The sequence below is a fragment of the Artemia franciscana genome, chromosome 7, assembly GCF_032884065.1.
Source record: "Artemia franciscana chromosome 7, ASM3288406v1, whole genome shotgun sequence".
NCBI classification, from domain to species: domain Eukaryota; kingdom Metazoa; phylum Arthropoda; class Branchiopoda; order Anostraca; family Artemiidae; genus Artemia; species Artemia franciscana.
The window spans coordinates 20520034-20622882 of record NC_088869.1 but is presented as its reverse complement, the minus strand read 5'-3'; the positions used below and the strand labels follow the sequence as shown (position 1 = coordinate 20622882).

Genomic DNA, 102849 nt, shown 5'->3' with positions numbered 1-102849 from the left:
TAGCTATTCAGCTTTTTACTATTATCAATCTGGTGCAATGACCATGGTACATGATCCTTGTAACTTTGGATCATGAAAATTCTTGGATCATCAAATTTCGTCTTTATTTGCTGGTTTTTTTTTTTTCCATGGATAATTGTATCGAACCAAATTTCCTAGAACATCTGAAAATGGCTCATTTAAAAGAAAATTAAAAGTTTTAGTTCGTTTTTTTTTAACTCCAAAAATTATATCTTTGGAAATAACATGACGCCCTCGGCCTCAGGTGACTAGAAATTTAATGACTTAAATTTCTTTAAGTTAAAAAATTTACAAATCGTTTTTTTATAGAGCTATTTTTTCTTACTGTGAAATATGCAGACTTTTTTCTGTTTTTGTGCTTGGGGTGTGTTTCCATTAGGATAATTTTTCCTGAGGAGTGAAATTTCCAAGGACGAACTTTCCAGGAAAACTTTTGCATAGGGGTGATTTGACAGAATTCCTGTACAAAAACGTTTTTCTTATTTGTCAAACTTTCTGTTTGCCTGCTCAATTCTGTATGTAAAAGTGTTCTAGGGAAATAGTCTGGCCGAAATTTTCACACTGTTTGGATTTCCAGGAACTAATGTTCAGGTTGAATTTTCTGCAAGAGTTTTTATGGAAAGGGCAGGGGGATTTTGAGCAAGGATGGAATTTCGTGGAAGAAACTTTACAGGTAGGAGGTGTATATTACGTGGGAGGAACTTTCCATAGGGGAGTTGCCCGTGAGAGGAGGGAATTTTTCATGGAGAGCGAGCCAGATTGACCAGTATTATTTGAAAAACTATCAAAAATTAAATAAAAATGAAAAAAAAATTCACTAGCAAAGTTCAAAATAAACATAAATTATTCAAAAATTAAAAAGGGGATTGTCCCCTTCTCAATACCTTGCTCTTTAAACAAATTACTGTTTTTTTCTGATTTCTTAAGAATGACTCCTGAAATAAGGGAGCTATTTAATTAGAATAGGAAGGTTTTTTAAAAGCACCAAAAATAATAACGCGAAGAGCAAGGTATTGAGGAGGGGCAACCCCTTCATACACAGAATAATTGTTCTGTTGACGTTCTGCACACGGTTTTTCTGTTGCGCAGAAAACACGCACACTTCATATAGGTAGTTGAACAATCGAAAACCGTTTGTTTAGAAATGTCTAGCTCTTGTTGACATCAGGCCACGGCCGACAATTCGTTAACCCAGTAATAATTGAAACGAACTATAGTAACAAATGGTATTTAACTTTTAGAAAAATGTATTGACACGTAAATTGACGGTTTTCAAATATGGCCTAGTGTTAAACTTCCAAAATTGTTGCTTGGCCTAAGAGTACAAAGTCATGGTGTGTCCATTGACGCAATGTTTTGTTTCGGGCTACAACCCCTTATCTTGCAAAAATACATAGTGAGTTACTATTTTTTATCACTAGTCAGAGCAAAATAACAGCAAAATTGAAGCTTCAGAAAACAATCCAGGGACAAAAAACACTCTGGGAACGCATTGTTTTGGTTAGAAAAATGAGACTTCAGAAAGAACCCTTGGAACAAAACATGCTCTGGGAAGGTATTGCCAAGCTTTGGCAAAATTCTAGTTTAGCTACTTTTGTTATCTTGGAAAGGGGTTTGGTTAGGAAAATGAAACTTACAGTGATGAATTAAGGAAAAAAACCAAATTCTTGGAAAATATTCCCAAGCTTCCATGTTAACCCTGTTTTGATTCCTAAGTTTTATAAATTTGCCTATTTCACACTTCTACACCTATTGAAACTTTGAAAAAAAAGATTTTACCTTAATTTTCAGTTATTAGTTTCTTTATCTCTGGTTTTAGTTCTGAAAATACAATTCCTTATCCCTTATTAAATTTAGCCAGCCCTCCAGAGATATGAAACTAAATTTAAATTCAAAGTTTGAATATTCAATTCAAACATAAAACCAGCAAAATTACTACAAACGGGAGTTTAACTACTGCTCTTCTCTTCTCTCCCTAACCGCAAAAGCCTAAAACTTGTTGTTTCATTTGCGTTCTATTGAAAATACAATACTTTTTTGGTCTTACAATACTGCCTGTGCAATGGTCAATGATCTTGAAGACTGTTAAATAAATTTTTTTTTTTATGAAAATTACAAGAAATTTTTTTTTTCATTTAATTTCTCAACGTTTTTAAGCTAAAGCAGGTTCGAATATGGCTCACCGTAAATGGAATACTAAAAGAAAATTTACATATTAATTTTCACAAAGATCTTTTCCAGTTTAAAATTTTCTCTGGAAAGTTCACTGATTCTAGGCTGCGTAATTAGGAGGAGTTGGAGGGGGAACCTAAAATCTTGTCAAACAGTTAGAGTGGAGGGATCAGGATGAATCTTGGTGGGAAAAATAAGCAAAAGTCCTGTTTACGTAATTGACATAACCAGAACGGATTCGCTCTCTTTGGAGGAGTTGGGGAAGGGTTAATTCTGAAAAGTTTGAAAAAATGAGGTATTTTTAACCTACGAAGAATTTTAATGAAATTACACATTTAGAAAGACCTGGTAACTCAGATCTCTTATTTTAAATACCGATCGGACCCAGTGTCATTTGGGGGAGTTGGGGGGATCCTGGAAAACGCTTAAAGGCGAGAGATCAGGATGAAACTTGGTGGGAAGAATAATTAGAAGTCCTAGATATTTAATTGACATAACTGGACAGAATCCGCTCTCGTTGGGGGAGTTGGAGGGGGTGTTAATTCGATAAAAATTGAGGTATTTTTAAATTACGAACAGGTGATCGGATCTTAATGAAATTTGCTATTTTGAAGGATATTGTGTCTCAGAGCTCTTATTTTAAATCCTAACCAGATCTGGTAACATTAAGGGGAGTTGGAGAGAGGAACCTAAACGCTTAGAAATGAGGAATCAGGATGAAACTTGGTGAGAAAAATAAGCACAACCCCTAGATACGTGATTGACATAACTGGATTGAATTCGTTCTTTTTGGGGGAGTTGGGGGAGGGTTAATTCTAAAAAATTAGAAAAAATGAAATATTTTTAACTTCGAGTGAGGGATAAAATCTTAATGATATTTCATATTTAGAAGAACTTCATAACTCAGATCTCTCATTTTAAATTCTGACTTGTTCCAGTGTCATTGGGGGGAGTTAGAGGGGACCAGAAATCTTGGAAAATGCTTAGAGTGGAGAGATCTGGATGAAACTTGGTGGGAAGAATATGTACAAGTCCTAGATACGTGATTGACATATCCGAACTGAATCCGCTCTTTTTGGGGGAGTTGGAGGGGTGTTAATTCGGAAAATTTAGAAAAATTGAGGTATTTTTAGCTTAAGGACGGGTAACTGTTCGTGTGGTATTTTTAAATTTGATATTTAGAAGGAACTCATTTCTCAGAGTTCTTATTTTAAATCCCGATCCTGACCAGATCTGGTGACTTTGGGGGGGGCGGAATTGGAGAGGAAAACCGGAAGTCTTGGGAAGCGCTTAGAGTGAAGAGATTGGCATGAAACTTGGTGGGTAGATACGGGCTTGACGTAACCGGACTGGATCCACTCTCTCTAGGGTAGTTAGAGGGGGGGTTCAGTGCTTCGTTGAGTTCAGTTCTTTTGGACCTGCTAGGACGATGAAAATTGGTAGGTGTGTCAGGGACCTGCACAAATTGACTTGATAAAGTCGTTTTCACCGATTAGACCATCCAGGTGGGGGGGCTGAAGTGAGAGGAAAAATTATAAAAAATGAGGTATTTTTAACTTACAAGTGGTGATCGGATCTTAATGAATTTTGATTTTTTTTTAGAAGGACCTCGTGTCTCATAGCTCTTATTTTAAATCCCGACCGGCATTAAGCCTCTGATTTTCCTTTTAAATTAATCTGCTGATTCTTAAAATTTTGCTAGAGCTCGTTCCGTATTAGCTCTTGGATCTTCCGACCTCGTCAGAAGTACCATATGAGCTCTTTGCTCTTGGTGGTATGAGCTCTAACAAAACTCTAAGAATCAATCGATTGATTTAATAGGAAAATCAGAGGATTAATGCCGGTCAGGATTTAAAACTAGAGCTGTGAGTCACGATGTCCTTCTAAATATCAAAATTCATTAAGATCTGATCACCCACTCGTAAGTTATAAATGCCTCATTTTTTCAAATTTTTTCTCTCCCTGACACGCCTACCAATTTTCATCGTCGTAGCTCGTCCAGGTCCAGAAGCACCAAACTCGCCAAATCACTGAACCCCTCCACCAACTCCCCAAAGAGAGCGAATCCAGTACGGTTACGTCAATCACGTATCAATGACATTTGCTTATTCTTTCCACCAAGCTTCATCCAGATTCCTCTGCTCCAAGTGTTTTCCAGATCTGGTATGGATTTGAAATAAGAGCTCTGAGATATGAATTCCTTCTAAATATCAAATTTCAGTAAGATCCAATCACCTATTCGTAAGATAAAAATACCCAATTTTCACATTTTTCAAGAATTCCGGTTTCCCCCTCCGACACCCCCCAATGTCACAGGATCTGGTCAGAATTTAAAATTAGAGCTTTAGAGCAAATCCTTTTAAATATCAAATTTATTAAGATCTTGTCACACTTTCGTAAGTTACAAATACCTCATTTTTCCAAACTACCCCCCCCCCCAAATTCCACCACAGAGAGCAGATCCGGTCCGGTTATGTCAGTCACGTATCTTAGACAGGTTTTTATTCTTCCCATCTAGCTTCATCCTGATTTCTCTGCTATAAGTAATTTCTAAGATTCCCCCCCCCCAATGACGCTGGATCCGGTTGAGATTTAAAATAAGAGATCTGAGTTACGAGGTTCTTCTAAATATGAAGCTTCGTGAAGATCCGATCACTCCTTCATAAGTTAAAAATACGTCATTTTTCTAATTTTTCAGAATCATCCCCCCAGCCAATTTGCCTAAATAGAGCGGATCCGTTCCAATTATGTAATTCACGTATCACGTATCTGCTAATTTTTCCCACCAAGTTTCATCCCGATCCCTCCAATCTAAACATTTTCCATGTTTTAGGTCCCCCCCAAACTCCCCAATGTCACCAGATCCGGTCGGGATTTAAAATAAGAGCTTTGAGACACGATATCGTTCTGAACATCAAATTTCATTGAGATCCGATCACCCGTTCGTAAATTAAAATTACCTCATTTTTCTAATTTTTCAGAATTTAATCCTCCCCCCAACCATTTTAAATCCCGACCGGATTTGGTGACATTGGGGGGGGGGGAGCTGGGAGGGATACCTAAAATCTTGGAAATACTTCCGGGATGAATCGGGATGAAACTTGATGGGAAAAATAATCACAAGTCTTAGATACATGATTGACACAACCGGAACGGGTCTGCTCTCATTTGGGTAGTGGGGGAGGGGGGTTAATTCTGAAAAATTAGAAAAAATGAGGTAATTTTAACTCGAACGGGTGATCGAATCGCAAATAATTTTGATATTTGGAAGGATATAGTGTCTCAAAGCTCTTATTTTATATCCCGACCGGATCTGGTGACATTTGGGGGGAGTTTGGGGGGCCTAAAATCATGGAAAACGCTTAGATTTGAGGGATCAGGATGAAACTCGATAGGAAAAATAACCAGAAGTTTTAGATACGTGAATTACATAATTGGAACGGATCCGCTCTATGGGGGGGGGGGGTAATTCTGAAAAATTAGAAAAAATAACATATTTTTAACTTACGAAGGAGTGATCGGATCGTCATGAAACTTCATACTTGGAAGAATCTCGTAACTCAGATCTCTTATTTTAAATCTTAATCGGATCCAGCGTCATTGGGGGGAGGGCGGAAATCTTAGCAAATACTTAAAGCGAAGAGATCTGGATAAAACTGGATAGGAAGAATAAAAACCTGTCTATGATATGTGACTGACATGACCGGACCAGATCTGCTCTCTTTGGTGGAGTTGGAGGGGGGAAAATTTTGAAAATTGAGGTATTTACGAATAACTTACGAAACGGTGACCAGATCTTAATGAAATTTGATATTTAAAAGGATCTTGCGCTTTGAAGCTCTAATTTTAAATTCCGACTAGATCCCGTGACATTGGGGGTATTTGGAGGGGGAAACCGGAATTCTTGGAAAACGTGAAAATTGGGGTATTTTTATCTTACGAATAGGTGATCGGATCTTAATGAAATTTGATATTTAGAAGGAATTCATGTCTCAGAGCTCTTATTTCAAATCCCAACCAGATCTTTTGACATTAGGAGGAGTTGGAGGGGGAAATCTTGGAAAATACTTTGAGTGGAGGAATCGGGATGAAGCTTGGGATAGAATAAGCAAATGACCTTGATGCGTGCTTGACGTAACCGTACTGGGTTTGCACTCTTTGGGGGAGTTGGGGGGAGGTGTTCAATTATCTGGCGAGTTTGGTGCTTCTGGACGTACTAGGACGATGAAAATTGGTAGGCGTGTCAAAGAACTACACAAGTTGAATTGATAAGGTCGTTTTCCCAGATTTGACCATCTGGGGGGCTAAAGGGAGAGGAAAAATTAGAAACATTGATGTATTTATAAATTACGACTGGGTGATCGGATCTTATTGAATTTTGATATCTAAAAGGACATCATGACTCAGAGCTCTTATTTTAAATCCTAACCGGCATTAAGCTTCTGATTTTCCTTTTAAATCAATCTATGGATTCTTAGAATTTTGCTAGAGCTCATACCATATGAGCTCTTGGTTCTTAGCTCTTCTTGCCTCGTCACAAGTGCCATATGAGCTCTTAGCTCTTGTTTTATTTTGTTTAAATTTCGCCTCCCTTTCGTTTTTTTCTGTATAGCACCAGTGTGTTTCTTTTATTTTTTTCATGTTTTGTTTAACCCATTTATTTCCCATTAAACCATTTAGTTAAAGGCTTCCAGACTTGGGATCGCGACAAAAATCATTCAGCGCCTGCATAGCATCAGTTCGAAATGTAATACTGTATACCCGTGTGAGACCTGGCATCAAAAGACTTCACCTTAAGATCCTTGACATTAATTTGATTTGCCCCAAAGGTATGATATGTTGAGACGTCCTCTTCTGTGAGCCAGCACCCTCCTGGAGACTACAGCCGGGAGGACGGAGGAAGAATCTTTGGTGAAAATTCAAAGAGGAGCTTTGACTATGGGGGGCATGGTTGGAGCCGGTAGAGGGATGGGATGAAGATCATCGGGGAACCTACAGCCAACAGATTAAAGCGGTCGTCGGAATGAATTTCCAAAATCCATTGGTTCCGGGCTGGACAGTTCATTGTCTGGCTCCCACCGAAGGTAAGTAAGCAAGTTGGTCCCATGTATTATTTTATTATTTTTTTAATGGAACATCTAATCAATTGGAATTTCTTTTTGTGAATATACAGCTTTTAAAACCTTATACTAATTCAGGATTTTTATCGACATTTTTGGAAATTTTAGGTTGCATGGGTCACTAAATCTGGTGATAAAGCATTAGAAGAACCAATAGCAATCTTACCGACATCTGCAACTGTTATGTACCCTGCATATGCTAAATGTATTCAGTCATATGAAGACCTGCCCTAACGTATGAATCAGTACAATTGCTAGTGAGGTAGAATGACCTTTTTGGGCCTTTAACTTCATTTTCAAAAATCACGGAATTTTTTTTAGGTTCGTAGCTTTTGATGGGTAATATTGATTTGAATGACTTTTATGTATTTGTAATCAAGATAAAGAGCTAATTCTTTTGATGAATCTATTATTAATGCTAAAATTCAGTTTTTCGAAGATTTGGTTCATATTGGGTTGACTCGCTCCTTACTTGCAGTTCATTACCACAAACCATTTGACATATCGACGTAGGTTATAGCGATCATGCGACGAATTTGCTGTCAGAACTGTGACAAACTCATTCTACATTAATAATCGCGGACTTTTTAGCAAGATATAAAGGAGATAACTACGATCTTATAGTAAAACGCTTGACTTGTGAGTAAAAAAAATTTATAATAATAATTTTGACGAAATCATGCCACTCCTTATATTCCCGGGATATTCGAAATCAGCATTATCGAATTAGTCTTAAATCTCCCTTAGATCATTTGTGCCCGTCGGATTGCTATTATGACAGATTTTTAATTTTGGTTTTTAGATTATATGTTCCAAATAAGATCAATAAAAAAAAAAAAAAAAAAAAAAAAAAAAAAAAAAAAAAAATCTAGAAAAGGATAGTTTACTTCGGGAAGATAGATGACTGAGGTTCGGTGTCTTTTGGTCCCCTTGAAAACTTTTCCTATTGACTCTTTGTTCATATTAATTCGTTTTTTGCCTCTCGATTGATAGCCTACCATTCATACAGAGTAGGCCACGTTTATTACCATAAGCTTACACAGCCAACACTGAAAGAGATTAGGGATCACGGTATTTTCTCCTTTGATCTATTAAATAAATAAAAAATGTTTAACTGAAAGTAAGGAGCGACATTAAAACTTAAAACGAACAGAAATTACTTCGTATATGAAAGGGGCTGCTTCCCTCATCAATGCGCTACTATTTACACTAAAGTTCGATTCTTTCTCACAACTCTACTTTTTAAAACAGTAAAAAACTTTAGCGTAAAGAGTGGGGCGTTGAGGGGGGAGCAGCCCCTTCCATATACGAAGTAATTTCTGTTCGTTTTAAGTTTTAATGTCGCTTCTTACTTTCAGTTAAAAAGACTTGTTTTTTTATTTAATTTCTGAACGTTTTTGAATTATTACATGTTTTGATTTTGGCTCTCCACGCATGAATAATTAAAACAAAATTTGAATTTTTTTTTTTTTGGCTAAATGGTCTTCTCATATTTTTGATCGAATGATTTTGAGAAAAAAAGGAGCGGGGGAGGAGGCCTAGTTGCCCTCCAAATTTTTCGGTTGCTTAAAAAGGCAACTAGAATTTTTAATTTTTTACGAATGTTTTTATTAGTAAAAAATATACGTAACTTACAAATTAACTTACGTAACGAACTTCTATATTCGTATATTTTTATTATGTATATGAGGGGGTTTACCCCCTCGTTAAAACCTCACGCTTTACACTAAAGCTTTAATTTTGTCCCAATTCCTTAAGAATGACCCCTGAATCACAAAGGCTATGGAATAATTACTAAAAATACCTTAGCGTAAAGAGCGACATATTTAGGAGGAGATGATCCCCCCATATGCATAATAATCTCTGTTCGTTTTAAGTTTTAATGCTTGTCCTTACTTTCAGTTAAAGGAACTTTTTCATTTTTATTTTTTCATTGTTTTTAAAAATAATGCTAGAAAATCCTGTGCCCCCTTCATAGAATTTATCTTCTCTCATGACAAATTCTTCAAAGCGAAGATCCTCCCATGTAGCCCCCTCCCGTCAATCCCCCCCAGCCAAAAAATGTTCCTGAAAAGGTATGTACACTTCCCAACAACCATTACTGTATGTAGACACTGGTCAAAGTTTGTAACTTCCAGCCCCTCCCCCGGGGACTTTGGGGAGTAAGTCAGGCCCAAAGACATAGTTATTACGTTTTTCGACTATGCTGAACAAAAATGGCTATCTCAAAATTTTGATCTGTTGACTTTGGGAAAATATGAGCGTTTGAGGGGGCCTAGGGTCCCTCCAATTTTCGGTCACTTAAAAAGGGCACTAGAAATTTTGATGTTCGTTAGAATGAGCCCTCTTGCAACATTCTAGGACCACTTGGTAGATAAGATCACCCCTGGGAAAAGAAGAAAAAACAAAAACAACAAACAAATAAACACGCACCCGTGATCGGTCTTCTTGCAAAAAATACTAAGTTCCATATTTTTGTAGATAGGAGCTTGAAACTTCTTCTATAGAGTTCTCTGACACGACACGCTGTATGCGATGGTGTAATTTTCGTTAAGATCATATGACTTTTATGGGGTGTTTTCCCCTACTTTTCAAAAGAAGGCAAATTTTCTCAGGCTCGTAACTTTTGATTAGTAAGACTAAATTTGAAACTTATATATTTAAAATCAGCATAAAAATCCGATTCTTTTGATGTATCTATTAGTATCAAAATTTTATTTTTATAGAGTTACTTTACTATTGAGCCGGGTCGTTCCTTACTACAGTTCGTTACCACGAACTGTTTGATAAGCTTCAACCTGTATATTTTGTAAATCTTAACATTGGGACTTTCCTGAAGCTGTGACATTTTTAAAAACAAACAAATTTGGGACAGGGGGCTCTTACTACTGTTCAAAAACGAATCCAGGATTTTGTTGGGGGGATGGGGGGGGGGTGGGGAGAAGGCCACAAAAAAATTAAAAACGTATCAAAAAATCGTTTGTATTCAGTTTTATTACATTTTTACGAGTCAAAAACACTTCAGGAGGTTCAAACACCCTAAAGCCCCCCCTGGACACGGTCTTGCTACTGTGTGCTCCTATATTTACATATTTGTTTTCTTCTGTCGTTTTATTATTATACAAGCCTATACTTTACTTTAGACTTACTCTTTCAGATGGACCCCTTAGACCCCTTGTACCCGCTGGGATATCCTTATCATATGCTCTTTTAGACGTGTATGGAGAAAAAGGGCATTGGCAGAGGGCAAAATCCCCTCCAATTTTTTCATTAACTCAAAAAGACCACTAAAGCTTTTATTTCCTTTAGAATGAGCTATCTTTCAATGGAATAATGGTTCAATACAATCACCTCTGGGGAAAACAGACAAACATGACAAACAACATAAAAATACGCACCGGTGATATTGTTTTGCCAAAAGATACAAAATTCCACATGTTTGTAGTTAGGAGTGTGAAACCTCTGCCGTTGGGTTCTCTAACATACTGAATCTGATGTTATGATTTTCATTAGGATTGCTTGACCTTTTGGGGGTGTATCCCTACTTTTTTGAAAATCAGACAAATTTTCTCAGGATTGTATTTTTTTCATTAGTATTGTTAAATTTTGGGACTTTTATTTAATCAGAACCAGCTTGAAAACTCAATTCTTTGAAGGTAGCCTATCTATTGTTCTCACCGCGACCTGTTTGATTTCGAAAAAAGAAGCAGTCACTTTAGGATTTACCCTTTGTAATTGAATGATTCTATAGGCTTTTTAGAGCCTTAATCCGAATAGATATTTTGTGATCGTTTTTTCACTAATTATTTTCGGTTCATCCTGAGCCAAAATGAGCCGTTTATTGAGGTGCGCTAATTTCTGCTACCTAAAATTCTGACTAAAATTAAGAAATCTCTTGAGGAAGTTTTTAGTTATTTTCCTCTGACCATTGGCGCAATACTATCATTCCTGAAAAAGAATACTGTTTTAGGGGAAAGGAGTCTTCAATAATTAGAAATAATTTCTTATCAAAATGGTCAAATTTTCAAAACGGTCCGCATTTTCATACGAATCTTGAGCTTGAGGTGGTGTCCCCTCCCAACCCATCCTCATTTTACCAGTAAGAGTAACATTGTATTCATTTTATTTAGCGCTTGAGGTCAAAAATGGGAGAAGGGGGTAATTCTTCACCAATAACATTTTATGTTAAGTCCAAATATCTTCCCTCAAATGAAGGCAGGTTGTAGATACCTTTAATCTCTCGCATGTTTCATCGGAAGGACAAGGGTATATTTTGAGGGGAGGAGGAGGCCTGGAATGCCAAAAAAGTGAAATCCAGTTATAAATCTCTGTTAACAAAATTATTTTAAAATATCTTGATTTTGGGCAGATCCTCCTCCACCTTCACTTCCTTCTGTAAGTGCAAAGGAATTATGTCGTTAGATGCGAAATTAAGCACCCTCAACCTTTTTTTAGGACAAGAGAGTTTTTATGGCAAGAAGGCCATACTTCCTTTGAAACTAGAGAAGAAAAGGAGTCTGAAGTGTTCGATATTTTAGGTAAAAATAACTTTGTAGCGATTTAATTTGTGTATACATACTTGATACCAAAATTGCAGATTTTCGCTTTTTGAGATATGAACATTTTGAATTTTTTCAAAATTCTTTTGAAGTTTTCTTTGGAAAAAAAAATTTTTTATGTGATTGGATCCGCTTTTTTCCTCTCTTATGAACTGTGCAAAACTTAAAAATAAAATTTACAAATTCAAAGAAATCCAGTATAAACTAATTAAAAATCCGCTTACAATCGCAGAGAGATTTAGAAAAAAAACTATTCTTGGTAAGATTATCTATCTACATAACTTGTCATGTCGGTAACTTTCAGCCAATCACTGATCTTTAGCTCTTTTTTGGCACTATACAACGGGGACCTGAAGCTAAGCAATTACTTCTCAATATATATTAACGGTCAGCAATTCTTAGAAAAATAGTGATGAATTTTAAATGTAGTACTGGTAGGTCTACTCTGTTTTGTCTCACCGCAAGAGGATTGAGTTGAAACTTCAAGATTTTTTTTTTGTGGGGGAGGAATAAAGGGACTTATAATTTTGTGTTGAGGGGAAGGTGCAAAATATTTTTTTGTGTTTGTCACAAAAATATGTGCTCGAAAGAATTGAAAATGAAATCTGGTTGTCTAAATTGGTTAAGTGGATACTTACCAAGGACATCAAATTACAAATGTGCTTTGCGCCCTGCATCCATATGAGGTCCTTGCATTTCTGAGAAGATTTTCTAAGATTTTTCTTCTAGACATAACAAAATTATGAAGTGTTTAGAACAGTATCAGAGTTTCATCACTGTTGCCACGTTGAATTGTGAAAATAAATGAGCAAATCTAATTATTTGGATCAACCTTGAACGACCCGTGAAGTGACCGATGAAATGAGATTTTGTGCGGATATTTTTTTCCTTTAAGTTTCTACTTGTAACTGATCTTATGTAGGTATAAAGTGCCTTAAATCAAAAATTTTGTTAGGTTTGAAAAATTATTTTCGATAAAAATGATTTTTGTATAATGGGGGAGAAATCTGTAAACTTTTGAATGCAAGTCTTTGGACAGGAAACATGAAACCTAATTTTAATGCAACATTGGTGTATTTTATCATCGAAATTTGTATTGGATTCAAGAAGCCTAAGTTGGACAGGGGCTTGTAAAATTTATGATGCCCTGTCTTTTGAAAATAGAAATAAGAAAAACTGGGTCTATGATACCAAAAAGTAGAACTCAAACAATTTTAATTTAGTAGAACGTGTTTCTAAGAATCTTGGAAATAATTCTATATACGGATTTCTGACGTGTCACAGGTAGTTCCTCTTGTGGAGTACTTCTGTTCTTCTCTTGTTTTTGTTTTCAAACGATGTAGTCTTTTTAAAATTAATAAACAGTTTATAGTAAAGACACTCCTTTTCTATCTCCTCCCACCTGAACCCTTAGCTCTGAAAGATTTGGCTACGTGCGTACCTGAACACGCATACCAATATTAGATGTTTATTGTATGTTTAACTGAAAATTGGCAGAGGCATTCAGGTATATACTCTTTTTTTAATGTCTGTTTATATTTAAGTTAAATATAAAAATTTAAACCAAGGTAAATTTAAGTTTATATGAGTTAAACTACAAATATTTGTGTATTTGATTCCGCATAAAATATGGCGAGGAATTAATCCAAAAGGGTTTTTGTTTCGTAATAATGCGTTTTTTTTTATATATTGCACAATCAAATGCTACCAATCGTTTGAAATATAATGTCTCCATAGAGACATAGCATATAATGTCTCCATCTTCGTTGTACTTTTAACGCATCTTTAAACTATGATTGTCTAAAAGTATATTTACCGTCAAAATTCATGGGAATGGGCTTCTTTGAAAAATGTTTTCTAAGGGGATGATCTCAGGCCCCCCTCCCATCAAGTTGGCAAGTATGCACCTTTTGCCATAATAGTATATGTACCATTTGCCTAAGATATGATACATACTATTGCCTGGAACAGCGAACGCTTGTAAATCAGCCTAGATATCACTAGCCTCTAATTACCTATATAGGTCAGTGATAAATATCTGAAACATGTTGGATATCTAAATGCTCACCGTTAAAAATCTGATATAGTTCAATGCTCTGATTAACTTATGCTCTCGGCTAACTTAAATATGCTCTGGGATGTTACATAAAATATTTTAGGCTATTCCATTGCATCCATTGTTGTCTGATTTTTTTTTTCTCAGAAAATGAAAGTTTTAAAATCAAAGATTTTCAGAAGATTTTATTTGATTTTGGTTACAAAGACTGTGTTTTTTTGGTGCAATTTGAACAAATTTCTTAGTATAATTTATCAGGTATCTGTGACATTTATTTTATTATCATTGATGTTTCTATCATGTCTTCACCGAAATTTCAGTTCGGCTGCTGGGAACAAACAGGGATTTAGTAAATCATTGATGACTTATATCTTCCTCGGCAGTAAAAATTTCCATTTTTACCGCAGTTAGATATTCCTCAGAAAGATATAAAAAAAAGATTCTGCAATAATTGATATTTGACTAAGTGAATCCTCTTCTCCTCTTAAACAGGCAAAACCGATATTCTTGGTCTGAAGCTTTATTACCACCATTCTTGTTAGATATCTTGTGACTGTATACCTGCTCGAAGTGTAAGATAAAATGTATAAACATACAAGTAAAACATATATTATTCTTACGTCTGTCGAGGATGTTGGTAATTATTTAGTTCTGTTAAGCTTATTTTAATACCTTATTTTAAGTTCAATACCTTATTATTTTTCTTTTATTGAGGAACTACAATTGAATTATGTGCATACACATATGTACTTGAAACAGAACTTCAGTCTTCTGACCTGCCTGTGACCTAGTAAGAACACATTTGTTTTAGGAACGTGTCAGGAGATGTTGGTAATTATTTAGTTCTTTTAAGCTTATTTTAATTTCAATATCACATTGTCTGCAACTGAATTATGTGCATACACATATGTACTTGAAAGAGAACTTCAATTCAGTCTTCTGACCTGCCTATGAACTAGTAAGAACACGTTTATCTTGGGGCATGTCAGGAAATAAAATTGCCCTCGATACCAAATGTTCCCATTATCAATTCAGACTATATTGATAATGTGACAAATGTGTATTCTTTTCCTCGTTGAGCTGCCACTGGAGTCACTATTAAAAGAAATCAATAAATTATGTCTGTGATCCTCCAGTCCTCTCGTACTACCTCTTGTATTTAATTTTCGTGTTGGGGATAACAAAAAAACTCCTTGTGTGTGCCAACAAGTATTGTCTTTTGCTTGTTTTTTTTTGTAAATAAGCGGATAACGTTTACTTGTGTAATGCAAAGTTAAGGGAATTAGTAACTTATTAATTAGTTATTTATTAATTTTGTTTATTATATGTTTTGTATGTTGTTGTTTATTTTTATAGGGAGCGACCTCAAACATGCTTGGGCAAAACTTTTCGAAAAAGTTTGACATTGGAATTGAGAATCCCGAGACAAAAGAGAGAAGCCATGTATGGCTGAACTCATGGGATATTACAACCAGAACCATGGTCCACGTCATGTCCTAATCATGGTCCACGCTGATAATAAAGGACTGGTCCTGCCACCTAGAATAGCTTCTGTACAGGTAAGTTTCCCTTAAATGTCTTTATCTTAACTCTTAACCCAGTCTGGTTGAACCAATGACCACATTACTTAATACCACTGGGAAGAGGAGGGGGGTAGATATGCCCCCCTTCAACCATCATTTTTAGTCGAAAAACATTCAGAAGAAAAGTGTAAGAAGTATTTGGACTATTATTACCTGGTAAAATTACCTTATAAACTTCTTACCTTATAAACTACCTTACTGCATTCCAAAATATGTTTTCCACTATCTATATATTTCTGTTATTTTCTCCATATTAAAATGATTTTTCAGGAAAGGCATATTTTCTTCTTCATCTTCTTGCTTGATTTTCCCTAATATCATCATCACTATAATTAGTGTTACAAATTGTGGCCAAGTTCAAATTATATCGTGCATACAGGCCAGGATTTACCGCTAGACCCGGGCCAAGGGACGCACAATGCTAGGAGGCACAATACATTATCACTGAGTAATTCTTTTCTTCACATTTGACCAATGCGATTTACCGTCTTAGTGCCAAGTGCCCTCTGCCGCCGTGTAAATCCACGCCTCTAAAATCACGAACCATGTAAGTGAGTTATGGGTAAAGCTGATGCAGGGTATTACGCCTATTAGGCGTAATACCTATTAGGCAATAATCCCTACCTGAAATTTTGTCCAATTCATAAAATTTAGCAAAAATGTATACAAAATGAAATTGCTTTAGATGAAACTTCAATAAATAGAGTATTGGCCTTTATTTTCTCCTTTCTGAGTTCGTTTTTTTTTTCATTTGCTGGTCGATTGCACTCAGAATGTATTTTTAGGCTTTTAACTGTTATTTGTATGCCGTTTTTCCATGAAGAGTTCGTTTTCCGTTATTTTCTACGAGGAAAGAGCAAAAGTTTCATATGACAAGATACATAAGTGAGAACAACATTTTGTCAATAAGTTATAATTTTATATATTATTTGTCAGTTTTTTTTATTGTGTGGGATCCCTATTCTTTTTAAAGCAAACCTTGTGGCTTTTAAATAGGCTGAGCTATCTCTCCCTCCAAACTATATTTCCTTGTGTGTCTAAATTTGCTGCTCAGCATGAGTTAGGTTTTCAAGGAGGCACACTCGTGCCTCTATAAAGAGGCGACACACGACAATGTTAAGCGATCTTCGGTTCCAGTGGTCGCAGACGGATGGGGAGGGATGCATTTCGTAGCCCGAGCTCCAACTAAGAAACCTGCAAAATTTCATCCCCCTCCAACTTTTTCTTCATGGGGAAAATCTGGCCGAAAGTTTCGACCTGTCAACCCAAGCCCCCCTTTAACGTTGTCCGATCGGGCTGAAATTCACAAGTTAAGGTTCCCTAGGGCCCAGGAGCTTATCCGCGAAATTTCAGCTTGATCCGATAACTCCTTCCCTGTTTTCCAGAAACCACGCATAGCCACTTAAAATTCATTTACTTTCTTTTTCGCCACGCCTACAGGTCACATCCGACATCGGATCTGGGTGTACGAAGACTCATTTGATGCGGAATTCTCCGAGTAAGTGCCCATGAAAGTTTCGTAGGAAAATCTTAACCCCCCGAAAGTTTCGACCCTCCAAAACCCCCCCCCACCCCTTTTAACGTTGTCCGATCGGGCTGAAATTCACAAGTTAAGGTCCCCTACGGCCCAGGAGCTTATCCGCGAAATTTCAGCTTGATCCGATAACTCCTTCCCTGTTTTCCAGAAACCACCCATTAGCTATTTAAATTAACGGATTTCTCTCCATAAGAGCCCATGTTAATTTGAAATTTTTAAAAGCTATTGAGAAGTTATATTTACACACATGCAAGTTATTAGCTCAGCTGGTAGAGCGTGAGACTTTTAATCCTCTGGTCAAGGGTTCAAGTCCCTTACGGGCGATTTTTTTTCACAACATCAAAAAAATTTTGATAACACCTGGACAGCTTATCATTTGAGAGATAACAGAATATTAGCTTCTTATGAGCAAAAGAAACATTTCGGTCATTCTATCTATTTTTTTTTCTATTTTATACAATGATTTAAAAGCGGGGGTGGGTTCCTCTCCTAATTCCTGTACGAGGAGTACAGGAACTATTAAATTACATCCACCATGGATTGTAGAAAAACGTACAGAATTAATATGAAAAAAAATTAAACCTGTACAAAAGAGTCTTTAAAAGCGGGGGGTTTGCCTCTCCTAATAGTCTTCTTATAGTCCTAATAGTCTAATAGTCCCATGTTAATTTTTGAAATTCTTAAAAGTTACGAATATCAACATTCAAGTACATCAAAATAATCAGCTCGGCACGGCGAGAATGACTGCAAGCATCATAAAAATCCAGCTCCATTCCAGAAAAATTTTTGATAACACCTGGACAGCTTATCATTTGAGAGATAACAGAATATTAGCTTCTTATGAGCAAAAGAAACATTTCGGTCATTCTATCTATTTTTTTTCTATTTTATACAATGATTTAAAAGCGGGGGGGGCGGCAGCCACCCAAGTTCCTCTCCTAATTCCTGTACGAGGAGTACAGGAATTATTAAATTACATCCACCATGGATTGTAGAAAAACGTACAGAAATAATATGAAAAAAACTTCGTTTTCTTAAAGAGTTAAAGAGGCTGCGTCCCAAAGTCGAACCTTAAAACGTACAGGAATTAGAAGAGGCAGTTGGGGGGCTGCCGCCCCCCAAACCCCCAGCTTTTAAAGACTCTTTTGTACAGGTTTTTTGTTTTTTTGCTAACCCCCAGCTCTTGGCTTCGGAAAGGCCCTCTTTTAATTAACAAAAAATTGAAATGAATGAATAATGGAATAACTTCGAAAAATGTTAAACACAAGAGGACAGGAGAACCATTGCGCCGAAACTAGTAATTAGTAACAATGAAGTCCCCCCCCCCCAAAAAAAAACCTGTACAAAAGAGTCTTTAAAAGCTGGGGGTTTGGGGGGCGGCAGCCCCCCAACTGCCTCTTCTAATTCCTGTACGTTTTAAGGTTCGACTTTGGGACGCAGCCTCTTTAACTCTTTAAGAAAACGAAGTTTTTTTCATATTATTAAAAGATAGAGCTATTTTTCTCTCAATGTAAAGGGAGCAATGTGATTGTCTTGTCAAAATACTTACAAAAATAGACTAATAGAACTCAAGAATACTTTTTAAAATGAAAATATAGGACAGTAACCTTTCTTGGCTATAGTTTGGCCACCAACTGGTTCAGTAACTTCGCTATTTGGTGTCTCACAGCTCACACAAACTGTCTCCCGGTTTTCTTTTATTATCTTTATGATGGCTTGTCTACAAATATGCAGTGCATAACTAGATGGGGAGTCGTTTTGGTGGGAGCGACGGGGGGCAGTTCTCCCCTCCCCCAATAGTTTGAAGACAAAACTATTCTATAGCCCATGCCCCTTGACTATCCGGATATAAACCCCTCTTGCCCCTTCCCCCCTAATATAAATGCTGGAGCTACTCCCTTGATGATCAGGGACAAAGATGGTTCAAGAACCCACCAAGACTAGTGCCCCATTGTTGACAGCACTGTTTCTTCATTGATTTGTTTTCAGTAATTTATCTTTTTAATACTTGTTTTTACTAAAGTTATTCTTAAGAGTTTTCACCTTTTTATTACACCTTCCTTGTGCCCAATTTGCATCTTATGATAAAGTTATCGCATAAAATATCATTTTCGACTAAAATGTTTGACTTTGATACTTTGATACTTGTCTGAAAGGACGCGGGTTCGAATCCCGGTGTACCCAATTGTTCAGTTTGGGACGGGAGTCAGTGGCGTGACTCTGTAAGCTTAGCCAGAGTCGACCCAGCTTTAAATGGGTACCTGGAGAAATCTGGGGAAGCTAAACAGGAATGGTGTGCGAAAGCACAGGATGGTTGGCCCCCAACCCCCCATTGCGCTTCCTGGCTGAAGGGCCAAGAAACGGAGATCAGCACTGCCGGTAGGGACTGTAAAGTCTAATGCCGTATCCTTTACCTTTTTTATGCTTCACAGCAACAGGCACATCAAGCACGCCATTTGCCAGTAGGCAGATATCCAGTTTAATTTCTAGATTTTCAACATTCATTGAATCTTCACCTGAAAGAATCGACCCGTTACTACTTTGATGGAACAGTAAAATTACTCTGACCATCCTTTTATGACCATTTATGGGGCAGGCTATGGTGGCAATGAATATTTTATTTCTATTATTCCTTTCTTATTGTTGTCCTCTTAACCAAAGAAATTTTGGAAATAGGTTGTGTGTGTGTGTGGGGGGGGGGGGCAGGTAATCATGGCCTATGGCTCTACGTTCAAAAGTGATCAAAGGAAAAAAGTTTTTTTGCCCTGTTTCGAGGCCTAAGTGAGGACTTGCTGCGTAGGGCAAAGCTATTTGTGATATATTCTTGCATTGTTTCGTAAAATGTTGTATTAAAAATGTGAAATTGCTTCTAAAATGTTTTCTACAGCAATTTAATGTCTAATCAGAATTTTCTTTTTTTTTCTGTGTGTTTGTTTTTATACTCCACTGTTTCAAGTGGGTCATAAATAAATTATTATTATTATTGGCGTGTCCTCTGTCAGGTAATCAGAATATGTTGTGGTAAAACAGGTTATATAATTTTAAGGCACCATTATATATATTTTTAAGGTTTCCCTGTAAGTTTAAGACAAAAAAATGCATCCATTTTGCATGTGTATGTACTTGCACAGGGAATATGGAGCACAACATGGTTTCACCCTTGGAATAAAAATATATTCGTCAACAAATTAAATGTATTCGCCAAACAAATTCTTACAGTTCTTTTTTAGAGATGTGATGTAACTACGCGGTGTGTTCCATGTAGTATGGCACTTTGTCAATTGTTGTCAGATAAAAATAAAATACGAAAGAATATTAAGTGATTCTTGAAAAAAGGTGTTTAGTTGTACGACGATTGGAAGTCCTTGACTTTTAATTGGTAGTTTAATATGATTATTAGAAAATATTGCTGCTGGCGTGAGAGCTGACCCCAAGATTTCACGGTGCCAAGATACCGTATATGAAATATCCTGTTTGTTCCCGTAGAATAGTGTCAAAGTGAGTTACTTTCGTAAAACTTTTGTTAATGCTCATGTGAAACGAAAACAAAAATTGCATGTATCTCTTCTTCATCGAGACAGTCGAACACGCCTATATACATCTTGAAAAAGGTGAGAGAAAATTTCAAATGACCCATTAATTTGTTTTTAGGTTGTTATTATTCCCTGTGGAATAACTGCTGATACTAAAGAGGAAGATCAAAATCGCCATTACGATTTATGTAAACAGCTTGAAAAGGAATTGGCTGTTAATGGTATTCGGGTAAAAGGAGATTATAGGGAGAGCTATTGGGACAGCCATTGGGAACTCAAGGTAAGTGCAAGATTTGACAAATTGAAATAAGATCAGAATCTAAAAATAGAGGGAAGGGGACTCGTGCTTTAGTCTCAAGACGAAAAACCTAAGTGTATAAAATAGTTTATGGAACAAAAACGCAAAAAATTTGTTCAAATTCTGCAGAATATTAGAAATAAGGGTATCTTTTATTAGTTCTTTTGTCGTTGCTACCTTATATATATACAATATTGATGGTCTTGTCTCAAAAGTATTTTAACCTGTAGAAATTGTGTTTGCTACTGTGATCGTATTTAGGTTTTCATTAGTCAATCTAAAAGGAAAAAAACTATGGTAAATGTATTAGAATCAGAACCGACAATGAACTGTCTCTTTATATTTCGTCTTTTTATATTTTTTTTTTTTTTTTTTTTTTTTTTTTTTTTTTTTTTTTTTTTAGGTATTTGTTGTCAAAGACATTGATTGGCTCTTAATTTTATGCCGTCACAAGGATAAAAAAGAAAAAGTAATACAAGTAAAAGACAAAAAGATGTTTTGCCATACAACTATGAAATCAGGGGTAAAGTATGGAGGTGAGAAAAAAAAAATCGACGATGGGGGAACAGTTTTGAGAGATAAAAAATGCAAAAATAAATGGCAAATAACAAATTAATATCGATACCTTTATGGGTTTTTTTTTTCGAATAAGCGAGGTTTAGGCTGTGAAATTTATATCAAAACAGGGGTAGGAGCTAAGATCCTGTAGGGATAGGAAACAGGGACAGGGATTTTATGCCCTCATAAGGATAAAAGAGACAAAAAAAAGTAATACATAAAAAGACAATGTATTATTTTACCATACAACTATGAAATCAAGGAAAAAGTGTAGAGGTGAGAAAAAATCGACAAGGGGGAAAACAGTTTTAAGAAATCAAAAATTGCAAAAAAAAAAAATAAATAGCAGATAACAAATTTAACTCGACACTTAGATAGTTTTTTTTTTTGAGTAAATTAAGTTTTGGCAGTGATGTTTATTTCAAAACATGGATTGGATCAAGATCCTATAGGGATTGGAAACAGGGACAGGGATAGGATCAATTCTTCCAGCCAGGGAAAGTAATAGTTTTTTATTCCTGCCATTTTTAATAGTTTTTTTTGTCTTTTATTTTGTCACAGTAACTTGTGGAAGTATTTGTCATAGTCACGGCTTAGTCATACCCAAGGAATGGTAATAAGATTCTTTCCGCCTCATGGAGGTTTGCTAAGAAATGAAGGAGCTGATGTTTGAGCTTTTTCGCCTATATGACAGAGACGCTAAGTTTACCGAAAATCTATTAAGCAGGGGGAGTTTTTGAAGTGTTAGAGGTTTGTTTCGATAGCCATGAAATGTTGGGATCGATTTTTATAGGGTTAGAAAGCTTATTAAGCATTATTTCTATTTGGATGTGTGGTATTAATTGGTATTACTTTTACTTACAGAACATAAAACTATTTAGTGATTTTTTTTCATTATTATTTACTGAAGCCATGCTTTATACAGAATTGTCGGTATTTTAATTTTTTCAAGCCTTGGGCCATGGGGCTTCTCTGCTAAATAAATCCATTTAATCTATTTAATCATTTTTAAAAGCCAATTTTACCAACCCCTATTATAAACTATACTTCGAAAATCATGTAAAAAATCTAAAGGTTCAAATATTCCAGAATATACAAGGGAACGTGAGAAAAGTCTTGCTATTTTATTCACAATATGAAATTAGTTAGAATGAAAATGTCTTGCTTTTTAGTTTTTTTTTGTTTCTGTTTTTTTGTTTCTTTTCTTTAGTTTCCTGTCTCTTTTTTGTCTTTTCCCAAACCCTTTCTTCATTTTTGTCTTTTGTGGACATTTTTGGCCACTGTTAAAGTGAGTGCGAGAAAATTCCTGCCTTTTTATTCACAAGATGAAATCTACTAGAATCAAAATGTCAAAAAGTCTAGAATCAAAATGCCCCCTTGTCTGTCTGGGGGACATTTGTTTTCTGTCTGCTTTTATTTTATTTTTGTCTTTTTCTTTTTTTCCTGGAGTTTGGTCAAATTGGCCTCTACTGATCTTATCTTTTTAATCCTTTTTATTTTCATGTAATTTGATAGGTTAAAACAAGGCCATTTTGTCTTGCTGTTAGCGATATCACTATAGTAAGATTCTTTCCAGGGTGTACCTTTGAGAATTGAACTTGGTCCACGTGATATTAAAAAAGATGAATTTGTTGCCGTCCAAAGGGGCACGGGTAACAAGGCATCCTTTTCTCATGTATTTTCATCCTTTTTTCGGTGTATTTTCTTTTGTTGAACCTGAGGATTACTCCTCTGGTTCCCCGGAACGGATTGAAAGACCGCTGCCAGACCCTCCTGCTTTGTCCAAGCTTGAAACTGGCTGCTGAGAAGTACGGATTGTGCGTGCCCAACAGGCAGAGTTAACCTCCTGTTGGTTGTTAATATATACATTGACATACAGGCGTTCTGTATGTCAATGTATATAATCATTACTGTATTTGAACAAATAAAGTTTCCCCCATGGTAGGCAATCTCTTTGTGTTACTAATTAATTGCTGGGTGTTTAATAATAATTTTGTGTAAAATTAACTTTTTTTTAAGGTCAACAGTGTATACAAGCAATACACGTTGTTTTACTGATGATTTGCATAATCGTCTCTTGGGTTACAATAACATTGTACTGCTTTATCGTCGGGGTTGGTATTTTGTCATTTTTTTAGATCTAGTAGATTTCAACTAAGGGAAATAATTTGGTTAATAAGCACATGGAAGTAAAGCAAATGAAGTAAAAAGTTTTTTCCGTAAGTTTTCTTTTTTTAATAACTAGCCAAGTCAGTAAGTAATTGTGTTTTGGTTGGTACGTTCTTTAATATTAATTTAAAAAAAAATCGGGAAAGAACTTTTCCAGAGAATAATAAAGACCCTATTAAACTTAAGACGACCAGAAAATTATTGTATTAATAATTCAAACTTAAAAATGAAAGAGGTTAATATTAAAAAAAAACAAGTAAGTGAAACCCAAAACGAGCAGAAACTAACTAAACAACCCTAGACAACAAGCATACAAAAGGTGCTATTAGAAAGGAATAAATAAATCTAAAAGTGAGTAAAACTTGGATTGAAAATACTTAAATCTATTTGAAAGGAACAAAAATTCCCACAAGCAAGATTTTGGTAACTGTCCCCATCCCCCTCCCCTAATTGTAGAGAGCTTGTGCCCACAGGGTCATTTACTTTTTATTGGAAACTGTGTGTGTTTCTGGAACAGTCCTTGATAAAAGCTAATGAAATTAAACTTTATATTTGACATTTAATGACATTAATGGATTGTATTTTAAGATTTGTTTTACTGTGATTTTTATTTTGTTTTCAGTACTGTAAGTATAAAAGAAAATATAATTCGTTTTCAGTAAGATTTAACAGCTTCTTAAGTTTAATTTGTCCTTTTACTTTTCTTTAAAACACTTATATTTCGGAAAGGTTATTTCTAGTTAAAATGTGTTCGTTTTTGATAGCCAAAGTTTCAAGTGTTTCAACATTCTCCATTCCATTATCAAAGTTTTTTTTTTATCTTCAAGGTTTCATAAAACTATCAAAGCATCAAAGAGATATTTTTTTCAGTATTAAAGTCTCTAAATTCAATACCCCCCTCAGCACATTCTCAAAGTAATCACAAGCAGATGAGTCAGCTCAACTTATCTTTTAATATAGATTTAGAAAATGGGTTTGAAGCACATTTTTCGTACAGCCTACTGTTTGAAATATGGTTAGTCAGGCGGGTACCCAAATCAATCCGTAGGTACCAAATATAATCCGTTATACGGTCTTTGATATATTTTGAACAAAATTATGACCTCAAAAATTCAACCAGATGAATTTTGTAAAATAAAGGGTGTGTGGGGGGCTAGTTACCATCCGATTACTGTTGTCCCTTAAAAAGGAACATCTTCCATAAATTTATTATTTGCCCCCGGTACATAAATTAAAAGTCTTCCCCCTGGAGTCGTGGGGCTTATGTTGACCTCGAAGTTTTAGTTATCTAAAACAGTGTCCACGAGACACCGTCAACAAAAGAGCTTCTTTCTTAGTTAGATTTTTTGCACCAGCTATTTGAAATTTAATCCCCTTGCCAACTCTGGAACTCAAATAAACTTATTACCTTCAAGCGAGCAGTGAAGGGTCATTAGAGAAATGCTGTTTAAATTTGAATGTCTTGCGGTCCTCATCTTTTCGGTCCTTTTCTTTTCTTTTTTTCTATTCTTTCTCTCCCCCCCCCCTTTTTTTCTCTTTCTTTGATAAATCCAGTCGATTTGTTGTTTCTGTTTTCAAGATTGTTTAATTATTCTTAGTTAAGTTTCTGCCCTAGTCAAGCGCTTTTGTGCTTTCTGGAAGCAATTAATAGGTACACCAGCTAGCAAAAGTTTCGAACCCCTTATTGCCGAAGATGATTATGATCTAACAGCCGACTGTTGCTCAAAAGTCCCCTATATCTTTCACAATTGGTATCAGCCTATTCTTGCTTTCAGTGTGTTCCTTTACTACTGAAGGTGTCAACCCGTTTAAACTTTCAAACTGATATATCTCATGAAAGAAATTTTCTACCAAAAAATGGACAGCATATGCTTTGATCAGCTCATCAAGAGCTACCGACTGCTGTCGAAAAAACAAATCTATCTGTCTTAGTTCAAAATGTGACTTTTTTGTCGTAGACCAAGTTTCTAACGTCATCACTTGGAAGTTCAAAGAATAAACTCTAATTTCTTTAGGAATAAGAGAACTTATGAAGTTTTAGAGGCGCACCTGATACCATTTCTGTATCGGCCAATTTTTGGGTTTCAGTGTGTACTTTACCACTAAAGTTGTCAATACTAAAGTTTGAAAATCTTTCAAACTGATATGCCTCATGAAAGAATTTTTCTACCGGAAAAATGTGAAATTCCACATTTTTGTAGATAGGAGCTTGAAACTTCTTAAATATGGTTCTCTGATACGTTGAATCTGATGGTGTGATTTTCGTTAGGATTGTATGACTTTTAGTGGATGTTTTCCCCTATTTTCGAAAATCAGGCAAATTTTCTCAGGCTCTTAACTTTTTATGGGTATTACTGATCTTGATGAAACTTATATATTTAAAATCAGCATTAAAATGCGATACTTTTGATATAACTATTGGTATCAAAATTCAGTTGTTTTTTTTTAGTTTCGGTTGCTATTGAGCCGTGTCGCTCCTTACTACAGTTCGTTACCACGAGCTGTTTGATCAGACGATTTTGAGAAATAAAGGGTGGGGAAGGAGGCCTAGTTGCCCTTCAATTTTTCGGTTACTTAAAAAGGAAACTTTGAATGGAACTTTTAATTTTTAACGAATGTCTTTTATTAGTAAAAAATATACGTAACATAAGAATTAACTGATGTAACAAACTTCTATGTTCCTATATTTTTATTATGTATGTGAGGGGGTTTGTCCCCTCTTTAATACGTCGCTCTTTACACTAAATCTTAAGTTTTGTCCCAATTCTTCAAGAATGGCCCCTGAATCAGAAAGGCAGTAGAATAAACAGTTAAAATTACTAAAAATATTTTAGAATGCGGTATAGATCTGAATACGAATTGTTTTCTCATGGACAATTATATGTTGCATCAGTCGTCCCTAAACGACTGAAAAATAGGAATTTATATTTGGAGTCAGTCGTTCCTAAAGACATAGTTATTAGGTTTTTTGACTGTGGTGAATAAAATGGCTATCTCAGAATTTTGATCCGGTGACTTTGGGAAAATAATTAGCGTGGGAGGGGGCCTAGGCGCCCTCCAATTTTTTTGGTCACTAGAACTTTTCATTCCCGTTAGAAAGAGCCCTCTCACAACATTCTAGGACTACTGGGTCGATACGATCACCCCTGGAAAAAAACAAAACAAAAACAAAAACAACCCATACAACTAAACACGCATCCGTGATCTGCTTTCTGGCAAAAAATACAAAATTCCACATTTTGTAGACATTGACTTGAAACTCCTACGATAGGGTTCTCTGGAACACTGAATCTGATGGTGTGATTTTTGATAAGATTCTATTACTTTTAGGGGGTGTATCCCCTATTTTCTAAAATAAGGCAATTTTTTTCAGGCTCGTAACTTTTGATGGGTAAGACTAAACTTGATGAAACTTATGTATTTAAAATCAGCATTAAAATGTGATTCTTTTTTATTTAGCTATCGGTATCGAAATTCCGTTTTTTAGAGTTTTGGTTACTGTTGAGCCGGGTCGCTCCTTGCTACAGTTCGTTACCACGAACTGTTTGATAGTGATTTGTGGTAGTTTTATGCTTGGGAGATCATAAAGTTTATTTTTGTTAATTTTGGCTTAATGTAGCTCTATACTTTTTTTGAAAAGATGTTTATACATTAATTAAAAGTAAAGAAATAAATAAAACATTATAGCAGTGTCATTTAAATGTAAATGCGACACTATGACAACAAGCATGCCAAATATATAAAGTGCTCAAATTTGTTATTTTTTTTGTAAGTAAAATTAAGCTAAGTTAAACAAGCTTGAAACGCAAGTAATCAAACAAAGCAGTTCAAAACCATAAGGGTGGAAGTAGGTTCTCTAAGGTCAGTTTTGGCCCAAGATTTGTTATCTTTGAATGCTTCTGCTTCATCTGGCTCCTTGGTATTTAGGTTAATTTAGGTATTCGTTATTCTTTTATTCTTCTTCGTTTATTCTTTTTATTTGTCTATTTTTTATAAGACTTTAGTTATTCTTTTTTTGAACTCTTCGCTTCAAGTTTCATTTTTTTTTCTGTTCTCTTTCAGGTCTATTAACTGTTATTCCGTGATTTGAGTTATAGATGGTGCTTAAAACACAATCACAGGACAACAGTATAGACTACTTTGGATTCAAACCACTAGTATCAGTATCACATCCAGTATCCCCCCTTTCCCAGATTGCGAGAAGTCACTAAGCTAGAATTTTACCTGGAAAACCACTAATATAGACCTTCGACTTATCTGTTTCCTTTGTAACAATAAATTACAAATTTTATACATACAAAAAATATTATTAAGGATAAATAAAAAAAAATTATCATGGCTCCTGTTTATCTATTATAGATTGATCAAAGTGAGGAACTATTTGTATCAGGGTATAATCAGTGTTGCTGCCATAATTACCTTAAATTACCTTAAATCGCATTGTCCAGCGAAACAAGGATTAAATCCTGTAGAATCGCTGGTTAGTGATAACAATGGTTGGACATCTCAACAGCATCCTACTCAGTTCGCCACGACTTTGATAACCATTCTCCATCAACAACTCTTTTAAAGGCAGCAGTACTGGGAGTAGTGACCGCTTTTTCGGTGAGCGAATTCCGCAAATTCACTATTCTGTTAGCGAAGAAGTTATTGGGTAGTCATGTGGCAGCTCTCTTCTCATATAGTTTCCGACTATGCCGCCTAGTTCTGGCAGACCGGTCAAGTTGAAATGGCTTATTTAATGGAGAGTTAGAATTCAGGATCTTATGCGTCATAATAATATCACCCATTTTACATCTGTAGACGAGAATGGGGAGTTTCAGTTTCTTCAGACAGAAGGAGTAGTTTAAGTATTTGCATCACTCAATTTCTTTCGTAGCCCGTCTCTGAACTACTTCTAACTTCTGTTGGTCACCTTTGTTGAGGTGGCTAGCAACACACATGCCAAACTCCAAATTAGGCCTGACCAATGCCTAATATAATTTAGTCATCACCATAGGTGACCCACTAGTGATTATTCTTTTTATAATGCCAAGGAATTTGAGTGCTTTGGCTATAGCTGTTTGTGTGTGCATAGGGAATTTTAATTCTTTATTGACCCCCAAGTCTCTCTCCGCTTCAGACGAGATAATAGTCTATTTCGATCCATCCATCCCTAACATATGATAAGGGCATTTCTCATTTTTCTTTCCAAGGTGGATTGTTTGACATTTATTTACATTAAATTCAAGCCTCCACAAAGTTACCCACTGGGAAAGTACCCATAGGTCATTTTGCATAGAGGCTCTCTTATCGGGTGTACCGACAGGTCCAATGTGTTTGGAGCTATCAGCATAAAGACTTATTTTAGGTTTGACTGTGGTTGGTGTATCATTAATATAAATTTTGAATAAAGTCGGTCCCAAGATAATTCCTTGGGACACTCCATTTAATACTTCCACTTCTTCTGAAAAGCATACCTGTCCAGTTTTTCCAAATATTTTCAACCTTTGCTTTCTCCCGGGAAGAAACTGAAACACTTACTCTACAATTTCATTATGTATTCAATATACATTATGTATTATGTTTCATTTTGTATGATCAGGTGTTCGACAATGTGAATATTCACGATCCTTCTAAGTTTCTACCAGCTACAGATGTAAGACTAATGGGTGGATAATTGGAAACGCTGTTACGGCTACAGCCTTTTTTTTACAGGTGTAACGTTGACACTGGCAACCAGCGTGTGTCAATCCCGGGGAGACCCTCCAACAAGGTTGACTCTAGTTCAGCATTGTGTAGTCACATGCATCATGAGAGGTGTAGCCTAAGTGAGAGACAGTAACAACGGCAATCAAAGGGGTAAAATTAGCCTTGAGTTGGTACCCACTTAATTGCACTATCTGTCTTGACTTTTTTCTACAATTGGCCATACACTTGACTTTTCCCACAAGTATTTCGTGTTCCATTCGAAAATTCGAGAACACTTTTAAATCGACTACTCAATTCAGCTGCTATATATCTTTTGGGGTCCTAAATTTACTGCCATTCACCAGTAGTTCCCTAACTGAGTGTCTCCGGATTGCGAGCTGAAGCATAGTTCCAAAATCTCTTAGGATTAGATTTTGAATCCAATGCCAATCCCTCTCTATGTTCTGTCGTAAGCTTTCTCGTGAGATACCTAACTTTATTTCGGGTTGTTTTAAATTTCTCATTGTTCTCATGGGAGGGGTTACTCTTACATTTGCTCCAATACTTCTTCTTTTTACTTACAGTTTGCTTGACATCAAGAGTGATAAATGATAGGGTTTTGGGTCTTTTTTTCCAGGAAATTACCGTATGTTTTTCTGTGGCTTTAATTAAAACCCTTTTCATTTCAAGCCTAGCCTCCTCCATAATCTTATCATCAATGAATGACCAATCCTGGTCTGCAAACTCTTGTCTGATTTAGTTGTAATGCCATTTTTTGTGCATTTTAATTAAGCGTTATATTTTCCGTCACTGTCCTCAAAACAATTCATTTTTGTTACATTTTTGAATGCAGTTCCAGTCCCAAAAATTGTAGGGAGGTATATGGACATTCATCAAGTTCTTTTATCTCTTTGATTCCTTCTTCAGACAAACTAGCCACTGGAAGCACTATTCTCCTCCAGTCAGCTAACAATATGTACATACTATTATATACAATAATACAATATTATTAATTGTGGGACGTGCGGGTACCCAACGGACCGAATTCGCATTTCCCTCATCAAAAAAAAAAAAAAAAAAAAAAAAAAAAAATCATAGACATAGCTCAACAACTGAAAAACTAGCTAAACATTGCTAAAAACAATAACAAGTTTTTTTCTCATATCTGGAGGTTAATCAACGGATGGGAGACAAGATAGGAACAGGTTCAGAAACAATACGTGACAGACGGTGTCTGGATGGGGAATGTCTTTTGGGGAAAATGTTTTCCGTGCGATTCTTTATCATTGCATTTTTGTTTGCAAAACGGAGACACAACGTTCCTCTCCAGTGCTCAAGAGTTTCCAGGCTGGCCTTTTTTAGAAGGAGCGGGTATGACACCTTTGCTTCTTTAAAAATTATTCTCAGGGGCCTTTTTTAAATGGATTCAATTTTTTCTGATTCATCTCGGGAGATTCCAGGATGACAAACTAGACAAGCATATTCAAGATGCAGGCAGACAAAGGAAGTACAGATCCTTAAAGAATGGGAAGGGGGGACGTTAAAATTATTCAAGAGCTTAAAGAGAGACATGGACGCATTTGCTTTATGGACAATATTTTTAAAGTTGATATCCCACTTTAAATTCGAGGAAATTGTAACTCCAAGTAATTTAAAGGAAAACACAGAAATATCTGGGGGGGGGGGGGTATGGCTGAGGATAGGGGTGAGGTTTTAAGGAAACATATTGGCATTATCGTAAATTTAAAGGGGTTTACTGTCATGTCTAAGACCGCAGCGTCATCTGCGATATCATTGAGGATACTCATAGGGTTGCTTACTAAGTTTCGCTAGCCAGTTTCAACAACCATTAAGTCATCCACAAATTTTTACCCGTCGGGAAGCTCCTTAGCGAGGCTATTTATCATACCAGTATAAAGGGAAGGATCTTCAGGTACTCCATTGTGAACAGGGAGGAGGCTGGAATAATGATTCTGATATTTGACTGCCTGTGATATATTTGATAAAAAGGAGGCAACCAATTCAACCAAGAAAGAATCAATATTGAAATCAGTTTCAAGTTTTGCTGCTAAAATATTGTAGTTAACAAAGTCAAATTCTTTTTGAAGGTGAAAGGAAATTAAATTTAACCAATAATTAGGTTTTTCAAGAATTTTCCCAATTGAGTCATTAAGAAAAACAATGTAATGGGAGGTAAAAGTGGATTTGATGTTCCTGAATCGTCTCTGGTCAGTATAAGGTAGGATTTTCTCCTCAAGCCAATCTGCACCTTCCTAACCAGGTTTTCTGTCTTTATTTTTCAAGGTGAAACCCAGTTTCCAAATTTGGAGATATTGGCCAGACTCATCTCTTTGAAAATAACAGACAAGGGCTTTGAGAGAAAGTCACTGAGAGCACTAATATATGGAAACGGGATATCCAAAATGCAGACACTTGTTATCCATAGTTTGTTTTTCCATAGTAAAAGACTCTTGTTTTCCATAGTAATGAGTGAGATATCCCGCTTTTTACGCTAAAGCTTTACTCTTTCTTTCAATTCTACTTTATTAAACAGCAAATAACTTTAGCGTAAAGAGCGGAACGTTGAGGGAGGAACAGCCTCTTTCATACACGGAGTAATTTCTGTTCATTTTAAGTTTTAATGTTGGTCCTTAATTTCAGTTAAAAAAAACTTGTTTTTTTATTTAATTTCTGAACTTTTTTGAATTAATGTATGTTTTTATTTTGGCTCTCCGCAAATGAATAATTACAACGAAATTTGTGTATTAACTTTTTTTTGCTAAATGGCTTTCCCTTAATTTTGATAAGACGATTTTGAGAAAAAGGGTGGGAGAGGAGGCCTAGTTGCCCTCCAATTTTTCGGTTAATTAAAAAGGCAACTAGAATTTTTAATTTTTAACGAGCGTTTTTATTAGTATAAAATTTACATAATTTACAAATTAACTTACGTAACAAACTTCTATATTCGTATATTTTTGTTATGTATATGAGGGGTTTGCCCCCTCGTTAATCCCTCACTCTTTACACTAAAGCTTTAATTTCGTCCGAATTCTTTAAGATTGACCCCTAAATCACAAACGCTGTAGAATAAGTAGTTGAAATTACTATAAATACTTTAGCGTAAAGAGCGAGCTATTTAGGAAGAGAAGGACCCCCCATATGCGTAATAATCTCTGTTCATTTTAAGTTTTAATGCTGGTCCTTACTCTCAATTGAAAAAGCTTTTTCACATTAATTTTTTCATTGCTTTTTTTTAATAATGCTAGAAAATCCTAGGCCATCTTTATGGAATTTCTCTTCTCCCATGACAAATTCCTCCAAGGGAAGATCCTTCCACGTATCCCTCTCCCCCCCCCTCCTAACCAAAAAATTTTCCTGAAAAGGTCTTTACACTTCCAAATAATCATTACTGTATGTAAACGCTGGTCAAAGTTTGTAACGTACAGCCCCTCCCCTGGGGACTGTGGGGAATAAGTCAGCCCCAAAGACATGGTTATTATGTTTTACGACTATGCTGAAAAAACTGTTTATCTCAAAATTTTGATCCGTTGCCTTTGAGAAAAAATGAGCTTGGGAGGGGACCTAGGTACCCTCCAGTTTTTTAAGTCACTTAAAAAGGGCATTAGAACTTTTAATTTCCATTAGAATGAGCTCTATTGCGACATTCTAGGACCACTTGGTCGATACTATCAAAGAAATACATAATAATAAAATGTACAAGAACAAGCACACAGGATATATAAAACATTATAATGTTTTTAACATTTTATAATGTTTTATAAAACATTATAAAACATTATAATATGAATTATGAAGAGAGAAAAGAAGAAAAAATGTTCGTGGTGAGAAAATTATATAAATATATATATATGTGAAAATGTATATGAAACCATATATATAAAAGTATGTATACGACAAAATGTATAAACTCGACAAAACTATTAAACTATTAAACATAAACGACAAAACTATTAAACAAAGTTTAATAGCTAATGGATGAAAAGATGGAAGCACACGATAAAATGAGAGACAATTAGAGGAGATAATAAAGATATAAAGTAAAGTAAAAGATGAAACGACCTACAACATGTTATTTTTATCTACTCACATTCTATTAAAATCGATTTTTAATGTTTGGTTACTGTAGGGTATGTTTCTCTCTTTACTAGTTGCAGCCATAACTCTAGCTTAGTAATACATTTTGCAAAAAGTTAAGATACGATCGTTAAAGCTCAGAAACAATTCACTAAAATTGAAAATTCTACTAAATTCCTCAAAGAAAATGATTAAAAGGGACCTTGCAGGTCTTAAAATAAAAATTGATAAAAAAAAATATCTTGAAAAACATATAGGCAACATATGCTGACACTAAGTAAAAGAATAAATGTATGAAAAAATGTGATGACAAAAAGTAAACGAATAATTATGGGAATAATTATGGGATCCTTATTATTATTAGTTTTATATTCTGCACTACTTAATTCATGTATTGCGGCCATATTTACAAGTAATCAAACAACTGCAAACAGAACTTTCCCCATAAATTCAGTTACTGCTAATTCAGAAACAGTGAAATCCAATCCAGGAACCAACAAAATATTGATTTGGGTAATGACATCCCCAAAAAATCATCAGAAAGCTCTTCATGTGAAAAATACATGGGGTAAAAGAACTGACAAACTTTTGTTTTTTAGTACAGAGAAAGATGAAAACTTACCAACAGTAAAACTTCCTGTCCAAGAAGGGTATGCTTTCTTGTGGAACAAAACCAGAGAAGCATTCAAATTCGTCTATGAAAAATATTTACAAAACTATGATTGGTTCATGAAAAGCAATGATGTAGCTTTTGTCAATGTGGAAAATCTTTGTTACATGTTAAGTAATTACAGTCCGTCCAAACCGACATATTTTGGCTGTAAATACAAGTTACCTGGCTCAGGTCAAGTTTTTATGAGTGGTGGAGGAAGTTATATTATTAGTCAAGAAGCATTACGGCTCTTTGTTTAAGAGGGATACAACAACAAGGAAAAATGCAGTCAAAATCCAAAAGGCTTCGAAGATGTTGAAATGGGACGCTGTCTTGAAAATGTTGGTGTAAAGGCAGGTGACTCACGTGACGAATTTGGAAGAGAAAGGTTTTCTGCATTCCCACCGGAAGGAGAGTTTGATCCGGCTTATTTTCGGAAAGATTTCTGGGCTATGAACTATTCCTATTATCCCAGAATATATGGACAGAGTCATCTATCCGATAATGCAATTTCGTTTCACTATGTCACTCCTGCAAATATGTATGCTCTCGATTACTTAATGTACAGATTTTAAAAAAATTAAAAGTACTGATGAGAAAATGCCTTGATCGAGATCTGATATCCAATAATTGACTGTTGCCTATTAATTTCTCCTATCCCGGTGTCACTGCAGGGAACTGTCATTGATTACGTGGCAGGCTTCTATATATGGATTCCGCAAAACCGCAGACAATTTGAGCGTTTTCTTGATGTAGTGACGTCACCAAAGGTTTAATATAACCGCCCAGCAAAAAATACGAATTATATCTTAAGGTCCTGACCTATTTACATAATAGCCAATAATTGACTATTGCCTATTAATTTCTCCTATCCAGGTTGCACCGCCGGGCCGAGAGAGAGAGAAAGAGAGAGAAAGAGAAAGAGAGAGAGAGAGAGAGAGAGAGAGAGAGAGAGAGAGAGAGAGAGAGAGAGAGAGAGAGAAACACACATACAAACACGCAGAGTCAGACAGATTAAGACAGAAAGACAGACGAAGAGACAAAACACACAGTCAGACACAAAGGCAAAGAGAGAGACAAAAAAACACACACATACACACAGAGTCAGTCATACGAACACATGAGACAAAACACACACGAGCCCAAAAGGAGAGACAAAAACAAATACACAGACACACACAGTCTGACACACAAAAACAGACGCACAGACAAAACACACACAAAGAGTCAGACAAAAGGGAATAGAAAAAGCGACAAAAACGCACGCACAAAGTCAGAAACACGAACAAAGACGGACACAGAGATAAAAACACACGTGAGACACTCACTCTGAACAAATCATTAGCTTCTTGGTCGCCATCTACAAAATACAATATAAATCGTGAAGTAGAGTCTCTGACAATACATTAAAGAACTCATTCAAAAACTCAAGCTGTGCTGTTTCTGAAGAAATTGGAAAAAAGTAATTTTGAAGGTAAGTCTCATCATTTTTCAATCGTTTATAAGTTCTGTAGATAGTCCACCTGGAGTTCCGATAAAATTTACACTTTGTAGCTTCGTGCTAATTACTCTTAAGTCAATTTCGGTTTTCCAGAACAATACCATCTGTTTTGTTTTTTTTCAGGACACAAGTTATGTTTATGGTCACAGAGGGGTTATTTCGAACACTTGTTAAGAGTTTACTCTGGACATTTTATCAAGGTGTCTGGAATACCTCCCCCCCCCCTCCGTGGTCGAAAACGGGCTATTTCACTTTCAAAAATGATTTTTATGTTATTTTGCCTAATATTTGTGAAACTAAACATGTAATTATAAATGAATCATCAGATCACTGAATGCCTGAATTTATATCCTATTCATTTTAAACTTCTCCAAAAATTACAAAATAAAGCCATAAGAGTTCTTGGTAATGAGGCTTCATTTTTTTATTGTGACTTGAAAGTGTAACAGAAACGAAGATTCTTTTCTTATTTCTTTATATATCCAGCGCTAGTCAACCTAAGATTTGTAATCATAAATATTCAATCTCTAGCCAATTACTTTCATGTTTCAGTAGTTCAGACCGCTAACTTGCTTTCTTTGGCTGGTCAGAAAAATCTTCTATTTTGTTTGCTTTTTTTAAATTCACGGCTGTTTTTTTTTTTCATCTCAGGTGCCAAGACCCTATAGATGCAAAATATTCAGTGGCCCCGACATGGAATGTATAAAAAAGGTAGCCAAAGCCGTATGGAAGAATTTGGGATTAAGAAGTTTACATTAGATGACTGTTTTCAAAGATCAGTAGATCTATAGCAACTATAGACAAACATTATCATTCACCACCCAGCAAGGGTTCTTAAATCGATGCCAACCATTTTAATATAATTTAAATGTTTTTTCTTAAATTTCTGAGAAATTAGGTATCGCCATCTAGTTTTCTGTCCTTTATTTGGTCTTTTATAAGTTATGGCAACACCGCCCAATTTATTCTAAATAATTTGTTCACACAGGCTAAAAAGTTTAGGATGGACAAGATAAGGTAATCCATTAAAGTATTCAATTCCCTTAAAATAGTCGTATAAGAATAGAGGAAATTGTCACAAAAAACAGAAGAAAATATTGTCGAATTATGCATTTTATGAAGAAAAACTGAAATTAATGATTATTTTAGTAATCGTTTAAAACTCTTATCCTTTATAACAAATCAGTGAGTGATTGGTGTATAGACAGTGTGCAGAACTGCTTCACTGACTTCGATCATTTTTTGGTGAAGCATTGTTTACGAATATTAAAAAATAATATAATAAACAAGGGTTGAATGACGGAGTAGGAGCTTCTTACACATTTAGAAGAGCGAGGGTTGAATTTCAAGCTTTTATCTGGAAAAATATGGAATTTAGATTCTTTTTTTTTCTTTTGGCAGAAGAAAGTTCACAAATGCGATTTGTTTTGAAAGGCAAGTGTTTAGTCCTGAGTTAGAAGGATTGGTAATGAAATATTTCACATTCCCTAGACTAAACATTGTGTATATCATGATGCCCGGCACTCCTCCAAGCGCGTTAAGAACAGCCCACTTTAGTGCATGGATGAACAGTGGCTTGGTTTTAAAAACAATCGAGTATATCGTAAAATAGACAGACAAGAGAAATCCAACTGATTTTCTCCAAGACAACCACAGTATTCTCACAACTTGGATACGAATACAGTTATGAAAACTCCTATCTTGCCCATGAGAAGCTTTTGGTACAGAGCTCTGAACTTAGTGCCTCCTCCAAGCCCGCGCTCCGACGTGTAGATCGCACTACAACACCATAGGCGGGAACACCATATCTCTGAACTACTGGTATCTAAGCTATGAATTGCTCCAACTTTTAGATTCAGACTGCCAGTTTCCTGTCTCCAGTCACTAGCATCGCTACCGCGCACTGTGTCTCAAAAATAAATCGAGTTTTGATAACCGTATTGGTATCTAAGCTGTGTCTTCTAGACAGCAGCCACTTAGATGAGTCTGACGACAAATTATGAATAATGTGCAAGTGATCAAAACGTGCCCACGTATTCGAATGTGATCGATATATGATCAACACTCGTATTCGATGTTTCTTCGACATTCATTAAATCTCAATTTCCTAGTTTTGTGTTCTAATCTCATTTAGTAGCTTAGCTGACTTCTTCTTTTTACTTCTATATTCAATTGGACGTCTATCTGGGTCCGTAATTGAACAAAGGAAAGCCACATTTAATGAATACAATTTCACTACTAGAAGTGTCCGAGGTCTCCCCACTATTTTGGCACAGCTTAGATACCAATACAGTTATGAAAACTCGATTTATTTTTGAGACACAGTGCACGGTAGCGATGCTAGTGGCTGAAGACAGGAAACTGGTATTGGTATCTAATTGGTAGCAGGAAACTGGTATTGGTATCTAAGCTGTATATGCAACAAAACAAAATTGTGTTCCCGCCTACGGTGTTGTAGCACAATCTACGCGTCGGAGCGTGGGCTTGGACGAGGCGCTAAGTTCAGAGGTTTGTACCAAAAGCTTCTCATGGGCAAGATAGGAGATTTTCACAGCTGTCACAGCTTAGATACCAATATACAGTTATGAAAACTCGATTTATTTTTGGGACACAGTGTGCGATAGCGATGCTAGTGGCTAGAGATAGGAAACTGGTATTGGTATCTAATCGGTAACAGGAAACTGGTATTGGTATCTAAGCTGTGTATGCAACAAAACAAAATTGCGTTCCCGCCTATGGTGTTGTAGCACGATCTACACGTCGAATCGCGGGCTTGGAGGAGGCGCCAAGTTCAGAGCTCTATCTAAGCTGTGCTATTTGGGGTAGTCTGGGACAGTGAGAAAAACAAATTTACTTTCAGATGTATTTAAAGAGTAAAAAAATATGAATGTTGGACCAAAGAAACATCAAGGCAAAACAAATTGTTTGAGCGTTTGATGACACCAATCGGTCAAACAAGATTCTGATTATAGGTTCCCAAAAAGAGATGTCTGGAACAATCCCGGTGTCCTTTATACAAAATTTTATCAAAAGCAGAGCTAAACAGAAGAAAATTTTGCACAGAATTGATTGGTCATACTTGTCATTAGATGGGCTCAGGAAAGGGTGCTAAGCCTATTGAATAATTAAAAAAAAAACTAAATCGCTAAAATTGCGAACTAATGATAATAATTAATGTTAGACAGTAATAAATATAATAAAAGTAATAAATTTCCTTCATAACAGTTAACGGTTTACCAAAGATTCTCATTTTCTGCCAAGCATTTAGGGAATAAAAAAGTAATAAAAGTATTACGAGTTAAAATTAAAAGTGAAGAACCAAGAAATATCTAGTTTCCCTCCCAGGAGCAATCCTATCGTTTTTATATCTATGGCGCATACTTTACAACAGAAGGAATTTTCCCTTGTGAAAAATGTAAGAAATGAAAGAACAAACTCCTTGTTAGCCGTGCTCTGGATGCATAGCTGCGTCAGTGATTACCCAACATTTTTCATTGTCACTGTTTGTTGGTGCCATATTTTTGAAAAGTCAAAGCTTATACGAATTATTCTCATCGTCCATGCTGATTTTGAGCTTGCGTTATGACAAAATAGCGTTCCAATACGAAGAGGTTTGTTTCAATACATACGCAGTTAAATGAAAGAGACTTCGCATCAAGAGTAACAGCTTTAGCTTTAAATGTGAGCTGAAGTCTTACATTTTCAGCCTAAATTGGCAGATAATGACAAATTTAGCAGTTAAAATGCGTATAATACAAATACATGGTGTAATATAATGCATATTAGACATAATATAAATGAGCAATAATTGTCTATACATTTATATAAGTTTTCTCGAAAACCATGATTTTTTCAAAACACCGGCATATTACCCTTTTCCGGTGCAAAAAGAAAAACTATCTAGATAGGTCACGATTTTTGAAGCTTTTTTCTCCTTCCCAGCCGCTCTTATATTGTTCATAAATCATCTGCTGACTGAAATTAAAGACCCTAAGGTTGAAAGCCTTGAATATCAAAAAGAGGAATTTCAAAACACTTTTCATTAACAAAGCCGTTGATTCTGAGCTTTTAGAGAAAGGTTTTCCCGTTAGATAGCTGTGAATAGTCTTGGATTCTAATTGCGAATTAAATTCTACGCATTACGGCAGAAAAATTACAAAATTGTTTTCAAACCTGGGAACCATGTTTCACTTGGTGATTATTGTTCGTTTTCTAGTGCGTAAAAACGATCTGGATAGGTCGCCTTCGACAAAATAATACTTCATTTTCTCAGTGCCAAAATTATTTATATTTAAGTTAGGTTGGGTTAGGTCAAAAAGAGCTTAAATTTGAATTTGCGATACGATGCGATACTGTGATACGTTTGGTTTTACATTCTATATATATATATATATATATATATATATATATATATATATATATATATATATATTGTGTATTATAATTATAATATATATATATATATATATATATATTATAATATATATATATATATATATATATATATATATATATATATATATATATATATATATATATATATATATATATATATATATATATATATATATATATATATATATATATATATATATATATATATATATATTATAATTATAATATATATATATATATATATATATATATATATATATATATTATATATAATTATATATTATAATATTAATATGAAACTTAAGTGGTTGTGCGACAGTTTAAAAATCCTTTTCACTGACCGAAGCTGTTTCCCTCGTATTAATGCATAATTCATGCAGTCGGTACTGCACACTTATAGTAATAAAAACCGATTGTAATTCTAAATTATCCGTCGTCTTGGAATGAAAATTATGAAAAAAATTATTAATGACAACCCAAGGGATAATCTTCTCTCAGAAATCATGTTCACCAGGTGGCGCATGTCAAGCGTTTTCATGACTATCCCAAGCGTGACGGTACTTTGTGGCACGCATGGCATTCCGAGATGTAAATCAGGGGGGGGGGGTGGAAGGTCAGCGCCCTCTTGAGATAGCCTGAGTTCTGGAACACGAAAGGAACCAAACTCTCATAAAAGACTACGTTTAGCACCTTGTCACCAAGCTTTTTGCCTAAAATCCCCCTCTAAACAAGAAACTAAAAGCCTGTTTCATTAATAATTCCTCACTCCAGTTCATTAACCGTCATTCCTGATCAACAACACATTTTTTTTTCTGTGCCAACGACAGTGAAGATGAAGTATGATGTTAGAATTAAAAAATTAGAAAAAATCAGTGATTCGATTTCTAATGAAAAGTCTAAATATATAGCTATGCAAATTTTGGTAATAGCAACTGCAAAATTTAAAAATGAAGCGACGGTAAAAAATCAGCAAAATATCCATAGACCAGAGAAAAAAAAAACGGGAGTGGAAAATCAGGAAAAATACGCTAAAAACGTGTCCCACCGAAAATTATAGGAAGGTCTAACTTCCCTTTGAAGGTGTAGTTGTCTTGGGAGTAACAGATTAATAATTTTGAATTTACACGGACGAAAAGCATTCTAAAACGCTTATTTTCAAGTTTAAAAGTGGCAACACTGATGAAGATTGTAAAACTTCATAATTTTGAAACAGCCAAAAGAAAAATTTAAAAAAAACGCAAATTTCGAGTTTCATAATTGATGTCGATTTAATTAAAGGTATAGAGTTAATCAGGAGATTCTGATCGGTCCGCTGAGGTAGCGAGTTCTTATCAGTCCAAATAGATGCTAATTCGATTAGACCCCATGAACACGTGTTTACCTCTCGTGATGCGCGCTTAAGGCACTGAACACAGATAATATAATTTTTAAATATAGATAAAATAATTCGGATTATATAATTTAAAATATCAATCCATGGAAAATTTGACTTGAGTTAAGCTGGAGACAGCTTTTAAATCTACATGAATACTCTTAGTAACAATTAAAACTATTAATTTTTGTGCGATAATTATTTCAATCGAAAATTCTGAAATCACGCCTAACATGCACAACGAGAACTATAGTCAATGCTGGAATGTAGGAATAGAATTTGAATTCTGGAATAAATAAACCAGGCTTTTAAGAGAGAACAAACTAAAGAATACGAAAAAATAAACACTTTTAAAATGAAGTATGTTTATTGATCATAAATCGAATAAACAATTTTTTTCACTTATTATATTAAGAAACAATAACTTACAAGTATCGAGCAGAATTAAGAACATTAGTTTAAATAGAATAGTGAAATATAATATACAAGAAAATAAAGATAAAAGCAAAAAAGTTTACCGAATCGGTAGCATAAAATTAAATCAACTTGTAACCGGGATCAAAATTAGATTAATTTAAATTAGACACAAAGTCAAGGCTTTTATTTCTCAAATAAAAATTCTAAAAAAGTAAATCTTTCGCATATAAATACAAACAAAAAGCATGCATATAAATAGCTAGCAATAAATACGCAATAACAGGCCACTATTCACTGTTAGAACACAATAAGCACGATTTGAGGACCGTTTTAAGGCCAGCCTGAATCAGAAAGAGGACCAAAGACAAACATTTTGAAAACATAACAGTGAATAATGAATCAATCACTGTTATAAAATATCAACTTACTATAACTTAATACAATTTTACTAGTAAATGCATCATTTGAATATCTTAGGTTGCTTTTAAAAGGAAGATGTTCAGGACCAAGATTTTTTTTTCAAGAACAATCAAAAGAATTGACCTTAGGGGGGAGGGGGCTCCGACACGTCAAAATGATGTTTTAAAAGAATGTTTTTTTTTAGTTTTGCATACATTTTAAGTTTAAAAATTTCGAAGGGATATAAGCTTGTTTTTTTCTCACCTAGAAAAATTCCACTGCAGAGTTACGCAACACACATTACCAACTTAAAGCATCATGTTCAGGCCCACGGATCTAGACTTCAGCTTATTCAAGGTGAATAAAATCTGATTAACAAAAATCAACACATTTCTTATAAGGGGAATCCCCTACCATATGCTGTCTATGCCCCCCCCCTACACACACAATAGAGTTTAGACCTGTATATCTATTTTCGCCCATGCGTTAACATTGAAAACACTAGGGGAGGGGGGAAGCATATTTTTTACGAAGGAAATACCTACCATACCCTATATAGACACACGTGTTATTACTAGCCCTAATAAACAGCTGCATTATAGATTATACAACGAGTAAATACAACCTACCTTAAATAAAACAAGTACTTATATCGAAATATATCAGCACTGAATAGGTGGTATAGGAAAATATAATCTTGGATAATATTTTTATAACTTAATTATTGCGAAACTGAATAGCAAATAAATACTTATAATTTATAAGAAGTGTTTTGTTCACAAAACATGAATTTAAACAGATGACATTGATATCTGGTACGAAGATGGCTGTGTTAATACCTTTTGACAGAAAAAAAAAATTTGCCCTTTTGTTTAATAAAATAAATATGCATATATTTAACTTTTTTCAATTGAAATGTCCACTAAACATGGTTCATGAGTTCTTAAGGATTAACTACCCAAAGCAGAGTGAATTCAGGGGCTTCAAAACATGACCCATTTCTAGAACACCCTTAAGACTCCCCCCCCCAAATAAAAAGATTTAAAAAGTATTCAACAGAGGCTGGTGAAAAAAGGCCTACGGCACAAAATAATCACTACCCGAAATTTCAGTTCTGATTTGGACTGTTCTGATTCTAGAATGAAATCTAGAAGTCTGCATTAAAAAAGAAAACCGGAAATAAAAGAATCAATAGAAAGAAAGGGAATTAAGTTCACTTTTTACCAAAGATATTCTATCTCGCCTAACCACTCTCACTTTAAGCCCTTCTGCATAAGCCGGTACGGCTAGATTTTCTTGTAAGACGAAACTTTCACCCAACAGCTATTACGAAAATCCTTTTAAATGTACATTAATCATGGTGTTTTCTACCGCGTTGGATAACAAATGGGGACATTTGATCCTTGGGTGCTACCCTTCGTAACTAATCCAGCAGTCCGAAAATCCATTTAACAACTGAAATGTCTCTGAAAAAAGTAAGACCATATTTCATCCTTACCGCAAAAAGAAAGAACAAGGGTATCGTGCAAGAAAATTAGAAGGAAGTAAAAATTTGCCTTAAAAAGGGGACACCAAGGGGAGGAGGGTGACAGCTGAGACTTTTTGTCCATGGAGCACGGACCGAAGATGGCGCAATCCTTTATGCTGCTTCACAATCGAAAAATGGGGTACTTTGGAGGGCATATTGTTATAAAATGTCGCAATGTTTTACATATAAAACTGAAAAAAAGGAAAATTGTTTTCACAATTTGGGTTTATAATTGCTTATAATCGGCTGAGGCTTGTAAGAATGAGCAACTTTAACGCAAGGACTCACAAAATCTTAAATATGCCCCTGTCTCAAATATGTTCCATCTAATTCACCTGTTTTAAAGAATGTCCCCCTCCCAAGTTTATACATGTATGTATAAACTGCATAAAACTTTTATTAGTAAAATAGAAATAATAAAGAAGGCAAAAAGATGGGAAAGGGAGAATTAATGATACGTTCCAAATGGAATGAGAACTCAAATATGAAATGAATAAAAAAAAGTGCCATGTAAAATGAAAAGATACTTTAAAAACGCTTTAATTTATGTTTCAAGACATAGTTGGCTTGTGCTTACAAGAAATTAATATATTCATAAGGTGGGAAAAGTCGGTGATATATACTTTATAAATTAGATTCTTAGTATATCATTTTTCAACGTTACTGGAAGATGGCTGACCGAAAATTAGTGCTAGAAACGAGTAAGACTGTATCCATGGAGGAGAGTGCCGAGTTTGACCCCCACTCCCGAATTTTTTGTCCAACTCGTAAAAACGTAAACAAATGTTGATGCATTTGTTAAAGTTTCCTTTTACCCCCCCCCCCCCCAACAAAAACCCAGATACACCCTCGGAGGCAAGGGCTAAAGAACAACCGTCGAATCCAACTAGTACAAAACCAGCCGTTTTTAACGAATTTAACGGTACTCAAAGTGGCCGAGCATTAGAAAAAAGGGCGCAACCGCCGAATCTAGAAACTAAAAATTATTTAGTCTAAAATTTTAAAGGATGGATCGACAAGAGAATTTCCAAAATGGTCGAAGTTGTACTTGATAAAAAATTTTATTTTCAGAAATATGCAAAGTAGAATTATGTATGGTTGTGTTCTCCAGCTCAACTTAAAGTATAACGCTATTCTAGGCTTTAAGGTTCAATGAGATATACATTAATGTGTATTGTTTTCACAAGTAGAATATAGTGGTCTTTCCAAAAGTATTTACTACAAAAGAACTAATCGAATCCTATTTGCCTAAAAAATTGAAATGCCCAAAATCCCACAATTTTCGAAGGCCTAAACTACCTAAATACTGTGGCAAAAACACAAGTAGGATACATAACTGCCGGCATTCGTCACTTTAAAATTAAACATCAACTAAAAATGATGAACTTCACATAAAATAACCAGTGTTGTCAGGTTGTATAAACAATTTTGAATAAAAGACAGCAAACATTCCGAAAAAACTTGGTTCAATTAAGCACTGTCATCTCTTTTAACACAAGGCTTATCAATATCGGGGACAATATTGGCCAATGTTTGATGAAAGTGCTGCACATTAGTCAGATACAAATAGAACACTAGTATCAAATAATAAATAAATTTTCTACAATTTTTACATGAAGGCAAGTTTTGAAAAAAGGCCAAACCCCAGAAAATTAAGATGATCGAATAAGCTTAGCAGGGACCATCCCTAAGCCGGGTAAATAGGGGTAGACGGAGCCCTTTTGAAATATCCATAGCGCTAGAAACGGTGGATGAAGGTGGGGTTGGGGAGCCAGAGTCCAAACTCAGTCGATCCAAATCTGAACCCATTGAATCTACAGAAGACGGTGTGTCAAAGCCTAAAGTAAAGAAAAAAGATATTAAGAATAACAGAGGCAAAAAAAAACATGAATGAGAACATACAAATACAAAAAAATGACTAGCTAATTCAATTATAATTTCAAGTAAGTTGCCTTGTAATATTATCCCCAATAACTACCCCCCCCCCCAAAAAAAAAATATGGTAAGTTGTCATTTGTATTCACTTATGTAAGGATTGGATTGTCTTGATTAAGAAATGTGTCAATCAATCGAAGACTCCAAAAAATCTGCAGTAATCTCATTCAATAATAATAGACCCAATTTTATAGAGGTAAACAGTTACACTTTTGGAAAGGCGGTGAGTCTGCAAACGAGCAAAATACATAAATGCATTCCCTTCGACTGTAAGATAGGACCACGGGCTCTTGTGCAGGGGGGAGGGTATTAGGCTTTAGACCTTAGCCCCTCTCCTAAATCTTAGGATATTTGCAGATCTGCTATACTTCTACATATTTGCTGTGATTCACATGTCTTTTGTACGGCCGAAATTGTCGCTCCTCCTCGAAATGACGTCTCATGTACGCAACTGCTCGATTGACGAGGTACGCTTATTTAAATAACATTTTCCTTTAGAACTAGCTATTTTATGCTATGAGCAAGTAGCAACAACTTGGGTCTTTTTTCTTCTTTTTTTTAAACTGATAGTGTTTACCTTATAGGTGCACACAGTTCAATATATTAGGAAGGGAAGGAGGCTAAAAATGTATTAGGAAGCAATGTACTAGGAAGTCAAAAGCATAAAATGTATATAGTAGGTTCAAAATTTTTCAATTTCCCTGTTAAAGGGATTGGGAGAGTTCCCCGTCATTCATCATCCAAAAACACAATCCGAACTCCCAGCCTTCTATATAAAGAATAAAACAAGAGCTAAGAGCTCATATGGCACTTGTAACGAGGCGAGAAGAGCTAAGAGCCAAGAGATCATATGGTATGAACTCTAACAAAATTCTATGAATCAATAGATTGATTTAAAAAGGAAAATAAGAGGCTTAATGCCGGTCAAGATTTAAAATAAGAGCTCTGAGTCACAAAGTCCTTCTAAATATCAAAATTCATTAAGATCCGATCATCCACTCGTAAGTTATAAATACCTAATTTTTTCTAATTTTTCCTCTCCCTTTTGCCCCCCAGATGGTCGAATCTGGGAAAACGACTTTATCAAGTCAAATTGTGCAGCTCCCTGACACGCCTACCAATTTTCATCGCCCTAGCACGTCCAGAAGCACCGAACTCGCCAAATAACTGAACCCCTCCCCCCAACTCCCCCAAAGAGAGTAAATCCAGTACGATGCTGTCAATCACGTATCAAGGAAATTTGTTTATTCTATCCACCAAGCTTCATCCCGATTCCTCCACTCCAAGTGTTTTTCCAAGATTTCCCCCTCCAACTCCCCCCAATGTCAAAAGATCTGGTCGGGATTTGAAATAAGAGCTCTGAGACACGAATTCCTTCTAAATGTAATAATGTTTTCCAAGAATTCCGGTTTCCCCCTCCAACTCACCCGAATGTCACATGATCTGGTCGGAATTTGAAATTAGAACTTTAAAGCACAAGATCAATCTAAATATCAAATTTCATTAAGATCTGGTCACCCTTTCGTAAGTTACAAATACCTCAATTTTCAAAATTACCCCCCCCCCCCAATTCCACCAAAGAGAGCAGATCCGGTCCAGTTATGTCAGTCACGTATCTTAGACAAGTTTCTATTCTTCCCATCCAGTTTCATCCTGATCTCACCGCTTTAAGTATTTTCTATGATTTCTGGTCCCCCCAACTGCCCCCCCCCCCAATTACGCTTGATCCGGTTGAGATTTAAAATAAGATATCTGAGTAACGAGTTCCTTCTAAATATGAAGTTTCATGAAGATCCGATCACTCCTTCGTAAGTTAAAAATACGTCATTTTTTCTTATTTTTCAGAACTACCCCCCCCCCCCAATTGAGCGGGTCCATTCCAATTATGTAAATCAGGTATGCAAGACTTCTGCTTATTTTTGTCAAATCGGGAAGACGACTATTTTAATTTTATATAGTCTGGTCCCTGATACGCTTGCCCAATTTCATCGTCCTAGCTTACCTGGAAGTGCCTAAAGTAGCAAAACCTGGACTTTAGGTTTCCCCCCTCCAACTGCCCCCAATGTCATCAGATCCAGTCGGCATTTAAAACAAGAGCTCTAAGACACAATATCATTCCAAATATTAAATTTCATTAAAATCCAATCACCCGCTCATAAGTTAAAAATACTTCATTTTTTCTATTTTTTGCGAATTAAGCGGCCCCCCAATCTCCCCCAGATGGTCCAATCGGGAAAACGACTATTTCTAATTTAATCTGGTCCGGTACCTGATACGCCTGCCAAATTTCATCGTCCTAGCGTACCTGGAAGTGCCTAAAGTAGCAAAACCGGGACCGACAGACCGACAGACAGACAGACCGACAGACAGACAAACCGACAGAATTGGCGATTGCTATATGTCACTTGGTTAATACCAAGTGCCATAAAAAATATATTTAAATGAGACGGATGGCTGGTTACGAGTCATCTATGCGTTTTTTTTGTTTGTTTTTTTTTGCTTTTTTTAACGTAAGTTTATCAAAATCAATCAGTGGTCCCATCACCGACCAGAAATTTCAAGGGCCGTTCATAGGGCCTTATCCAGGGTTTTTGTTCGGTGCGAGTAAAAAATAGATAATTAATGCATCAGAATTTATTTAATCTTTGTTACGTTTTTACATCTCACAAACATTTCGGGGAAAGGGGGTCAAACCCCCTTATGCCCCCTCACTCCGTGGATATGGTAATTCAACCTCACTCCTTGGTAATTTATAGGTGACAATTTTTAGCTCTGGGACCATTCTACAATAGTAAAAAATATGACAAAATAAGTTATTTCATTTTCAGTTATTTTGTGCTACAAAATAACAATACAGTACAAAAAGGGGCAAAATTCAATTCGGCAACAACTTTTACACTGTCATAATATTTTCTATGCATTAAAGACCCTTACTTGAAAACTCAAAATCACCACAGACATCTCGATACACGGTGTCATTTTTTACTATTAAAAATTGCACAAGTTTTAAAATTATACTACAAAAAATTACCACTAAGCAGTATACAATTTATTAATCACGAACTTTGCCCACAGACTTATTTTGAGACCTATTTTAAGCGACAGTAGACTAAAAACGGAATTGTATCGGCTCACATCAGCCTCCGAGAGTGGGATTAAGTTTCACACAGAAGTGAGACCTAAGGCTTCTTGCGAGGGTCCTTGGGATAAATCTAGGTCGAATTAAGCCCCTTCTCCTTCCCACCAATTATTTGGACTGAAAAACACACTTGTTAAATGAACGTTGTTTCTTAAGATCTAGCAATTTTTTTGTTTGTTTAAGTGGTCGACGTCTAATGACCTTGTTTTCTCATGCACTTCCTTTCGCCTTGTATGAACTACTTTTGAAACATTATGTTTAGTTCCTTAATATGGCGTCATAATACACCAGTGGCGTAACTACGACTAAGTTATTAAATCAATGTAGTTATTAAGTCATACATCTATATCTATTATATATATAAATATATATTAAATACAGCCTAATATTTAATATATATATTTAAAATAATTTTTTAAATTTTAAAATAATTTTATATATATATATATATATATATATATATATATATATATATATATATATATATATATATATATATATATATATATATATATATGTAAATAAATAAATCTATTAAATATCTATTAAAAATCATAAGAATCATATATATGCAGTTAGTAACGACTAGTTCGCTACATACATGTTGACGATCCTGTATGCTGCTGTCAAGTATGGTATGTACAGGAAGGTGCAAGTCACGATTGCTTAGAGGGCTGCTACCTCCTTTGATCTGGATAAGTGTAGGGTCATGAAGGAAAGGCCAGTAATTATCTAATATCCAAGAATAGCGAGGCATCATAAAGTAACAGAAGGTACCATAAATATATCCCTATGAGGGAATCTCCTCCCAGTTACGAAAATCCCAAATAGAGATTAGTATAGACTAATATTATTTTGGCACATTGTCAGATCGTTGGATGGATCACGAGAGTTGAAAGTAATTTGATTAGAAAAGATGCAAAAAAAAGAGAATCTAGTTTTCACTCTTAGCAAATGCAATGTCAGGGGCATTTGAAGGAATAACTGAAAAAGAAAAGTTTGAGATAAAGCAGATTGTAAATCTGGGTTTTTGCTAAAATTAAGAATTGTCTTGGCCATCAGCTTTCATACCTTTTTTAGAAATGGCTAAAAATAAGCCAGAAATAGGGAAATAAATTTTTTTAAACTATGTTTTCATTTGTTTGCTTGGTAAAAGAATTGACCCAATATGATGTATTTAACCCTCTTTAGAAAAATACTACCCTATGCATAAGATGGAAAGAAACCTGTACGGACAAACGATATCCTGTCATTCAATGGGACATAAAACCGTACATTCTATATTGCCATGCTAGCTAGTTCTATGGGCCTCTGAGCTTAATGTACATTTGACCTAATCAATCATCATAATTCAATACAATAATTATGATATTTTTTTACAAGCAAAATTGCTTGAATATTTCAAGCAAATTAAGTTCAAGCAAAAAAATTTAAGAAGAGGGGGATGATCGCTCAATTTTGAGGGGTGAGATGATAAAATTTTGAAGAAATTTATTGTTTCTAGCAGTTTCGACTATAAAAGGCCAATCATCAGACAAAAAAATTACAATTTTGGTTGGTTATTTTTTTTTCTAGGACATGCATTTGCTTCTTATGGGTATGGAGAAAGCTTTTGCGTTAATATTAGCATATATTCATTGAAATTGGCTTCTAAAAAAATACCAATGCTCAACAATTATCGCTATTTGTTGATGCTACCTTTTTATCGAGAACTTTCTTATAAAGGTATACAGTTAAAAATCAATCAGTTAAAAAATTTTAATTTTAAAAACTTGCATTCCCAAAATTCTCATGATTATTCCGTAATCCTCCTATGTTACTTTTTAATTTACCCCCACCAAACAAAAACTTCTCTATACGCACAGGAGCCCCTCCATATATAAAACTTAATATTCAGATAAATTAAGAAGACATTTATTGTTTTTGACAGTTTTGACTATAAAACCCCACTCATCAGACAAAAAAATTACAATTTTTTTTAGTTATTTCTTTATATGACATGCATTTGCTTCTTATGAGTATAGAGAAAAGTTTTGCGTTAATATTATCATACATTCATTGAAATTGGCTTCTAAGAAAATACCAATGCTCAACAATTTTCGTAATTTATTGATGCTACCTTTTAATTGAAAACTTCCTTATAAAAGTATACAGTTAAAAATTTTAACTTTAAAAAACTTTCATCCCCACAATTCTTAAGAAAATTCCGTAATCATCCTATGTTACTTTTTAATTTGCCCCCCTCCCAAAAAAAACTATTTTATACGCATAGAACTCCCTCCATATATAAAACTTAAGATGTTCAGATAAATTTTTAAAATATTTATTGTCTCTAACAGTTTTGACTATCTAAGGCCAATCATCAGACAAAAAAATTGCAAATTTTGTTTGGTTATTACTTTATAAGACATGCGCTTTGCTCCATATTAGTACGGAGAAAGGTTTTCCGTTAATTTTCACATATATTCATTGAAATTAGCTTCAAAAAAATACCAATACTGGACAATTTTTTGCCATTTATTGATGCTACTTTTTTATTGCGAACTTCCTTATAAAGGTATACAGTTAAAAATCAATCCGTTGAAACGTCTAAACCTTAAAAAAATATTTATTCAATTTTTAACTACCCAAATTTGGGTAGGAGGGCAAATGGGGCCCCCCACACCTAATATTCTTGAACGAACGGTTAAAAGGCAATACACATATTAACCTGTGATTAAAACATGCTCCGCATAAATCAATGAACTATAATAGTACATGCATTTTCAATATTCCGAAAATTACAGCAAATTTCGTGCTATTTGGAGGCAAGCTTGAACTCAAAACTTGGAGCGGAGAAGGGGGTTACCAAGAAATCTGGGGATGTGATTGAAATCATTCACGTAAGACATAATGGTAATTTTGTATTATACAAAACACAGTCGAGAAAATTGCTGAGTGTAAGATCGGAGAAAGCCGGTTTCATAGTCACAAAGACATATGACAGGTGACAGAATGTATTGGACTTGTATGATTTCGGCTATATATTTGCAAAATAGGAGGCCTTTAGCAATAAGAAAGCCTTTAAACCAGCCTTTTTACCATAAAACTCGAAACTACGCTTCAGTTATTCGATCAGACTCTATTACATTAGGAACTACTTTAATTATCACCCAAAATATGTGTGAAAATAAAATATAAAAGCAAATAAATAATGTTTAATTGCAAATAAATCAAATGTTTACAACCATGTGCACTCCTTCTTATGAAAAATTAAAACCTTAGTTTCTTACATCATCATATATTTTTAGCAAAATCAGATGTATTTTAACCGTGTGCTTTCTTATTTCTGAAATCTAAAACCTATGTTTGTTAAATGCTTAGATATTTTTAATTAGAAATGATATATTTTAACCGTGTGCGTTCTTTTTATTAAACCTAAAGCCCAAGCTTCGTAAAAGATCAAAATCAAATGTATTTTGAACGTGCGTGTTCTTACTTCTCAAAACAATACAAATTTTTGATATGATCAAATATTACTCATATAACAAAATTTATTTTAACCGAAAACGTTTCTTTTCATGAAAACTAAACCCTAATTTTATTAAATGATCAAATATTATCTATGAAAATCAAATTTTTTTTCCATCTGTGCTCTCATGTCTGAAAATTTAAACGCAAGTTTCTTAAATTCTCAAATTTTTTTTTAATAAAATAAGATGTATTTTAACCGTGACCATTCTTTTTACGAAAACTGAAACCAAAGTTTCTTAAGTAGTCAAATTTTATTAAGAAATTCAGATGTTTTTTAATGTCTGCACATAGTCAAGTACTTGTCAATGGAATTTTCAAAAGCTAGAGATACATCAACAACTATTTTTTCCAGCGTTTTTTGTTTCTGGGGAATTTCTTGGTACTATTCCGAAAACTCATTATTTCCATAGATTCCATGGTTTGTTTCCAAGAATTAATTGAGCTGGTTCGAATCATTCCAATGACATCCCTATCACGTTGACTCGCTTGCTAATTATTCTGTGATGAAATAACAATGAATCGTTGCAGAGCTCTGACCATCTGGAGAGCAAAAATTATCATTAATTAAACGATGATTGAAATATCAACAAGTCTAGCTAAAGAACCTACGATAAAGATTCTTACATGTCAAAAACTTCAACTTCTGTTGAGAATTCTTCCAAAGGAGAGAAAAAACTAACACTTTTGTTCTGAATTTTCCAAAAAAGAGAAAGGTTCAATTTCTGTTCTGCAATTATGTTCTGCAAATATAAGTTATTTTGAAGGTAACAGTTTTTTTTATATTTTGGAATGAGAAAATGAAAGTGTATATGTAAGCTGGTCACTATTTCTTTTCTTCGTTAAGGCTGAACAGATTTTTTTTTGTCTTAGTTTGTTGGCGCTAGCAATAATACTACCACCTATAGGTTTAATGATCATATATTAACCCTCAAAGTGAGTCCATAGCTCCCCACTCTACCAAGTTATAAACTTAATGACCAAACATTATTACACATATTGTCCCTCTTTACCTTTCAGGTATTATATTGTTTTGAAGAGCCTTAGAAGCTTACTGAGTTACCCTTGGCGTCCATTCGTACTTCTTCTTCCCCGAAAACATCGACCAGCAGATTCTTGATCCATGCTGGGAAATTATCATTGGGAGCATCGAAAAAGAATAAAAAATTGTTTGCTCTCTTGGTGCAATAATGACTTAAAGCTGTGATGAGAATATTAATTAAGACTCCTCAACCCCCTTCAGAACTAACAGGCCAGAGCCCTTTATTATGCTGAAAGGGAATATTAATCAAAGGATCCTCAAAGTCCTTCTTAGAGGAAACAGTAAAAGGCATTTAAACACTAGAAAGCGCTATTTTTAGAAGCATAGTTGTTAACCTGATAAGAATGTCATAATAATTAGCTATTTCCTCAAAACAATATTGAGGGCCCCTAATACTTTCTCTCATTATTAAGTTGAAAAAAAAGTAATCCATTATTAATCTTGGGATTAGGATCATCAAATCTCCTTCTTAGAACGCTTTTAAACATGAGAAGCAGGATCTTAAGGAAACGCCTGATTTTCAAAACATCCCTAATAGCTAAAAACATGACGAAAAGTCTATTTCCTTTAGGATCGAGGGTATTCTCAAAAATGTTGAGCTGGGGCCCCCTTTATTAACCCAAAAGGAATGCGTTACTTTTTAAAGATGGGGCATATAATCAATATTCTTAATAGTCCCCAGAAAAATTTATTGTTTAGCGAAAAGCCCTTCAAAAAAGGATTATTTTTAGGATGGGGCAATAACACTAACTCCCACCCCTTATATTCAAGTTATATCCCCCACGCCGTAAAAACATAAAGTTTGTACAACTTTACGAGAAATATCAATAAGATTTAATTACACTAAAATTGACAGCTCCATCCTGGTTGGGAGCAGAAGACTCAACATTTTTGCCACGGAGATGGGGGGTTAGAAGGCCAACAGTCTTACTGGCATCGAGATTGGGGGGTTGAAGGGGCAGCATCATGCCCTTGCATGGGCCCCGTTGGTCTTGATGGATCAGCATTCATGATGACAAAAGATCTTGAGTGTTTGGCATTCTCCTTGTTTCTCTGGTAGACCACGGAAGGTCCTGCATCTTCTCTTTGCAGATCGGTTACATCGTGGACCTTCGCCCTTTTTAGACAAGTTGGATATTGCTCCGATTTTCCCCGAAAAAGAAACTAAATTTAGTTTTTCATGTAGTGAGAAACTGCATCTTATTTTTAAGACGTCCCCACTTAAATTTAACTCACCACCTATCGCACCCTCATATATCTTGACGATAGGGGATCCCCCAAAAATACAGCAATGCTATGGGACTATTAATGGTAAAATATGAGTAAAGCCCTTTCCACTATGAGGAATTCAAACTTTCTTAACCTTAGTAAGGCAGAAAAATTTGAAGCAGCGAATATCCCAGTCCGTAAACTTGTGTTTCATTCTTGCTATAATAAAGTAAAAGAAAGATATTCTTTACGCATATTCCGCAATTGAGCTTCTAGTTGCCCATATACTCATGCCCTCAAGCACATTATTGAAATTCTTATCATATGTTTTTTTAATTTTTTCCAAATAACTTGAGCTTAATATCAACCTATGCCACTTAAATTCAACTCATTGCACCCTACTCCTTTTATATTGACGTTAGAAACCATAACTTTTACGTCCTGTGACTATAAAAGAAACTTTTTCAAAGAAAAGTAATGATTTCGGCTGAACGAAAATAAAATCAAATAATCTAGCTAAGTGAAGGTGAGGTATGCAGTAAACATAGGGGAAAATGTGGTATTTAACAGAAAAACTTGAATTATTTAATACCAATGATCGTATGTATTTTTATTCCGCGCTTCATTTTTTTAATTTTATTTGCTCTATAATATAGTACAGGAGAATATGCGCCCCTTTTTTCACGATTAAGTCGCAATAATAGGTTATGTTCACCCCTTAAAATGGAAGTAGTTAGAAATTTATATCGCCCTCCTTAAAAATCGTAAATCAGGTTTAGCCATAACACGCCAATTTGCGATTCACAAGAGGCTGGTAAGAGCCCCTTTCATGCAAATTTCAGAAGCGCAGCTAACTGGCAGAAAATACGCCTTTATACGATGAAAGCTATCATTAACGGTTCAAACCAGCCTATGTCTTTGTTACCAGGCTGCTTGAAAGCGGTTTAATAGCGTTTTACTGACTTTTGCAAGAAAAAGAGGTTATTACAGCATTGGGAGAATCATGCAATCGAAGAAGGGAGGTTTTTTAGATGTTTATCTAATATAAAGAATTATAGTGTGTTCAGTTTGGCAATGCACTCCTTATTGGTGCGGGAGGCCTATAGGAAGAGAGACTTACCGAATGATATCTTAGAGACGTGTCTGTTTTGTAAAAGCTGACACATCATGTTCAAAACCTTATGTATGACTGATGAAATTTCCATTCTAATACCTGTTTTATACCCCCTCCCAGGGCAGACGGAATCACTCCACTATTCCATGAAATCAATATTCTTTATCACGGTTCTCCACATAGAAAATAGTTGCAAAATTTCTAGCATGAAATAGCGGTGAAGCATGACAATAATGGGAGGACGTAAGGAGTATGCCCTTATTTGAAGGAGGAACCTGAAGGTTTTTAAAATGAAATCTAGATTTGGTGGGGGGACTGAAGGTTTTTAGACAACTAAGGAAATTCTGGAGTAACGTAGACCCTGGAGGTTTTATCAAGACTCTTTATTACGTAATAACCACGGTAATCCTGGAGTAAGGAAGCTTTGGCCCTCGTAGGTCTATTAAAAATAAACTATTAGGTAATTACCACATGAGTCTTTTAGAAAACGTTCCCCATGACGTAACAAACACCTGCATCTCTTAGAAAACGTTCCCTGTGATGTAGGTGTACTATATACATACACTATAGTACCGCATCAGACCCAGATGTGCGTAATAATTTCTTTAGGGACAAGTAGCTGCAATTGCACACCTGCTATCTGCCTGGTTAAAAGCAAAGAGGCATCACTACTAATATCTAAAATCCACATTATCATCGTTTTATTCTTTAGTCTGAAGTCTTATGGTAGTAAATCAGTAATTCCAGTTGAATTAAGAAATTCTATTGTGGATTCAATTCCTCCTTCCTATTTATCCTTTACAGATGCTGAAATTACGCGATGCTTGTTCAATTATAAATTCGGAAATAATTAAATTATACAAGAGCATAATTACCGTATTACCCCAAAGTTTTGTTTGCAATTCAATGTAATATTTTGCTATTTCTTCTTTCATCCCTTTTTCTCTAGCTGTTTAGAGTAATTTGACATCTTTTGTAATTATGCTCAGAGGATTTTAGTAGATGGGAGCTCGAAACCTTTACAAAATAGATATCCAATGTGTCGAATTCGACTGTATAATTGTCATCAAGATAACTTGCCCTCTTGAGAATATCTTTCCCTTTTTTGAAAATCAGAGAAATTTTTCTCAAGCTTGTATCTTCAGGTGAGTTGCTTTAAGCTTTATGAATATTTTGGTATCGGAATTAAAATGTAATGCCAGTTGTAAATTTTGCTATCAAAACTTCCTTTTTTAAGACTTCGGCTACTATTAGTACGCGTCGCTCCTACCTTGCCCGTTACCTGTTGCCTTGAACTGTTTGATTGATGCCTTCAACCCTCTATACTATGTAAAATAGAAAATACCTGGTTAGTTAATAATGATCTACTGTTCAGAATCAATTTTATATTGTACGGAGCTTATGCAAGCCAGATACGTATGCGAGATTTTCTTTGGCGGTGAGTGGTATTAATTTTTTTTTGGTTGGGGGCAATAATAATAAAAAAAAAAATGCATTCGATAATCTAAGTAAAAATTACCCAGAATTTCAAAAAAATTGAGGGCTTGGGGGAGACCAAGATCCCGATAACCCCCTCCTCTTGCGTATCTCCCTGATGTAAGCCATCGTAATAGGTATATCTATTTAATGGGAAATAGCTTTTTAAAATTCAACTGCTTTTTTGTATCTCATTTCAGACAGTCGGATTACAATTATCAATTATGATTAAGTAACAGTTTTATTGTTTTTTTAGGTACCCAAAAATATTTCTTCACAACTAAAATTTCACTTTGGAGTCATTGACTTCTTTTTTATTTGTCCCCTTGAAGTAATGTTGTAGGCTATTATGGAGTTTTCCTGCACTTCTGGCAAATGTTTAATTATAGAGCTTTGTTGTCAATGACGGTAGATTTGAATCATTTATTTTCCTTTTCAAACAGATCTAAAAACAGAAAAAAAATTGTCGGGGAGAGAATATTAAGGAGACTGCTTGAATTCACTTCTAGGTCACCTAGCAAAAATAGATATAGATGCAATTTGAGTTGTCTCTTTTGCAGACAGATGACCTAACGGACATTGCTTAACGCTTTAGCTGTGAGAAAAATATGCGGGGGATGAGAGTGATTGACCAAAAGCTTGGTCGGATAGAAGAAATACACAATAAACATTTTACATAGGTCAACCCAGTTTGTCAGTTCTTGCAACTAACTAACTAATTGCAACTAATATTGTAATCAAATTGGTCAATTATTGGCGCCCTCGTCATAATGTCTCCCCCACCTAAGATTTTTCTTTAGATCCGCCTTTGTCTTTCCAAATGACCTTATTGTGTCATTTTTCATTTTCATTTATGACCTTATTGGGGAGAGGGGAAGGCCGAATCCCCTACTTGTGAGAAGTTGACAGAAGTGTCTGGAACCTCTTGCTTTTGGAAGAGAAAGTAAACAAAGAGAAAAAAAAATTGTTACATACAGGAGTGAGTGGTATTCCCGGCTAAGTGGTGAAAAATACCACCTTCACGATTTTTTTTTTTTTTAATGTTATAACCTCAGTAAAAGTTGAATATTTGAGCTTCAAAATGCATTTGTCTGAAACTTAAGTATATTAGACAACTTCGTGATTGCCCACTTCTTTGAGTCTAGGCTATGGAAGCTTCAATTTAAATCACTAGTATAAATCCCTTTTGCCACACCTTAAGATCTTATCTGAAAGTTCACACCTCTGAGATGATTGCCATGACCGTTCACTAAGCTGTTCTCAAGAAGATGAGGAGTAGGTCAGCTGGAACAAACTGTGATTGAATATATATACTCCTGATACTCCCTTCGTGAACAGTTTAGCCAACAGTTTTTGACAACTATCCCATAGGTGTAAAATGTTGAATGCCGCCTTAAAATGTTGAATCCAAAAAGTTTTAAGTTGACACTTCTCAGGAACGGATAAGGGAATTAAATTGTAGTTTTCAGAGAATTTTGAGGGGGGTGCTGAGCTAAATAAAAGGACACTATGTTCATCTAGGTTGTCAGAATAAGTATATTTGTAATATCTCAGAAAATTCTAAGGCTATCAACAAATAACTTTCAGGGATTGGCGAGGAGGATATCAAACAGAATCAAAGGGTATTTTGCACAAAAAGGTTGCAATGGAAAAATATCTCAAATATCTCAAATAATGCAAAATATCTCAAAATCCAGCACTTTTGCAGAATAATCTGTCTTTGGTGGGGTATCCAGATTTTTTTGAGGGTTGAGGAGATTGCAAAATAATTTTTTTGGGGGGAAGGGGGCTATAAAAAAAACTTTAAAAATACATCAAATATGTTTTATATTTTACTGTTTGTTACGTTTTCACGAGTCGGACAAACTAAGCTGTTGTCTAATAAGCGATCATCAGGATAATCTGTGTTTAGAGGAGTATCCAGGATTTTTTTTCGAGGGTTTATGAGATCGCAAAAGAGTATTTTTGGGGGGAAGGGGGTAACAGAAAAACTTTAAAAATACATCAGATATGTTTTATATTTTATTTTTTGTTACGTTTTTACGAGTCGGACAAACTAAGCTGTTCTCTAATAAGCGATAAGCAGGATAATCTATGTTTGGAGGGTTAACCAGGATTTTTTTAGACAGTTGAGGATATTGCAAAATAATTTTTTTGGCGGAAGAGGGCTACAAAAAAAACTTTAAAAATACATCAAACATGTTTTATATTTTACTTTTTGTTATGTTTTTACGAGTCGGACAAACTAAGCTGTTCTCTAATAAGCGATCAGCAGGATAATCTGTGTTTAAAAGGGTATCCAGGTTTTTTTTTCGAGGGTTGCGGAGATTGCAAAAGAATTTTTTTGGGGGGAAGGGGGCTACAGAAAAACTTTAAAAATACATCAAATATGCTTCATATTTTACTTTTGTTACGTTTTTACGAGTCGGACAAACATTTTACTTTTTGTTATGTTTTTACGAGTCGGACAAACTAAGCTGTTCTCTAATAAGCGATCAGCAGGATAATCTGTGTTTAAAAGGGTATCCAGGATTTTTTTCGAGGGTTGCGGGGATTGCAAAAGAATTTTTTGGGGGGAAGGGGGCTACAAAAAAACTTTAAAAATACATCAAATGTGTTTTATATTTTACTTTTTGTTACGTTTTTACGAGTCGGACAAACTAAGCTGCTCTCTAATAAGCGATCAGCAGGATAATCTGTGTTTGGAGGGGTATCCATGATTTTTTTTAGGGGGGGGGCTGATGGAATGGCAAAATAATTTTTCGGGGGGAGGGCTACAAAAAAGCTTTAAAAATACATCAAATATGCTTCATATTTTACTTTTGTTACGCTTTTACGAGTCGGACAAACATTTTCCTTTTTTTATGTTTTCACAAGTCGGACAAACTAAGCTGTTCTCTAATAAGCGATCAGCAGGATAATCTGTGTTTAAAGGGGTATCCAGGATTTTTTTCGAGGGTTGCAGAGATTGCAAAAGATTTTTTTGGGGGGAAGGGGGCTACAAAAAAAATAAAAATGCATCAAATATGTTTTATATTTTACTTTTTGTTACGTTTTTACGAGTCGGACAAACTAAGCTGTTCGCTAATAAGCGATCAGCAGGATAATCTGTGTTTGGAGGGGTATCCAGGATTTTTTGGGGGGCTGATGGAATGGCAAAAGAATTTTGCGGGGGGAGGGCTACAAAAAAAAACTTTAAAAATATATCAAATATGCTTCATATTTTACTTTCTGTTACATTTTTACGAGTCGGACAAATATTTCGGGGGGGAGGGGGGTTCAAACCCCCTAGCCCCCTGGATGCGGCCTTGTCTGTGTTCAATTACTTCACAATATCCTTTTCTGTGTGTCCGTGTTGTTCTGCTGATTTTCCCTTTGCGGAGAGCTTAGCAAACAGTTTTAGGCAGCTATCCCAAAAGTGTTAAGAATGGTAGATACCGCCTTTAAGTGTGACACTAAGAAAATTTTTTAACAGAACGCAAATCTTAAATTTCAAAGTTCAGAAATAAGTACATTAGGAAAAGAGAAACTATATATACCTTTCTATAAAAGACTATCGACCGGGAAAGAGAGTTGCAAACCGAGGCGAGTTCGAAAGTGTTTAATTGAATCGCATGGTAGTTGCAAGAGACCCTATGAAGGAGAAAAGCCGTTATTTCTACTAGTAAGGCAGGTATAAGGTAGAACAGACGACACTTAAACAATAAAAAAAATTGTATAAATGTTAAGAATGAAAAAATATTACTTGAAAATTCTAATTCTTATTTTGCAGAAAGTTAGTTCTTTTATTGTTTCATATTTTCAAAATGAGAGGATTTATGTGTCTAAATTTGCTTTAAATATTGAAATCTTTAGTTCGTCACTTTTATCAAATCTGAGCTTCTTATGATTATGTTTACTTTATTACCATAATGGCCTGGTATTAAAAAACTGGACTTAACTACTAAAAACTACTGTTTCTATAATAAGAGTGGTGAGATCAACCCCTAAGCATCAGCACTATCAAGGAGGCACACTCGTGCCTCTATAAAGAGGCGACACACGACAATGTTAAGCGATCTTCGGTTCCAGTGGTCGCAGACGGATGGGGAGGGATGCATTTCGTAGCCCGAGCTCCAACTAAGAAACCTGCAAAATTTCATCCCCCTCCAACTTTTTCTTCATGGGGAAAATCTGGCCGAAAGTTTCGACCTGTCAACCCAAGCCCCCCTTTAACGTTGTCCGATCGGGCTGAAATTCACAAGTTAAGGTCCCCTAAGGCCCAGGAGCTTATCCGCGAAATTTCAGCTTGATCCGATAACTCCTTCCCTGTTTTCCAGAAACCACGCATAGCCACTTAAAATTCATTTACTTTTTTTTTCGCCACGCCTACAGGTCACATCCGACATCGGATCTGGGTGTACGAAGACTCATTCGATGCGGAATTCTCCGAGTAAGTGCCCATGAAAGTTTCGTAGGAAAATCTTAACCCCCCGAAAGTTTCGACACTCCAACCCCCCACCCCTTTTAACGTTGTCCGATCGGGCTGAAATTCACAAGTTAAGGTCCCCTACGGCCCAGGAGCTTATCCGCGAAATTTCAGCTTGATCCGATAACTCCTTCCCTGTTTTCCAGAAACCACCCATTAGCTATTTAAATTAACGGATTTCTCTCCATAAGAGCCCATGTTAATTTGAAATTTTTAAAAGCTATTGAGAAGTTATATTTACACACATGCAAGTTATTAGCTCAGTTGGTAGAGCGTGAGACTTTTAATCCTCTGGTCAAGGGTTCAAGTCCCTTACGGGCGATTTTTTTTCACAACATCAAAAAAATTTTGATAACACCTGGACAGCTTATCATTTGAGAGATAACAGAGTATTAGCTTCTTATGAGCAAAAGAAACATTTCGGTCATTCTATCTATTTTTTTTCTATTTTATACAATGATTTAAAAGCGGGGGTGGGTTCCTCTCCTAATTCCTGTACGAGGAGTACAGGAACTATTAAATTACATCCACCAAGGATTGTAGAAAAACGTACAGAATTAATATGAAAAAAAATTAAACCTGTACAAAAGAGTCTTTAAAAGCGGGGGGTTTGCCTCTCCTAATAGTCTTCTTATAGTCTTTATAGTCTAATAGTCCCATGTTAATTTTTGAAATTCTTAAAAGTTACGAATATCAACATTCAAGTACATCAAAATAATCAGCTCGGCACGGCGAGAATGACTGCAAGCATCATAAAAATCCAGCTCCATTCCAGAAAAATTTTTGATAACACCTGGACAGCTTATCATTTGAGAGATAACAGAATATTAGCTTCTTATGAGCAAAAGAAACATTTCGGTCATTCTATCTATTTTTTTTTCTATTTTATACAATGATTTAAAAGCGGGGGGGGGGGCGGCAGCCATCCAAGTTCCTCTCCTAATTCCTGTACGAGGAGTACAGGAATTATTAAATTACATCCACCATGGATTGTAGAAAAACGTACAGAAATAATATGAAAAAAACTTCGTTTTCTTAAAGAGTTAAAGAGGCTGCGTCCCAAAGTCGAACCTTAAAACGTACAGGAATTAGAAGAGGCAGTTGGGGGGCTGCCGCCCCCCAAACCCCCAGCTTTTAAAGACTCTTTTGTACAGGTTTTTTGTTTTTTTGCTAACCCCCAGCTCTTGGCTTCGGAAAGGCCCTCTTTTAATTAACAAAAAATTGAAATGAATGAATAATGGAATAACTTCGAAAAATGTTAAACACAAGAGGACAGGAGAACCATTGCGCCGAAACTAGTAATTAGTAACAATGAAGTCCCCCCCCAAAAAAAAACCCTGTACAAAAGAGTCTTTAAAAGCTGGGGGTTTGGGGGGCGGCAGCCCCCCAACTGCCTCTTCTAATTCCTGTACGTTTTAAGGTTCGACTTTGGGACGCAGCCTCTTTAACTCTTTAAGAAAACGAAGTTTTTTTCATATTATACTCTTTTAACGACGGGGAATCCCGCTAGACATTTATATTAAAAATATCACATAGAAATTTACTTCAACATATGCTTCTCCCTTAATAGTTATCTTGCAATCTATAAATCCCACCAAAGGTCTCATGGCCTGTAGGAGGGGGGTTATGAAGTAATTATCATAACATTAAACATTTAAACGCTTAACAGGTAAAGCAATTGCTTCATAAAAACGGAGAAATAAAAAAAACAAAAATAAAATAAACGTAAGGAAACAGTGTTCATTAAATAAGCTTTATCAACCTGTAATTAATCACAACGTCTATAACTATAATAATAACAATAGAAAAAAATTGGATAACTCTATACACGTCAAGAAAAGATGAATCATATGGAAATCATACTTCTTTTTTACAAATCTTTTAAAGGTGCCAAACAAGTGGTATTCCCAAGCCGAATGGGGGAAGGTGTTTCATAACAAATGACACGCAAAACGCAACGATAGGATTAAAATCTGACCTTATTGTTAGTGTATGCGGAAATTGGATATTTAGAGAACTAAGGAGCTGCTAATTTGATCGATGACACACAAACGAAGACGTAAATATGAGGGACCTAGGAATATCAGCATAGAGCTGACGAAAAGGGAAAGACGCACAGGAAAGAATATGAAGCTATTCAATATCAAGTAACGGTTTAGTTGTTGAACGATTTGCATGCCGGATGAGATTTATAGCTTTATTGTAAGTGTTCGAAAGCGGTTTGAAAAACGAAGCCTTAGGAAATATGAATTTCAGATAGTTGAGGACAAGCCTGATATGTACGAGAAAAAAATTAACATTAAATTTAGAAAGATTTAGAACAAGAGGGATAGTATCAGGGCAAGCTTAGGGACAAATATGTGACCACACAGCAGTAGGGCTTCTCAAACTAAAAACAAATAAAATATAAATACAAAATCATAAAATAAATATAATATAATGCATAATAGAAATATAATATAAAGTTAGCTTTTCAATAATCCTAAGCTGATCGCCTATACTTTAGAATTTTAGCTCGATAGTATCTTGACAACGTTTATACCCAAATTGTTGCTTTGTAGCACAAATTGGTAGCTTCTAGCACTTTACTTTGGTCGGATTGGTTTTACTTAAATAATTATTTTCTTAAGCTTTTACATTCAAATATTTGGAGTTTTCTTAGTCCTGACATTTGGTGTAGAGGTATAAGGACTATGTACACAGAATGTTACCCTTCAGTTTTAGGTATTCAAATTAAGGTCGCAAACAACTTACACATTAATATCTTGGAGCTCTTGTTAACAACAAAAAAAACCTGGGAAAACCCACAGAAAAATTTAAAATAATGCTTTGAGAATAGTACAACAGTGACAAAACGCAAGTTTCCAGGTTTTTCATGGTTTAATTGTGTTTGTTGAATGAAAACGGAAACAAATAAATTTTAAATGCGCTTTGCAACAAAAACGCACTTTGAGATCCATAAACACCGAAGATTCTTCACTAGCATACAGTACGGCTCCCACTTCCCTCTTCGACCTAATCACTCGCCTCTTCAATAAATCAAATCAAATAACCTTAATATTAGGATCCCTTCCTTTCTCCACAGACATCAGATAAAGCAAATCTAGAACTTCACCCAATTTGGATTATCTTTAATTTGTCCTTCTTTTATCTCAGTATTTCTCTGAAAAGCCTTTGAAAGATCCAAGGGAGCTTCCTCGTCTTGTGGATACAATCAAACACCAAATAGAACAAAGTCAAAAGAAACGCGACTATAATGTTTGGGATATACCGCGTTATACCCAGTGGTATAACGTTTTATTTTATTAATGTTTCCTTCTATAAAGCCCCCAATACAGACTATTACCGAACTTCATTCCTTTGCTTCCAAACGCAGGTTAATTAAAGTATACGTTATTAAATAGTGTGAATAAAACCAAAGACACTTTTCTCTATGACTTAAATCTCTACGAGCCTTAATGAAGCTAAATTGAGTGTCATTGTAGAAAAATAGATTTAATTTTTGAATTTAAGGCACCTGAAGGTTTGTATGTATGTGTTTATTATCAGTAACACAGAATTTTGGTAACCCGTATTAAACTGTTCGTGGTAGCGAACTGTAAGCATGGAACAACTCGTCGGACAGTAATCGAAATTCTAAAAAAAAATAGAATTCGGTGAACAATTGATGTATCTAAAGAACCGGGTTTCTAAGCTTATTAAATTAAAAACTTTTCCACAACACATGTTTTTCAAAGAAGCGTATAACTACCATAATTCACTATCGATAAATCAATCAAACTCAAAGCGAACAGAAATTACAATAAATAGCCGAGTCACACCTAAAAAGAGCAAAAATCAACATTAGTACGGCTGATTACCTCTATGCCTTTTCAAGACCAGAACATAATTTGCACTTTTTGAAAGCAAACAAAGGAATGACTGTAGATTGTCAGTTTAATTGGCATGCACTGAAATTCCTTCCTTAGAGTTTTGATAGCTTTTTATTGATGAAAGTAAAAACATTTAAAACGTGTTTTGTTTCATTTGGAACAGTAACATTAAAACTTTAAATGAGTAACGTTAGTAACAAACAGAAACTTTTCCGTATATAAGGGGGGCTATCGCTTCCTCAATCCTCACTCTTGACACTGAAGTTTAATTTTTTGTTACAATTCTTTAAGAAAGACTACTTAAACACAAGGCCTGTTAAAACTGAATGAAAATTATTTCCGTTTAAAAGTGGTGTAAGAAGCAGAGATTAAGGAAAGAGTAGCCCCCCTCATATACAAAATAATTTCGGCTTATTTTAAGGTTTAATATTACTCATAACTTTCGGCTGGAAAAAACTTCTTTTTTTTTCATTATAGAATGCTTCTGACTAGTGCCTTGGTAACATATATATTGGATATTCTAGCCAGGATTTTAAAACTGTACTTATTACGAAACATCACTCGAACTAATGGAAACCCGTGAGTGTTGAAATCTTTGCTTCTTTTGTTATTTTGTGTCTAGATGCAGATAGATACGTTTATTAACAAAACAAGTTAGCTTCACCTATCTCCGGGACTTATTAAAATTTAAGTAAAAAACAAGACATATATGCAATCAGTAACGTGGAGAAAACTAAGACAAAAGAAAAAAGAGAAAAATAAAGGGGAAAATTCAATTTCTGAACAAAAAAAAAAAAAAAACAGAGAAGGAAATACAATTGGCTCACTTTAATGTTTATAGAGGGAGAATCTTTTCAGCATGGGCTTTGATTTAAAATATTCAAAAAATTTTTTTAATATTTTGCTGTTGCAAAATCAAAGAGATTATTTATGAATAAAAAATTCAGGTCAATATCAATTTGTATCAAAGCTAAGACGTATAGCAATTGAATAATTTGATAGATTGGAAAATTTCATGCCATATTTTTTTTTCGAAGTAATATGCAACATGTACGTAAATCAAGGCTGTGAAGTTCTTGGTATGGGTTTTTTCGACTAAAGAGATGGAAGTTCTGCTTGTTCACGATTATTTTTAAAAGGAAATTATTTTTTTCATCCAAATAGGACGGTAAGTGAAACTTCAGATTAACTTCGAGAAATTGAGCCCCCTCCCCAAGAGAGAATCCATCTTAAATGGAAATATGAACAGTGCAAATTAACGCGTCAGTGCATAGTTGTAGTTTCAGATCAATAATTAAATTAAATAAACAAGTTTTTTTAACTGAAAGTAACGAGCGACATTAAAACTTAAAACGAACAGACATTACTTCGTATATGAAAGGGGCTGCTTCCTCATCAACGCCCCACTCTTTACGCTAAAGTTTGACTCTTTCTCTCAATTTTTCATTTTAAAACGGTAAAAAACTTTAACGTAAAGAGCGGGGCATTGATGAGGAAGCAGCCCCTTTCATATACAAAGTAATTTCTGTTCGTTTTAAGTTTTAGTGTCGCTCCTTACTTTCAGTTAAAAAAACTATTTTTTTATTTAATTTCTGAACGTTTTTGAATCAATGCATGTTTTGATTTTGGCTCTCCGCAGAGAAATAATTAAAATGAAATTTGCATTTTTTTTTTTTTTTTTGGCTAAATGACTTTCTCATAATTTTGATCTAATGATTTTGAGAAAAAAGAAGCAGAGGAGGAAGCCTAGTTGCGCTCCGATTTTTTGGTTAATTAAAAAGGCAACTAGAGCTTATAATTTTTTACGAATCTTTTTATTAGTAAAAGATTTACGTAACTTATAAATTAACTTACGTAAAGAACTTTTGTATTCTCATGTTTTTATTACATATATGATAAGGATCGCCCCCTTGTCAGTACCTTGCTCTTCACACTAAAGTTTAAATTTTGTCCCAATTTTGTCCCAAAACAAAAGCTGCAGAATAAATAGTTGAAATTACTAAAAATACTTTAGCGTAAAGAGCGAGGTATTAGGAGGAGGTGAGCAACTCATATGGGTAATAATTTCTGTTTGTTTTAAGTTTTAATGCTGTTCCTTACTTCCAGCTGAAAAAACTTTTTCATATCTATTTTTTCATTGTTTTTTTAAATAATGCTAGTAAATCCTGCACTCCCCTCATGGAAATTTTCATCCCACATGACAAATTCTCAATGGAAAGTTCCCCCAGTATATCCGCCTCTTCTCATCCCCTTCCCCCAACCAAAATATCCTCCTGAAAACACCTGTACACTTTCCAATAACCATTACTATATGTAAGCACTGGTCAAAGTTTGTAACTTGTAGCCCCTCACACGGGGACTCTGGGGGAGTAAGTCGTCCCCAAACACATAGTTATAAGGTTTTTCGACTACGCTGAATAAAATGGCTATCTCAGAATTTTGATCTGTTGATTATGGGAAAATAATTAGCGTGGGAGGGGGCCTATTTGCCCTCCAATTTTTTGGTCGCTTAAAAAGGGCACCAGAAGTTTTCATTTCCGTTAGAATGAGCCCTCTCGTAACATTCTAGGACAACTGGGTCGATACGATCACCCCTGGAAAAAAAAAAAAAAAAAAAAAAAAAAAAAAAAAAAAAAAAAAAACCAAATAAACACTCATCCGTGATCTGCCTTCTACAAAATTCCACATTTTTGTAGATAGGAGCTTGAAACTTTTACAGTAGGGTTCTCGGATACGCTGAATCTGATGGTGTAATTTTCGGTAAGATTCTATGACTTTTAGGGGGTGTTCCCCCTATTTTCTAAAATAAGGCAAATTTTCTCAGGCTCGTAACTTTTGATGGGTAAGACTAAACTTGATGAAACTTGTATATTTGACATCATCATTAAAATGCGATTCTTTTGATGTAGCTATTGGTATCAAAATTCCATTTTTTGAGTTTTGGTTTCTATTGAGCCGGCTCGCTCCTCACCACAGTTCGTTACCACGAACTGTTTGATACCTTGCGTCTTACGCTAAAGCTGTAGGCATTTGTGAAAAAAAGCTTCCTATTCTAATTAAACAGCCCCTCAATTTCAGTAGCCGTTCTTAAAAAAAATGGGACAAAGGTATTGAGGATGTAAATAGAACAAGGTATTGAGGAGAGGGCAACCCTTCATATACGGAATAATTTTGTTTTGTTTTTTTAGTCGTAATGTTGATCCTTACTTCCAGTTAAATAAAAAATTGTTTTATTATCTAATTTCCGTTCATTTTTCAAATAATGCAGGTAAATCTAGCTACCTCTCCATGAACTATACCTCCTCCCTCACATGAAACTCCTCTGTGAAAAATTTCATCCAGGGTAAAGTACAACTCCCTTGTCAAGCTCCGTACAGGCAGTTCCATAGACGCGAAAAATGTTTTCTCCCCGTAAAATTACTTGCAGACGATTCAGTCTGAAAAATCATCCTTAGCATACATACTTTCATTTGAAAAAGACTTTAGATCTAATCGTTTTCTTGATCATTCCATTAACGCCGGGAAAGCTCCTGGATATTTCGTCCGGAACATCTGTACATGCACAATTGAGCTGACAAAGAGAATGTAAGACAATTAAAAAGGATTTCGCATTAAATTTCTCAAAATCCCCCAGTGAAAAATTTTTCCTGGAAAATTCAGCCCCATCCCTCCAAAAGTTTCTCCCAATGGAAATCCACTCCAGGTACAAAATCCCTCTCCCCCCAAAAAACGTCTGTATACTTCCCAATAACAAATACTATACATAAACAATGGGCAAATTTTATAACTTACAGGCCTCTCCCCATGGACTGTGGGGGATCATTTTAACTCTAAAGATATAATTATTTGATCTTTCAACTATAACGAACAAGAAGGCAATCTCAAAATCTTAATCAGATAATCTTGAAAAATAAATGGGCGTGGGAGAAAGGCCAGTTGCCCTCCAATATTTTTTTGTCAATTACAAAGGACAGTAGACCTTTTAATTTCTGCTTTAATGTGCCCTCTCCCAATATTCTAGGACCATTATTTAAATATGATCATCCATGAAAAAAACAACAACAACTAAACACGCATACGTCATCTGTCTTATGGGAAAAATAGCAAAATTCCATTTTTTTCTCTATATAGGAGCTTGAAACTCCAACAGTAGGGTTCTCATGTATGTTGAATCCCATGGTAAGATTTTAAGAAAGATTCCTTGAATTTTAGCGGGGCATTTCCTCCCTATTTCAAAGATCAGGTAAATTTTCTAAGATATCACGTACTATGTAGTAGGCCCATATAAGGATAGGTAGGATAAGTATCCTCCCGGGGCCCAATATGCATATGCGTGGACGGTAGCACAATCTTTAAACCCATACTAAGTGCGACTCTTAAAGGCTCACTTAAGTATTGAAAGCCGTTTGGCGGCACATAGCTGAAATTTTCACTCAAAGATTCCTTAGAAAGTGCTACTGGAGCACTTTCTGTGAGGCAGCTTATTAACGTGTACCATGGTACCATATACTACATATTACATTCATCTACGTGGACAAGAATTGTTAGGGAGTAAAAGGATGTTAAGAAGTTCGAATAGTAATGTTTGTTTGCTTTTAAGTTTTTAACATTATGTTTTTTCACATGTAAATGTTTATAGCTTGAGTTCACGTGAATTTTGCAGTTTTCATATTATCCAACTATACTGGGGAATGTGATCGCTTTTAAAATGGTACTGCTCTGCCTAAGAAAATTCTTAATTAGAAAATACCCTCCCTAATTTTAATAGGCATACGATTATCTAAAAGACATAGGCCATACATATACACAACATAAACAGCATATTACTGTATAAAGCCTAAAATACTTTCAATCAAACAGTTCGTGGTAACGAACTGTAGTAAGGAGCGACCCGGCTCAATAGTAACCAAAACTCTAAAAAACGGAATTTTGATACCAATAGCTACATCAAAGAATCGCGTTTTGATGCTGATTTCAAATATATAAGTTTCATCAAGGTTAGTCCTACCCATCAGAAGTTACGAGCCTGAGAAAATTTGCCCTATTTTAGAAAACAGGGAGAAAAACCCCCTAAAAGTCATAGAATCTTAACGAAAATCACACCATAAGATTCAGTGTATCAGAGAACCCCACTGTACAAGTTACAAGCTCGTATCTACAAAAATGTGGAATTTTGTATTTTTGCCAGAAGACAAATCACGGATTCGTGTTTTTTTTGTGTTTTTTTTTCCAGGGGCGATCGTATCGACTCATTGGTCCTAAAATTTTGCGAGAGGGCTCATTCGAACGGAAATGAAAAGTTCTAGGGCCCTTTTTTAGTGACCAAAAAAATTGGAGGGCACCTAGGCCCCCTCCCACGCTCATTTTTTCCAAAGTCGTCGGATCGAAATTCTGAGACAGCCATTTTATTCACCACAGCAAAAACCTTATAACTATGTCTTTGGGGACGACTTACTCCTCCAAAGCCCCCGTGGGAGGTGCTTCAAGTTACAAATTTTGACTGGTGTTTGCATATAGTAATGGTTTTTGGGAGTGTACAGACGTTTTCAGGGGGATTTTTTTGGTTGAAAGGGGGTTGAGAAGAGGGGGTTATGTGGGGATACTTTCCATGGAAGAATTTGTCATGGGGGAAGAAGATTTCCATAAAGGGGGTGCAACATTTTCTAGCATTATTTTTAAAAAAAATAATGAAAAAATAAATATGCAATTTTTTTTTCAACTGAAATTAAGGAGTAGCATTAAAAATTAAAACGAACAGTAAATATTACGCATGTAAGGGGTTCGCCTCCTCCTTATACCTCAGTCTTTACGCTAAAGCATTTTTAGTAATTTCAACTATTTATTCTACGGCCTTTGTGATTCAGGGGACAAAATTTAAGCTTTAGTGTAAAGAGCGAAGCATTGACGAGTGGGTGAACCCTCTCATATACATAATAAAAACGTACGAATATAGAAGTTTGTTACGTAAGCTAATTCGTAAGTTACATATATCTTTTACTAATGAAAACATTCGTAAAAGACTAAAAGTTCTAGTTGCCTTTTTAAGTGCCCGAAAATTGAAGGGCTCCTCCCCTCCTGGGCCTCCTCCCTCTTCTTTTTTCTCAAAATCTTTCGATCAAAACTATGGGAAAGCCATTTAGCCAAATAAATAAATATACAAATTTCGCTTTAATTATTCATCCGCGGAGAGCCGTAATCTAAACACGGATTAACTAAAAAAAACGTTCAGAAATTAAATAACAAAAACAAGTTTTTTTAACTGAAAGTATGGAGCAACATTAAAACTTAAAACGAACAGAGATTACCCCGTATATGAAAGGGGCTGTTTCCTCTTCAACGCCCTGCTGTTTACGCTAAATTTGTTACTGTTTTAAAATTTAGAGTAGAGAGAAACAGTCAAACTTCAGCGCAAAGATCAGGGCTTGAAGAGGGAACAGCCCCTTCTTTGCCGTAGCAAAAAATGTATTTTTTGCTAGTAAAAAGGTTTTTTACTGTTTTAACAGGTAGAGTTAAGAGAAAGAGTCAAACTTTAGCGTAAAGAGCGGGGCGTTGAAGAGGAAAAGCCCCTTTCATATACAGAGTAATTTCATGTAAGGAAGTATGCGCATATTGCCTCTTCGTCAGTTGTACATCCCCCTCATCATGCCTTGAAAGTTTCCACTTAATATTCTTAAGCCATTCAGAAAATTAAAAACCTTTATTTCGATCTAGCACACAATTTCTGATACCATACTCCCTAAGGAAGCCAAACGAAAAAAAAGATGGTAAAGAAGAGAAAAAAAGAGTAATAACAGCCAGTAAAAAAGAAAAGAAAAATATGCAAATATTTTGGCCGAGACCTCCCCTCGACTGTCTTCAGTTCAGAATAGAATAATAAAATGCAGATAAAAGTCCACAAAACAATATAAAAGGACAATATATTTGGATAATTTTTTTCTATTTTTCACTGACTGTCATTATCCTCGTTTTGTCTTCTTTGTGATTTTTCTTCAGTCATTTCTGTACTGGTGTAAACATGGATTGAAAACTTTCAAGCCAATCAGAGACATGAAATTTCCAGGCCTATTTTGGGGCATCAAGAAACTTTAATATTTTGGCCTGGGAGGATTCAGTAACTGATTTTGGCTTGAGCTGATTGAAAATAGTCCATGCTGATTGATCATAAAAAAGAAGTCTTTTGGCCAATTTCCAAGTGACCAAAACTTTTCAACTTTTTTTGGTGCTTTGGGATTCTCTTAACACACGGTCTTATGGATATTATTACTTTCGAAAAAAAGCACAATACCGCTGTGCATGGCACGTGCCACTTAGTATACACTTTTTTCACAGCGGAAAGCACCTTCAAGGAATACCAGCAAGTCAGATGTATCTATCCAATTTCCCGGATCTATACTGGCTTGACTTTATCAATCGTTCCCCGTCTCACGCGCTCATATTTTTAAGTTCTTCCCATCTTGCCAGGTTTCTTGTGTTTTTCTTTACTTTCTTGTGTACATCTACAGGCTTGACGATATCTTGCCCAAAATGTAATTTTCTCTTTTTTCCCATATTTTTAATTTTTACATTTTTCACCAAATTTGTTCACTGGCGAAAGTGAGAAGGTCCCTGCCGCTATTATTGTGTGGCTTTTGCTTTCTATTTCCGGAATTATTACTGTACTCATAATGTATTAGATACTGGCGCGGTTAATTATTCTGGAATATACACAGGAATATTCTGGCGCAGTTAAAGATATAGTTTAGCGGTTAGCCTACGAAATCCATTCTTTAAATGTACCACAGTGTTCTTTGAGTGTAATAGGCTACGCTATGAATGATTAAAATCCAACCAAAAATTAAAGGTCCTAGTTTCATTTCTTTACGAAATTTCAGCTAAGAATGACAAAAAAGATTGTCATTGCATGCAATATCTCGTTAGAAAGGTTGATTTATTTTACAGATATTCTGCTTGCAAATTCAGAAGCATATTTCATTGGTATGGTCATAATTTTAAATTGCACATTATGTTTTATTAGAAACATAAATAATTCTTTATTGAAATGCTTGTTTTTTTAAACTGACATAGTGTGGTACATTAACAAGTACTCTGACACCATACAGTATGCCCTTTGAAAAAGGGGAAATACCTAGTAATTCTAGGAGAACTTTAATTGAACCACTCAAGAAGAAAGGTGATTAGTGAGTGTGGTAATATATAGAGGCAATAGCTTGGCTTTTGTAAGAAGTGAATTACTTAGTATGTTGATGCATTTTAGATTTAGAGATGGCGTAGGAAAAGTTTTAAAGGAAGAGCATTGTAGTTTTAGGAAGAGAAGAAAAGTCTGAATTTTCATCCGTAAAGCAAGGCAGTCAGAAGATGTTCCTCTTGTATATAGTAGGATCAAGCCAGCTACTCATATAACTTGCCTCAGTGTGAGGCATTACCTCCTCAATATGCTTTCAATATAATTAATTGTGTTATTAACCTGAAATTGTATGTTATTCATTCAAATCAGTTTTCTAATTGAAAATAAATGGTAGCAATTGAGGCATCTTTTACAACACTATACTTGAACAAACGCATAAGAGACTGACTATTAAATTTGTAGAAGCAAAGCTGCTTGATGTGCCACACTGGATTTTTAGCTAATGAACGAACTTCTCTAGACAAGTCTAATGTTGTCTAGAGAATATAACATATTTGTCTTCTCTGGTGATAAGTGAAATGTGAAGGATATTCACTTATCACCAGCGTGTAGGAGAGGCACAAGGTATTTTGTTCGATTAGAGTTCTTCAGTTTTTTTTTTGTAATTTTGATCTGAATAATAAGCTCTTCTAGTTTTACTTTCGGCTACTTTTCGAATAGTTTATGTAGAGACTAGAGAGAGCTTAGAGCTGATTTGAAAGAGTAGTTATGTAATGTCGAGAAGCTCCTATAGATAGAAACCGTGAAGGAAAATTTTTTAAAAAAGAGTTTAGGGCTTGATAGCATGGGTGCATACCATGTCACGTACATACCACGGGACGTACAGTGTAACAACGATATTAAAGCAACAACTGGTTCAAAAATATTACTATAATTATAAATGTTATTGCTCTATTATTGAATACTTAGATCATTTATTTTTAATAATTTTTAAAAATTGATCATTTTAAAGTTCATAATTGATAATTACTAAGATTTCAAGTTTTATAAACAATTATATAGTTAATAACCTTAATAACTTAAGTTTTTTAGTCACTGGAGGATAAATCAGCAAAAGATCAAAATTAAACTCTAGCCAAAAGCCTCGCAAATTAATTACTAACTTAAGAAAAACTCGTCGAGTACCTAGAACTTGATAAGGATGGGAACAAGATCCTCCACATCTCTGTCCAATCCTTACATATACACATACAGGAATAGATCCTCTATTTTGATCTTAAACAGCCTGGATACTCGATCTGCAACATTGACGCGTACTCTGGGGCCGTGCAGTAGGCGATTATATGTTTTCAGGCGCACTGAAATTATTGGAATGAATTTTTGCATACTAAAGCATTTAATGTAGCTAAAAATCGTATTTAAAGTTTTTAATATTACAATTTTCATTTGAAATTGTTTTTAATTTAAAAATATCCAGATTTTCATTGTTTTAATATAATCACAATTTACATACTGCCACTTGATAATATCGTTGCTCAAAAAAGAGAATGATTTTGGCCCAAAGCTTAATAGCTAAATTATTTTTATTTACCATAAGCTTAAAGTGCCATGGAAATCAAATTAATTTTTCTTTTTGCCCCTTGGACCTTCCTCAGATCTATTCCTCGGAAACCACTACTTTCTGTTGTTTGATCCAAATTAAATGGCAGTACCCTGTTTTCGTCAATGTTGCCACATTGAACCGTGAAAAAAAAATAAGCAAAATTGATTAGTTACATTTGACAGTGCTTTATGTCCGTAAACATTCACACATTAACAACCTGGCGATTCCAAAAGACGACAACACCTTCAAAGAATAGCAACACTTTCATAAGCTGCTAAGTACCATATGTTTTTAGCTTACCTTTTCCTGATATTTCACTGCATTTTTTTTTTTAATTTGGCACTTGCTACTACCAAACACTGTATAACTGCATGTAGAAATCTTTTTCATTAAAAATTGAATTCTCAATTTTTTCCTAATTTAATTAGTTCCAGTCTTTTCGCTTTGATAATATTTGGATATGTTAAATAAAATATTTGTTTTTAGTAGTTCATTTTCCTTCTGAATCAATTTTTTAAAGCGAATAGAAAAAAGGTAAAAAAATTGGCTGGATGTATTAATACAAGCAAGATTCTGATTATAATATTGACGAACTGAGTATTAACTCATGATATTTAAGATATCACTGTCACTTAATTAGTGGCAATGTTTTGGTTGTAGGCACGATTAACTCAAGGCCCCAAAATTAAACCACAGCCAAATCGTTTTCTCTTAATTCTCGAGAATAAAAACTAACTAAATTATCATTTCTTTTTATACTAAATACAGCGTATGTCCAATTTTTTTAATGTTTACGGTGTTATATATTTATTACAATATTTTGTTAAAGAGACAATGAGATAAAATAAACGATGACAAGTAAAATGGTTAATTTAGAAGCTGTGTTCAAAACCAACAGGGAGAGAGGGGATGTGAAACACGTAAGAGTTATCTCTTATGACGGTTTTAATATTGATGGATATTAATAAAACTGTCAAAATTCTGTGTTATCTTTTTTATTTATGTCTACATTTAAAATAATTTCCATTCACATTTAACTTAATTAGATTACCCAAGATTCGATTGCGGAGCAATTCCAACTTTTTTTTTAGAGAGTCTAATGTTTTTCTTATTTTTAACAAATTTTCAAGATATACTAAATTTTAAGAGATCCAAAATTAGGAAAAAATTTATGGTCAGACTGAGCAATTACAACCGGTAGTTTCCAAATGTCAACAAATTTTCAGCGGGACAGGGAAAAAATACTTGATTACACGGGTGGAGTCGATAAGCTATAGGTTCAAATTGTGAGCTGGTACGAATGTGAGGTGTTTAATTACGAAGAACTGCAATGCATAACAGCCAGTACCGTTAAAATGAAAAAAAGGCAAAGGTTTCAAATTTGCAGTGGCGTTAATTAAAGTTTTTCAAACTTTACCAAAATAACCAATTACCAATTACTTACCAAACGTTAACCAAAATAACCAATTGCTGCTTCTTTATAAAAGTACTTCTAAAAAAAAGACAATAAGTACTTGGAATCCATAAGAGCAAATTATACCCCACCCTCAACATTCAAATCACTCATAAAAAAGAAAAAACATTTCAATTTTTAATATAAACACATAGTAAAAGTATAACAACTTCGATACAAGACAGAAGTTTAGCACCTAACCAAATACTCTCAATAATACGTACTCTTATATTGTCCTTCTTATATACAACTGCACTTTCGTAAATGTAATTGAGCTGGCCATTCGAATGCAGATAACTAAGAATAATATTAGTTTTCTAGCAGCAAGAAAAAACTCACTTTAAAAAAAAGAGTGGTGCGCCATATTCCCACACAGTTTTTGGCCAATATTTTTAATGGTCTTATAAATAGATATGTCGCAAAACTGCTTAAATATGGCGTAAAAAAACTTTCAAGATTCAGTTGTTTTCAATAAAAGTTATTTCCCATTTTAGAATGCATCCTTTTCCAGTAGCCCTGTTCAATTCTTTGTAAACAGAATGCCAACACCACAAGTTATTGAATAAACAGTAAGGCAGCTCCAAAGAGACATAGATCATTTCATCAAAAAACATCAGACCAAGACAATTAAAAAAAGAAGAAAATATTCTACATTGATCACGTTCACAGGAGCTTTAATGTTTCCGAGACTTTCGTTTTCTAAGACTTCCAGGACAACCCGTCTCCTCTACACCTGAATCAGGCTTCGAGTCTCGCTTCGCAGTCTCCTCGGCTTCTTTCTTTTCTGCGGCTTCGTCAGTTAAATCTTCAGCCGCGACATCATGCTTGTCTTCCTGTAACATAGATTGCTCTTTATTTGGTTTAATATTGCAGGGATGACTCAGTTGTCAAATTATTTAATAATAATTATTATTTTTTATATTTTTTTTATTATTTTTGTTTTATTTATTTTTTTATTATTATTTTTTATTATTATTATACAAATTATTTAATAAAAAATTATTAAAACATCGAATCACCAGCTTTGATTCCACCTGGCCGATCTAGAATTTTACTTTACGTAAATTTATGTTGCGTTATGGAAAAGTCTAACGTACCAGCAAAACAACACAGTTGTTTGGGTGAGTAGGAATATTAATTAATAAACTTTTTCTAGAAAGCGTATCACACCTCACCAGAGCTTGATTCTCCATCCTGATTCCACATTTTAAATTTTCGAATAGTCCGCTCATGATGATTGTGATGCTTTTGATGTATTTGTGTATTTATACGTCAGCCCAGTGTGAAAGGATTTGTTTAAGTGTTAAAGGTCATACTTAACGTTGCGTAATTTAACAACTTAGCATATAAAATTTCATGCGTAGGGTGACAGCCACTTTAGCCTTGTACGTTCGTAGGTCAACCCCCAGAAGATTGGAATGCCGAATTTAAATAAAAGCGTGAAATTAAATTGTGCTTGCAGTTATTCCGTAACTGAAAACAACTCAAAAATACATTTTCTGTATTCAGACATTAAGGAAGTGGACGATTCTAAACATTAAAGCCTGAAACATATAATCGCCTACTGCACGGCCCCAGAGTACGCGTCAATGTTGCAGATCGAGTATCCAGGCTGTTTAAGATCAAAATAGAGGATCTATTCCTGTATGTGTATATGTAAGGATTGGACAGAGATGTGGAGGATCTTGTTCCCATCCTTATCAAGTTCTAGGTACTCGACGAGTTTTTCTTAAGTTAGTAATTAATTTGCGAGGCTTTTGGCTAGAGTTTAATTTTGATCTTTTGCTGATTTATCCTCCAGTGACTAAAAAACTTAAGTTATTAAGGTTATTAACTATATAATTGTTTATAAAACTTGAAATCTTAGTAATTATCAATTATGAACTTTAAAATGATCAATTTTTAAAAATTATTAAAAATAAATGATCTAAGTATTCAATAATAGAGCAATAACATTTATAATTATAGTAATATTTTTGAACTAGTTGTTGCTTTAATATCGTTGTTACACTGTACGTCCCGTGGTATGTACGTGACATGGTATGCACCCATGCTATCAAGCCCTAAACTCTTTTTTAAAAAATTTTCCTTCACGGTTTCTATCTATAGGAGCTTCTCGACATTACATAACTACTCTTTCAAATCAGCTCTAAGCTCTCTCTAGTCTCTACATAAACTATTCGAAAAGTAGCCGAAAGTAAAACTAGAAGAGCTTATTATTCAGATCAAAATTACAAAAAAAAAAACTGAAGAACTCTAATCGAACAAAATACCTTGTGCCTCTCCTACACGCTGGTGATAAGTGAATATCCTTCACATTTCACTTATCACCAGAGAAGACAAATATGTTATATTCTCTAGACAACATTAGACTTGTCTAGAGAAGTTCGTTCATTAGCTAAAAATCCAGTGTGGCACATCAAGCAGCTTTGCTTCTACAAATTTAATAGTCAGTCTCTTATGCGTTTGTTCAAGTATAGTGTTGTAAAAGATGCCTCAATTGCTACCATTTATTTTCAATTAGAAAACTGATTTGAATGAATAACATACAATTTCAGGTTAATAACACAATTAATTATATTGAAAGCATATTGAGGAGGTAATGCCTCACACTGAGGCAAGTTATATGAGTAGCTGGCTTGATCCTACTATATACAAGAGGAACATCTTCTGACTGCCTTGCTTTACGGATGAAAATTCAGACTTTTCTTCTCTTCCTAAAACTACAATGCTCTTCCTTTAAAACTTTTCCTACGCCATCTCTAAATCTAAAATGCATCAACATACTAAGTAATTCACTTCTTACAAAAGCCAAGCTATTGCCTCTATATATTACCACACTCACTAATCACCTTTCTTCTTGAGTGGTTCAATTAAAGTTCTCCTAGAATTACTAGGTATTTCCCCTTTTTCAAAGGGCATACTGTATGGTGTCAGAGTACTTGTTAATGTACCACACTATGTCAGTTTAAAAAAACAAGCATTTCAATAAAGAATTATTTATGTTTCTAATAAAACATAATGTGCAATTTAAAATTATGACCATACCAATGAAATATGCTTCTGAATTTGCAAGCAGAATATCTGTAAAATAAATCAACCTTTCTAACGAGATATTGCATGCAATGACAATCTTTTTTGTCATTCTTAGCTGAAATTTCGTAAAGAAATGAAACTAGGACCTTTAATTTTTGGTTGGATTTTAATCATTCATAGCGTAGCCTATTACACTCAAAGAACACTGTGGTACATTTAAAGAATGGATTTCGTAGGCTAACCGCTAAACTATATCTTTAACTGCGCCAGAATATTCCTGTGTATATTCCAGAATAATTAACCGCGCCAGTATCTAATACATTATGAGTACAGTAATAATTCCGGAAATAGAAAGCAAAAGCCACACAATAATAGCGGCAGGGACCTTCTCACTTTCGCCAGTGAACAAATTTGGTGAAAAATGTAAAAATTAAAAATATGGGAAAAAAGAGAAAACTTACATTTTGGGCAAGATATCGTCAAGCCTGTAGATGTACACAAGAAAGTAAAGAAAAACACAAGAAACCTGGCAAGATGGGAAGAACTTAAAAATATGAGCGCGTGAGACGGGGAACGATTGATAAAGTCAAGCCAGTGTAGATCCGGGAAATTGGATAGATACATCTGACTTGCTGGTATTCCTTGAAGGTGCTTTCCGCTGTGAAAAAAGTGTATACTAAGTGGCACGTGCCATGCACAGCGGTATTGTGCTTTTTTTCGAAAGTAATAATATCCATAAGACCGTGTGTTAAGAGAATCCCAAAGCACCAAAAAAAGTTGAAAAGTTTTGGTCACTTGGAAATTGGCCAAAAGACTTCTTTTTTATGATCAATCAGCATGGACTATTTTCAATCAGCTCAAGCCAAAATCAGTTACTGAATCCTCCCAGGCCAAAATATTAAAGTTTCTTGATGCCCCAAAATAGGCCTGGAAATTTCATGTCTCTGATTGGCTTGAAAGTTTCCAATCCATGTTTACACCAGTACAGAAATGACTGAAGAAAAATCACAAAGAAGACAAAACGAGGATAATGACAGTCAGTGAAAAATAGAAAAAAATTATCCAAATATATTGTCCTTTTATATTGTTTTGTGGACTTTTATCTGCATTTTATTATTCTATTCTGAACTGAAGACAGTCGAGGGGAGGTCTCGGCCAAAATATTTGCATATTTTTCTTTTCTTTTTTACTGGCTGTTATTACTCTTTTTTTCTCTTCTTTACCATCTTTTTTTTCGTTTGGCTTCCTTAGGGAGTATGGTATCAGAAATTGTGTGCTGGAAAGAATGCAGTTGGGATATAAGACAGTTTCAAAAGGTTTTTTAATGAAAACAAACATTTTGGAAGCAAATTTGGTGGGATTGATTCGTGACATCCGAAATTCTTATGGGAGATAATAAAACATAATATCTTATAAATAACCTAGATGCGGATTTTTTAAACATATTAGTAGTTACAACTAACAGGGCATGGAAATTTCAGAGGCAACGCAGTAGTGCTGCCTTAGTAAAGAGTTATATACTTTTAATGCTGCTTTCAAAAAATCTCCCCTTTGGTCCCTTAAAATACAATAAGTATTTAAAAATCGGGTGAAAATGTTCTTACAAGGGCTAGCCCTCAGATGAGGACATCGTGAAACCTGACATATATTCTGGCGTGGTATTTTGTAATCTTTTTAAAAATGCTTAGAAAAGGTTTAACTTTTCTTGTCGTTGTTTAATTAAAACCATTTTTAACGGAACATACTTCTTTCTTTTGGCCAAATCCTTTTCACTAGCATATATAGAAGCTTGGAAGTATCTGTCTTGTGTCTTTTAGCAAGGGCTTGTACAAACTCATTTTTAATCCTGTTCTTCTCAATGTCCATTCATTTTCTAGTATTGAATCTCTACCCCGGCTAGGGGAATTTAAAACTTTGAAAACTCATTCGATAAACTTTCAAATACGGATACAGTTTAGGATAAAAGCTGAAAATGATAAAATTGGTAACTACAAAGAACTCAAGCGAACAAATAAAAATTGTATTCAAGGGAAAATTTTGGAAATGAGCATGATGTGGTTAACCAAGTTAGAACAAACATTGCCAAACCTAAATTAAGTTGATATTTTTCTGGAAGTTTTCCTAACATTGAATTCTTGATTTTTAGCATAGGATTTAATTTTTTTTTACCATAAGTTGGTATAGAAACGGCAATGACAAATGTTTCAAAAGTAACAAGAAAGTAAAAAAAATTAATAGTTTTAAGTTTATCATTGTGTCAGTTTTATGATACTTAGGGTTTAACTGTAGAAAGTATTATTATTGAGTTAGCCGGAGAAGTTAATCAAACAGTTCGTGGTAATGAACTGTAGTAAGGAGCGACCCGGCTCAATAGTAACCAAAACTCTAAAAAACGGAATTTTGATACCAATAGTTATATCAAAAGAATCAAATTTTAATGCTGATTTTAAATATATAAGTTTCATCAAGTTTAGTCTTACCTATCAAAAGTTGCCAGCCTGAGAAAATCTGCCCTATTTTAGAAAATAGGGTGAAACACCCCCTAAAAGTCATAGAATCTTAATGAAGATCACACCGTCAGATTCAGCGTATCAGAGAACCCTATTGTACAAGTTCAAGATCCTATTTACAAAAATGTGGAATTTTGTATTTTTTGCCAGAAGACAAATCACGGATGCGTGTTTATTTTTATTTTTTTTTTCTTTTTCCCAGGGGTAATCGTATCGACCCAGTTGTCCTAGAATTTTGCGAGAGGGCTCATTCGAACGGAAGTGAAAAGTTCTAGTGCCCAATTTAAGTGACCAAAAAAATCGGAGGGCACTTAGGCCCCCTCCCACGCTCATTTTTTTCCCAAAGTAGTCGGATCAAAATTTTGAGATAGCCATTTTATTCAACATAGTCGAAAAACCCTATAACTATGTCTTTGGGGACGACTTACTCCCCCCAGTCCCCGTGGGAGGGGCTTCAATTTGCAAATTTTGACCAGTGTTTACATATATTAATGGTTATTGGGAAATGTAGAGACGTTTTCAGGGGGATTTTTTAGTTGGGAGGGGGGGGGGATTGAGAAGAGGGGCTATGTGGGGGAAATTTTCCATGGAAGAATTTGTCATGGGGGAAGAAGATTTCCATAAAGGGGGCGCAGCATTTCTAGCATTATTAAAAAAAAAACAATGAGAAAATAAATATGAAAAAGTTTTTTTCAACTGGAAGTATGGAGTAGCATTAAAACTTAAAACGAACAGAAAATATTACGCATATAAGGGGTTCACCTCCTCCTAATACCTCACTCTTTACGCTAAAGGATTTTTAGTAATTTCAACTATTTATTCTACGGCCTTTGTGATTCAGGGGACAAAATTTAAGCTTTAATGTAGGGAGTTATTGACGAGGTATTGACGAGTGGGCGAACCTTCTCATATACGTAATAAAAATATACGAACATAGAAGTTTGTTACGTAAGCTAAATTGGAGAGCAGCTAGGCCTCCTCCCCTCCTTTTTTTTGCAAAATCATTCGATCAAAACTATGGGAAAGCCATTTAGCGAAATAAATAAATATGCAAATTTGGCTTTAATTATTCATCTGTGGAGAGCCGAAATCAAAACATGGATTAACTAAAAAACGTTCACAAATTAAATAAAAAAAACAAGTTTTTTAACTGAAAGTAAGGAGCGATATTAAAACTTAAAACGAACAGAAATCACCCCGTATATGAAAGGGGCTGCTCCTTCTTCAGCGCCCTGCTCTTTACGCTTAAGTTTGACTCTTTCTCTCAACTCTACTTTTTGAAAACAGTAAAAACTTTAGCGTAAAGAGCGGGGCACTGAAGAAGGAGCAGCCCCTTTCATATACGGGGTAAATTCTATCCGTTTTAATTTTTAAAGTCGCTCCTTACTTTCAGTTAAGAAAACTTGTTTTTTTTATTTAATATCCTTAAAGGATAATTAAATAACAAAAAACAAGTTTTTTTAACTGAAAGTCAGGAGCATCATTGAAACTTAAAACGAACAGAAATTACCCCGTATATGAAAGGGGCTGTTCCCTCTTCAACGCCCTGCTCTTTACGCTAAATTTTCTACTGTTTTAAAAATTAGAGTTGAGAGAAAGAGTCAAACTTTAGCGCAAAGAGCAAGGCGTTGAAGAGGGAACAGCTCCTTTTTTTGCCGTATCAAAAAACAGAAAATTTGCAGTCTCCGGTATTCGTCGTCACTACCTCTAGGATTCGAATTGGCCAAAGAGGATAGCCTGCAAATTTGGCTAGGAATAAATCACTGATTTTAATATTCGAAGGATTCATGCCTAGTAAATGAAATATTATAAAGCGAAAAAAACTTATCTTTCCGTGAGGGCCGAGCTTCACTAATGTATCCAAGTGAACAATCAGTCCAAACTGTGCGAGGTCGGCCCAACTGCTAATCCTTCTCTACACTAAACAGCGTAATTAACGCACAGGCAAATTATATCCAATTTTCTATACACACCACACTTGGTTATCGTATCTAATTTTCTCAATTCAAAACACTAAAAATCTAATTGTGTGGTAAATTCAAGCATCAGGTTGCACAATTTCTGTAGTCACTGAATTAATTCATGGCTAAGAAATCAAGTTCAAACAATTCAAAAGCTCAAACAGGTGTAATCCCTTTGAGAGCTAGTTCAATACTGCAGCAAATCAGTATACTGCAGGCATCTTCTTTGAATGAAATTCATTTTTTTCGGTAATCTCGGTTATAACGTTTTTTTCTGATATTATGAGAAATAGAAACATTCAGATCGAAATAAAGGTTTTTAATTTTCTGAATGGCTTAAGAATATTAAGTGGAAACTTTCAGGGCATGATGAGGGGGATGTACAACTGACGAAGAGGCAATATGCGCATACTTCCTTACATGAAATTACTCTGTATATGAAAGGGGCTTTTCCTCTTCAACGCCCCGCTCTTTACGCTAAAGTTTGACTCTTTCTCTTAACTCTACCTGTTAAAACAGTAAAAAACCTTTTTACTAGCAAAAAATACATTTTTTGCTACGGCAAAGAAGGGGCTGTTCCCTCTTCAAGCCCTGATCTTTGCGCTGAAGTTTGACTGTTTCTCTCTACTCTAAATTTTAAAACAGTAAAAAATTTAGCGTAAACAGCAGGGCGTTGAAGAGGAAACAGCCCCTTTCATATACGGGGTAATCTCTGTTCGTTTTAAGTTTTAATGTTGCTCCATACTTTCAGTTAAAAAAACTTGTTTTTGTTATTTAATTTCTGAACGTTTTTTTTAGTTAATCCGTGTTTAGATTACGGCTCTCCGCGGATGAATAATTAAAGCGAAATTTGTATATTTATTTATTTGGCTAAATGGCTTTCCCATAGTTTTGATCGAAAGATTTTGAGAAAAAAGAAGAGGGAGGAGGCCCAGGAGGGGAGGAGCCCTTCAATTTTCGGGCACTTAAAAAGGCAACTAGAACTTTTAGTCTTTTACGAATGTTTTCATTAGTAAAAGATATATGTAACTTACGAATTAGCTTACGTAACAAACTTCTATATTCGTACGTTTTTATTATGTATATGAGAGGGTTCACCCACTCGTCAATGCTTCGCTCTTTACACTAAAGCTTAAATTTTGTCCCCTGAATCACAAAGGCCGTAGAATAAATAGTTGAAATTACTAAAAATGCTTTAGCGTAAAGACTGAGGTATAAGGAGGAGGCGAACCCCTTACATGCGTAATATTTACTGTTCGTTTTAATTTTTAATGCTACTCCTTAATTTCAGTTGAAAAAAAAATTGCATATTTATTTTTTCATTATTTTTTTTAAAAATAATGCTAGAAAATGTTGCACCCCCTTTATGGAAATCTTCTTCCCCCATGACAAATTCTTCCATGGAAAGTATCCCCACATAACCCCCTCTTCTCAACCCCCTTTCAACCAAAAAAATCCCCCTGAAAACGTCTGTACACTCCCAAAAACCATTACTATATGCAAACACCAGTCAAAATTTGTAACTTGAAGCACCTCCCACGGGGGCTTTGGAGGAGTAAGTCGTCCCCAAAGACATAGTTATAAGGTTTTTGCTGTGGTGAATAAAATGGCTGTCTCAGAATTTCGATCCGACGACTTTGGAAAAAATGAGCGTGGGAGGGGGCCTAGGTGCCCTCCAATTTTTTTGGTCACTAAAAAAGGGCCCTAGAACTTTTCATTTCCGTTCGAATGAGCCCTCTCGCAAAATTTTAGGACCAATGAGTCGATACGATCGCCCCTGGAAAAAAAAACACAAAAAAAACACGAATCCGTGATTTGTCTTCTGGCAAAAATACAAAATTCCACATTTTTGTAGATACGAGCTTGTAACTTGTACAGTGGGGTTCTCTGATACACTGAATCTTATGGTGTGATTTTCGTTAAGATTCTATGACTTTTAGGGGGTTTTTCTCCCTGTTTTCTAAAATAGGGCAAATTTTCTCAGGCTCGTAACTTCTGATGGGTAGGACTAACCTTGATGAAACTTATATATTTGAAATCAGCATCAAAACGCGATTCTTTGATGTAGCTATTGGTATCAAAATTCCGTTTTTTAGAGTTTTGGTTACTATTGAGCCGGGTCGCTCCTTACTACAGTTCGTTACCACGAACTGTTTGATTGAAAGTATTTTAGGCTTTATACAGTAATATGCTGTTTATGTTGTGTATATGTATGGCCTATGTCTTTTAGATAATCGTATGCCTATTAAAATTAGGGAGGGTATTTTCTAATTAAGAATTTTCTTAGGCAGAGCAGTACCATTTTAAAAGCGATCACATTCCCCAGTATAGTTGGATAATATGAAAACTGCAAAATTCACGTGAACTCAAGCTATAAACATTTACATGTGAAAAAACATAATGTTAAAAACTTAAAAGCAAACAAACATTACTATTCGAACTTCTTAACATCCTTTTACTCCCTAACAATTCTTGTCCACGTAGATGAATGTAATATGTAGTATATGGTACCATGGTACACGTTAATAAGCTGCCTCACAGAAAGTGCTCCAGTAGCACTTTCTAAGGAATCTTTGAGTGAAAATTTCAGCTATGTGCCGCCAAACGGCTTTCAATACTTAAGTGAGCCTTTAAGAGTCGCACTTAGTATGGGTTTAAAGATTGTGCTACCGTCCACGCATATGCATATTGGGCCCCGGGAGGATACTTATCCTACCTATCCTTATATGGGCCTACTACATAGTACGTGATATCTTAGAAAATTTACCTGATCTTTGAAATAGGGAGGAAATGCCCCGCTAAAATTCAAGGAATCTTTCTTAAAATCTTACCATGGGATTCAACATACATGAGAACCCTACTGTTGGAGTTTCAAGCTCCTATATAGAGAAAAAAATGGAATTTTGCTATTTTTCCCATAAGACAGATGACGTATGCGTGTTTAGTTGTTGTTGTTTTTTTCATGGATGATCATATTTAAATAATGGTCCTAGAATATTGGGAGAGGGCACATTAAAGCAGAAATTAAAAGGTCTACTGTCCTTTGTAATTGACAAAAAAATATTGGAGGGCAACTGGCCTTTCTCCCACGCCCATTTATTTTTCAAGATTATCTGATTAAGATTTTGAGATTGCCTTCTTGTTCGTTATAGTTGAAAGATCAAATAATTATATCTTTAGAGTTAAAATGATCCCCCACAGTCCATGGGGAGAGGCCTGTAAGTTATAAAATTTGCCCATTGTTTATGTATAGTATTTGTTATTGGGAAGTATACAGACGTTTTTTGGGGGGAGAGGGATTTTGTACCTGGAGTGGATTTCCATTGGGAGAAACTTTTGGAGGGATGGGGCTGAATTTTCCAGGAAAAATTTTTCACTGGGGGATTTTGAGAAATTTAATGCGAAATCCTTTTTAATTGTCTTACATTCTCTTTGTCAGCTCAATTGTGCATGTACAGATGTTCCGGACGAAATATCCAGGAGCTTTCCCGGCGTTAATGGAATGATCAAGAAAACGATTAGATCTAAAGTCTTTTTCAAATGAAAGTATGTATGCTAAGGATGATTTTTCAGACTGAATCGTCTGCAAGTAATTTTACGGGGAGAAAACATTTTTCGCGTCTATGGAACTGCCTGTACGGAGCTTGACAAGGGAGTTGTACTTTACCCTGGATGAAATTTTTCACAGAGGAGTTTCATGTGAGGGAGGAGGTATAGTTCATGGAGAGGTAGCTAGATTTACCTGCATTATTTGAAAAATGAACGGAAATTAGATAATAAAACAATTTTTTATTTAACTGGAAGTAAGGATCAACATTACGACTAAAAAAACAAAACAAAATTATTCCGTATATGAAGGGTTGCCCTCTCCTCAATACCTTGTTCTATTTACATCCTCAATACCTTTGTCCCATTTTTTTTAAGAACGGCTACTGAAATTGAGGGGCTGTTTAATTAGAATAGGAAGCTTTTTTTCACAAATGCCTACAGCTTTAGCGTAAGACGCAAGGTATCAAACAGTTCGTGGTAACGAACTGTGGTGAGGAGCGAGCCGGCTCAATAGAAACCAAAACTCAAAAAATGGAATTTTGATACCAATAGCTACATCAAAAGAATCGCATTTTAATGATGATGTCAAATATACAAGTTTCATCAAGTTTAGTCTTACCCATCAAAAGTTACGAGCCTGAGAAAATTTGCCTTATTTTAGAAAATAGGGGGAACACCCCCTAAAAGTCATAGAATCTTACCGAAAATTACACCATCAGATTCAGCGTATCCGAGAACCCTACTGTAAAAGTTTCAAGCTCCTATCTACAAAAATGTGGAATTTTGTAGAAGGCAGATCACGGATGAGTGTTTATTTGTTTTTTTTTTTTTTTTTTTTTTTTTTTTTTTTTTTTTTTTTTTTCCAGGGGTGATCGTATCGACCCAGTTGTCCTAGAATGTTGCGAGAGGGCTCATTCTAACGGAAATGAAAACTTCTGGTGCCCTTTTTAAGCGACCAAAAAATTGGAGGGCAAATAGGCCCCCTCCCACGCTAATTATTTTCCCATAATCAACAGATCAAAATTCTGAGATAGCCATTTTATTCAGCGTAGTCGAAAAACCTTATAACTATGTGTTTGGGGACGACTTACTCCCCCAGAGTCCCCGTGTGAGGGGCTACAAGTTACAAACTTTGACCAGTGCTTACATATAGTAATGGTTATTGGAAAGTGTACAGGTGTTTTCAGGAGGATATTTTGGTTGGGGGAAGGGGATGAGAAGAGGCGGATATACTGGGGGAACTTTCCATTGAGAATTTGTCATGTGGGATGAAAATTTCCATGAGGGGAGTGCAGGATTTACTAGCATTATTTAAAAAAACAATGAAAAAATAGATATGAAAAAGTTTTTTCAGCTGGAAGTAAGGAACAGCATTAAAACTTAAAACAAACAGAAATTATTACCCATATGAGTTGCTCACCTCCTCCTAATACCTCGCTCTTTACGCTAAAGTATTTTTAGTAATTTCAACTATTTATTCTGCAGCTTTTGTTTTGGGACAAAATTGGGACAAAATTTAAACTTTAGTGTGAAGAGCAAGGTACTGACAAGGGGGCGATCCTTATCATATATGTAATAAAAACATGAGAATACAAAAGTTCTTTACGTAAGTTAATTTATAAGTTACGTAAATCTTTTACTAATAAAAAGATTCGTAAAAAATTATAAGCTCTAGTTGCCTTTTTAATTAACCAAAAAATCGGAGCGCAACTAGGCTTCCTCCTCTGCTTCTTTTTTCTCAAAATCATTAGATCAAAATTATGAGAAAGTCATTTAGCCAAAAAAAAAAAAAAAAAATGCAAATTTCATTTTAATTATTTCTCTGCGGAGAGCCAAAATCAAAACATGCATTGATTCAAAAACGTTCAGAAATTAAATAAAAAAATAGTTTTTTTAACTGAAAGTAAGGAGCGACACTAAAACTTAAAACGAACAGAAATTACTTTGTATATGAATGGGGCTGCTTCCTCATCAATGCCCCGCTCTTTACGTTAAAGTTTTTTACCGTTTTAAAATGAAAAATTGAGAGAAAGAGTCAAACTTTAGCGTAAAGAGTGGGGCGTTGATGAGGAAGCAGCCCCTTTCATATACGAAGTAATGTCTGTTCGTTTTAAGTTTTAATGTCGCTCGTTACTTTCAGTTAAAAAAACTTGTTTATTTAATTTAATTATTGATCTGAAACTACAACTATGCACTGACGCGTTAATTTGCACTGTTCATATTTCCATTTAAGATGGATTCTCTCTTGGGGAGGGGGCTCAATTTCTCGAAGTTAATCTGAAGTTTCACTTACCGTCCTATTTGGATGAAAAAAATAATTTCCTTTTAAAAATAATCGTGAACAAGCAGAACTTCCATCTCTTTAGTCGAAAAAACCCATACCAAGAACTTCACAGCCTTGATTTACGTACATGTTGCATATTACTTCGAAAAAAAAATATGGCATGAAATTTTCCAATCTATCAAATTATTCAATTGCTATACGTCTTAGCTTTGATACAAATTGATATTGACCTGAATTTTTTATTCATAAATAATCTCTTTGATTTTGCAACAGCAAAATATTAAAAAAAAATTTTGAATATTTTAAATCAAAGCCCATGCTGAAAAGATTCTCCCTCTATAAACATTAAAGTGAGCCAATTGTATTTCCTTCTCTGTTTTTTTTTTTTTTTTGTTCAGAAATTGAATTTTCCCCTTTATTTTTCTCTTTTTTCTTTTGTCTTAGTTTTCTCCACGTTACTGATTGCATATATGTCTTGTTTTTTACTTAAATTTTAATAATTCCCGGAGATAGGTGAAGCTAACTTGTTTTGTTAATAAACGTATCTATCTGCATCTAGATACAAAATAACAAAAGAAGCAAAGATTTCAACACTCACGGGTTTCCATTAGTTCGAGTGATGTTTCGTAATAAGTACAGTTTTAAAATCCTGGCTAGAATATCCAATATATATGTTACCAAGGCACTAGTCAGAAGCATTCTATAATGAAAAAAAAAGAAGTTTTTTCCAGCCGAAAGTTATGAGTAATATTAAACCTTAAAATAAGCCGAAATTATTTTGTATATGAGGGGGGCTACTCTTTCCTTAATCTCTGCTTCTTACACCACTTTTAAACGGAAATAATTTTCATTCAGTTTTAACAGGCCTTGTGTTTAAGTAGTCTTTCTTAAAGAATTGTAACAAAAAATTAAACTTCAGTGTCAAGAGTGAGGATTGAGGAAGCGATAGCCCCCCTTATATACGGAAAAGTTTCTGTTTGTTACTAACGTTACTCATTTAAAGTTTTAATGTTACTGTTCCAAATGAAACAAAACACGTTTTAAATGTTTTTACTTTCATCAATAAAAAGCTATCAAAACTCTAAGGAAGGAATTTCAGTGCATGCCAATTAAACTGACAATCTACAGTCATTCCTTTGTTTGCTTTCAAAAAGTGCAAATTATGTTCTGGTCTTGAAAAGGCATAGAGGTAATCAGCCGTACTAATGTTGATTTTTGCTCTTTTTAGGTGTGACTCGGCTATTTATTGTAATTTCTGTTCGCTTTGAGTTTGATTGATTTATCGATAGTGAATTATGGTAGTTATACGCTTCTTTGAAAAACATGTGTTGTGGAAAAGTTTTTAATTTAATAAGCTTAGAAACCCGGTTCTTTAGATACATCAATTGTTCACCGAATTCTATTTTTTTTTAGAATTTCGATTACTGTCCGACGAGTTGTTCCATGCTTACAGTTCGCTACCACGAACAGTTTAATACGGGTTACCAAAATTCTGTGTTACTGATAATAAACACATACATACAAACCTTCAGGTGCCTTAAATTCAAAAATTAAATCTATTTTTCTACAATGACACTCAATTTAGCTTCATTAAGGCTCGTAGAGATTTAAGTCATAGAGAAAAGTGTCTTTGGTTTTATTCACACTATTTAATAACGTATACTTTAATTAACCTGCGTTTGGAAGCAAAGGAATGAAGTTCGGTAATAGTCTGTATTGGGGGCTTTATAGAAGGAAACATTAATAAAATAAAACGTTATACCACTGGGTATAACGCGGTATATCCCAAACATTATAGTCGCGTTTCTTTTGACTTTGTTCTATTTGGTGTTTGATTGTATCCACAAGACGAGGAAGCTCCCTTGGATCTTTCAAAGGCTTTTCAGAGAAATACTGAGATAAAAGAAGGACAAATTAAAGATAATCCAAATTGGGTGAAGTTCTAGATTTGCTTTATCTGATGTCTGTGGAGAAAGGAAGGGATCCTAATATTAAGGTTATTTGATTTGATTTATTGAAGAGGCGAGTGATTAGGTCGAAGAGGGAAGTGGGAGCCGTACTGTATGCTAGTGAAGAATCTTCGGTGTTTATGGATCTCAAAGTGCGTTTTTGTTGCAAAGCGCATTTAAAATTTATTTGTTTCCGTTTTCATTCAACAAACACAATTAAACCATGAAAAACCTGGAAACTTGCGTTTTGTCACTGTTGTACTATTCTCAAAGCATTATTTTAAATTTTTCTGTGGGTTTTCCCAGGGTTTTTTTGTTGTTAACAAGAGCTCCAAGATATTAATGTGTAAGTTGTTTGCGACCTTAATTTGAATACCTAAAACTGAAGGGTAACATTCTGTGTACATAGTCCTTATACCTCTACACCAAATGTCAGGACTAAGAAAACTCCAAATATTTGAATGTAAAAGCTTAAGAAAATAATTATTTAAGTAAAACCAATCCGACCAAAGTAAAGTGCTAGAAGCTACCAATTTGTGCTACAAAGCAACAATTTGGGTATAAACGTTGTCAAGATACTATCGAGCTAAAATTCTAAAGTATAGGCGATCAGCTTAGGATTATTGAAAAGCTAACTTTATATTATATTTCTATTATGCATTATATTATATTTATTTTATGATTTTGTATTTATATTTTATTTATGTTTTTAGTTTGAGAAGCCCTACTGCTGTGTGGTCACATATTTGTCCCTAAGCTTGCCCTGATACTATCTCTCTTGTTCTAAATCTTTCTAAATTTAATGTTAATTTTTTTCTCGTACATATCAGGCTTGTCCTCAACTATCTGAAATTCATATTTCCTAAGGCTTCGTTTTTCAAACCGCTTTCGAACACTTACAATAAAGCTATAAATCTCATCCGGCATGCAAATCGTTCAACAACTAAACCGTTACTTGATATTGAATAGCTTCATATTCTTTCCTGTGCGTCTTTCCCTTTTCGTCAGCTCTATGCTGATATTCCTAGGTCCCTCATATTTACGTCTTCGTTTGTGTGTCATCGATCAAATTAGCAGCTCCTTAGCTCTCTAAATATCCAATTTCCGCATACACTAACAATAAGGTCAGATTTTAATCCTATCGTTGCGTTTTGCGTGTCATTTGTTATGAAACACCTTCCCCCATTCGGCTTGGGAATACCACTTGTTTGGCACCTTTAAAAGATTTGTAAAAAAGAAGTATGATTTCCATATGATTCATCTTTTCTTGACGTGTATAGAGTTATCCAATTTTTTTCTATTGTTATTATTATAGTTATAGACGTTGTGATTAATTACAGGTTGATAAAGCTTATTTAATGAACACTGTTTCCTTACGTTTATTTTATTTTTGTTTTTCTTATTTCTCCGTTTTTATGAAGCAATTGCTTTACCTGTTAAGCGTTTAAATGTTTAATGTTATGATAATTACTTCATAACCCCCCTCCTACAGGCCATGAGACCTTTGGTGGGATTTATAGATTGCAAGATAACTATTAAGGGAGAAGCATATGTTGAAGTAAATTTCTATGTGATATTTTTAATATAAATGTCTAGCGGGATTCCCCGTCGTTAAAAGAGTATAGTGCTGATGCTTAGGGGTTGATCTCACCACTCTTATTATAGAAACAGTAGTTTTTAGTAGTTAAGTCCAGTTTTTTAATACCAGGCCATTATGGTAATAAAGTAAACATAATCATAAGAAGCTCAGATTTGATAAAAGTGACGAACTAAAGATTTCAATATTTAAAGCAAATTTAGACACATAAATCCTCTCATTTTGAAAATATGAAACAATAAAAGAACTAACTTTCTGCAAAATAAGAATTAGAATTTTCAAGTAATATTTTTTCATTCTTAACATTTATACAATTTTTTTTATTGTTTAAGTGTCGTCTGTTCTACCTTATACCTGCCTTACTAGTAGAAATAACGGCTTTTCTCCTTCATAGGGTCTCTTGCAACTACCATGCGATTCAATTAAACACTTTCGAACTCGCCTCGGTTTGCAACTCTCTTTCCCGGTCGATAGTCTTTTATAGAAAGGTATATATAGTTTCTCTTTTCCTAATGTACTTATTTCTGAACTTTGAAATTTAAGATTTGCGTTCTGTTAAAAAATTTTCTTAGTGTCACACTTAAAGGCGGTATCTACCATTCTTAACACTTTTGGGATAGCTGCCTAAAACTGTTTGCTAAGCTCTCCGCAAAGGGAAAATCAGCAGAACAACACGGACACACAGAAAAGGATATTGTGAAGTAATTGAACACAGACAAGGCCGCATCCAGGGGGCTAGGGGGTTTGAACCCCCCTCCCCCCCGAAATATTTGTCCGACTCGTAAAAATGTAACAGAAAGTAAAATATGAAGCATATTTGATATATTTTTAAAGTTTTTTTTTGTAGCCCTCCCCCCGCAAAATTCTTTTGCCATTCCATCAGCCCCCCCAAAAATCCTGGATACCCCTCCAAACACAGATTATCCTGCTGATCGCTTATTAGCGAACAGCTTAGTTTGTCCGACTCGTAAAAACGTAACAAAAAGTAAAATATAAAACATATTTGATGCATTTTTATTTTTTTTGTAGCCCCCTTCCCCCCAAAAAAATCTTTTGCAATCTCTGCAACCCTCGAAAAAAATCCTGGATACCCCTTTAAACACAGATTATCCTGCTGATCGCTTATTAGAGAACAGCTTAGTTTGTCCGACTTGTGAAAACATAAAAAAAGGAAAATGTTTGTCCGACTCGTAAAAGCGTAACAAAAGTAAAATATGAAGCATATTTGATGTATTTTTAAAGCTTTTTTGTAGCCCTCCCCCCGAAAAATTATTTTGCCATTCCATCAGCCCCCCCCTAAAAAAAATCTTGGATACCCCTCCAAACACAGATTATCCTGCTGATCGCTTATTAGAGAGCAGCTTAGTTTGTCCGACTCGTAAAAACGTAACAAAAAGTAAAATATAAAACACATTTGATGTATTTTTAAAGTTTTTTTGTAGCCCCCTTCCCCCAAAAAAATTCTTTTGCAATCCCCGCAACCCTCGAAAAAAATCCTGGATACCCCTTTAAACACAGATTATCCTGCTGATCGCTTATTAGAGAACAGCTTAGTTTGTCCGACTCGTAAAAACATAACAAAAAGTAAAATATAAAACATGTTTGATGTATTTTTAAAGTTTTTTTTGTAGCCCTCTTCCGCCAAAAAAATTATTTTGCAATATCCTCAACTGTCTAAAAAAATCCTGGATAACCCTCCAAACATAGATTATCCTGCTTATCGCTTATTAGAGAACAGCTTAGTTTGTCCGACTCGTAAAAACGTAACAAAAAATAAAATATAAAACATATCTGATGTATTTTTAAAGTTTTTCTGTTACCCCCTTCCCCCCAAAAATACTCTTTTGCGATCTCATAAACCCTCGAAAAAAAATCCTGGATACTCCTCTAAACACAGATTATCCTGATGATCGCTTATTAGACAACAGCTTAGTTTGTCCGACTCGTGAAAACGTAACAAACAGTAAAATATAAAACATATTTGATGTATTTTTAAAGTTTTTTTATAGCCCCCTTCCCCCCAAAAAAATTATTTGCAATCTCCTCAACCCTCAAAAAAATCTGGATACCCCACCAAAGACAGATTATTCTGCAAAAGTGCTGGATTTTGAGATATTTTGCATTATTTGAGATATTTGAGATATTTTTCCATTGCAACCTTTTTGTGCAAAATACCCTTTGATTCTGTTTGATATCCTCCTCGCCAATCCCTGAAAGTTATTTGTTGATAGCCTTAGAATTTTCTGAGATATTACAAATATACCATTCTGACAACCTAGATGAACATAGTGTCCTTTTATTTAGCTCAGCACCCCCCTCAAAATTCTCTGAAAACTACAATTTAATTCCCTTATCCGTTCCTGAGAAGTGTCAACTTAAAACTTTTTGGATTCAACATTTTAAGGCGGCATTCAACATTTTACACCTATGGGATAGTTGTCAAAAACTGTTGGCTAAACTGTTCACGAAGGGAGTATCAGGAGTATATATATTCAATCACAGTTTGTTCCAGCTGACCTACTCCTCATCTTCTTGAGAACAGCTTAGTGAACGGTCATGGCAATCATCTCAGAGGTGTGAACTTTCAGATAAGATCTTAAGGTGTGGCAAAAGGGATTTATACTAGTGATTTAAATTGAAGCTTCCATAGCCTAGACTCAAAGAAGTGGGCAATCACGAAGTTGTCTAATATACTTAAGTTTCAGACAAATGCATTTTGAAGCTCAAATATTCAACTTTTACTGAGGTTATAACATTAAAAAAAAAAAAAATCGTGAAGGTGGTATTTTTCACCACTTAGCCGGGAATACCACTCACTCCTGTATGTAACAATTTTTTTTTTCTCTTTGTTTACTTTCTCTTCCAAAAGCAAGAGGTTCCAGACACTTCTGTCAACTTCTCACAAGTAGGGGATTCGGCCTTCCCCTCTCCCCAATAAGGTCATAAATGAAAATGAAAAATGACACAATAAGGTCATTTGGAAAGACAAAGGCGGATCTAAAGAAAAATCTTAGGTGGGGGAGACATTATGACGAGGGCGCCAATAATTGACCAATTTGATTACAATATTAGTTGCAATTAGTTAGTTAGTTGCAAGAACTGACAAACTGGGTTGACCTATGTAAAATGTTTATTGTGTATTTCTTCTATCCGACCAAGCTTTTGGTCAATCACTCTCATCCCCCGCATATTTTTCTCACAGCTAAAGCGTTAAGCAATGTCCGTTAGGTCATCTGTCTGCAAAAGAGACAACTCAAATTGCATCTATATCTATTTTTGCTAGGTGACCTAGAAGTGAATTCAAGCAGTCTCCTTAATATTCTCTCCCCGACAATTTTTTTTCTGTTTTTAGATCTGTTTGAAAAGGAAAATAAATGATTCAAATCTACCGTCATTGACAACAAAGCTCTATAATTAAACATTTGCCAGAAGTGCAGAAAAACTCCATAATAGCCTACAACATTACTTCAAGGGGACAAATAAAAAAGAAGTCAATGACTCCAAAGTGAAATTTTAGTTGTGAAGAAATATTTTTGGGTACCTAAAAAAACAATAAAACTGTTACTTAATCATAATTGATAATTGTAATCCGACTGTCTGAAATGAGATACAAAAAAGCAGTTGAATTTTAAAAAGCTATTTCCCATTAAATAGATATACCTATTACGATGGCTTACATCAGGGAGATACGCAAGAGGAGGGGGTTATCGGGATCTTGGTCTCCCCCAAGCCCTCAATTTTTTTGAAATTCTGGGTAATTTTTACTTAGATTATCGAATGCATTTTTTTTTTATTATTATTGCCCCCAACCAAAAAAAAATTAATACCACTCACCGCCAAAGAAAATCTCGCATACGTATCTGGCTTGCATAAGCTCCGTACAATATAAAATTGATTCTGAACAGTAGATCATTATTAACTAACCAGTTATTTTCCATTTTACATAGTATAGAGGGTTGAAGGCATCAATCAAACAGTTCAAGGCAACAGGTAACGGGCAAGGTAGGAGCGACGCGTACTAATAGTAGCCGAAGTCTTAAAAAAGGAAGTTTTGATAGCAAAATTTACAACTGGCCTTACATTTTAATTCCGATACCAAAATATTCATAAAGCTTAAAGCAACTCACCTGAAGATACAAGCTTGAGAAAAATTTCTCTGATTTTCAAAAAAGGGAAAGATATTCTCAAGAGGGCAAGTTATCTTGATGACAATTATACAGTCGAATTCGACACATTGGATATCTATTTTGTAAAGGTTTCGAGCTCCCATCTACTAAAATCCTCTGAGCATAATTACAAAAGATGTCAAATTACTCTAAACAGCTAGAGAAAAAGGGATGAAAGAAGAAATAGCAAAATATTACATTGAATTGCAAACAAAAACTTTGGGGTAATACGGTAATTATGCTCTTGTATAATTTAATTATTTCCGAATTTATAATTGAACAAGCATCGCGTAATTTCAGCATCTGTAAAGGATAAATAGGAAGGAGGAATTGAATCCACAATAGAATTTCTTAATTCAACTGGAATTACTGATTTACTACCATAAGACTTCAGACTAAAGAATAAAACGATGATAATGTGGATTTTAGATATTAGTAGTGATGCCTCTTTGCTTTTAACCAGGCAGATAGCAGGTGTGCAATTGCAGCTACTTGTCCCTAAAGAAATTATTACGCACATCTGGGTCTGATGCGGTACTATAGTGTATGTATATAGTACACCTACATCACAGGGAACGTTTTCTAAGAGATGCAGGTGTTTGTTACGTCATGGGGAACGTTTTCTAAAAGACTCATGTGGTAATTACCTAATAGTTTATTTTTAATAGACCTACGAGGGCCAAAGCTTCCTTACTCCAGGATTACCGTGGTTATTACGTAATAAAGAGTCTTGATAAAACCTCCAGGGTCTACGTTACTCCAGAATTTCCTTAGTTGTCTAAAAACCTTCAGTCCCCCCACCAAATCTAGATTTCATTTTAAAAACCTTCAGGTTCCTCCTTCAAATAAGGGCATACTCCTTACGTCCTCCCATTATTGTCATGCTTCACCGCTATTTCATGCTAGAAATTTTGCAACTATTTTCTATGTGGAGAACCGTGATAAAGAATATTGATTTCATGGAATAGTGGAGTGATTCCGTCTGCCCTGGGAGGGGGTATAAAACAGGTATTAGAATGGAAATTTCATCAGTCATACATAAGGTTTTGAACATGATGTGTCAGCTTTTACAAAACAGACACGTCTCTAAGATATCATTCGGTAAGTCTCTCTTCCTATAGGCCTCCCGCACCAATAAGGAGTGCATTGCCAAACTGAACACACTATAATTCTTTATATTAGATAAACATCTAAAAAACCTCCCTTCTTCGATTGCATGATTCTCCCAATGCTGTAATAACCTCTTTTTCTTGCAAAAGTCAGTAAAACGCTATTAAACCGCTTTCAAGCAGCCTGGTAACAAAGACATAGGCTGGTTTGAACCGTTAATGATAGCTTTCATCGTATAAAGGCGTATTTTCTGCCAGTTAGCTGCGCTTCTGAAATTTGCATGAAAGGGGCTCTTACCAGCCTCTTGTGAATCGCAAATTGGCGTGTTATGGCTAAACCTGATTTACGATTTTTAAGGAGGGCGATATAAATTTCTAACTACTTCCATTTTAAGGGGTGAACATAACCTATTATTGCGACTTAATCGTGAAAAAAGGGGCGCATATTCTCCTGTACTATATTATAGAGCAAATAAAATTAAAAAAATGAAGCGCGGAATAAAAATACATACGATCATTGGTATTAAATAATTCAAATTTTTCTGTTAAATACCACATTTTCCCCTATGTTTACTGCATACCTCACCTTCACTTAGCTAGATTATTTGATTTTATTTTCGTTCAGCCGAAATCATTACTTTTCTTTGAAAAAGTTTCTTTTATAGTCACAGGACGTAAAAGTTATGGTTTCTAACGTCAATATAAAAGGAGTAGGGTGCAATGAGTTGAATTTAAGTGGCATAGGTTGATATTAAGCTCAAGTTATTTGGAAAAAATTAAAAAAACATATGATAAGAATTTCAATAATGTGCTTGAGGGCATGAGTATATGGGCAACTAGAAGCTCAATTGCGGAATATGCGTAAAGAATATCTTTCTTTTACTTTATTATAGCAAGAATGAAACACAAGTTTACGGACTGGGATATTCGCTGCTTCAAATTTTTCTGCCTTACTAAGGTTAAGAAAGTTTGAATTCCTCATAGTGGAAAGGGCTTTACTCATATTTTACCATTAATAGTCCCATAGCATTGCTGTATTTTTGGGGGATCCCCTGTCGTCAAGATATGTGGGGGTGCGATAGGTGGTGAGTTAAATTTAAGTGGGGACGTCTTGAAAATAAGATGCAGTTTCTCACTACATGAAAAACTAAATTTAGTTTCTTTTTTAGGAAAATTCGGAGCAATATCTAACTCCTCCAAAAAGGGCAAAGGTCCACGATGTAACCGATCTGCAAAGAGAAGATGCAGGACCTTCCGTGGTCTACCAGAGAAACAAGGAGAATGCCAAACACTCAAGATCTTTGGTCATCATGAATGCTGATCCATCAAGACCAACGGGGCCCATGCAAGGGCATGATGCTGCCCCTTCAACCCCCCAATCTCGATGCCAGTAAGGCTGTTGGCCTTCTAACCCCCCCCCCCATCTCCGTGGCAAAAATGTTGAGTATTCTGCTCCCAACCAGGATGGAGCTGTCAATTTTAGTGTAATTAAATCTTATTGATATTTCTCGTAAATTTGTACAAACTTGATGTTTTTACGGCGTGGGGGATATAACTTGAATATAAAGGGTGGGAGTTAGTGTTATTGCCCCATCCTAAAAATAATCCTTTTTTGAAGGGCTTTTCGCTAAACAATAAATTTTTCTGGGGACTATTAAGAATATTGATTATATGCCCCATCTTTAAAAAGTAACGCATTCCTTTTGGGTTAATAAAGGGGGCCCCAGCTCAACATTTTTGAGAATACCCTCGATCCTAAAGGAAATAGACTTTTCGTCATGTTTTTAGCTATTAGGGATGTTTTGAAAATCAGGCGTTTCCTTAAGATCCTGCTTCTCATGTTTAAAAGCGTTCTAAGAAGGAGATTTGATGATCCTAATCCCAAGATTAATAATGGATTACTTTTTTCAACTTAATAATGAGAGAAAGTATTAGGGGCCCTCAATATTGTTTTGAGGAAATAGCTAATTATTATGACATTCTTATCAGGTTAACAACTATGCTTCTAAAAATAGCGCTTTCTAGTGTTTAAATGCCTTTTACTGTTTCCTCTAAGAAGGACTTTGAGGATCCTTTGATTAATATTCCCTTTCAGCATAATAAAGGGCTCTGGCCTGTTAGTTCTGAAGGGGGTTGAGGAGTCTTAATTAATATTCTCATCACAGCTTTAAGTCATTATTGCACCAAGAGAGCAAACAATTTTTTATTCTTTTTCGATGCTCCCAATGATAATTTCCCAGCATGGATCAAGAATCTGCTGGTCGATGTTTTCGGGGAAGAAGAAGTACGAATGGACGCCAAGGGTAACTCAGTAAGCTTCTAAGGCTCTTCAAAACAATATAATACCTGAAAGGTAAAGAGGGACAATATGTGTAATAATGTTTGGTCATTAAGTTTATAACTTGGTAGAGTGGGGAGCTATGGACTCACTTTGAGGGTTAATATATGATCATTAAACCTATAGGTGGTAGTATTATTGCTAGCGCCAACAAACTAAGACAAAAAAAAATCTGTTCAGCCTTAACGAAGAAAAGAAATAGTGACCAGCTTACATATACACTTTCATTTTCTCATTCCAAAATATAAAAAAAACTGTTACCTTCAAAATAACTTATATTTGCAGAACATAATTGCAGAACAGAAATTGAACCTTTCTCTTTTTTGGAAAATTCAGAACAAAAGTGTTAGTTTTTTCTCTCCTTTGGAAGAATTCTCAACAGAAGTTGAAGTTTTTGACATGTAAGAATCTTTATCGTAGGTTCTTTAGCTAGACTTGTTGATATTTCAATCATCGTTTAATTAATGATAATTTTTGCTCTCCAGATGGTCAGAGCTCTGCAACGATTCATTGTTATTTCATCACAGAATAATTAGCAAGCGAGTCAACGTGATAGGGATGTCATTGGAATGATTCGAACCAGCTCAATTAATTCTTGGAAACAAACCATGGAATCTATGGAAATAATGAGTTTTCGGAATAGTACCAAGAAATTCCCCAGAAACAAAAAACGCTGGAAAAAATAGTTGTTGATGTATCTCTAGCTTTTGAAAATTCCATTGACAAGTTCTTGACTATGTGCAGACATTAAAAAACATCTGAATTTCTTAATAAAATTTGACTACTTAAGAAACTTTGGTTTCAGTTTTCGTAAAAAGAATGGTCACGGTTAAAATACATCTTATTTTATTAAAAAAAAATTTGAGAATTTAAGAAACTTGCGTTTAAATTTTCAGACATGAGAGCACAGATGGAAAAAAAAATTTGATTTTCATAGATAATATTTGATCATTTAATAAAATTAGGGTTTAGTTTTCATGAAAAGAAACGTTTTCGGTTAAAATAAATTTTGTTATATGAGTAATATTTGATCATATCAAAAATTTGTATTGTTTTGAGAAGTAAGAACACGCACGTTCAAAATACATTTGATTTTGATCTTTTACGAAGCTTGGGCTTTAGGTTTAATAAAAAGAACGCACACGGTTAAAATATATCATTTCTAATTAAAAATATCTAAGCATTTAACAAACATAGGTTTTAGATTTCAGAAATAAGAAAGCACACGGTTAAAATACATCTGATTTTGCTAAAAATATATGATGATGTAAGAAACTAAGGTTTTAATTTTTCATAAGAAGGAGTGCACATGGTTGTAAACATTTGATTTATTTGCAATTAAACATTATTTATTTGCTTTTATATTTTATTTTCACACATATTTTGGGTGATAATTAAAGTAGTTCCTAATGTAATAGAGTCTGATCGAATAACTGAAGCGTAGTTTCGAGTTTTATGGTAAAAAGGCTGGTTTAAAGGCTTTCTTATTGCTAAAGGCCTCCTGTTTTGCAAATATATAGCCGAAATCATACAAGTCCAATACATTCTGTCACCTGTCATATGTCTTTGTGACTATGAAACCGGCTTTCTCCGATCTTACACTCAGCAATTTTCTCGACTGTGTTTTGTATAATACAAAATTACCATTATGTCTTACGTGAATGATTTCAATCACATCCCCAGATTTCTTGGTAACCCCCTTCTCCGCTCCAAGTTTTGAGTTCAAGCTTGCCTCCAAATAGCACGAAATTTGCTGTAATTTTCGGAAT

General features: G+C 34.9%; 2 protein-coding genes and 2 long non-coding RNA genes across 5 annotated transcripts; 2 read left to right on the top strand and 2 right to left on the bottom strand.

The window, feature by feature from the left end:
* Positions 1-5639: 5639 nt before the first annotated feature.
* Positions 5640-27955, top strand: LOC136028968 (bifunctional glutamate/proline--tRNA ligase-like). Of its 2 annotated transcripts, XM_065706964.1 has the most exons (5): positions 5640-7277; positions 11769-11851; positions 15285-15487; positions 20700-20861; positions 27669-27955. In XM_065706964.1, exons 3-5 carry the CDS (start codon positions 15374-15376, stop codon positions 27675-27677), a joined length of 285 nt encoding a protein of 94 aa, XP_065563036.1. In that variant the 5' UTR covers positions 5640-7277; positions 11769-11851; positions 15285-15373; the 3' UTR covers positions 27678-27955. The 2 variants fall into 2 exon arrangements, with proteins under 2 accessions (XP_065563036.1, XP_065563037.1); XM_065706965.1 differs by lacking the exon at positions 11769-11851.
* Positions 27956-33887: 5932 nt separating this feature from the next.
* LOC136029624 (glycoprotein-N-acetylgalactosamine 3-beta-galactosyltransferase 1-like) lies at positions 33888-34283 on the top strand. Its single transcript, XM_065708125.1, has one exon. The coding sequence runs from the start codon at positions 33888-33890 to the stop codon at positions 34281-34283; it is 396 nt and encodes a 131-aa protein (XP_065564197.1).
* A 7592-nt stretch (positions 34284-41875) lies between these two features.
* Positions 41876-65596, bottom strand: LOC136028967 (uncharacterized). The gene is made up of 3 exons (XR_010617930.1): positions 65389-65596; positions 60600-60693; positions 41876-45473 (listed from the first exon to the last, which is right to left on the bottom strand). It is a non-coding gene; the product is annotated as an uncharacterized LOC136028967 (long non-coding RNA).
* Positions 65597-76706: 11110 nt separating this feature from the next.
* Positions 76707-97436, bottom strand: LOC136028966 (uncharacterized). The gene is made up of 3 exons (XR_010617929.1): positions 97302-97436; positions 90520-90621; positions 76707-77414 (listed from the first exon to the last, which is right to left on the bottom strand). It is a non-coding gene; the product is annotated as an uncharacterized LOC136028966 (long non-coding RNA).
* Between the last annotated feature and the right edge of the window lie 5413 nt (positions 97437-102849).

Bases quoted from the DNA above. Each gene is read 5' to 3' on its own strand.
- LOC136029624 (XM_065708125.1), top strand. From the start codon at position 33,888: ATGACATCCCCAAAAAATCATCAGAAAGCTCTTCATGTGAAAAATACA.
- LOC136028968 (XM_065706965.1), top strand. From the start codon at position 15,374: ATGGCTGAACTCATGGGATATTACAACCAGAACCATGGTCCACGTCAT. The intron at 15,488-20,699 runs GTAAGTTTCCCT...ATTTGTTTTTAG, and splicing joins CTAGAATAGCTTCTGTACAG to GTTGTTATTATTCCCTGTGG.